General features: G+C 50.1%; 1 protein-coding gene across 3 annotated transcripts; it reads left to right on the forward strand.

Moving 5' to 3' along the window:
* Positions 1-2218: 2218 nt before the first annotated feature.
* Positions 2219-105374, forward strand: KAZN (kazrin, periplakin interacting protein). 3 transcript variants are annotated; one of them, XM_088529562.1, is made up of 10 exons: positions 2219-2339; positions 31187-31344; positions 79459-79630; positions 99348-99539; positions 101682-101818; positions 102492-102662; positions 102923-103112; positions 103376-103506; positions 104472-104522; positions 105198-105374. In XM_088529562.1, exons 1-10 carry the CDS (start codon positions 2219-2221, stop codon positions 105363-105365), a joined length of 1491 nt encoding a protein of 496 aa, XP_088385688.1. In that variant the 3' UTR covers positions 105366-105374. The 3 variants fall into 3 exon arrangements, with proteins under 3 accessions (XP_088385688.1, XP_088385690.1, XP_088385689.1); XM_088529564.1 differs by lacking the exons at positions 2219-2339; positions 79459-79630 and having other exon boundaries at positions 31229-31344; XM_088529563.1 differs by lacking the exons at positions 2219-2339; positions 31187-31344; positions 79459-79630 and adding an exon at positions 96384-96424.
* Positions 105375-112679: the final 7305 nt, after the last annotated feature.

A 112679-nucleotide genomic window follows, 5' to 3' on the forward strand; every position in this document is an offset into this window, starting at 1 on the left:
AGCTGAGTCAGGAAACATGTTAATTGCTCTCAGATGGAGCCATCCAGCGGTTCGCAGTAGCTTGCAGAGCACAGAGCAGTTTAGCCCCTGCTAAACGACTTAACCTGCCACGTTTTTGGGCCAGGCAGGGAGAAGGAGCAGGTGCAGTGCGGCAGGGATGTGCTGGCTGCAGGGATGTGCAGGCTGCAGGGATGTGCGGGATGCAGGGATGTGCTGGCTGCAGGGATGTGCAGGCTGCAGGGATGTGCTGGCTGCAGGGATGTGCAGGCTGCAGGGATGTGCGGGATGCAGGGATGTGCAGGCTGCAGGGATGTGCGGGCTGCAGGGATGTGCGGGCTGCAGGGATGTGCAGGCTGCAGGGATGTGCTGGCTGCAGGGATGTGCAGGCTGCAGGGATGTGCAGGCTGCAGGGATGTGCTGGCTGCAGGGATGTGCAGGCTGCAGGGATGTGCGGGATGCAGGGATGTGCTGGCTGCAGGGATGTGCAGGCTGCAGGGATGTGCGGGATGCAGGGATGTGCGGGATACAGGGATGTGCAGGCTGCAGGGATGTGCAGGCTGCAGGGATGTGCGGGATGCAGGGATGTGCAGGCTGCAGGGATGTGCAGGCTGCAGGGATGTGCGGGATGCAGGGATGTGCTGGCTGCAGGGATGTGCTGGCTGCAGGGATGTGCAGGCTGCAGGGATGTGCGGGATGCAGGGATGTGCAGGCTGCAGGGATGTGCTGGCTGCAGGGGTGTGCAGGCTGCAGGGATGTGCAGGTTGCGGGGATGTGCAGGCTGCAGGGATGTGCAGGCTGCAGGGATGTGCGGGATGCAGGGATGTGCTGGCTGCAGGGATGTGCAGGCTGCAGGGATGTGCGGGATGCAGGGATGTGCTGGCTGCAGGGATGTGCTGGCTGCAGGGATGTGCAGGCTGCAGGGATGTGCGGGATGCAGGGATGTGCAGGCTGTAGGGATGTGCAGGCTGCGGGGATGTGCGGGATGCAGGGATGTGCGGGATGCAGGGATGTGCAGGCTGTAGGGATGTGCAGGCTGCGGGGATGTGCGGGATGCAGGGATGTGCTGGCTGACACAGCAGTTCTCCGGAAGGAAGCTGTCCCACCGGCAGCATGGATTGGCAGACCTGCCTCCGGTCCCCCCTCCTGGAAAATGATGTCAGGGCAGATCCCTGAGCCTTCCCCTGCCTCCCCTCGGCAGCAAGGGGCTCTACCAGCCCCATCTGAGAGAGGTTTTGAGCAGCCGACTAGCTAACTTTCCCCTCGGGCTTTCTCTTGCTGTAATCCGGCTCCTAGGTTATGGTGCCTGTATTCGTGGTGCTGTGTTAATTCCCACAGAAAGCGCTGATGAGTCATTGGAGGATGAAATTATGAAGAATTCCCAGAGTATCCCTTGCATTGGCGGATGGAGTTTTTAAAATGAAGATGCTTCGGCTGTGCCAGGCTTTCCTGGGAGTTAACTCCTGCTCCATCCTGCACCAGAGCAAACCTGGCTGGTGTTCACACCAAAGGAGACGTGAGGGGCAGCCACTGCAGGGCTGCGCCAGGCAGAGCCATGGGAATAGCCATGTTCAGGTAGCAACCCCAAGCGTCTCCTCCTGAGCATCTAAAACTGCAGGCAGGAGAGGGTTAAAGCAAGCAGCTTTCTCCTGCCTGGCTGAGTTAGCACTTCCATGTGCTTCCAGAAGAGCTCCGAGTAATTGGGAGGGAGGCAGAGCCACTGCAGCAGGTCAGAGGAAATGTTATTTAACCGGCTCCAGTCCCCTCCCACTCCCTGGTTTTGCTGGAGGAGAAGGAGAGAGGATCGCAGGGAGGGGATAACTGGCCGGCTGAGCCAAGAGCCGGTCAGGTCCCTGCGGACAGAGGTGGCTGCCGCAGGCGGCTGCTTGGGCTCGGGAGGAGGGATTGAGGCGGGTGGCAAGTGGAGAGGGGACCGTCTTGGGGACACAGTGGCAGGTTCAGGGACTCAGCAGAGCCCCTCTGGTGTCCTCCTCGGCACCTGGAAGGGCCGCATCCCTCTGAGACCTCCTGATATGCAGCTTGGACTCAAAGCTGGGGAGGAGAACAGGCAGAGAGATGGCTGAAGCCGGGCAGGGGTAGCAGCAGGCCCCGGGGAGCAGAGCTCGCGCTGGAGCAGCGGGGGCCTTGCCAAGCCAGGTCCTTCTCGCCCTGCCCGCGCGAGGACAGCGCGGACGTCGCTGCAGGCGCGGGGCGCTGCCCCATGACAAACGCCAAGGACGCCAAGGGCACGATGGACCCCTTGCCGGCGACCCCCAGCGTGGCGGCCGGCCCCGTTACCTTCTCCCAGGTGTTCGGGCAGCAGTGCCAGCTCATGGAGGCAGGTAAGGGGTCGGGATGCGTGTGATACAGCCCAAGCTGTTTGTGCGTCGGCTCTTGTGAGCAGTGACCTGCTTCCCTTCCCTCCTCCCAACCCTGTTATGCTCTTCCCAAACCTGGTGTTTTCAAAAGCCAAAGTTTTAGTGATCCGCTCAGCTCCCAGGGTTTGCAAACCTGCCCCATCTTCTCCTAAGCCCAGTTAAACATCCACATCTGAGGTGAGATTTGGGATGGTTGTGCATTTTGGGTGAACATGGGTGGAATAAACTGCTGTTAGCTTAATGCCAGAGGTTAGTGCTATAGTTAGACCTGTACAGAAGACAGTAACTTCTCCAATGCTAATGTAGAAATGAATTCCTAATTATGAGATAATTGGAAGTTGATTTGCTGCCCTGGAGAGTGCCCTTCAGTACAGAGCATCACCAGATATGCGGATCTCTGCTTCGGTGTTCAGCTACGAGTCAGACCAAGTCGTTGGGTTTTTCTTCCCCTTTTCTTACTGTTTTTATTGCCATAGCACCTGGAAGTCCTGTTCCTTTAGCATGACAAATTCTACAAGCCTTGTTTTATTTATCATCCTTGCTTACAGGAATTTCCAAGAGTTTCCTCATAGCTCTTCTGGCTATGGAGAGAGTTGTTGTGTCTCTGTTTTGCTTTTTTGTTTTATTTTTGTACAGTGCTACCATAACACCTACCATGAATTTCTAGCACTCGTTTTATTCAGACTGACTGGCACTCTCTGCCTGGGATGGAGAACTTCTTTGCAAAGATATATGCACAGGAACGTTCCATCCCACCTTTTACTCTTCCCTTTTTAGCCGTTTCTGAAACTAATGATGTTTGGATTATTATAATTATTCAACGGATGTGGTGAGATCTAAAACACTGATCTGCTTTGCTGCAGATTGATGGGTGATTTCTGTTGTGACTCTCGTAGTATTTTCACAGACAAAGTTTGGAGGATGACTTGTTAGCTGACAACTAGTCCTGTTAATCAAGCCCGTGATCATACGGTTGCCTCCAAGGAAATGACATGAGGTTTTCCAAGCAGATTTGGCACTCGTCCTTGCGTGTTATAGGGTATGTGGTCAGTGCCAAGGCTGTGGTTCCACTGCACAAAGAAAAGGGGTGCAGGAGTCCCCGGTCCTGTGTGTGTGGTTCATAGACCCATGAGTGAGGTGAGGTAAAGCCCGTGGCAGTTGGGGCTTTACTTGCTTTTCCGGGGGGACAATGACACAGTGGGGCTCTGCAGCTCCAGGCTTTTGAACCTCACTTCAGTATCTTGACCCCAAGATTCCCTCTTTTCTCATGGATCACTTTGGTGACATTCGCTAGACATAGCTGAGGGTCAAACCTGCCTAAGATTCATGGAGGAATGAGTAGAGTGTATGTTCAGTGATGTGCTTGGTTACAACCACATGATTTATTGGTTGCCTTCGTAGGCCTACGTATAGTAGGTCTAGCTCTTATAACAAATAGGCCAACACTGTGTAGCCCTTTCTAATTATCACAGTTCCACACACCTGAGGTTCTCAGAGTTTTACTGGGAAGCTGGCAATTAAAACTGGTTTTCTTTTCCCACTATAAAAGCAATTCTGTATTGATTTATGTTTACGTGAACTTCCTTCTTTTAAGGCAATAGCAATACATACCTAGCATACCTCAGAGCAGGACTCCAAGAAATATATTTTTATGCATAAATGCAACAAAAAATCCCACTGTCATCTCACTAGGGAGACCCAACGGTCGCAGCACTGGGTGCTAACCCCTGGCCAGCTGATTTGCTCCTCATTAAGTTACAGGAAGAATTCCTCTCCATTCTTGATGGAAGGAATTGATTTTTGCCACTTAGCGTTCACCAACAGCAAAGTCAAAGGAAATAATAATCCCTTAAAATTGAAGGTAGACACCAGCTTTTTATGACACTTAGATAAGGAACTGAGAACATGTGTATGATGAGATTTGCAACAGCATATGAGAATTAGTCTTTCTTTTGTGGAATTTGGGGCAATTTTAATGGCCATACATACTAACAAAGGCAATGAAACAGAAGACTAACTTTTAAGCACCTTACAATGGCCTTTTCCTGTGGTTATTTTTGGTATAGCTAATTGGCAATTTTATATGTGGATATTGGATATTTCTCCATTTCCTAATTCTGATTTGGAGCAATCAAAGTATTTTACTGGAATAAATCCAGGCCATGAATGTTTTACTTGGGAAAATATGAACGTGTTTCAGTGTCATGGCAAGATACAAACCATAGGAGCCAGTTCCTGCACTCAGCTAAGCGTAGAGATTTTGAAAGATGCTGAAGTTTCATCCTTTCTGCAGCATCTTGCTGTGTGCCAGATGGAGAAAAATAGGTTGTCCCTCGTCTGAGCTGTTCAGATGATTTTACAGTTGTGCTGATTATTCGCTGCGTTTTGCAAATGCCCAAATGAAGGTGCAGAGTGTTTCGATGGCTCTGCAGAATTGGCCTTGATTTTGCCAAAAATAAACCCCGGTTTGGTGGCCAGTGCGGGGTGCCCTGGAAAGGAGCTGGGGGCAACGACTGTGAGTCCTGGGGCCGCCCCAGGGCTCTCCAGGTGGCATCTGCGGTGGCTTTTGCTGCTCCTTGGGGCAGAGGTCCCTCCTGCAGTTGTTTGAGGAGGTTTTTGGCTTTGCTGGGCACAGCTTTAGCACATCGCTATGAATTTCCTTACTGCATCTACACAGTGCTTTAAATGTACCCATTTTTTCCCAGGAACTTCTAGTTATATCTCAGACAGTAGGTTAAACCAATACATCGTTCTTGCATTGTAGCAGTACCCACCATTTAAATAATTCTGCTTTTTGGAAAAACGGGATTTTAAGAATCCCTGTCGTGCAGGTGCCGTAATCCCGCACGTGTTAGCAGGGCTGCTCGGCCCTGGGGCAGCTGCGCAGCAAAGGGAAACCCACCCCGAGCTCTCACCACGTATCTGCCCTCCAGGACGGGGCGTTTCAAGTAGAAACTCTGTTTCTTGCCTTATGCTCTGAGAAACAACACAGAAGTTCTCTGAACACAAACCTGGCTTTTTCTGCAGCTGATGATGGCTGTCGGCCACAGCGAGTCAGTGCAGGGAATAGGTTTCTAACAGGTTCTTGCAGAATTTGGGATAGATTAATTTTCTCATCAACTTGTTCAATTTTGTGTGCTGCTGATATGCCCATGTAGTAACTTGAAAGCAGATGAATGCTCATACCAAATTCCTGTGGTGATTAATGCTATTGGCAGCCCTAGCGTTCCAAAGAAAATCTGAAGCTGGTGTTTCCAATTTTCATGTGAACATATTGTTTCAAGAGTTGGGATTTGAGAAAACCAGAAAGCGCATCAACACTTATTAATGTCAGTGCCTAAACTGACAAGTTACTATTTGTTTTCTGTAAACAGCAAAATGCTGCTCCTGTGACAGGTGCAGAAAAGCTTTCATCTCCAAGGCAAGCTGCAAATGAACAAAACAAAAGTAATTTGACATTGACAATTGGTTAAATTGGATTTACTCCTGCAAAGATTAATACAAATGTAGCTACCCTAGGAAAGGCTTTGTAGTTGCAAGCGTTTTTTCCTAAGTGTCTGAATTCGGGCTGGAAATTGGCAGTCTGCAGTTGTGGGCCTGGCTGTGCTCTGAAGCAGAGCACTTGCAATCTTATGTCATAGGTAGCTGATGCTCCTGAGCCTGCCCTTCGAATGCAGCGAGCACCTTCATTTGGGGAAAAGGAACCAAGTAGCATGGGCTGCTGCTTTGCCTTGCAAGTAGAACATGTTTTTTTCAATGTTTTTCCCCCCTTATAGCTTGTGTAACACAGCTGACTATTCAGAGATTTTCTGCGGAAACTATTTGGTACCAGCTAGCATGGGGCTCAGCTGCTGTCAATAAGGTCTAATGCATAAATAGGTTCAAAAAAAGTGATTTAGCCTGAATGTTGCTTTTGCTTAACTGGGATTTGGTGTGCCAAGGTTTTGGATTTATGTGATGTCTGAGAATAGGCCAGGAGGTGGAGGCAGAGGACACCGTAAAGCAGAGCTCTCTGTGCGCGCTGCCCTTAGCAGGTTTGCAGTACAAACAGCCTGTCAGTCCTCATTTCCAAAATAAACTGATATTGCACTTAAGGAATTCATCAATTCTCCCTTCTGTGTGGTGTCTGACAAGGCTTTTCTTGTCGCTTTTTTTTTTGCCCACTTGCCTGTTGAAAAATTGGAGTGTGGGAATGTAGCATCCTGCACGTGCACAGCTTGCACACGTGCCCTGTGCAGAGTGTGGATACGTGTGTCCTGCCAGGCAGGGCTGGGTTGTGCAAGTCGGGTAGTGATCACAAGGGCAGTGAAGGGAGGGGAAAAATAGCAGTAAAATTAGAAAATCAGAACATTAATGTTTTATGATTGTGTTATGCTGGGACACATGATCAGGCCCCGTGCAGATGTTTGGCTGTAGTGACCGCTGCTTTTCACAAAGACCAAAGTTGCTGGTTTTTGTGGTTAAGCTTTTCATCCTTGTGTAAACTTCAGCCCAGCTGCTTTCATGTCTCACACAGGTACAAGACTTCTTTCAGTCCCATCTTCTCTGGAGACCAGTCCAAATCACGATGTTTTATAAGACTTAATGCTCTTGTTCCCTGCATAAAAGTTTACTTGAGGCCTCAGGCAATCTTGAAAACTCTTCTGGACTGCATCAGTTCTCTTTAATTTAGCTTCATGCTACAGCAGATGATCTTCAAGTGACCCAGTGTAAATGTCCTGTGCTAAAGACAGGAATCTCTGGCGTATGTTTTGGATTGACGCTGGGACAGATAGTGTGATGGAGCAAAGCACAAAGCCCCAATGTCCTGGGCAAGTGTTCGGCGTTCATAAAAATGTCATTAGTGTTTGGCTTTGCCTACAGTGTCCAGAGGAAGCCGGGGTTCACCCAGGACGGAAATAACTGACCCAAAAATAATTATGTAGCTGAGGCCTTGGCCAAACCGTATGCAGGATTTCTTGCCGGAGGACAAGTTTTATCTAAACAAAGTTATTGCAAACATCTACTCTCATAATTCAGTAGTAATCCTGATGGGGGTTTGCTCTCAGCAACTAGCTTATTATTAATTAGCTCAACTACCATGGGGAAGTAATAAATATTGCAGTACTTTTGGTGAAATGTTATTTATTATGCTAATATGCACACAGCAAACCTGAGGCTTTGAGGTCTGAGCAACGTGCAGAGATATTCAACCACCGAGCTGCTGGCACAGGAGGCCAGGAACCGAAATTCTGAGGGCAACCAGTGGCCTCATACCAATTCAGTGAGGTTTGTGGTGTGGCAAAGGGGTTGTTGAGCCTTGTTTTTTCTGTATAAATTAAACTGCTGTCCTGGGGTGGTGTGAAAATCTTGGTCAGCAGCACGAGAGCTCAGCAGGAGAACCAAGAGAGCCCTTTGGTGGCCGCTTCCTTGATGATCTTTTTTCCTTTCTCTGTCAGAAGATGCCCCTGAGCCAGCGTAACCTTCTCTCATGAGCAGGGGAATCATTTATGACACTTCTTGTTAGGCAATAAACTCCAGGTGCCATTTTCTGCTTATGCTGCCGCTTCTTTTCCCCACCTTCCGAAGCCTGAACCATTAGCACTTTAATGCATCCTTTAGATGAGGATTTTCTGTGTGGCTTGATGGTCTCTGTTGTGGCCACCGAGAACTGACTGTTTTTATGGCCCTTTTGCTGAGAAGGGCCCGCGGGCACCCGTGTGCCTGCACCAAGGCCAGGTGGGAAGACGGCACAAGAGGCACCTACCCTGGGGACAGAGTGCAGCAAAAATGAGGAATGGTGGAAATTTATTGGAAAACACTTTTGTTACAACCTTAGACCCGTAATCCCCTGGCCTTCCTTGGGTGCCAGAGGCGGCTGTCAGGCTGATGGATGGTTCCTTTCACTTGCTTTCCTACATGGGAGGATGCATGTCCACTGTAAGACACTTCCTTTAGGGTATATTTTTGCATATTTCATGAAATATTTTTTTCAAGTGTATTCTGTGGTGCCAAGTGTATTTATTTCCTTCAATAAACAGAAGCATAAAATGAGAAAGATCTTGCTGGGGTTGTTGCATTGTGATAGACAGCGATGTGTCTAAAGAGCACGCGCTGTATTTTTCTAAGGCTGATGTGGTTATTAAATGGATGAATAATTATGTAAAACTAAGCATTATTAGCTCTTCAGTTTGTTGACATAAGACAAAAATGGACAGACCAATTGTCAAGACCTTCATATTAGCCATTGGATGAAATTGCAAACCTTTAGGAAAGAGTAAAAACTAGGAGCCTCTAGGTCTTTTTTTTTTTTCCTAACTTTTTACCTATATTTTATGCTCATGTCTTTTGTAAGCTCATCTTTTCATCCATATGCAAATATCCCATTGAGCGGCAATGGGCTAAATGTAACGGCTGTGGCAATTTATCTCCTTGTGGTGAGACCACGTTGTTGGGGATGGGTCCCATCCTTGAAGATCCTGGAAGTACTTGAGCAGATCTGGATCCTCCCTGCTCTGTAGGTGTTAAATGAAGAACTACAGGGAAAGAGTGGCTATCACTGACGCCGTTTTCTGGGTCGTTGTGGGAACAGGCCCTTCGGGACATTGGGAAGGAGGCAGCGGAGACGGTGTTTGTGGAATGACATGGAAAACGGGCGCTCCACGCGCTCCCACAGCTCCCCTTGCACGTTCAACACGCGCTGCCCTCCCGAGTCGCGCGGCCTCCTTGGACCACGAGCGAAGGGAAGGAGCAGAGCGTGGAGGGATGCGTCTCCTTCCCACACTGGCCCAAGGCAGCTCCCGCCCTCTGGATCTGGTTGGTTTTGGCAGCTGTTTCGGGATTAATTTGTTTTAACCTGCGCATAGAGTAGCCTATGTGAGTTGGATTGTTCAAGAACATAAACTGCTTTTCCCCCCACTCATCGTAAGAAAAGGTGAAGCCTTCTGTGTTTTGGAAGCAGTTCAAGCAGCTCTGAGGCATCTAAGCTGCAGCACAGTATTTCATTTCATTACTCTTCCCTCTCTTTTGCTCCCCAGAATGTCTAAAACCTACATAATGTTGGAAATGCTTGAATGTGTAACCGTAAAACTGCAGAAATTTTGGCAGCATATCTGCTTGGAAATTCAAATCGGGTTTGGTAGCATGAATCTAAATCCATCTCTCCGCATTCTGCAGAGGCAAAAAGAGGAGGTAGAGATGCTGGTGTTGCTAGCACTCAGGTATATAGCAGAGGTTAATAGTACTTTGGAACATCCAGTTCCTGAGTTTTATTTGCAGCAGTTCTGCAGCTTCCAACCTATGTCCAGTGCTTTTAAAAATTCCTTGACGTTCCTGTACGTTCTCCCGTTGCGACATGAGGCTCTTGCTGGCTCACTAAGGACCATGGTGAGTAGCAGAGTTAAGGCAGCTGGTGAAAAATCCGTGTTTTTTGGGGGCCCTCGGAAGCGAATAAGTACCCTTTCCTGACCAGAGGTCAATGAAAGATAATGCTGAACACTAATTTTTATGATATTGTGTATGTTTTCCTCCCCCCTGCCAAATACACATATTTTGCCTTCCTTCCTTTTTTCATAATTCACCAGATCATTTCACGTAATAATGACTAGAGTAAATATCAGTAAGCTAAGTAGCCCTCCCGTTTTTACCTGAACAACATAAACTCTATCCAGCCAAACTCAAAATTGACTTTCATGGTTGTTACTGAAAAGTGAAAACTTTTTCATTCCTGTCGTTTTTTTTTTTTTTTTTTTTAACCTCTCCTGAATTTGAACTCTTAATTTGGCACTTTAAGGGGCTGATTAGTAATGCTGAATTGCACCTGGCAGAGCTAGAAGAAGGATGATTCATATCTGCATGACTACAAATTAAGCCCTTATGGCCATTATGGCATTATAGGCAATAAGGGGTATCTTTTGGGGGACGCACTAAAGCTGTCTGTGGAGATCTGTGTGCGTATCGGTGCGTATGCAGAGGAATGCCTTCCTCTTTTGCACATTTTTTCCAAATGACCTTCATAATTGTCGTCATAATTCTGCATGTAGCTCTGCTTCAAGGAGAAGTACTTGTATCTGTCATCAAATGCATGTGCGTCTAAGCAAATAGATTAGCTGCAAAAGAAAAATATTTTAGAAGAAGATAAAAGGAGTGCTATATATATATATATTTTTTATTATCAAGTCCTGAAAAATAACCAAACATACTTCTTTCTGTATTTACCAGGTAATGCTTTAGATCTGAGGCTTGTGTAGGAGGTATTTATGCCTTTTACATGACACGCTGAGATCAGGAGAAATGAAAAGCACTATAATTACCCTCTGGCCTTTTATCTTTCCTCAGTATCAATCTCCAGAGACTGTAGCAATGTGATAGAGAAGCATTTGCACAGCAGATAATCATAACCATTAAATAAAACAATACCAGCTTAGGAACAACTCAATATTTTCAGGAAAACCTTCGTGTCGAGGCTGTGTTAATCTCTTGCTGGAATCATGAAGCCTAAGAAACAGCTAAGAATGCGATGGTCAGGGAAGGGCCCAAATTAAAAACAATTCTTCAATGTGCTAGTGTATTTTTATAAAATACAAAGTGCACAATTTATAAAATGGGGGACGAGGGGGATGCAGAAGGAACAGGGATATCTGATTTAAGCGCAAAAGACAAATCAGCCTCAATTAGCAGGTTTCCCTGTTACAATCCATGGTGCCCTCTTTTGTGGGAGCTGGTGAACAGTTACGAAGCGAGTGCAGCACAAAAATGAAAATTTCCTTTTAAACTGTATTTTTAACAAACACAAGCGCTACTGCTTTAGTGCTTCTTAAAATAGGTGAGAGAAATGACAGGACTTGCAAGACAACTGGAATATAAGAAGTGATGTAATGCTGTTATTTGGCAATACCAGCAAAGTGGCTGTACATCCTCATTTGCTGTTATCCCGAATTCCCAGGGATTGCGTGAAAAGAGCTGATAATCACACAGGGAATATGCTCTTGTCTACATGATCTTGACTGAGTGTTACATCCCCTTAATGGTGTTTAAAGGGGAAAAGAAATCACTCATCCCCCGAAGAAAGGTCAGAATATCAGTTTATCTCTGCATGTCTGAATCTGACTGAAAGTACAATGCAAGTTTGCCATTTATGTATTTAATTACGAAAGCAGGTTTGTTAGGGGACAAAATGCCAGCAGCATTTTGTTATGTCACCTTATTTTCCAAAAGCCTGTAGGAAAAGACTTAAAAACCAGCCCGTGCCTGCAATGGGCTGGATGCGGGGGAGAGGCTCTTATATTAGGTTTTTCCACAACTTCCCAGGCCGTCTGCATGGGCCAAACGGTTTTGCTCAAAGTGCCCTTTATTTGCAGGTCTGCAAAAAAGCTGGTCTGGGCAGTCCCAGATACCTGGGGAAGATACTTTGTCAAAAAAAAAATACATTTATTGTCAGGTTAGAACACTTTACAAGTGGTAAAACGCTCCTTTGGTGATAGCAATGCTGTTACATCAACACCAATCCTGTAGCAATTTACCAAATGATAAAATGAAAGTAATATATTACAATTTTACAGTTTTTTTCATATGAAATGAAAGCTTTGATTGCCTCGAGTATAGTCCATTTTGCTCTTAATAATATTGATTTTGCTGCATATTTTTAACATTTTCAGAGCTGTTTTCTGAACTTGGCACAAGATTTAAATTTTAATGCAATTGACAACATAAAAGCCAAGTTTTAAGAAATCTTATTATGGTAATTACATTTCCCTGCTGGAAGCTAATGGCTAATGTGTATATTACATGTGGAAAAAAAAATTCTTTCTGTAGCTGGGGAGTCAGTGTAAAGGGACAATCACTTAAAAACCAAAATTGTTACACGCACATTTCAAGTCTTGGGTATAAAATAATTTCAATGTATTTGAAGAGTTTGAGAATTTTATATGCCTTCCAGTATTTTTTGTATTCCCCCTCTTCTAGTGATTAGAATTTTCTGCTACAAATGCTTAATACCAGCCTAGCTTTTCTCAGAAAAGAGTCCAGGTATTGTAATTCCCAGTCCTGGTGGGCTGGAGATATAATGTAAAAACCAGGTTGTGCAGATGAAGTGTTTGAATATCTCTGTGGGCTTTGAAATTTGAACATGATTAGCAAGAATCTTCCAAATTGGTATTTTTAGAAACTGTTTCCTAAACATCTTTGTAGGGGCAGCAGAGTGGTGGGGAAATAAGCTGATGAAACAACTTCCAGTGCTTCATCTGCACAAAACCTTATGAAGAGAATGACCCAGTAGAAGTCATGAAGTCAGAGTCATATCTGCTCTACCCAGAGTAGATTCAGCCACATATTGTGAGTGAAAGATGGATTTGGGTTATTTTTCTAGAATGGATGAAAATAGGTTCGGAAAAGGCAGAGAGTGAGGGAAAAGGGTCTTGTTGGATAATCCTGGGGAGGAAATTCTGCATTTGTGCTTCATAATGATAGAAACAGCCCTGCAGCCTTGACTGCACTGAGGGAAACAGCCCCGCTTAGGACAGGGGCTCTTCTGCATCCTGCATAAAAAGCAGGGGCAGGATGAGATGTTAATGGTGGATGAGTAACTGTAACCCTATTTGATGCTAGTGGTGTTGTGCAAAGATGAGAATTTAAGGCTGTTTGTTAACAGTTGCAGGAGGGGGCTTGGGAGCTTTGCACCTTTTAACGATATACTGCTTACTGAAAACCATCCTTTTAAACCAGCATCTTTAAATTTTATCTGGCCAAAAGAAAGCAAAACATATGTATGTATTTTATATTTATATTTTTGCAATCGAGAGGGATGGGAGCTTGTGTGTGTACTTCTGTGTCTGGCTGGATGCCTGCACATCCGCAGAGCATCAAAGCGATTTTTAACTCTTCTAGTCAATCTTGTGCGTCACTGGACAGCCATACACAGGAGGGGTGAGGGTCAAAGTATGTTACGAAGTTCTGGGGGGCTGTTGTTTCTCAAAAGCCATTATTTTCACCCCAGCACATCCCTTAATCCCTGCATAATAATTATTTATTATCAAATTGCAAAACGGTGTGGTTAAACCCAGTCTTATCTGCTGTAACATGCCCGCTCCTCAGCAGAGGGAGAGCAGAAGTCTTCCTAGTGCTTCCTAATCTCTTCGCTTTTTCTTTTCTATTTTGCCTCCTGTTGGTGCAGTCGTCATTGCTCGGGTGCCTTCAAAACAAAAACGTGTCATCCTAAACCTGTTTGCCTTGTTTCTAACAAATACGTTGCCATGGAAACTTGATGTTCCAGCAGATGCAGCAGCTAGCTGTCCCTCGCCCAATTTGTTTTTTCTAATAAATTAATCACATTCAAATTAAACACATGAAGTTATTTCATGTCAATTAGTCGGCATGTTAAGCTGGGTGTTTGCTGAGTTGCTCTCGTCCTGTCGCCCCACAGCATTAATGAACTCCTGCAGATCCGCAGTCCGTCACGCAGAGCTCGGTCCTCCTCGGTGCTCGGATGCGCAGGCAGCCATCAGGGGCCAAACTCGGGACTTTCCTGGTCAGGTATTTTAGCAGTAATGAAATGGGTTCGGTTTCCAGCAGAAGTGTTCAGTGGAAGCGTGTTGCAAACCCTGGGAGAGCGGAGCTGCGGCTGGGCCTGGTTTGGTCTCCTTTGCTCACCCACCTTGGGCAACGCGGCGCTTTCCTCTCTGCTTTCCTTCTGCAGGAGGAGGAGGTTTGGGTTCCTTCCAGTATTGCTCTGTTGTGTTAAAGTAATAAAAGGGAGAGATGAATTTGCGGGTAGTATGGAGCGAATGGAGAGTGTCCTTTGGCACAGAGGTGGGCAAAGGGTATGTGACCACTTTGTGCCCATCATCTCAGCTTTGGTCAGGAACATTCAGCCAGCAGGGAAGACTTAAGGAAATACTCATACTTCCTAGTGAAGAGTCATTTCTAAATTCAAGCTTTTTGAGAGCTCAGCAGCAGATGAGCCCATCCGTTGGGCCTACAACCAGTTGTCCTATGGTGCTCAACTTCTCCTAAAATCCAGGATTCCTGAATCAGAATAGCTGCAGTGGGATGCATGTGCCCAGCTTAAGCCCAAGGAAAGAGGAGACAATGCACAGATGCCGCTGGCCTAAACATTTTACACCCAGTTTTCTGATATGTGGCTGTAAACAATAGGAAAACTGATTGATAAACTCATACTCCACAGGGAAACTTTATTTACAAGGGAGAGAACAGAGACATTAATGTATTTTTATTAGCCTTGTTTAGACCATATGCTTTCTCCGCGGTGGGAAACGGCCTAGTCCCTGCAGTCAAACAGCAGTAGGCACAAGCTGACATGCAACCTCTTCCAAGATGCTTCCTTTTTTTTCTCTTCAGCTCCAGTGTGTCCAGCTTTAAAAGCTGCTTGGCTTTGTCCAGACCAGTGCAGTCTGTGGTGATTTTTGCCTAAATTCAGTGAATCTAAGGTGACCTGTTGCACTTAGATTGGTCAAAGTCGTGCTTTCCTGTTGAGTCTGAATTTTTAATCAAAGTGTAAGCCTCGCAAGTCTTTTAATTCCTAGCTCGCTACGTAGCTGGGGAATGCAAACATTTCCATTTGGTTCCTCTTCACCTGTGAAAGAAAGAGAGGGAGAAGCCGGGAGGCACCATAACCCTAGGGCCAGAGATGCTCCTGCTTAGGTTGTACTTCTTTGATTACTGAACTGAGTTATTAAATACATGAAGAACACCATTTAAATGTAAATCCATTCTCCTTCTGTGTAATAGATAAATGTGCTTTGCCTTGAATCGGTAAGCAGAATTCATCACTTCGATGGACTAACGAGGACTGAATAAAGCCAGTCCGGAGACCAGGGGAAGGACGTGTGTAGTTCTAATGCAAATGGGACACTAGAGCCCATCAGGTAGTTAATTAGCAGTTTCTGTTTTAATGGACTTTCTCTGGCACTTGCTTAAGTGCCAAAGCACATTCCGATGCTTTCTTTTGCTGGGTAATAAATAATGAACAAGGGTTCCTATGCTATATATCCCAGCAACACTTTTTTCCCACTTGCTGCGCTGTGCCAGGCGCAGTGCCAGCGTGTTGTCCTCCTGGGGCCAGCCAAAAAGAGATGGATGGAGCAAATTTAGTCCTCCTAGACTAGATTCTTCCAAAGAGTATGCAGGTAATCACCCCCCTCGGAAATTATCATTCCCAGCTCCTGTCAAATTTCCTTCAGGAACTGACTGTATTTACTAACCCCCTGGAAATTGCCTTGGCTGTTGCACCAGGGTGCACAGCAAGAAGCTTACTTTCAAAACGATAATGCAGCAATTTTTCAAATTGAACTTTGTTTCCTTAAGGAAGGCTGGGGCGGGGGGAAAAATCCATGTAACGGCAGTGCCTGGTGGTTGCTGTCATTGCAGTGTAACAAATGACAGCCTGAGCGTCAGATCCGTTTGCCTAAGGCAGTATTTCGGGAGTGCTCCAGGCTGGCTTATCTCTGCAGCAGGAACAGAGCTAAGCAGATTCGCTGTGCCTTGGAAAATCCCCCCCAACAGCAGATTTGCAATAAGCGTATATGAAGTCAAATAAATGGTGTAGCCGGGTTGCTGTTTGAGCTCAGCAAAAGTGACTGCAGTTTTTTTCTCTTCCTCCCAAAGCAGAATTGAAGGCAGATGTTTCCCACTTGCTGCCTTTCCATAACTCGTTATGCCAAAGGCTTCCTGTGTGCCACAAACAGATTGCCTTTTCCCTCTGCGATTCAAATTCCTTTTTGTAATTCATCTCTGGCACCGTTGACTTTATTTCCTTGCAATATAAGCACTGCAGAAGACAAACTTTCTTTCATGCAGTAGCTGGTGCAGCAGGGCCATGTTGTTGGGAAGAACTGCACAAATTGGTTACAATCCATAACCAGAGGCAAATGCCTGAGTTTCATGGTGGTAATATATAGGAAATTTTCTTCCTTTTCTTCTTTTCTATGCCTTTCATTTTAATCCTGGACCAGTTGTGTTGTAATTGTAGAAGAAACTGCCTTTGTTTAAAGGATGGATCTCAGTATTTTTCTTATTAATTGAATGTTAATTCTTTTAAACGTTGCAATAATCTGAGGAATGAAACAGATTTAAAAACTAATAGTAATAGCTGAATAAATGCACCTGCCAAGCCTGGAGCTTCTCAGCTATTGCTCATTGTAGCTGTAATTAGCTAGTTAAAGCCATCAAGTGTCTGTGTGTTAAGAGATTAGGTCCGTCTTGCTGCTTTCATCACTTCTAGGAGAGGCAGGAGGGCTGATGAGACGGGGCTCGTCGGGGAGCCGCGCGGCGCCGCGTGCAGGGGGTCCCCAGGGAGGAGCCACAGCGAAAAACGCTGCAGGAACCGGGGCGAGATGCGGAACAACTTCAGAACTGCTGCAGTTCTGGTTCGTCTGGCTTCGAACAAAGAGGTGTCCAAATACGTAGTACCTGCTCTATAGTGACTTCATGCAATAAAACTCACCTTCCCCTGGGATCTGCTTGCAGAACTGCTTCCCCATTGTTATAAAAAATACTGCTGTGTTTTTTTTTTTTTTTAATCTATTTCCTTCTCCTTTCTGTTTTTGAGTTGTCTGTTTTTGAACCTTTCCTGTGCCTGGACTAACCGTAAAAAATGTTCATTTGAACATTTCATTAATGGGGTTTTGCCTGGGAGCAGTCAACACGGGCATGATTGCAAATTAATCTTTCCAAATCATGACTGGTTTAACTCCGTGTTTCATTAGAGAGCCCTTGGGGTGAGACGCTAACATCTTTAGTGAAGCCAAAACTGGTCTTGGTTTTTTGTTTATTTGTTTGATTGTTTTTCTTGTGGGATAAAAAGCGTCATTTGAGTTATCATCTGGGCAGGCTCCTGAGCCCCATCGCTTGGTAGAGCTGGTTTCTAGCTGCAACCCCCTCATGCTGGTTCAGGCTTTGATGTGGCTCCTTCAGGACAAAAAGGGCTCAAAAGGCTCAAAAAGGGCATTAAAGCCCTGGGCCAAGCCCAGCTCGTGGCCAGGTAGCCTTCAAGATGAGACTGAAGATCCCATCTCCAGCCTCACCTAAAGGTTAAGTCTCTTGCAGGATCCAATGATTGGTTTGGGGAGCTGCCCAGGGCTGTTTTCATCAGTTATAAATGCCAAGGAAGAAATTAAATTACTTTTCTTACTGTATCTCTCCAACCTGCGAGAGTTCCTGCCAGCTTCCCCAGAGGAGAGAGCTTTACTTAATCCTCCTAAAATTGGTACTGGGGCTCCGGGTCGCTCGCTCGTTAGATCCCTGCTCGTCTTCGTTCCCCTTGTGCAAGGGGGCAGACGGAGGGGTCTGGGTTCCCTCCTTGCCTCTGGCGAGGAGGTGGAAACCTGCTGCCCTTTGCAGCTTGCTTGGGAGGACGACCGTGCTCTAATGTTAGTTATAAACCAGCCCCGAGGTAGAGCGGGGACACACGGAGAGAGGATTTGCCCAAGGGTTTGGGTTTGAGGTTTGAAAGACCTAAGAGCAAACAGACCTTCTCCTTCCCTCCATCCTAGTCTTCCAACGGATAAAACCCCCACAGAGTTGCGACAGTGATGCCCTGTGTACTGAGTCTGCAGTATTTTTGGTCTCAAAAGCCATTTTTTCCTATTTCTTACAGCACTGATTCCTCCTTGCTATTTCAGGGACACAACCCTAGATCTTTTGCACGCACTTTTGAACCAACAGCATCCAAATGGGGTCAAAATGTGGAAGAAGGGAGTTAATTTTCCCCTTGTTCCCAGTGAGGTTGGTTTACGCAGCAGCGTGTGCAGCTCCATGCTCAGAGCCCTGCCGGGTCAGTAATTTGCCCCAAGCACCCCCAAGATACCCTCAAAGTCCATAACGGCCTCTTAAGTAATAGAGCAGAGCAGCCTGCCGGATCACAAGCTATTTATTGTGGGAAATTGCTGCATCACAGCAGGCTTTCAAATGCCATTCCTCCCTTCTGCTATCCTACAGATGCAGAGAAGGGTGAACATACTCAAACACATCTTAATATCTATGTTTTAATGGGCTAATTAAACAGATCAGCACCAAAACAGAGATCAACTGTGTGGCAGATGATTTTTTCCAGGACTCTGGTGAAATGTGGAGCTGTGACGGGTGCTGGCTCCTGCCGTTCCCCATCGCGTCCGCTCGCGTGGTAAAGCTGCTCAGTACAAATGGAGCTCTAGGATAACAAATACTGTGTTTTCCAAAACTTCCTGAGGGATGGCATGCTCATTTAGGTTGTTAAACAGATATACCAATATGCAATCATATAATTAAGATCCTAATCAAATGCATACAATTACTTTCTTGTGCAAACTTGGAGTTTTAATAGAATTAAAATTACAAATCCAGGGTAATGTAATCCCCCTTTGTAGTTATGCTGCTCAGAATTTTAAATATCCCCCAAGAAAATAGGAGGAAGATAGAGTTTCTTTTGCAAAACACTGTGATGCCAAAATGTGCTATCTGGAACGAGCTGCCGGTCAGATTTGGACAAGTAATTCATGCCCTTAATTTATTGGACAGGCAGATTTTCTTGCTATATCCATCATAAGTTTCCAAAGGATTTACTTGACTGCCAGCCTTAAAATTCCATTATTGCAAGGATTAAACAAACAAAAAAGTCAAGTAATCTATCAGTGAGACTAAATCAATACATAAGAAATGGTAAATTAATGATGTATGGGTGTAATTATGTGAGTGTCGAAAAATGTGAAGACAATAAAATGTCTGGAGAAGGCGAGGGGCTGAACAGTGCTGAAAGCAGAGCCTATATGATTTATAATGGACTTTCACAAGACGAGACAGAAATGTTTTTTGGGTGCAAATCTGTAAATAACAGCCCTATAATTGACTAACAGAACCATCATCTGTGCAATTAATTACTTTCTGCTCACGCCGGATATGTGTTTATTTGATCTGCAGGCTGTTTGCTATGTTGTATCTGTAGTTTTTAACTGCAAATCCATATGGCTGAGGAAGATTCAGGTTCCCAGTAGCACCCTATGAGTGCACAGTGATTCTCTGTGATTTCCAAGCTGCAGAGTGCGATGTCCCACCATAGCCCAGGAGTGAAGTCACCCCAAAGGGAAGAAAAGGACGTTACGAGGAGGCTGTAAAAAGGTGCAAGGCCCTTGGTTTGTTGTTTGCAAAATAAAAGAAACAGGAGCCTGGACGTCTGCTCGCTCTCGCTTACGGAGAGGCGCTCGGGGGTTTCAAGTGGGTTTCTTTCTTGCTCTTCTCTAACGAATGTGATTAATGGCAGGAGGCTGCCAAATTGCAGCACGCAGAAACGCTTGTGCGAGAGATGAGCAGAGCGTGACTGGAGGCAAAGCTCAAAGCAATAGGAAGGACTTGCCAGCTTCTGCAAGGAAAATACCAGCTAAACACCGTGACTGGGCATTAAAAAATCCCGATAGACAAGCAACGAGGCCAAGGAAAACACCCTTCTGGAAAAAGATCTGATTTTCTCTAATTTTTGTCTGGGGGACTGTTGAGAATTTGATGGTTTGGTGGTAGTTACAGTGCATACAGGGGCAAAATTCCTGGTGGGGAATCAAACTACAGCAGGGCAGAGAGGGGGGATCGGCGCTGCCCGCGGGGCTGCATCTCGCCTGCCAGCAAACGGGAGTATGGGGGAGCCCATTCCCGACAGTGCAAAGGCCGGATCGGCTTTACGGAAAGGGAATCCAAGCTCCAGCCTTGGGAGCAGCTTCAGTCACCGGTAGATTATACCTCCAATACCAATAATTTCACAGCACAGGGCGCTCACACAGGTGGTTTGATGGAGAAATAGCAACTTCTGACTTGCTTCTACTTCCTGCTGATGCCAGAGCGATGTTGAAAAGCAGTGAGCTAAAACCCAGAGCACATGGAAGGGTTCCCAGTCTGCAGCCTAAACGTTTGCTCCCCTCCTTCTTTTATTTTTATTTCTTTCTGAAACCTAATGATCAAAGCGAAAGCAGTGAAGGCGACCTACAGCATGAAAGATACTTGTATGAATAATTCACTGGTCCATGCATGCGTATGCATCACTCACTGTCACATGCAGCAGTGTTTGGGACTTAACAGATGAAGAGGTCATCTCTTGGCCTATGCAAATGGTAATGTAGAGCTGAATTGCTTTTTTTTTTTTTCAGGTTGGCAGGTCCTTCAAAAAAAAAATCCCTAATTCTCTTTAGGTTGTGAGGTATAAAAATGCATTGGCGATAAAGCAATTGTATGTTCATCAGTTATCTGAGCTGCTGGAAGCAAATGTTTGACCTTGAAAGAGGTGGGAATTCGATTTTTATTTGCCTGAAATTATAATTCAGTGTTCCTCACCTTGCAGCCCTGCTGGGCATCCGAGAAAACCACAACCCTCCAACTGAAAACCCCCAACTGCTGTAGAAAGGGGCATTAATTGGGGCACTTGCTGCAAGGGACCACCTAACAGAATGCCTGCAAAACTGCGTGCATGCTTCCAATGCTGTAACCAAAAAAATAAAATAAAATAAAATAAAATAAAATAAAATAAAATAAAATAAAATAAAATGAAGGTTAAGGAGAGGTGGCTTTGGGGGAGGTTTGGAAGCATTATTGGACAAGAGGCTTGGGAACTCGGCAAAGCAGGAACGCCAGCGGAGCAAAGGCTGGCCACGTTTCGCTGTCAGCCTCGCAGGGTCACGGTGCCGTCACGCTGCATTCGCCAGTGTGTGTATGTTGCTAATGCAGTGACAATCTCTAGGATGCAGTTCCTGTAAGGAATACTGGAAAGCTCAGGAGCTTGTCTTTTACAGCTGCATGCAAGCAAAGACTCCTTGACTTGTATGCAGTTACTCTGGACTTTCCCTACTCTAACCAAGGGGAAAATTTGGCCTTTTGTGTTTTATTTCTTATCCCCAAACTGCTTGGCGGCGGTAGTATTAATTAAGGCAGACAAGAATTGACGTATCTGCTATGAAATCAATTTCCTGGAAATACCAGAAATCATTCAGCCCGTGCTCAAAAGCAATTGCGATCTGGTTTTGGCCAAGGCCACTGAAGTGTATTCTAGGACTTCATGGTTCCTTCTTCTTCATTTCTCCTCATTTGAGGCAACTGGAGAAGGTGTGATTGGAAGTCACAGATCTCAGGTCTCAGATTCCCAGCCAGAATCACAGTCTCAGATTCCCAGCCAGAAGGGTGCCTCTCTCCCTTCATCCCGTGTTTATTATTTTACCCCGTCAAAGGGAAGAAATGTCAGATCCTTGTGTTACAGGAAAAGCAAAGTGTAGGAGTAACCGAAGGAAAACAGGCTGGAGGCTTTCTCGAGAACGGAGAAATCTCCTTGCGAGCCCCTTATCGTCGGAAAGCAACAGCCATGTTCACCAAAGCCGAGTTAAGCGGATAATTAATCCATCCCTCTGAAGCTCCGTGTCGTCCGCACGTGTGACGAGGGGAGGGCAGGGATGACAGAGCTGCTCTCTGCTCTTACTTCTCTTCTATTGCCCAGGGTTTGGTGACAGCTTCCTCCTCCCACAGGCAGCCGGGGCTCTTGTGAAGCTCCTCCAAACGTTGCTTTCCAGAGGCAGATGCAGGACTTGTGCACATCTCTGCTTCATGCTAAGCCAAAAACGACCCTTGCCCACCAGGCAGCGTCAAAGCCACCAGTTTTGAAGTTTGTTGGTCCTGATGATGCTTTTCCCCTCTCTCTCCCTTGACCTGGACGAGGGGCTGAGCAGGGAGGAGAAGATGCTCGTGCTGCTAAAGCTCCTGCTTTTCTGGTCCTCCTCCAAGCAGCTGCCGAAGGTGGCCAAGAGGCATGGAGTCCATCCTGGTGTAATTTACACCATGCAAAGAAGTGGCCTAAGGAGCATCCACATGTGGTTGGTTCTGGTACTTTTTTTTCCCTGCGTTATGCTTAAAAACCTACAGGGCAGGATGTGCCCCAGGAGCTACATGCTTGTTTTTATTAGAATCGACATCATTTCTACAAATGCCTGTGCTCCAGCTCCCGAGTAAGCACCGTGTTTCATGACACATCCCTGGTTAAAGTGCTGCGCTCCGGTGTCACTGCCTGTTGTAGGCTCCTGTGTGTGCTATAAGCACATGCAAATAGAGATCGCTGATCTTTGCTTTTACTAGTTTCCTTCAAATCATTTTAAGACCTCGTGCAAGGTCAGCAAGAGCTGCCAACTCTTCAAATTCCATTCAGAATAACTTCACATTTGCCCTTTGGATTCATTTGCGCTCATCAGTCTCTTCCCTGTTATCGCTGGATGAGTCACAGGCTGCTTCCCCACTTCCCGGCTCGCGTTTGCGCGCGGTCGATGATGACCCAGTTTGGATAATTGTCCTGGTAATGATTCATTTATCGCTATCCAGAACCACTTCAACACAACACTTTAAATGTGCTTCTAAGTGCTGTACTTCTGAGGAATTAAAATAAGCAAGTGCTTAGGTTGTCTGGAGGAGGGGAAAGCTGTGTGCTTTTCCTTCAGCAATATTACTGGAAAATGTTCCCATCTTGCAGCATTTTGCAAAAAATACCAATGTGAGGTGAATACATTTGGTAAGCAGATTCAAGTAACAGCAGTGTGTCATTCCCAATTAAAATTGACACTGTGCTCACATCCATCGTCCGCGGACTGTGTCGCAGTGACGTGAGTCTGCCTCCGAATTGCAAAACCCGTCTAACCCATCTAAAAAGATTTATTTCCATTCAGAGAGGCATTGATTTGTCAGAACAACAGAGCAAATCAGGGTATCGGCGAATACCTTCCAAGCCTATTCTGTCTTTTTTGTCTTCTGTCTTTTGCAAGCAAGCGCAGAAGAGAATGAATTAAGTAGAAAAACATTCCCTGAAAAAAATCTTGCAATTCGGTAGCCTGTAGATGTCTGTGTGCCATAATCTTAGCCTATTTTGATCACATCTGCCTCGGTTTGGATGCAACCTGGAGCACCAGGATCAGGTCGGGCGGGTTGCCCAGATCCTAGAGCTTTCGCTAGCCGAGTTGGGATGGTGCAAAATTCCACCCGTGGCCAAGCAGCATTCCTGGGTTATTCCTAACCAGCTCCCATACGCTCTGCTGTATACCATGGGAGCACGGAATCACTGCTAAATAGATAGTGGAAATTTTTAGTGAGTTAATGAGTCTGTTCTGAGAGCCAGTAAATAATTTGTTTAATTTGCTGTTGCAGCTGCAAGGAAATATTCCCATTAAATCTGCATTGGAGTGTGAGCCGCAGTGTGGTGTGTGCTTTCAGAACGAGACTTTTACACCTTATTAGCACAGCGGTAAGAGCAAAGTACTTTAAACAGCACTTAACGGGGAGGGGGGAAACAAAAAAAAAGGCATTAAAACCATATTTGTGAGCTTTCAGCGAAGCTAATGACCAGGCACAGAGCGGCGTATTAGCTGCTTAAGACCCTTTGCTTTGCCATGGGAAGATGGGAAGGGCTATTTTTGAGTGCCAGGGGCTGCTCCATGCCACATCCTGCTGGGAGCAATGACTGGGAGAAGGAGCCTAGTGCCCTTCTTGCTGCCGCCATTCCATGGGAGCGACGGATTTTGAGGGACGGGAGGTGTTTTTTGCTTTTCAGAGCCTAATCTTGTCTGAGCTCGATAAAGCTCTCTGCTATGTAAAATATGCCCAAACCAGAGTGGGTTTCAGCGTAAGCTGGTGATGTTGGTCGCAGTACCGTTGGGCTCAGTGCACCGATGCGGTGCTTCTCCTGCCTTTTTTCCCAGCTAACTTCCTAACCCCTGTGACAACTTAATGATCATCACTAAAAGGGTTGTTTTAACGAGAAGCATAAGGAGGATGTGGGGTCTTGAATCAGCCATTAAAACCTAGCGCTGTGGAGCACACGGTGTTCTGCGAGGCTTCAGATAGGTGTAAAAGCAGCTCCAGGCCTTCAAGTGTTGTGACAGCTCAAAATCCATCTCCCACCTCTCTGAGCACGTCTGGAAACCCTCCTGGAGATGGGATTAAAATGCAGGCTTTAATTTCTCTTTGCTGCCGTGTTTGCGGGCTGTGCTCAGCCGTGCTCACGGCGCAGCTTCGCTCTGCGGCGTTTACGGTCCCGCAGCCGCTCTGCAAAGCCGGCTCTTCCCTCGCGCTGCCGGTCCCTTGTGCCTCGGGAATGTCCTAATCCGGCTGGAGGCAGGAGGGAGGTTTGGAAGCACAACCCGTCATTCGGCACAGGCCGTGGAGTGTTCTGGTTGCCATGGCAAACCTGGAGGAAGAGCACGGAGGCAGCCGTTCAGGTGAGGGAGCGCTGCCTCTGCAGGGAGACATCAAATATGTGTATTTTTATAAATATATATATACGTTGCCGCGTTTTTTTTTTAATGCGCTGCTGAGATCCAGGTGAATGAGAGCAGGGTCTCCTCGAGCAGCCAGTGGGTTGGGGCGGCAGGGACAAGCACGAGCCCCGCCAAGCACCGCGGCACCGCTCCGTCCTCCAAAGCAAGGTGGACACCAAATGTCGAGGAGAGTCGAAGGCTCCGGAGCCCGAGTGCCTCAGGCACATTTGAACCCAAGGGTTTGTGAATGTTTTCACCAAAACCTTTTCTATTTACCTGATATGCTCCGTTGCATTTTTTATTTCTCTCCTGCTCTGGTTTTACCTGCTTTGGCCACCACTTGGGTATTGCAGTGATCTCATCTCTCCCGGTGCCTGGCCGGGATCCCAGACTTTTACTGGGACTTGGCATAGTAACACGTTTGAGAGAAATCTCAGTTCTTTTCTCACAAAATGCAGATTCTCCAGGTGCCAGTTCTCCAAATCCAGCTTCATCCCAATCATAGTTGTTCCTCTCACTCTTTATGTAAGTTTTCTTTCATTTCCTTGCCAAACAGTCTTACTGCAAAGGCTACAAATGAGAATGAGGAAGGGAGATTAATGCAGAATATGCTACCCCTGTGTACAGGCTTGAAGGGGATATTTGGTTTTCTCCTGCTCTCTGCTTGCTGAAATAAATGTCACCAGCAAATGTGTACAAATGCAGTGTGCATGATCTAGAAGTAAAATGCGAAGTGGGATGTGATGTCGAGGCTTAAAGATAAATCACAAAACCGAGCAAAGTCGACACATAGGAGGCAATATCTTCTGTAGCGAGGGAAATTAAGTAATAAATGATTTTCCCAGGAAAATACCTAGCTCGCTTAACCAAGATCTTCCGTGGAGCTTTACCAAATGAAAAAATACTGAGACATTTCCTCCCTAGTGAAGAATCCCATTGATTTCAATACAGATGAAAGCAAGTAATCTAGGAAGCCTAATGCATTAAAAGCAATAGAGAAACTATTTGAAAGTAGGCAAATGATGCAACTATTTTAGTGCTTGGTACTTGTGTTTGAGCGCTCTGTGGGCTCCCGTGCTTGTGTTTGCAGATTGGAGCTGAAGGATATTTTCCCCTTTACAGGAAAATGGGGCAAGTTGGGAGAAACTGGGAAGCAGAGTTTGGGATGTCCCATCGAAGCCTGGTACTACCTACCATGGGCACCTGTCCCCTGAAGTCACCTCCTAACAGCTGGGTGTTCACAGCTGGGTATCTGGCCTGTGCTCTCTTTGCATGGGCACACATAATTTTGTTGCTCACTTCCTTTTTGTCCAAATAAAATAGCTATTGTTCATTAAATATATTTGCCTAATTAGTGAAAAAAGACAAATAAACAGTTAGTTACCTAAGAGAAACAAGAAAGCAGCAGCTGTAAAGCTAGGTGCCACCACATCTGGTTCCTCTTCAGAAAGGGTTTTTCAGTTCCTGCAAATTTAAAATGAGTTTCTCTTCCAGAAGTTAGATTCACCAGCTTGGCTGTCTTCAGTGTTTCCCTAAATATGCCATCCTTCCTGGCCTGGCAGTGGGCAGTCCTCTGGGGAATAAAGAGTAATTAAGCATCTAAAATATTTCTGTAAACAGCTATATTCAGAACATCCAAGCCTGCTGGAATGCAGTGCACATCTGGCCTTCTTTCCCCAAGGAAGATATGGACATCTGGCCTCGTGCCTGGCTTCTGAAAGCCCCAACCTTTTTTGGCTTTCCACTCAGATGGAGGGTTTTTGATGGAGAGGAAACATCATAAAACTTGTTTCCAGGTTGCTGGAATACTAAATGTTTCCATGTTTTATGAACAGGCTCTAATCGACATTCTAATGGAAATAGTTAAAAAATCCCACTTTGACAGGAGCTGCCTCAGCATCTAAGAGAAAAAAAAGCATCAGTGAAAAACTTTGATTATTAAAGAGCTGTCACAGTTGCACAAAGCGCCACTTCTTAACGTCATTTCTCATTTTCTGAAAGGCCAGGTGGAAGCAAAGGCTGCCTCTGTTTCTGAGCAGGTTTTTCCCAGGAGCTCCACTGCTGTTGGTTGGTCCAGGGGGTTTCTTTGGCATTTGGGAATGCTGCTTTGCCCGTTAACGTGCAAAATGTTTGCAGCCCAGAGAGGCCAGCTCGTTAGTAATTGCTGTAATGAGTTCTTCACAGCGCTTTGCTGAAAGGTGGTTGAGCCCCTAATGCATATAGCAGAGTATTTTATTCCTCATTTAATGATGTGGCAAATTATTCCAGTGAGGGGACTCATTGAACGTCTCCGTTGGAACCAGTCGGAGTCTGCAAAGGAGAGGAGAAGCTGCAGAGGCTCTTCAGCCAGGGAAGAAAACCCTTGGTTTTCCAATGGCAAAAACGGGGGAAAGCTCCTCCGGAGGAGCAAATCCCCAGTCCCGGGGCCTGTGCTGGCTGCTTTCAGGAAGGTCTTCAGCGTCTCCTGTAGCAGCAGAATCCAGCAGTGAACCCAAGGATCCCAGTCCCGCATCCCTTGCTGAATTCTTATACCCTAGGACCTCTTTCAGTTAGTCAGCCCCGCTGGCTAAAATTAATTTTAGACGCGACTGGCTTTTGTCGGCAGATCCCAGGGTATATTATCTAATAAAATAAAGCAGTTTGCTTTACTTTGTCCTCATCTGGGCAGTGGCTGAGGATGGTGCAGGAGGTCTCCCAGACCAAGCTGGTTGCTCAGGCCTCTCCACTGCAGTCGGCCCTGGCACAATCATGTTTTTCTTTTCCTCTCCAACCAAAAGCAATTTCCATCTTTCCTTTCTCCTGGGAATTCACACAGTCAGCACCCTGCGGAAAAGGACAACTCCGTTGGCCTCTTCCCACTTTGGTGGTGGCCAAATGCCACATTTGCTTAGGAATAGGAGCACAAAGGAAAAAATTGTCCTTATTTTTTTTTTTAACTTTAGGGATCAAAAAGCATCCCTCAGGCTGAGCTGAATGTGTTTATATCTGAGTTGTGCTTTGCAAAGCCAAGCTCCAGCACGATGCCCAGTCAGCTTCGTACCCATCGGCATGAGTTTGGTCTGGGCTGCAGAACATGGTCTTACGGGGACAAGCCAACATTGTGGAGCACAAACAGCTTCCAAATTATCCATCCTCTGTTCTTCACAGGTCGGAAGGTCTGGGATGGAGCACTGAGGTGCACTAGTGCTGGGAAGACGGCTCTGAGGCTGACATATCCGATAGGAAAGAAATCTGGTTTGCGTGTGAGCGGAGGGAGGCTGTGCCCTGGTTTGCTTTAAGAAGTGAGTTAACTTCTTGAGGACTGCAAAAGCTCTGGGCGATTTTATCTTCTCATTTCCAGTTTCATCAAAAAAAAAATCACTTCAGCACCGTGGTCTGTGCTGCAATCAGTCCTTCTGCCTGCCTTGTGGAGATTTATAACAGAAAGGCTGACGGAGCCTAATTTATAGCAGTGCGAACAAAGCTGTGGTAATGGGCCTTGGAAGAAGGAAAATGCTTAAAGTCTGGGGAGGGTGAGCATGGAAAGGCAACGAGAGCGGCTCCAGGACACCGTGGGAAGGAAACTGCGGATGTGGGAACCAGTTTGGTGCAAAACACGTGTGTTGTGTGAACAAGACACCTTGGGGAGGCAGGAGCCCAGCCCTGATGGGCAAATTGTGGGTGCTTGTACACACAGCGGACCAGAAATCCAGCAATGACAGCCCTAAATGCATAAAACTCACTTGAAAAAACTGCAAAACACTACTGCGTTTTTATGCGTTTGTTAAAGATGTAAGACCACAGTCCCAAATCCCCTTCTTTTGATGTCTGCTCCTGTCGTCGGGCTTTAGTCTTTGGGTAGAAATGCATATGTGCCTGTAAGTGCATATAAGTGCTAAGCATCACCCTTAAGTCTTGCTCTGGAGAGAAGCTCCGAAATGTTTTGGCTCAGGGCAGCGTTTCTTGAGGGCTCTTCATCTTCTCCTGGAGCTCAGACTGAGATATTGACATAATGAATAAAACAAAAACATCCCCATGTAGCAGCAGATCTTACAGAACTGCCCACAACCCCTCTGCATACCTCTTTTTCTAGCCAGGTCTCACCTAGTTTAGCAAAGCAGAAAGAAATATATTTATACATTGGGTGGGAAAGGGAGAGTTTGGGATAACAGGAAGAAAAACACAACACTTAGGCACTGGGTCAGTCATTTCTCCATGGCATTGAGAAGGCCACTGGATGCGTACTTAAGTAAGTACTTAAATACTTAAAATGCCTAAAAGAAGTATGTCAATATAAATGCTTTTCACTTTGTTTTGCTTCTTATCATAGTTCAGTTCCTCAACCTGATACCTAACAAGCAAATTTCCATGTGTTTTTGTACGATATAAACTCTTTTTTTGGGGGGGAGGGGTTAACCTCAGCCATGAGAAATGAGGCTTCTGCTAAATCCGTTTTAAGCCAATTTTGAGAAGGGCTTTTCATCCACTCTATGTTTTTATGCTCTTTCTTGCTGAGCAGCAAGGACCATCAGCATCTTGTTTATGGCATCAGATGCATCAAAGCCGTCATTCCAGCGGCTGCCGTCGCCAGAACTTCCCATCACACCCAACAAACTGTGCTGGAAAACTGCAATGCTGGAAAAGCTCCCCTGTGCGTTAACAGGCCAGTATTATCTAAAACTGCATCGCAAGAGTAGCTGCTTACCCAGTGCAGGACCAGCTTAATATTTCCTCTGCCTCAACGAACAACTGCAGCAAAAATATTTGTCTCTGTGCTGCTTTGCTTGGCCTTGGAAGTGCCAAGGGTACCGGGCTCGCGTGCTTTAGCGTGGAGCAAGGGAGTCTGTAGAAAAGCAGTCTCCAAAACTGCAGCTTTGAGCAGGTTTGAGCAACCTTTGGCTTCAGACTAGCCCACTCCCCTACATTCCCCATAGGCTCCATCACTTTTATACGGCCTGGCAGCTATAGCTTGCGGTGCAAACGCGATGACTTCCCTAGGCTGCTGAGAACCCCCTGGCCCGCGATATTACACACTTGTGAAAAATGGGATTGATTCAATTAGTTATTCCAAAGTCCTCAGCTTGCGTACGATTTATATTACAGATTCAAATGGGCCCATCCATCACAGTGAACCTCAAATACTTTTTCCATGAGCAGTTATGTACGTGAATACCCCCCAAACCATATAATTCTCCTAATCCCCTTGGACTGACTCCATTCAAGGTTTTCTAAGGCACAGAGTTTTTATACAAAATAAGTGCTGTTGGAAAGGAAGATTCCCTTCCTTCACTCTTGCATTTTGGAAAAATCCCTGTTGCTTGTTATGATTCTTTATAGAGCTGGCGAAAATTTGCTCCTTAATGAGTCCAGTTTTGGGCTAATCTTTGCTACTTTGAATCTTGTGGTAAGAGCTTACCTGGACAGAAGCAGGTCGAGTGTATTTCGAGTGCGTGGTGCTCTTGAGATCTGTTTGTCAGCGACTCCTCCATAACACATTGCCTTAATCATAAACAACCTAAGCAGAGCAGGGTTTGCCATATGTACCGGCAAAGGGTGGTGTGGAGTGTGACAGCGATGTGTTACTACGAGCCGGGAGCTTATCAAAGGCTTTTACTGCAGAAGCAGCAATGGAAAATAACACTGCAGCTTTCCTGGAGCCTCATTTTTTCAATGAGCCTACAGTAAAAACGAGAGCACAAAGCTTAAAGGACAGCTGCAGCGTGGATTTTTCAAGTCCACGGGAACACAAAGGTCTTTATTGTGTAGGAATAAATTTGATCATTAGCTCGTGTCGTTGCGGTCCATATAAATGGCAGCAGCATGAAGTGCATAAAGATGCACCTCCGTGGGCCACAACTGTGGTAGTTTCAGCTGTTGTGTTCATGAGAGGGAGCAGAAATCCTCGTTTAACTCTCCCTCCCAAAGAGGGAGAATATAAAAGACTATGTGCGTTTCCAGCACCGACGTTGTGAAGAAGGAAAACGAGCACAGTTTCAGCTGCTGGTCTTGCTTCTTCTGTCCTAGTGCGCCTCATAAAAAGGCAATTTCTCCTCTTTGTGCCTTCCTGTCTGCCCGAGGCCTGGGGTCCTGGCTCATTGCGAGGGCCAGGCCCTGCACAGGGTGGCAGGGCAGCGCGTTGCAAGTTTTATTCCAGCAATGACCTGTTATTTGACCTGGGCGATTGGCTTTCCTCGTGGCTACGCAGAGCTGCTGGTCAGATTTGTCAGCTCCTGGGCAATAAGCCATGCAGCCTCCCTTCTGACCAGGAAGGATCCTCCATTGCAGCTGCATTTCATAAGCGCTGATACCAGAAAAATATTTTAAAAACAGTATTATTAACTCTTCTGTGTCAAATGGCATAAGTAGATCTTATTATAGTCCATATATTACTGTAGCTGTTGCGATATAACCTTAAAGCTAACCTTAGATGAGTCACCTTCTACTTCTCTCTCTATACACATATATACACACCTATACATATAAATATATAAATATAAATCCCGAAGCCCAGTCCCAGGGCAGCACAGGATGACAATGCCAGCAGCTCTTCCTCCAGCAGGGTTTCATTTCTGTTTTTGTCTCCCTTCTTTGTATCTGCAGCTGTAGAGTCGTTGCACTCCCTAAACGACCAGATCGCTCATTTTATCGTGAACAAGTCCAAAACGTTGGATGAAGATGAAGAGGCGTTTTTGCCCAGTGAGAAGGAATCTCTGAGAAGCAACATGATGCTGATGAGGCACCTGCTACGGGACGCACAGGTACGAAATCCCCAATCCCATCTCCATTGGGATGGGTTGAGTCCCCCTTGATCCGGAGGCAGCGCTTCATTTTTACCATTGGTTTTAGCCACAAAAAAGCTTTAGGCGCCGGCACTTGTTTAAAACTGACTTTGGCTTCTGAAATTCACGGCTGCGGAAGGCACATGCTGGCACACGGAATTTTGATAGACCTCTATGTTAGATTTAGAGTTGAAAATGCTTTGAAGCTGCAGAAGAAAAAGGAATTGATGGGAATGTAGCATCAGTTCTAGAAAAAAAAAAACCCTCTTGCCACTAAGCATCTGTGCTGAGCGGCAGTTTTAAGAGTGCCAGACACATCACAGGATTGTTTGGTTTAACCATGCTCCAAAATGTCAGTTAAAAGTCATGAATTCATGTGCAGATGTTTCTTTGTGCCTTGGCTGCTTTTACATAAAATCTCTCTGTAGGTTTACTGTGCAATTTCTTGTAAAAAAACAAACAAAAAAAACCCCACAACTTTGAAACATTCAGTATATTTATCTTTTCTATATTCCTTTTTAGTCTTTATTTGTAAAGCTTAGATGCAAAACAGCATGTTGCATTGGAGGCTTGTTTGGAAAGCACACATTTTCATGTTTTATTCCTACATACTTTCATGTGGGGCCTGGTGGTTCTCTGAGCAAGCTTGCTTCTACGTCTCAGTTTCAAAGCCCTTTGGTCCTAATTAGGTTGGCTAATAGAGCTTTTGTCACATGCAAGGAGTGAGCTGGGGATGGCTGGTGTTAGTGACAGCTGTATTTTAATGACAGGTATGTCGAGCAAGGTAACTGTATTTAGTCATGTGCAAAGTTTTTGGATGTTCGGTGCTTGAGTCCAGGCTGGAGGACCGAATCCAACAGAAGTCTTCACCCAGTTGCTAAAACTTGTGCCCAGCCTTTGAATGAGCCTTGTCCCTCTGCCAGTCCTTGCGGACATGCGGATTAGCAATCATCAGCCTGAAACTTTGGACCAAAATCGTGCATGGTGCAGCCATGGCTGCTCATGGCAGGGTTGCAAAACTGGGGAGGATTTATCAGAGAAGAATTTAGCTTCAGGAGGAAGCAAAATCTTCGCAGTAGGAGATGTCCCTGCAGGGAAGGCACAGAGGACCAACGTGACCCTCCACGCAGGATTCTGTCTCTATGAGTGCAGTGTTCAGGTTGCCCTCATACGTTTTCAGCCAAATCACTTCGATCTGAAGCTTGAGGAAGAAATGGACAACACGAAGGGTTAAATTGTGCTTTTGGATTTGCATATAGAGCTTGTGCTGCAGGTGGAAATACCGCCAGGCATGGAGGGCTGGGAATAGGCAGATGCTCCAGAGGCAGCTGCGCATTGCAGATAAAATAAACACGGGGGCAGAAAGTACCCATTGATAATCCACTTACGCAGGAAGTCTTTTTTTAGCACCTGAGAATTGCTTTACTCCTTATCAGCCGTCCTGAATACATATTAAGTGCTGCCAGTGATAGTGTGAGTGATTATGGGGATGCCGATGACAATGGGGAAATGTCAAGTGCCTCCGCGTCCTCCTGCTCCCGCTGGAGCTCTGCCCAGGCAGCGCAGGCACCTCTTGATGGGGTTTATTTGAGCTGGAAGGATGACAAAGTGGGAACTGGTAGTGATGAGTAAAAGGCTGGAGCTGAGCAGGTGACAACATCTAGTACAAAAAAAAAAATCAAATAAATCCTCCGAGGAATGAAAGAAACATGAGGTAGGTGGCAAGCTACCTAAACAGGAATGTTGCCGCTGATATGTGCATGCAAAGTACGTACTCGCTGCGGTTTCAGAGTGCCCTGTGGCTCTAATTACACAGGAGGGGAAAATATCACTAATGTAATAATTTCCTTTTCTTTCATCTGATCTTATTCTTTTCCAGTGAGTGTTTTTTTTATGGGACGATGGAGCCCTGCAGTCTAAGCAAAAGCGATTGTGCTAGGCTCTGTGCAAAGATAAACCAAAATCTTGTGTCTGGTCCTTTCTCCCTCTGTTCTTCCTCAGCCACGGGCCCGATTTGGGATGGCAGGAACTTGAAGAGAGACTATTTAGCCTGTATTTTTGGGGAGTAATTAGTGAGACTGCTCACCTGCCGGAATGACTGAGTTTTTTAATTCCATGGGGATGGACATCCGGCATTTCCCACTTCCCTGATGCTATTACCTGCTTTTAAAGCTGGTTTATAAAGACAGTCTGTTGCAGAGACCATCTAAAGGCTGCTGAGTTTCTGGTATGGAGAGAATTTTTACAAATTTTAGTAACTGTGCCTGGGATACCAGCAGGCTGGAGACACAGCTGAAGTGAAGGGTTGAGCTCCTCCAGTTCTAACCTTGATCTCGAGCGGCTTTTTTTGGCTTTAGATGAATCATGAAAAGCCATCAATGATTGGAAGACAGTGATTTAGGGAAAGTCTTTCCAGTCTCTTGGTCTCGGCTCTCCTGACCCTGGTGCTATCCAGCCATGAGAAAATTTAAATAGTGTTATATGAACCTAAAAACTGTTAGATAAAACCATGAAAGCAGCTCAAGAGCAAAGGTGCAATGGTTTTTCTGTGTGACACGTTCCATCCTCCAGATAATACGAGAATGAATAAACAATTTCATATCTGCTAGACAGCCCTATGCAAGACGCTGTCACGTGGCTATGGCACTGTGTGATAGATGGTCCTTGTTGTCAATCATTTCTGACAGTCCTATTATGCTTGGAAGGGGTGTTTGCTCTGTGCATATTGTGAGTTTTATAGCCTAGCACTGTTTTTTCTTTTTTTTTTGGGCTCTGACATTTCCCTAAGCAGGATTTATTGCTTCTGAGACACACGTGACCTGAATCCGTTATACTTTCAAACTTTCAATCTCCTTCCAGCTTTGCCTAAACTACATTTATTTATTTTGTATTTTAGCTAACTTCGCTCAGTTTCTGAGTGCTACTGTGAGAGGCTGGCATGGGACAGAAGGCTCCAGACATCTAAAGGCTCAGTCGTAGGCAGCAGATCTAATCCAGCGTTTTGCCAAAGCAGCTTGTCTAGTGATTTGCAAAGGTGCATCAGGGCTCGCAGCATCAGCCTCGAAGTAGGTTAATATTCTCTCCTTTATGAAAGAAAAGAAAGTTTGAAAGTTATGAAAGATTACGTAAAATAAAAGGCTTCTTTCCCTCGCAGGTAGCTGCAGAACTAGCAGCAGAGTAGTGCTATTTCATCAACTGACCTTTAAAAATAATTCTTATTTTCTGGAGAAGTCTGTTGTTTAAAACCGTCCATGTTGTTGCAATATTCTGCTCGTGAGTTTAATGCCTACCACCACCTGCTCCTCAGGCTTGGAGCAGGCAGAGCTTTGGGAACAAAACACCATGACCTTCATTTCCCTGGGAGCAGGTTGTCCTGGTATCAACAGGAGGCAAAGCAAGGGGAACATTTGCTCTCTGTTTCAATAAGTGGCTGTTGTTTGAGCTCTGGAAGCTTCCTGGCCTCTCTAATGTGTTTCAAAGGACACAGGAGCAGATCAGCATCAATTCTTGGTTATGAAATATTACCAAAATACCAAACCAAAACCTCACATTTTGGAGGTTTGTTCATCTTGAAAAATGATACCAGATATACTCAGAAGATGGTTAGTGCAAACAAACTCTCTGCTCCATACACACTGCATATTTTACATTAATCGTGTCATCCCATTTCCATATGAAGAAATACTCCTAGGTGCTTTCAAGCCGGCAGTTCATATTCTAATGATCCCTGCTAGGTCTGGTGGGGAAGGGAGCACAAAAGCCACTTGTTCCTGTTGAAGAGGCCGATGAAACCCAGCACCCAGCACGTTTCCTTGAGGGCCGCGCGGTGCCTAACGACCTCATTAGCAGGGCTCGCACGAGGCTGCTTCATAGAGCCGTTCCCTGCGAGCATCCTGACCGCTTCCCATGGAAAAGAGGGAAAATTGATCCGCGGTCTGCCTCTATTAGTGCAATTTATTTGGAGACTGGCGTGTGCGGTAATGAACAGGGATCAAAGCCGCCCCGAAAGGAGACGGCTGGGCTGCAGCGCGGATGCGCCCGCTCCCCTGCGCACCGTCGATCCCTTTGAACTCTGCACGTGGGTTCACTTGTTATTCACCACCTGCTTTTAGCTACCCGTAACGTATTGATTCATTTGGGGTATTTTTGCAGCTGATACTCTCTGCCCTTCGTTTTTAGCATAAGGTAGAGGATTCGAAAGATGTGTGTCGCCATTTAGTGTGGAGTTAAATGAGAGAGACTCCTTTGCCATGTCCGAATGGAGGGAAACCAGGGTTTGCACAACCCTTTGCACATGATGAGGGGCCCTGCGCAGCTCAGGCCTGTCTATCTCTGTTGCCATTTGTGAAGGAAAAGGGAATCATGCTGTGCTGTTGCACCAGCATCTCCGTCCATCCGCTTGTCCTGCCAGTTCCTGTGCTTGGTCCCCATCCGCGCCGGATGGGCCCCGTCACCCCAGAGCAGCTTCTGTCACTCACCTAGTGCGGACAGCAAGTTCCCCCCGTGTTTTCTTCCTCCTGACACCATCCGTCTGATCAGCCCCGTGCGGCGCTGCCGAGTACGAGCAGTTGTTGTGCTGCGTGTTCCACTGTCCCTGCTCGGCAGGGTTGTCACTGGGGTGGCCGCGGTGTCAGCGAGCTGCCGCTGCCCCACATACAGCTCGTGGGCAGGTCTCCGTGCTGCTCCTCCCCGGGGGCAGGTGAGAAAAAGACATTCTGAGTTTGTGAAATCCTCATCCACCCAGGGCATGACTGTCGGCATCTCACAGGGAATCTCAATGCAGCTGGCTGATGATCCGGGGACGCTTGTTGTTACCAAGGCTCCTGCCGTCCCGTTGTCACCGCGCGGCGTCTCAATTTGTCTCTTGCCTGGGTGATACGGTACGTGCTGCAGCTTCCAATGCGGCTTCTTGCCCTGGGAGCAGCGAGAAGCAGCGATTTCCCAGGCCGGGAGGAGACCCGTCCTTCGGCATCCAGGGCCGAGCGCCCAGGGTGCCGTGGATGGAGCGGAAGGAGCTGGGATGGGGCCAGGGAGGAGAGCAGGGAATCTGTGCCAGGAACTGAGCGTTCAGGAGCAGGGAGAAAACACTGCCAGTGAAAAATAGGAGTGAAAATCCTGCGAAGGAGACAAGCAGCAAAGGGCAGTCAGGGGCAATCTGGTCCCACTTCTCTGTTTTTCTTGCATTGATTTTCTTGCCCCTATGAAACAGGCTCAATTTTTTTCTTTCCTTTTGAGTTTGGATAAGTTTTCACCGAGGATCCTACTTGGGACCATAAGGAATAGGAACTTGACTCTCATTTCCTTCTTACCTGCTGAGTGCTATTGCCCTGAAAAGGATGGTTTCTCTTGCCTTCCATCACTGTGACAAAATATTTGTATCACTAGGTAACCACAGCAAGCAAGGACCTTATATCTGCCATCACCTTCCCAGAGACATCGGGTTGGTTTGGATTTCAGTCTCTTTATCTCATCTGCTCTTCTTCTGCATTCAACCCTGCAATAGCAGAAGTCTCAAAAAAACCTTTCTCTTGTTCATTTAATTGCTAATAAATTAATCTGGATATTTAATATTTTCATTACTGGACTTTGCATCCCAGTCCAGGACTGTGACTCAAGGGGAGAGAGGAGAAGGAAGGTGTATGATTATATATAAAGGAGTTTAGCAGTTGAGCAAACAAGATAGGCATTTTTCTTTAAGGCAGAGGGGAGTCAAGACTGATTAAAAGAGAAAATTCCTGAAGAAGTCAAAAATCTCTTCAGATAGCAGATGTGGCAAGTCAAGCTTGTACCCACATAAATTCCGAACTCCAGTTTTCTCCTGCCCACTTGCTCACACAAAGCTTTCCTCCTTCTGAGCGTGTGCTCCAAGGCTTTGCAAACATGGAGTCCTGGTAAATACAGGAGAAAAGAAGATGACAATTTTCTGTCATTTCTTCAGCAACTTAAAAAATGATGTTTATTCATGAGTGATGGGCTGTGTGTGTGTGTAAAACCTCCGCAAGCTTTAATTAGAGTTCGCAAGAGATAAATGCGAAGTATCCTCATAAATGTGCAAGGAGTAATTAGGGGCGACCAGAGTGTATCTGCTGCCACAGCAGTTTACCAGCAAGCAAATTTTCTGCTAATAAGGAGGGAAAACAGCAATTGTGCAGCAAGTCATAGGTAGAAAATTCCGCTTAGGATCCTGCCTGCCACTCTGTATTCGGGAAGCATTTTCTGCAATGAAAATGAAACCTCAGGAAAGCATGTTTTATTCTTTGCTATGAAGTCTCAAACGTGAAGATAAGAACGCCGCGGCTGGCGGCGATAAGACGTTGTCACACTTGTCTTTCCCGAGGTGCTCGTGGTCCCACATCTGATACAGAAGTGGCAGAACCTGGGGCTGAGACTCAGAGCAGCAAACCTGCCCTGCACCCCCAGGCTCTGGAGCCTTTCCCCTATCACGGTTGCTTTCACAGTTCCTTAGGAAAAGGGAGATATTTTGCAGAATTTATGTTTCAGACACTGGGCAGGGAGCTAATTTTGCAAGTGAGGACTCTTTCAGGCTGCTTTTTCAAAGAAAACTCTGGTCTGCAATTGATACTGAAAAAAAGGATAGCCTAAAGAGGCATGCAAGGAAACCCAAGCAGCAGAGCCCATCCAGATGTTGAGTTGGGTAAATTTGGAGAAGTCATTTAATTCCTGTCTTCCTCTACTTATTTATCCATGAGTTGGGAATCATTGCTTTCTTCACAGGGATCACGTGAGACCTCTCCATTAATTAATATTTGTTAAACGCTTGGAGATCCTCAGCATGAAAAGTACTTTAGAAGATGCTGTTAATAAACACTGAGCAACGCACCTTGGTGCTCCTTGGCGATAATTAGCGCTTCTGTCCAACTCTTCTACAAATTAAAAGGCCTTGAGTGGGACTGGAACACAAATGGGATTGGGAGCAATTAAGATGTAATGAAGTGTCAGTTTTTATAGCCTTGATCTGCCTGTTGTGGGAGTCTCAGGCAAGACCTCCATGGATTTTCCTGGTGCAGCGTTGGAGCGACGCTCCGGATGTGTGTGTCGGATCACTGCTGAGCAGCCCCAAATACGTTTCTGGATATGTTTCCCACAAAAGTAAGGAACTTATGGAAACTACCTGCTCTTTCCAAGCTTTTGGTAGCCCTTTGCTGGAACAGCCAAGGCTAAAGTGCTGAACCCATGAACACGGCGGAGGGTGGAGAGAAGGGGAAAGACCATGCGGATTGGGACACTGGGAATTAACACTTAGGGAAGCTGATGCCCAGCAAGGTGTGAGCTTTCCCTCTTTGTGGGTGCTCTGGGAATCCTCTTCCCCTTTGCCGGGGCTGCTGGCGGAGCGCTGTGAACCTTGACGGTGCCACACGGGGGAGATGTTGAAGAAGAGCTGGATCGCTCCGATCTTGCAGACCTTGGAGCCCAATTCCTTTCAGTTCTCCCCCAAAAAAGTAGTTCTCTAGTTCACTTTCCAAGGAGGGTCTTGCAAGCACCTGCCAAGTCCTCCTGGTCTGCAGAAGTCCCTTGCAAGCGCCTTGGAGCTGTCCCAGGAGAAACCATCGAGCACCATGAAATACTGTGTCGAGGGGCTGTGACTGTCACTTAGTACTTGCTGCTTCTCTCTGCATGGGAGATCTCCAAAGGACCCACCTAGACATGGCCTTAAGGGAAGAGAACACCTGTGCAATGCAAAGGCCAGGAAAAAAGATTTTCTTTTCAAAATACCTTTCCAAACTCTGTTCTTTCCTGCAGCGGCTTAAAAAAGGTGTTTGCTCTAGGACAGGAGTATGTTTTAAAAACGCTGGCAACTGGGTTGCAGGTAGAAGCACCAGGAGTTGTAAAAGGGACAAGCTGAGAACGTCGGCAGTGTGGGGCAAAGTGGAAACACTGAATTTCCCACGTAAAGAAAAGGTAAAAATAGCCCCCAAAAGCTGCTGCACTGGGACATACCTATATTATTCCTCCTAAAGAAGGTATATATTTATAAAATAAGATTATTCTAATACGCTGTACAATGAAAAGCTGTGCAGAACAGCCAGCTCCCCACTCATCCTGTTAACGTAACCCTCCCTGGCACATCCCAAATTACTGACTAACCTGATTCTCAGCACTGCCCTTGCATTACTCATATGATCAGCGATGATGCTGCACAAACACGGATACAAACCAGTCCAACAGCTATATTAATGTATCTGCTCCACTGGCCACACTGCAGGAAAATGCAGTGTTTGCAAAAGGGGGAAGGGGAATTGATAGCGCAAAGAATTTTATTGTGGCACATTTGAGAGCCGAGCACACAATGGAGAGGGAATAAAGACCATATAAAAGTAGCTGGCAGCAACTCCTGCAAATCTTTCAAGGTATGAGGTTCTTATTTTAGTTGATTTACTGGTCTGACAAGGAAGCAATCATCGTTAATCAAAATAACTCGTTCCCACTCAGTGTATGAAAGCCGAAGTTAGATGAAGGTCATGGAAAAGGAATGATAAACAGCTCAGGGTGTTTAATGGCTTGGCTTTAACGGGAAGCTCATTTTTGGTGTGTAAATAGGTTTTGTAAAATGCTGATTATTTTCAGAAATGTATTTTTTCAAAAGTAGGGCTCACGGCTGCAGCAGATTCGCAGATTCTGGTGCTCCTATGTGTGCTTGGAGGGCTTGTTTCCTGGCTGCTGCTAGCAGCAAGCACTACTGTACTGAAAAAAAACATCGTATTCTGCTGGTGACAGAGCAAAAGTAAGATCTGGATAAGATATTCAAAAACTGAAAACCGATATGGGTCGGGAAGTGCCAAACCACATTTTCTGAATAACTTTGAGAAGCTAAGTCGCGGAAACTTTGGAGAATTTTATCTCTTGTGCATAATTGAGATTTCTATCTTGCACATAATGTCGTTTCTGCTTCAGCAAGTGTCTTTCCTTGTCCTTTGTGCTGTAATGTTTAATTTCCGATGTGCCGCACATTCTCTTCCATGCAGCATCCCGACAAGGAGGACTTCATTTAACACCAAACATTTGGAGATCAAGGAGGTTTATTTTCTCTTCTGTTTTATTCCTGTCTCATGGACACATGTTCTAAGTCCACACTTTTTTGCCTGGAACCCTCGGTGAAGCGTTTGACCCTTCAGCAGAACCCAGGTATATATTTTTTGCTTTGCTGTGGATATTTTTTCCAGTAACACAAGTGCTCCCAAGGAATGCAAACACACATGGAAAGCAAAACCAAAGCTCCCAAATGCTGGAGACTAATCCAATTTTACGAAAGCTGTGAGTTATAATATGAATAGCGTACACCTCTGTCAGCTCATGAATTAGAGTATTTTTCCAAGCGATCTCTTGTGGCGGCCTAGTAAGATAATGTATTACCTGCTCGGAGGCAGCGCCGCGCTGGGACGGGCGGCGCAGGATAATTAATGGCTCTCGATCTGCGGCGACGCTGGCGGTGGCAGAGAACAGCCCTCCAGGACCCTGCGCAGCCCGTCGTCGAGACGGAGCCCAGAGCGCGGCAGGGATGAAGCCGGAGGAGGAGCAGATTCACTGTCAGGATGGATGCAGGGAAGCAGCCCGCGGGGAAAAATGCAGAGTAGTGGTAGCTCCTCTCCCTTCTCCTTCCTTTCCCTTCCCCTTCCTTTCCTTTTTCCCTTCCCTTCCCCTTCCTTTTCCTTCCCTTCCCTTCCCTTCTCCTTCCCTTTCCCCTTCCCCTTCCCTTTCCCCTTCCCCTTCCCCTTTCTTTCCCTTTCTTTTCCCTTCCCTTCCCTTCCCTTTCCTTCCCTTCCCTTCCCTTCCCTTCCCTTCCTTTCCCTTCCCCTTCCCTTCCCTTCCCCTTTCCTCCACTTCCCTTCCTCTTTCCTTCCCTTCCCCTTCCCTTCCCCTTTCCTCCACTTCCCTTCCTCTTTCCTTCCCTTTCCCTTTCCCTTCCCCTTCTCTTCCCTTCCCTTCCCTTCCCTTCCCCTTTCCTCCACTTCCCTTCCTCTTTCCTTCCCTTTCCCTTTCCCTTCCCCTTCCCTTCCCCTTTCCTCCACTTCCCTTCCTCTTTCCTTCCCTTCCCCTTCCCTTCCCTTCCCTTCCCTTCCCTTCCCTTCCTCTTTCATAGAATCATAGAATCATAGAATGCTTAGGGTTGGAAGGGACCTCTAGAGATCATCTAGTCCAACCCCCCTGCACATGCAGGGACACCTAGAGCACGTGGCACAGGACTGCATCCAAGCGGGTTTTGAAGATCTCCAGAGAAGGAGACTCTACAACCTCTCTGGGCAGCCTGTTCCAGTGCTCTGGCACCCTCACTGTTAAGAAATTTTTCCTTAAGTTCCTATGGAATTTTTGATGTTTCAGTTTCCGGCCATTTCCTCTAGTCCTATCAGTGGCCACCACTGAAAAGAGACCATGACCGTCCTCTGCACTCCCTCCCTTGAGGTATTTATATACACTGATTAGATCCCCTCTCAGCCTTCTCTTCTCCAGGCTGAACAGGCCCAGCTCCCTCAGCCTCTCCTCATAGGGCAGATGTTCCAGGCCCCTGATCATCCTTGTGGCCCTGCGCTGGACTCTCTCCAGCAGCTCCACATCCCTTCCCTTTCCTCCACTTCCCTTCCTCTTTCCTTCCCTTTCCCTTTCCCTTTCCCTTCCCCTTCCCATTTCCTTCCCTTCCCTTCACACAAGGAGCCACGTTTGCCTTGGCCACAAAGCTTGGACCCTTACAGAAGCACAGGGTGATACGCAAGGTAGCCGTAGCTTGGATGTTCACAGAATGCAGATGATATGTTTAAAGAAACATATTTTTTTTGCCATAGCATTTACACATCAATATAGCAGTGTTAAAGACCCGAGTCCCTCGTGCATTTGCAGACATTGAAGGTTGACACAAGCAATTAATGAGCTTGGGTTTTGTTGCAAGCACAAGCGTGTAGTGAAAGCAGGGAAGTGAGCAGAGCTCCTGAGCGCATGGACAGACCTCTCCAGCTTTGGACAATTCCCTGCAGTGGCTGGAGGAGGCAGTGGGGTATTCGGGACCCTCGGCACGCTGGCTCTCGCTAGCACATGAGACGCTCCGTACGGCTGGACCTTTGGCTAAGTCAGCTGAAAACTGATTATTTCACAAGATGGCTCAACTTACACATAGTGAGGGACTCAAAACCCTGTCCTTCCGTGACTCTCTGCACTTGCTGAACGCCATCACTAACCGCAGTAAATAACAGAAGTCCCTGAGCAGAAGAAAGGACGAGTAAAAAGGTGCATTAGAAGGAAACCTCATGATATATCCAGGGCAGCTCATAATCAGGACATATTCAGCTCCGTGGAGAGGGATTTGGGAGTCCAGGTTGACAACAGGTTATCCACGAGGCAGCAGGGTGCCCTCGTGGCCAAGGAGGCCAATGGGATCCTGGCTGCAGCAGGAGGAGCGTTAGCAGCAGGGCCAGGGAGGGATCCTGTCCCTCTGCTCAGCCCTGGGGAGGCACCTGGAGCATTGGGGCAGTTCTGGGTTCCCCAGGACAAGAGGGACGTGGAGCTGCTAGAAAGTGTCCAGCAGAGAGCCACAAAGATGATTAAGGGACTGGAGCATTTGTCATATGAGGAAGGACTAGGCGAGCTGGGCCTGTTCAGCCTGGAGAAAAGGAGGCTGAGATGAGATTTGATCCACATGTTCAAGTACCTGAGGGGTGATTGTAGGGAGGATGGGGCCAGGCTCTTCTCCGTGGTGGCCGGTGATAGGACGAGGGGTTAATGGGTGTAAGTTGAAACACAGGAAGTTCCACCTCCATGTGAGGAAGAACTTATTTAGTGTGAGGGTTACAGAGCCCTGGCACAGGCTGCCCAGAGAGGCTGTGGAGGCTCCTTCTCTGGAGAGCTTCAAAACCCACCTGGATGCCACCCTGTGCTCCCTGTTCTGGGTGTCCCTGCTGGAGCAGGGGGGTTGGACTGGATGATCTCTAGAGGTCACTTCCAACCCTAATCATTCGGTGATTCTGTGACAAGAGCGAAGGCTTTACGCCTGTTCAATTTATTCATCAATGACCTGGATGAAGGCACGGAGTGCTCCCTCAGCAAGTTTGCTGATGACACGAAACTGGGAGGAGTAGCCGATACCCCAGAGGGCTGCGCTGCCATCCAGAGGGACCTGGACAGACTGGACAACTGGGCGGTGAAAAACCTCATGCAATTCAACAAGGCCAAGTGCAAGGTCCTGCACCTGGGGAGGAGTAACCCCAGACACCAGTACAGGCTGGGAACTGACCTTCTGGAGAGCAGCTCTGCAGAGAAAGACCTGGGTGTCATGGTGGATGATAAGTTGACCATGAGGCAGCAGTGTGCTCTCGTGGCCAAGAAGGCCAATGGGGTCCTGGGGTGCATTAAGAAGAACATCTCTAGCAGGTCAAGGGAGGTGATCCTGCCCCTCTACTCAGCCCTAGTGAGGCTGCATCTGGAGTATTGTGTCCAGTTCTGGGCTCCACAGGACAAGAGGGATGTGGAGCTGCTGGAGAGAGTCCAGCGCAGGGCCACAAGGATGATCAGGGGCCTGGAACATCTGCCCTATGAGGAGAGGCTGAGGGACCTGGGCCTGTTCAGCCTGGAGAAGAGAAGGCTGAGAGGGGATCTAATCAGTGTCTAGAAGGACCTCAAGGGAGGGAGTGCAGAGGATGGTGCTGGCCTCTTTTCAGTGGTAGCCACTGATAGGACTAGAGGAAATGGCCGGAAACTGAAGCACCAAAAGTTCCACATGAACTTAAGGAAAAATTTCTTAACAGTGAGGGTGCCAGAGCACTGGAACAGGCTGCCCAGAGAGGTTGTGGAGTCTCCTTCTCTTGAGATCTTCAACCCGCTTGGACGCAGTCCTGTGCCACGTGCTCTAGGTGACCCTGCGTGTGCAGGGGGTTGGACTAGATGATCTCTAGAGGTCCCTTCCAACCCTAAGCATTCTATGATTCTATGATTCAATGCTTTGCTCTGTAGGTGTCAAGGAAAGAGGGCAGCCAGAAGGCAGCCTGTTTTCTGGCACGAGGGTTGTGAAACTCTTGGTGCTCTAATAGCTTCCCATTGCCTCGGGCGAAGGAGGGTATCTGCGAATCCTGGGATAGAACTGCGAGTGTTGCATTCCTTGCAAAAATGAGGGAACCAAGTCATGTGTTTTTAAACAAAACCCCCAACAAGGAAACAGCTGGAGGTATTTGTGAGTGATCCCAGGCTGAGGAGCGAGCTGGAAATTTTGTGTTTCTGAGTCCTTGGTAAGAAACTGAATGCAGAAATGGAGCAGCCGGGGCTGTGAGAGAGCCTTAATTACCTTCTGACAAAACAATTATAATTTGACAAGCAAAGGAACTGTCAGCACCGGAATGAAATTCGTGGAAATAGTCAGAGCTCCAAAAGTGAGTTTTACAGAGAATCCAAAATACTGTTTAAAAAAATGGACCGAGGCAGAAACGGGGGTGATATTGGGTGAGAGTTTCCCTAAAATAACAGGGGGAGCAGTTCATGCAGGGCAGAGAGCAGGGGTCTGTCTGAAGTGGCGTGGTGTGGGAGTTTTATATTTCCTCATATGTGATAAAACTCAAAATAATAATTCCCTAATTCAAGTGAAACATCCCGGCGGGCTGACAGCGCTTGCACCAACGCCCCGTGGTGTCCTCACAGTGTAACGACTCTGAGCTGGTTGTTAGTTCTCTTTGCTCTAAGTAACAAAATATGTCTCACCATGTTTTGAATAAGTAATGCTACAGACTTCAGCTGATCCAGCGATATGCCAGAAAACGTGCCATCCCACCCACTACAAAACAGTATTTGCTAGGGCATTATATTTATTCTAATGCTCAAATAGAGACATCCCTGCAGTGCACTGGCTAATGTGACTTCTGCTGTCTCTTCATCACAGCAATTACCTCTTTCCTGACCTGGGAGAGCTACAAATCCTATTAGTTTAAAAGCAGCATCAGCCCAAACAGCTTACTGTTTGCAAACTCCAAACCATATTTGCCTAATAGAGACATGTCTGTGTATATGTGTCTGTATATATATATATATTATATATATATATATATATATATATTTGCTGTTGCTGTAATCAAGGTGTTTTAAGACTTGTGCAGTGGGTTTTGCAGTCCAAGCTCCCACTGAGGCTGAGGCTGCCTGGACCTCAGCAGGAAAGCTCATTGCTGGCGATGTGCTGCTCTAATCTATCTTTAATTACTTTAAAATAATGCAGCAGAAAGTAATGACTTAAATAGCTCTAGAGCTCTGGCTAAATCTCACTGAGCAACTGGTTGTGCCTTGAAAGTCCTGACTGAAATGAATGAAGGAATGATGACATTTCCATCACGGCTAAAAATCGACTTTGTTTTTCAGTGCCAAAATTTGCTTACAGAAGAGGGTGGAGGGCGGGTGAAGTGGTACATAATCTTACACAATTCTTAGCGCGCCTGGGAAGTTTGCTCTTCATCTCACAGGTATATTGCTCTGCCTGATAAGCACTGTAGATGGCCTGATTTGACAGGATAAAATGTAGCAAGTGGCAACATTAATCTTCTTTAGCCAAATGAAAGTGACTTCTTCCCTGCAGAGCGCTCTGTCTTCACCCATCTGTGAAGCCACTGCCAATATTTCCAGGAGCAGAGATGTTTGCTTATATGGGCTGCCCCAAAGCTTCAGTCTGGAGAGAGGGAATAACTGCTGGAGGATGCCATGGTGTCCCCCGCGCCCTCGCTTGAGTGAGATGGTCACTGCCTCCTTCCAGGAGGGACTTGACGATGGAGAAATAACTTGAGCTGGATGGGCCTGGTCTCCTTTCCCTGCTACACGGAGGTCACTGCCCGACAGCAGCACGAGAAGGGATGTGAGTGAGGGAAGGGTGAGGACCTCTGCAAGGCCGAGCGCGGGGCGACTGCCCGGGCACCTCCCACGTGAGCTCCCAGCAGAATCGACTACAGTTTCTGCTCTGCAGCTCCTATTGATTTCAGGCTTTGTAGCCCTTTTCCTTCTCTTGCATCGTTTTATTGCTCAAGGAGCTGTTATCTTATCTCGCTCTGTCACCTTCCGAGCATCTGGGTAGTGACCTTTTCTATCTCTTTCCCTGTTGGCATAAAGGAAATGAATTGGGTTTAGCACATTAACAGTTAATTTTAAAAGAAGTCATTCACTGGAGAAACTCAGAGAAAACCCAAATCAAATGAACTAAATAAGAATGGGGGCTCTCTTGCAGATTTATAGATGGCAAACTGAAATGTCAGGGGGTCGTGTATTCATCTGCCAATGCATAATGCAATTAGACAAGATAATTGGGCAAACTAAGCTTTTAATGGGGGCTGGAAAATGTATTAGCTTAACTTCATTTGCTCTGATTTGATAGCAGTACATTGTCACTGGCGATGAGCCTAAGCTGCAAAACTGAATCTGGATTTAGAAACGAAGCAAGAAATTTTCCAAAGGGAACACAAATCCAGGCAGCTTTCTGCATGTCCGAGGCTCAGCTCACGGTAGAGACAGTTTCACAACTGTGCTTTGCTTTACACTTTGCTAATAGCTGCCATACCCCAGGTGTTGAATAAGAAGCGTTGTACATGGGGAAAAAGCAAGGGTGAAATCTGCAGCAGGTAGGTTTGGAGTGACCACCAAATCAATAAGATGTTTCAATACGCAACGATGAATTATTAAATGATGTACTTACTTCAGCTGAACACAATTATGTTTAACTAATGTAAGCCAACGTATTTGATTTCCACTGCCCAGGCTTTCAATTCACCACGAGGCTGAAGTCTTGCGGTAGTCATCAGCCGGCTGCATTCGGAGGAAATTGTTTCTTTATGGTTTAAAGCGGAAACGCTCTTCCAGATAACCACATATTGCATCCAGTAGGGCTCTTCATCCTTTTTTAGCACACTCAGCGCCCGGAGAAGGGAGCAAATAACAAAAAAAAAAAGGGAGAAATTGAAGTGCAATGGCCTTGAACTGATGCAGGGCCCTAATTCAGACAGTTTCTCAAGCGTGGGTTTAACTTCTCATCTCCATCGGCTTTGTTGAAGGGACTGTGGATGCAGAAGCTTTTTCTCTTTTTTTTCCGTATCCGTGGGGTGATGCCTCTTGCAGGGTTCTTCTCACCCCGGCGCAGAATTGCAAACGCACCGGGGGTTGTCTCTGCTACCTGGGCAGCAAGAGCCACCGCTCTTTCTGAATAGAGCAAGAGCGACCCAGGAGCTGGAATTCCCTCCAGTTTTAGCATTTAATGCAGTTACTGCACTTTTCATTCAGGTTTTGTGTACAGGAAGCTCTTTGATAATTGAAAGGAGAAGCAGCAAGGGCTAAAAACGAAGGAATGACCATCGCCAGCTGCCTTTTTTTGGGAATCTGGAGCAAGGCTGCTTTCTGCTTGCCCACCAGCCTTCCCCTCCTCTGCTGCTTAGCTGATGTCAGGTTATTACAGGCAGCCCCAGGGCTTATAGTACAAAATACAAATCCAAATAAAGGCCGTGGGGCTCTGTAAGTGGTGCGGTAGCGCAGGCGCAGAGGGGAGGTGTGCGCTGCAGTGCACGTACCAGGACCCCCATCGCCACTGATTATATGTCAGATGCTCCCGAGACCCCCTGACAACGTGTATTTCCAGCGGACAGGTATCATTAGCTGTTTCCGATCTCTCTCGGAGAGGCAGGAATTCACGGAAACCGCAGCTGCTGCAAAGCTCTGCAGTAGGCATCCGGGTGATGATATACAGCACCACGAAACCTAGGATTTGAATGCACTGGGTTAATAAACACTAGCAAGCCCCCACAAGTCCCAAATTAAAGGCCCCAATTTTCACAGCCAGGCTGCAGGATCTAATTAAGGCTGGTGCTGCAATTCCTGGCGTTCGGAGCGTAGCTGCCTTGTTGCCTTCATCAGTGGATTTTGCCATCTCCGTTTTTGCAGAGCGCCGCCCGGATCTTTTCCAAAGGACCTCAAAGGCAGGAGGAAGTTTCCTCCTGCCGCTGGGCGTGTTCCGTGTGATGAGCCCGCACAGACCTCTGCGGAGCATTAGCCTTCCCACCCAGGCAAGGGAAACGTGGAAATTCATGAGAAGACTGTTCCATCCAGAAAACCTAAAGAAAAGGGGACTGGGAATCTGGCCAGGGAAGCTGGTAACTTGGTGAGAATGGGGCTTCCTGGGTCCCAGCTATGGCTGTAGAGCACTGGGACAATTTTCTGGTGACAAAACATGGGGATGGGAGAATGTCACCGCATGGGAAAATGCCAGGGGGTTGATTTATCCAGCGGCACGGGTAGGGCTGTGTGCTGGCTTGCAGCACACTTTACTGCACCGAGGGCATGGAGATAGGGCAAAGGAGGCCAAATCAAACAGATTTGGGCAAAGTGGTTTTGGGGGCGTTTGTGCAGGGCCCCTGCTCCCTGGTTGGGAGCGTCGTCTCGGTGGGCAGCAGTGGCGTTTGCAGGTGGTGACGGGAAGCGCCGAGCAGCTCCGAGCAGCGTTGGGGGCTCCCAAGAAAAACACAAGGAAAAGCTCCGGCTTCTCTGTACTTTGCATTTCATTATCAGCTCTTGCTGGTTATTTTCTAAGTAATGGAGATGCTGCTGGGTGCATTTTGTATTATTCATTTCCTTAAATTAGGCCAAAGACGGCAAATGGCCACAATAGAAAGTTTGCTTTTATAAATATGAATGCCATTAAGTATAATTGGGATGTGGCCGTTATCCTAACGGAGCGTGCCCGGGGGCAGGAGCCTCTGTTGTATCCGCAGGCCTTTGTGCTCAGCCCACCACAATCCCTCCTGTTTCCTGGGAAATGAGTGGCTAATTGCAGAGCCCACCCCACACCAGGCCCTCAGATGTTCCCACTCGACCGGATTGTTGGAATATTCCTGTAACACCACAGGTTCCTCACGGCGACGGAAAAAAATAGAAGCAAAGAGGATTCTTTATGAAAATTTGGATGTTTGGAGCACTTTCTGCCCTAGGAAAGGGAGTCTTTGTCTCTGGGTACCGCTGGGTAGTGGAGCTCATGATATTGGAGCATCCTGAGAAGCTGTTCTTCCCACTCCTTAAATAACCCAGCTCCCTGCCTGGAAACCTGCCGTGCCGGCACGCGTTCCCATCCCTGCTTCCCGCTGCGCCGGCGGAGCAGCCGTTCAGGGGCTACCACTGTTCTCCCTAACATCCAAAAATGGGCTTGGGCACTCCTGCTTAGCACTCATGAGCTGTAAAAACATCCAGATCAACTTTTATCTTGCATTAGCAGCCCTTCTAATTGGCTTTCCCACTAGAAAATCAATGTGCCCAGTGGGACGATGCTGTCTGTGTGGGTCGCTCAGGGTGCTGCTCCGCTTAGGCGCCGCTTGGCCAGTTTTGCTCATAGATTTGATTTCAGGTGATCTCCTGATTTGATTCCTTGCTCCCCTTTGGCCGTGCAGATGCTTTCAGAGCTTGGGGATTCATTTTACCAGACTTCTCCTTGATAGGGGACCCTTGGGTGTTCCTTTTGACGGAAGAAGCTAAATATCTTGCATGAGATTTTTGAGCACCCACCACTCCAGATAAAATCAGTGGGGAACTGTGTGTGCTTCAAATTTCAGAGCCCATTTGACTTTGATTTGCATCTGGTATCTAGGGCAAACTCAAAGAAGTGTCAGATTTCATCCATTCCTATTTAAAGTCTTGCTGACTTTTGTGAATATATCCAACTCTCTTGGTATTTAGTGTTTTTTTTCATAGCACTGCAGCTTTGACTGTCAATTGATCACATTAGAATTGAATTACTCGGTTAAAAATAAAAACTTATGTCCTTTGAGGTTCTGAAAAACACTTGGAAAAAGACAGAACCTTAAAGAAAAAGTAAGACAAAGAGTAAGGCTGCAAAGTTTCCTAATGTGAACACCTGTAAAGTTTTACACTAGTGAAAAAGTGGAGCGTTTGCGAGTTGGAAATACTGTAGGAGAACAGCCAACGCAGAAGGAAAACTCTGCAGGGAAGTCAGGGAGCAAATGGGATTCTTGATTTTTTCCATGTATTTGTGAAGACCCACTGCTTCACCCACAGGTCTGCAATGATTTTGTAGAAGCAATTGGCATTTGAACAAGAGAGGGCAAAAGCAAAGGAGTGAGCGACGTCCCCAGCAAATCCAGCAGCCTCCTGGTCCAGCTTTGCCCGGAGGAGCATCCTTGATGCTGCGTTTGGGAATTTCCTCCCATGGCAGATCCTACAGCAAAGACCCTCCAAGGAGGAGATGCAAAACGATTGAGCACTCTTAAGCATTTCCCATTTAAAGCCCTAAGTTGCAATGCAGGGATGGGACTCCAGGAATGGGACTGGGAATCAAAGTGGAGGTGAGCAAGACAGTTAGATGTGAGGGAGGAAGATCCTCTTGGTGAGCAGGGTGTTCTGTGCCATTTGCCAGGATCCTGGGGCCGGGAGCTCCATGCAGTTTGCCAGGAGTTTGTGGCTGCAGAAGCTGCAGCTTCTCAATCCCGTGGCCCAACAAGAAAATTCCTTGGAGATGCAGGGAGGTTCCTGCATGGCCAGCTGCCCTTTTGTCCTGCCTAATGACTGCTTCCTCAGTCATCTGGTTCTAATTACAGACTAATTGCAATGCTACCCTCAGCAATTACAAGGAGGGGGCGCAGCGGGTGCTGCCCAAACGCCGGCTCTGCAGCTGCCAGCGCAAGGGCGAGTGGTGGCAGTGGCTCTTCTTGCTCTGCTGGCCCCAGTATTCCTCCTGCTCCGTGAAAACCAGCTTGGATGCTCTGTGCGTAGCAGCAGTTGTTATCTCAGGCTCATAAACCCAGGAAAGGAATATGAGGGCAAAAAAAAAAAAAAAGCATTTATTTATTTATTTATTTATTTATTTATTTATTTATTTATTTATTTATTTTTAACAACCACAACTTCCCAAGTCTCGTGTTTCTAACTCGTTCTTTAATTCCAGCCTGATTGAGGATGGCATTTGCCAGCTGCAGAAGGTTCAGTGGAGTCGCCCTTCCTACCCCATCGCGTCCATCCTTTGGCCTTTGGAGAATCACATGCACACACGTTTTGCATCATGACTCTCCTTTCCCTGGAAAAAACCCTGTAGGTCGTAGCGGTGCCGTTCCCCAAGGTTGGCCAGGGAAGGGCATTTGGCTGCAGCGGGTGAAATTGCCCCTCCAGCTCCTCCTAAACCGGGAGCGCTGGAGGACGTGGAGGCAACATGAGCCCAGTGAGAGTTATCCCTGTCCCCCGTGTCATTTTGAACTTCCCAACCTCAATATTCTTGCATGGAGCTTTCCACGCGGGCTGGGTTTCACTGCCTCTTATTTAATTACTGTGTGGATTATGTTTAATTTACAAACAAGAATTTAGTGAGGGAATACGATACCACAGGTGGGCATGTGCTTGGAAAGATTCCGAAGGGTTTGGGGGGCAAAGGAGGCTTTTCTGGCAGAGCTACAATGAGCAGTGTGTGTTCAGGGACCCCAACTGATGCAAGTCACGTAGTTTTTATTCTCCTCCGGACTCTATTCTTCTAGGAGCTTGCATATACATATAGATATAGGCATATAAGTATACATATATTTGGGTGTGTAGCGCTTTGAGAATATAGTTGCATCGCCACAGCCTGAATTGCAGTTTGCCGTATTTTGTTCCTTTATTTCTAGTTATATCCCCATTCTCCAACAAGCAGTTCCTCTGCATACTGGATATAGCACGTTTTCCATACATCTGGCCTTGCACCCCTATGTGTGTGTCAGTACTCCGTGTGTTGTACCTACTTTTTTAGTTTTCTTGGCATTCAGTGTTCACTACCAGGACGTTTTGGGCCTCTCTTCTTTGCCATGAGGTGAAGGTGAGCTTATTCTAGGGTCACTTAAGAAGAAGATGACGTCCTCCACGATTTGCAGTGGGAACCTCTTATTATGCAACTTGAAAACCCACCGGCAGTTTGTGCACATACCTCATGCTGCAAACTCATATCTTATTTATTGTCCACCATTTAAATTAAGTCACTTTTACTGTGGCTTCAAGGCATCTTTTCCCCCTTGAATCTCTGTTTCCAATTAATTTCCCCCAGATGCCATTAGCTCATATTTTCCAGGTTGCATCTCATTTTGTTTTCTGTCTTTTTGGTTAATAACAAAAACATAAAGGGTCACTTTGAGTCAGAGGAACTAATGGGTAATCATGAATATTAGGGAAGCTTGAAAAATTATTAAGGTGATGAAATCTTTCTCATGCTACATGCTAATGAAAACTCAGCATGTGGCTGTTTCTGATATAATCCCTTTCTTAGACTGATTGAAATATCATTGTGAATGCTTTCTTCTAAAAATGTGCGTTCTAAATGCATATACATTTAGCTTGCTGTGAAATTGGAATGCCTTTTCCTTCTTTTGATGAACTCTCATATAAATTGCGCTTGGCTAATATTTGTAAAATCTTATAAAGCTGCTTTTGCTTGACATTTTCTGTATCTTACAGCAGGAGAATTTGAGCACCCAGCTGAGTGTGCAGATACTCTCCCTGTGATCCCTCCTGCTTGTGGGCACTTAAATCCAGCACCAGCCTCCCTCGTGGGTCAGTGGCTGCAGAGGGAGATTGGGATTAGGAGTCAGCTGCTTTGGAAAAAACAAAGTATAAAGGAAATACGGCAATGAAAAATGGCTTTTCTCGCCTAATTAAGAAGTTACACTGCTTCAGGGGAACTAATGTGGGTGTTACACTGAGATCTTACACCAAGATGTGACACTAAGATGGGTTCTTCACGTGCAGCAGAGCTGCGGTGGTGGCACTGCCAAACGGGCATCGTGGCAGGGGTGGGGTATAAGGGAACAGAAAATAGTGAAAAATACTTCCCCGAAGCGTGAGTGGCAGTTATTCATTTCCATGCAAGAGAGAAGGAATCAGGATTTTCCTAACCTTTAATAAGGCTCTCAATCTATTTATAAACTGCCATCAATGTGTGGCTACATATTCAGCAAGTCGGCAAAATAAAGACAGATGGCAATAGTCTAATTCAATAGTGTTGTTTTAATGCAGTAAGAGCGTTACAGGTCTCTTTGCAGTTCTTGGCGCATTGGGTGGCAGCGCGGCCACCGCAGGGACAGGGACAGGGACAGGGACAGGGACAGGGACAGCTCCTCTTCAGGGACCTTCCTCGCCACCCAGCCCTGCACATCGTCCTCCTTCACTCCTCGCCGGTGCCGCCCGCTGCTGCGCGGAGGGAAAATCCAGCAATTCTGAACGGAGAGTTCGCAGAACAAGTGAATGCCTCTTTGGGGAATGCATATGTAGTAATCGAGGTGAAATGGTTTGTTATTAAGAGGTAAGGAAAAATGCCTTGGACAGTAATTTCCCATGGTACTGGAAGGGCTGCCCCTGCGGCCCCTCTATGCATCTGTATTTGAGGTGTATCTGCTTTCACTGCTGTGAGCGGTTTTAGTTAATTATTAATTGCAGTATGGATTACTTCTCCATTTCAATGTTGTTCGAGGTGCCTTAACATAAAATTGGTGGTGTAGGACATCAGCACAGCTTGCTTGGGACGCTGTCCTGAGCATGATAATTGTCAACAAACCAATATTTGGGGAGAGCAAGTGTCTCCCTCGTGTCATCTTTCCCCAGGTGACACGAGCTACCTCCTCACATGCTTGCCCATCCCTAGCCTTGCAGTGTGGGTGCAGGCTTATATTTAAGTGAAGCTTATATTTAAGTAAAATTGTTGTGTGTAGGTTTCTGCCATCTCAGCTCAGAGTTAGCGTAAGGTTAAGATAGAATTGCATGTAGTAAGTGGAGTGATTATTGTGCTTTTAAGCAATAGTGACCATCACTTGGATGGGTGTATTTTCGGGTGGTTTTCCAGCAGCGCTGTTGCAATGCCCGCAGTGCACGGCTGGGGACCAGGCTGAATACAGTCTTCTCATTGCCTCGAAGATTGAAGTTTGCGTGATTAACAAGGGTAAATTGGATTTCTAAACCTCCTAAGTTTAATATTTTAAAATAATCCATAACAGAATTAATAGCATGTGCCTAAAAGTGTCTGCATGAAATAGGTCTTTAGCCAAGTAATGTCTCTACTTTGTCCATATGAGACTGTTTGATAGAGTCAGTGTGGCAGTGCAGGACAGCGAGGGTCGTCACAGCAGCGGGGCAATGACGATGTAGATCCACATCCTTCATGGCTTGTTCTGAATAATCCCACGTGCCACAAACCCCTGTGGTGGAAGGAAAGGCCGCCGCTGTGACAAACCTGCCCCAAAGCTTTTACTCTTGGTGGGAACTATGGTGGTAGTTGAGAAGTCTCCAAGAAGGAAAAGTTGCTGCTGAGCCTGCCGCGATCATTTTCCCTGGGGTTCTCCTGATGATTCCCATCACCCTAAGGCCACTCTCGGGGCTTTGTGGTCTGCGTGTCCTGCAAATACTGTCCGCAAAATGTCCCAATTGCTCTGGAGCCCGAGTCTGCGAGAGCTGCAGAAGGCCCCGGCTCGGCCATGTTGTCATAACGACAAACACGGATTTGAAATGCAGATTTTTTTTTTCATCTTTACTCTTTACTTGTGATTGAAAGCTAGGCAAAATGGGGGATTTGCTGTACGGAGATTGCACCTATTAGAATAAGAATCTGATAATAGAAGTTGGTAGGATGCCCAAGAGATAAAGAGTATGATTTACAAAGCATTTAAACCAGGAATTATACACGTTTATAGGAATGTCTGTCTATCTATTGCTATTTCGCTTGTGCAAATGGCATCACTGCAGTGGAAACTCTTGGATGTCTAGACCAAATGAACTACATATTTCTTTTATGGCAGTTGGAGCACGAACTTTTGGGCATGCTGCTAAAATCAGTGGAAGTTACAGCATTTGGGGTGTTCTTTTCAAAGCAGGTGTTTCATCCCTTTGTGTAGCTTAGCTAAGTTTGCTGTGTAAGTTTTAAATAGCCTCTACTGATTAAAAAATGGTGTTTAAATTGGCTAAGCCAGAAGTCATGTTTTCCCTCCCATCTGTCACTCCGTTAGTGACGGTGCCAACAGCATGGGAATTGATCTGGCTTTCACACCCAGTTTAAGGTAAATCACACGAATTGTATCCAAATGGGTGCAAAGGTCCCAGCTGGGTGTTCCCCACTGGTTTAATCTGCTCTGCATGTGAAATTGCACCTCTCCTGTAACACCACTGCAAGCCCATCACAGTGCCGGCTACAACGAGAGTTCAGGAGAACGGAGCAGCAGTATTTCAGGGACCATTTCTGCAATTCTGGTGCACAGGTTTTGAAAATGATGCTAAAGGCAGAAAACCTGCATTGCAGGATAGCAGAGTTTTGCACAAATGTGCCCCAAATTACATCTCTGCTTGCTCAACTGGCTCTTTTAACAAAATCATGACTGCTGAACACGGCCTTTTGGAGGGCTCCTCTGACAACGTGGAAAACAGTCATTGCTGTCACCCTCAGCCTGGGGGAAGAGCAGAGGATCTAAAGCTGGGGTCTCCCGAAAGCCTTTGTGGGTTCCTCTGGTCAAAGTTATAGCGTCGCAGTTGCCCTTTGCTCATGATTTGTCCTTCCTGGCATCCCAGTGAAATTTATTTGCATTTACATGCTCAGCACACTCGCCAGGCTGCTTGGGCCGTGATGGATTCTGCTTTGATATCGGGCCTGTCACTGGAGAGCTCCTTCTTGATACAGCATCCAATAAAAGTTCCATCTCCCCAAAGACGGATTTAACAGGGCATTTGAAAATGTCCACAGTTCAGCCCGCATGTTAAAGGATTCTATATCTTATCTGTCCCTTTCCGCGGAAGGGCAGGGAGAGGGCGCCGGGGGTTGCCGAGCGCTGCTCCCTGCCGCCCTTCAGCTGGGGCCTGCGCCGCCATGAGGCGCCTGCGCCGCCATGAGGCGCTCGGGGGGCTGCAGCCCGCGGCCCCGGCGCTCCCTGCTCACCCGGGAAGAGCAGGGCGCTTCATACGGACTGTCCCACCGCAGGGTCCCTGGAATGCCACCTGCCGAGGGTGAGGATGCTCCCATGAGCTGCTGGAGGCTGGTGAGTGGCAGATGTGCCCACAGCCACCAACTCTGCATGAGAAAAAAAAGGTGGAAAAGTGTGATTTTGTTCTGTTTTGCAAATAATGCCTTCAGCAGCGTACACCTGGGAGAGCCGGGTGCCCTCAGGGCATCTGGTCCTCAGGGCCTCCAAATGTTGGGGTGTGGGAAGAGCGGGAAGTGTGGAGCCACTGGCAGCAGAAAGGGAAAACCCAGGTCTAATCCTATGCCCTGTCTGCGGCACCATCGGGAGTGAAACTCCGTGGACTCAAGTGCCTGGCCACAGACTCTGTTCCAGGGTTTTGCATCCATAAACCAGAAAATCGCGCTCTCCGCGTGAGGGCCGACCTGCTTTCTCTACCCTTTTGGGTGCAATTCACGTCTCAGGTTGCCTCAAATGTCAGAAACCTTCTTACTTGCACTGATGGGCTTGGAGATTTCCTTAGTCATCCGTATCTGTCTCAGCTCTTGTATTGATATCGCTGAGGCCAACTCATTTCCTGAGCTTTAGAGAGGCCTTTTTTTTCCTTTTTCTTTCTGATCTTTTTCAGAAGATTTCCTTTTCTTTTTTTTTTTTTGTCTCTCTCCATCCTCTTTCCATTCCCTCATTCAGGCTCTTCCCATCATACCTGCACTCTGCTTAACTTGCCAGGGTGAAACTTAGGAGCTCTTTAGAAAAGGGTGATAATAAATAAAGTGGTTGTGTTCTGCATCAGCCCAGACAGGATTTGTGCTGAGGAACGTAAATATTCTGTGACCTGAGAGCCCTGGAGACGAAGCTCGCCCCGTTTGGAGAGCGGAGGTGGATACACGGAGCAACGGGCAGGCAGGAAGGGCACAGCGACAGCCCCCAGCTGGTATTGGACATGTGCTGCTGGCATCCTCTGCAGAAACAGCTGTTGGACAGAAAAGAAAAGGAAATAATAATAATAATAATAAAGGGGAAAGTGAAAAAAGGTAATATCCAGTAATACTAATATGCAGTAATAGCAGGGGGAGGTGTGTTCTCGTACGGATGCACAAAAATGGCTATGGATGAGTGCGTTGGATCGTCTGCAGATAAAGGAACACTTGGCAAGTTGAAGGTCGTGAGATACCCCAGTGCCCTTACTCAGCGGGCTGTGGCTGCAGACAGGCTGCCACCCAGCCCTAAATTCATCCTCAGAAAGTAAAATGTGTTTTCCCACCATCACAGGAATTGCTGCAGGCCTCCTTCGAAGGGAAGAGGACACCTGGAAAAGTAACCGGAGTGCTGGTACCCATGGAGGTTCCTTCCAGCCCTGCAAAACGGCTGTGGCACCAGGATGAGACATTTCGTGTTCCCAGCAAACCTGCCGCTCTTTTCAGCTGCCATGTTCCCAAGTTAACCTATTTTCTAAGGCAATTTCAGTGGTTTTTCTTTTTAAATCATTTTGGTCTTCAGTTTTCATGCCTTGCTATGTGGATAACAGCAATAATTAGGCCACTTTTAAGACTTCTGCAGGTAGCTAATCAGGAGAACGGAGTTATTTTCCTTTCCACTATATAGAAAATGAGGAGTGGCTTGGCCAACTCGGGTCAAGTCATGGCTTGGGGGGAGTCAGGAGATAAAACCAGGCTGGATAAGGTCTACCCTCGCAACTGCAGAGCATCCTCCATGGTTCTTAGCCCCTTGCTGTATGTTGTATGTGATATACTTCGAAAAAATCAAAAAAGCGTACAAACTGTTTCCTAATCCATTTTCAGTAGCATCAGAAATTGCTGAGAGACACTTCACAGGAGTTGTGAGGAGAATTTTTAATATTGCCTTTTTGCAGAGTAAGATATTTCTGGCCTGCATGACTCTATTATGATGCTAAGTAATCTATTTTTACTCCTGCTTTTGTCATTATAGATCAAGCCCAGACAATCTTCCCTTTGCTCACAGACCCTGAGTGGGGTATGAACGTACCGATGTCACATGCAAGAGCAGCTCGGCATCCACCACCCTGTTATCTGGGCTTCTGCAAGGATTTCTGGCAGTGTTGATAGGTCTTTGGTTTATGACAATTCAACTACTTCGTTCATCTTCTTATTCTCCCGTGAATGTTTTCATCCAACTCAGAATAAAATCCTATTTTTAGGCTCTGTCACAGGTGTTGCTGAGCTGCTAATAGAGAACTCTTGACAATTCTTCGCCGGCATGAAGCTTGCTGGGTTGCAGACAGCAAGGAGGTGGGAGGCGCTTCCAGACCTCATCGTGCCGCCAGGAGACGGGCTTTGGAAGAGACAGGAGCCAATTTGCCTGCTAGTAATCTTGATATCATTGCAGGTATTTTTAATAGACTATTTAAAGACTTCATTGAGTCCCAAAGCTCCACTGCGGTTTCAGTGAAGCGTTTCGCTCTAGTGCTTGTCATCTGCCTCCCTCTGCCGCATGGCAGCCCGATGTCACCTGTGTTGTGAGGTTGTCACCTGTGAAGATGCAGTGTCCTTTGGAGGTGAGATTCTCTCTGTGTAGGCAATAGGAGGACAGGGGACAGGGCACTTTTTCTCCTTTGATTTCAACACCCTCCAGATTCGTCATGAAGTTGGTCACCTTGCTACAGGGACCAGAGGTGAGAGCCAGAAACAAGACTGTTTTCACCCTCCCTATCGCAAACATGCTCATAGCAAGGAGGTGTTTGGGATTAGATTGTTTCCCATCTCCTGCTACACATATATTTCAACAGCAAAGAGTCAATGTGTCCTTGTGAGATCACACGTTCATAGCGCTCAGCGCATTGAAAAGTGCAATCAGCTGGTGTCACCCAAAGGCTTTTCCTGGGATCTGTCGTCCTTCCTTCTCCCTGCAGCTCCTCTGAGACCCACTCTCCTTTCATGTGTTGCAAAAGGAAGGGTGACTGCTGGCTTCTACCTGGAGAATCCCTCAAATGAGCAACGTGGCAAGCAGAAGGATGCGCTGCAGACCCGGGACCGCACCTGGAGCCGTGGTGGTTGGTGGTGTGTCCCACCTGGGCGCTTGGAGCCCCTGCTCTTTCCTTGTGCAGAGTCACACTTTCTGTTTTGATCTGAATTTCAGATGAGCTCTCTGGCCTTGGCATTGAAAGTCAGTTTTCCCTCAAGTTAAAACCCTGCATTCTGAATATTCATTGCCATCTTACAGAGGCTTTGCTGATCTCACCAGCCTTGTACAACAAGGGATTTTCACGTGAGGAGGTGGCAAGGGGGAAGGAGAAGAGTTTATTCATTTTGAAGGTGTTCTGGAGTCCCTTTTCCCAGCCCACAAGCACAGAGGGTAGGAAAATGTGTCGCAAATGTCATGTCAGTCCCTTTTGTATTGTCCCCCCTTCATTTTTAGGGGCCTCTTCTGCTCCCATTGTGGAAAACACCAGTGTCACCGACTTTGCTGATGTTACAGCTGATAACGCAGCATCTCTCGCAGGTCAAGGTCAGGCTACTGAGTGATTTCAATGAAGCTTCATGGGATTGTCCTGATGGATGGGGCAGCCCTTCCATCTTCCGCTGGGACTGCAACTGCTCCCAGGAAAGCTTTTCAGTGTAGATTTTAAATGAGTTTCTCCAGGTTTCTTTTTCTCTTCCTTGTTTACTTTCCTTAGTGGCTTGGATGGTGTAAGTGACATGGTTATGGTGCTTGTGAATGATTGGCAATGGCAGAGGTGGGAAGCGCCCTGGCATGGAGGGCTGCAGCTTGGGTTGAGCTTGGCTCATCGTCCTGCTGGTCTGTACGAGGTGAAAGGCCAGTAAAGCCTTTCTCTTAGGAATAAAAATATTAAATCTACAGAAAGGGGATTAGTTAGCTTGGCAGAAGCGCGTAATAAAAATAGTTGTGGTTTGTCCTGGATCGCAGTAACAATGCGGCTCAGCAATGCAATGTGGTTGCTAGCAGAAAAAACAAATGACTCTTTCTGGGAGAGCAAAGGGATTGTTGTATGGAAAGTAGCTACTTGGTGTTCTTTGTCCAAAGATGCATCTTGGTGACTTTTTAGGGGAAAATGAGATGACTGTGGGGCACAAGTGTCTGCTATGTACAGAGGCATCTCTTGCTGGTCCTTGAGAGGAGAGATTCAGTGAGTGTTGGTCCGGGCTAATATCTCTGCATCAAAATCTGAATCATCTTCTTTATTAGCAGTAATGCCAAACCAAAACTTTCTCTGGAGTCCTGCCTTAGTCCTGTCACTTTTGCTTTTATTCAGCTTAAGCTCAAGTAATCCAGGCTTTTAAAAACCAACTTCTCTTAGACCTTTTCTTAATGCATGCCCTTGTCCTGGGCATCCTGCCTGTTTCACTCCATTACCAGGTAGGAACCATAGTGTAAGAGCAATTAAAGGTTGGAGTTTCATGATCTCAGTGGAGACCAGCACTGTCAAAAAAAAAAAAAAAAAAAGGCAATTAGGCAATTACAGAGGCAAAAGGTTGATGCAAGCCTCCTGGAGCATCCCGTTGACAAATTTCTGCAGTTGTCTGTAAGTTATTTATGAAACATTTTATATTCTGTCAGATACCATCATTTCTCCTTATTGTTTCTTAGCTTTCTGCAACGAAACATGTTCAAAGGGCAAGTTGAAGGATCTGGTCTCATCTGAAAGCCAAGAGTGGTGACAGGTAAGGCTGCTCTTGGTGACTATAGCAGTTGGGACTGAGGATTAGCACCACTGAACGCTCATAGTTACTCATAGGGAGCACTGCATGGACAGACGCTGGTGGAAAATTGTGGAGGTCTGTAAATCAAGAAAGGCTTGCAAGCCTCTGCTTTAGGCTCTCATAGGTATTTAGAATTTATTTTGAGTTATTTAACTGCCTTACAAGTCTATGCAAATGCTAATTGCATGAGGTAAGTGTGGACTAGGACCTAAATCAGACAGCTTTTAAAGCCTTTCTTAGCTTATGCTGGTGTAGTGCTCTGATTTCCTCAAGACAGCAATGACCAGGGGACGTTTTCCTCTATTACTGGCAAATATCATCTTTGCTAGATTTCCACTGGGATTAAATATTAACTGAACCCGTAGCGGATTCCCTTTCAGTACACGACTGGCAAGGATCCTTGTGAGGGCTTTCTTCTGAATAAATTCTTGGCAGAGCTCCTCATAATGAGATTTCCATTGAATAAACTGTTAGCAGAGCACCTTTTGAGTCAATTCAGGTAGTTAGAGGCAAACCCTGAAAATCAGGAGCCTTGAATTTGGCCTCTCACTGTGTCATTAGGCAGCAGTGTAACATCTCCTCTCCGCATCTGCAAAATCGGGGCATCAGCACCTGCACATCTGGGCTCTGTTCTGGTGCTCAGGTGACACTCAGAAAATATCCTGAGATCATCAGAGTGAAATATCAAGAATATGGAGAATAAATGTGTCTGTGTGTGTATAAAGATGGTATAATTGAGCCTGTAATATAGTGCATGAAGCTGTATTCCAGCCAGTACATTGCATGCAATATGTAAGCAAAGCCTTTCCGGGTGGGTTTCCTGGGTGATACCTCTTGCTCTGGTTGTGCTAGCAACAAATGAGTGCCCATGACTGGAGATAACTCAGTTATGTTCCCTCATCTGTGTCATTTCTGGAAAGGCGCAGCAGGAGTCTGGGCACTGTAAACAAAATGCCCCCCTTTCTTCCTCCCAGATGTCCATTGCCTGTTATTCCAGCTTTCCACTGAATTTTGGAGTTATGGACAGTTGGCTTTCATGCTGCTAATCTTCATAATGGGATTAAGCAGATAAGGGCATGTAGAAAATGATTAGTGCTCTCCTGGGAGTCATTAATGATTGTCAGAGGTGCTCACTGTAGGAAAAGTAACATCTACTGAGTTATGATGCTCAGAAAGAAACTTCCACTATTTACTGTAAATTTAGAGAGACCTCTGCTCTTTGGGTAACAAATATTGATTCTTCAGAGATCTGAGAATTGTAGGGATATGGAATTAATCGGAACTGGGGTTCTGGCTGTAGTGCAGGCATTGCATGGCAAGCTGCACATTTAATTAACTTGCTTTTGATGAAGATGGGCATGCAAGATGGAAAGTGTCTGCTTTCCTTCTGATCATATGCGGACGGGCAGCTCTGCAGAAAGGCCAAAAGCCTGGTTTTTGGTGCAACCAAAACAGCTTGTGCAGAAAATGCTCTCGAGTTCCCTTGCTTGAACTGGGGGAGCTGAGCTCCCGAGGATGAGCTGGTGCACAAGGAGCAGTGGGTTCTGCTGGAACCCGCACAGAGCAGCCCTGACTCTGCCATCCTCAGGATTCCCTCCTATGCTGCTGCACCAAGGAGGAAAAAGTGTTTTAGGAGACTCTTGCTGAAATGCAGTTTTCTCTAAACACCTGATTTTCTGCCAGGCCAATTACATCTATTTTCTAATACGTGGCCGTGACGCTACAGGGATTTGCCAAGCGCCGTCCTGGGTGCCCTGGTTGACGTGAGTGTGCAAGTGCTCAGCACTGCTTCGCTCTTCTCTAACCCATGCTGCCTGCAACATCGTGCTCTTATCAGGCCATGTGGCAACTTAATGCTGCAGATGGGCCACTGCAGTCCACGAGCACTTCTCCAAAAGCTGAGCTCTGCCTTTTGCAGCAGTTGATCCCTCTGATCAGTCGTTTTCATTAATTTGATACTTGACTTAGGAGACTGGTAAGCATGAAGATGGCCTCTTTCCTCTGGCTGGAAGCGTATGCAGAATTTAAAGAGGCTGAGGAAGGAGGCCGTAAAAGATCTTGCTGTTATTCACCTTCACTGGGCAACGTGCGTGATGCAAAACGGAGTGGAGAGAAATTCATCACTGATAATTGAGACAAGCTGCATGGAAAAAGAAACCCGCAGGGGCCAATATGGATTCACATGCTCATCTGGATTCAAAATGCAGGAAGCACATAAAAAGCAATGCATAGGAACAAAATGAAGAAGTAAAGTGGGGCAGAGGAATTCATACATCTCTGCTTAGCATTAAAATAAGATATTCTGGACAAGCAAGCACAACATCTGGTACATTTAATGGTAGCTTCCTGATGTAGCTCGTATATCTCATAGACATGCTACAGAAGACTGTAGATTGACCAAGCAGAGTTTACTGGGAAAGTTGCCACAATTCATAGCAGGAAAGCTGGCCTGGATGTCCTCATTAGAATGTGAGACTCGGCAGAAGAGCCAACCTGCTGGTGCTGAGATTGGCTCGTGCTGGGCCAAGCTCTCCTCTCTGGCCTTGGGTCTGCACTAGCAGAGCTCCCATTGCTTTTTTTTCCATGGATATGAATGAGCACAGCTGGCTTAAGCCCAAAGTTGGAGGTTTTTGTGCAGGAGCTGTGAGCAAAATGCACAAAATGGACATGCAGCTTGGGTGGAAAGTGGTTTGGAGTCCTCAATCCCCAGCTCCTTTTAAACTCCCATTCACTGTCTAATTGAAATGTCCTGATGAAGAAGATGGGGAAGACACTTGGGAGACGTGGGCATAGAGAACCTATCCAAATAGGTTTTAATCATATGCTTATTGAGGACATTGTGTGTTCTCGCTAATTCTTTGCTTGCCCTTGCTCTGTATCAACCCCTCAGGGGACGCAGAGCAATAATCAGCTTAATTAATGTGAAGAGGTAGCAGGAGCAAGGTGAAGCGATGCAGGCGGCTGACGGGGCCTCCTCTCGAGTGCTGCTTGCACAGCTCCTGTTTGCTGCTTGACGTGGGCTTTGGAGAGCAACATCTTGGGGCAAAGCAAGATGCCCTGCAGTTCCCAACTTCTTTTTAGGACCTCCTAAACTGGGGTTGCAGCAGAGAGCAGGAGAAGGGGAGCAGCAAGTATTGTGCTATGTGCTTTTAGGTTATGCATTTCTTTGATATTTTCTCATCAGAAAATGATCTCAGTTTGCCATTCTCACTGGGAATCCCTGTGCCCCTGGGATATCTCCTGGGCATTGGCCCCCAGCCACCTGCAGCCTTGTTTTATTATAACCCTGGGCATGGTGACAGCTATTGATCGGCCATCCCTTGCCCTCCTGTGAACTTGCAATTTCTTCTCACTTTAGAGTCTAACTTTCATCTTTTAGTGCCGCACTGCTTCCTTCCCTGTGTTAATAAGAGGTGATTTATAAATTTTGTATCTAAGCATTGGTGAAATCTAAGGTGAACCTTGATTCAATTCAATAGGCTCCGGGAGCGCAGCACTCGCCCGGATTGCTGGCTGGCTGGCTGCGTGCAAAACCAATTAATGGCCAAAATAACCAGCCTGGTTTTGCTGACTTCAAGCTGCCAGCTCTCAGGATGTAAAACCCTTAACAAAGTTATCTCTGCTCTTCAGGAATGAGGCAGTTTGCTGCTGGGATGGTTGTGAACGTGAATAAACAATATTGAAGATGACCCCTGTGAACGTGAATAAACAATATTGAAGATGACCCATCTGGGGGAAGAATGGGACTTGCGCCGTGGTCTCCTCAGTCCTGCCCTGGGAGGAAGCTCTGCCGTGGTCAGAGCTGTCTGTGTGCATGGAATGAAGCCCTCATGGGCTCTTTCACATTTACTTGTATTGCACATGTGCTTGGAGATACCCAGGAGTGAGTCTGCGCCTTGGAGATGGATGGGTTTGGCATCCAGCCGCTGGTTTAGGATGTGCCTTTTTTTGCTAATCAAAAAGCCCTTTGGTGCTCCAAGCTTATCCCATGTGAAAGCCCTTATAAATGGTATTCCCATTCTCGTCGGCTTTCCTGGGATCAAACTGGCTGGATGACACTCGGGTAATATTGGCAGGGTCAGGCCTCGATCTTCTTTGATTCTTGCTGGCAGAACCGTGTCAGGGCCAAATGTGTGTGTTGGTGATCTGGGTGGGTTAACACATGGCAAATTAAAGGAATCGATGTACTGGATAAATACCGGCCGCTCGACCTTTTCCACTGCGTGCATGGGCATACAGATGAGGTGTGTGGCAATAAACCCAAGTACACAATTCCTATAGTGATGTTAAAGGTATTGCCAGGCTGCAGGGATAAATCAAAGGTTTTATCATTCCTTCATCAGTAAACACTGCAAACTATTGATTAGGCACTGAAATGCCCAGGACTGCTTTCAATTAGCAGGTCTTTAGCAGCTTCAAGTATTTCACCCTATAAAATGCCTTGGCCCTTCTACTCCTGCTCAGCCCTGGGTGTCTCCACCTGCAGACACCACAGATGAGGATGGGTAGCACAGAAATACAGTGTTTCTTTCCATCACAATTCATGCTGTCGTTTATTAAAATTAACAATTTGGGTGGGATACTTTAAAAAATACCTTAGCAAACAGTGCTAACTTGGAAATCACAATTCTAATTTGACAGAAAATGATTATGCTTCCATAGCTAGGGCTCTTTTTCCTCTCTCCCTACCCACGCACATGCAGTCTGCTGCAGGGTATCTGAAGGAAATGAGATGTACAGTCTGAGTTGCCTGCTAAAAGTCTATTTAAGTGATCAGCCATAGACTTGGTGGGAATATTAGGCAGTAAAACAGGTTTTCTAGAAAATGAGATTGCCCCTGGCACCAGTAAATCCATTCAAAGACTTGAGAAAGTCAGGGGAATGTGGTGACATTTGGGAAGCAAGAGGTATTTTTCTTTCTTAATATTCCACCTGCTGAGAGCCTGTAAATTAAATGCCATTTTGAAACACGGGGCCCAATGCTGCTCTTGCTCGTGTTTTATGCATGTTCTGAGCTTCCTTATTTCACTGGCGTTTAATCCCAAGAGTACCTAAGAGTTGTAGGGACTCGAAGGCACCTGCATGCCATGTCCCATGGCCTTACATGGTTCTGTGGATCCCATAGGCATGTGCAAAGCTCCCTGCTTGTGCGGAATGGGTGTGAAAAGGAGCAAGAAACTGATGTTTTCATTGCATCTTGGTCCTGCCCAGCATCCCTGGAGCGCAGAAGGTGAGTTGAGGCTCTTCGGAAGGATCTCCCATCCCGGTGGCTTGTCCTGAGCATCCGGGGTGGCCTGCTGTGCTCCGGCAGGTCCGAGGAAACGCTGCTTTCTCTGAGTGAAGACAAACTCAGCTGGGAGATCTGTTGCCACGTGCATTTCTAGTAAATTAAGCATTGCGAGCACTGTGTCTGCCCTCCCCCTCCTTGCATATGTTCCTATATTTGCCAATATGAGGGGGAAAAACAAATAGTCTTGCTGCAAATGAGAAGGAAAATCGTTGTGATTCTCACTGCCTTGTCTCCAGCCTTGCCAGTGAGCAGAAACCGTGTGGTTTGTCCCAGCCCTGGCTGCAGGGGACAGGCCCCTGGTAGGGGACATTGTGCCTGCCTAGCCTGCCAGCTCTGTTTTCCAAGAGGAAAAGCAAATGGAGCGAGTGTCCTGACAAAGAGCCATCCTGTAGCCCTCGGATTTCCCCTGGCCAGGCTGGAGATGGGAGAGAAGGCTCGGGAAGCGCTTTGCACCGGGAATAACGGTGGACTTGAATGGTGCTCCGGGACCGATCGGCACCGAGGTGGCAGGAGCGAAGCTGGAGAGGAGGAAACAAGAAGGGCCAAATGTGAACCTGGTGCAGCAAAAAAGAGCTAAGGCCCAACCTGGGAAATGAAGATGCTTAACCAAACTGCCAGGTGCCTAATCAAAACGCTTGCAGGGCCTGATGGCAGGATGATTTTGTGTATCTTACTTTGTTTTTAGGCTGTGTTTGGTATTCATAAAGGGAGAAGAGGAAGTTTGAGTCGCTGTTCTCAAAGGCCGGGTTTCTTATCGTCCCGCTGTGCAGTTGCTCTCGACGTCGTTCTTTCTGATTCAGATAATTCAGCGCGTTCCTGCAGGCAGGAGACAATGCAAAAATGTAATGAATGTTTCTAAAAGCAAGGAAAAATGTTTAGCAAATCTAAACTAGAGTCAAGTCTGGTCTCTCTTAATTCGACTAACCAAAGCAGTAGATAAGGCTCTTGCTTTTGTGGAGCAGGAATTTGAATTACTCGCAAGAAGCTTTCAAACTGAGGAGGAGGTGCCAACGACTGAAATGGGCTTTAGGTTTCCATTTTTGCGATATCTGAGATGGGATTTAGCGATTAAAACAGTAAGCAGCTCCCTACCTTTTGCTACTCCCCATGCACTTTGGCTGTTACAGATGCTGCTGGGTTAGGTTGCTGTGGGCGGAGGAGCTCTGGTTTCTGTTACAGTGGTGGGTTTTGGTCTCCCAGAACTTGGAGAAACCTCTTGCAGGGCCTGGGGAAGGAGGTCCAAGCTCTGCCCCATGGGAGTCCTGTCCGGCCGGCACAACCAGCACCCATTTCCCGAGGAGCAGCAGCACTGCGGGGTCCCAGGATATCGGTGCCGGGTGCGGTGGCTCCCAAGTGCTCCCTTCACCCGCTCAACCCCAGACCCGCTGCAGCCTGTGGCCGAGGCAGCCACAGGAGGGAGACAGGCACCCACGGGACACCCTGAGCACCCACCACCGCTCCGGGGTGTCCCCTGGGGTGGCCCCTTCGCGCACGGCCCTGCGAGTCCAAGGGGGAAGGACCCGGATCCTTTCCAGATTTGGGTTTGATTAAATAAATGTGCATTTGTCTCGAATGGAGACTTTGTTCCTTATCGGGATCATCCGTCTTGGTGAAGTGACTCGCAACAGCTGTTCCACAAAGTAAAATCTGATAGAAACACTCTGACTAGATATAAACATAAACATTAGTCACCATGGGAACCCAAGTTGCTGTGAGATGCCTTCAAAGCTGTGTTTCTATATGTTTTTTTTACCCTAACCAAATATTGGCCTGGGATTTTGCCAGCCACTTCATTTGAATCCTTCTGTAAACTGCTCGGATAGCATCGCATGTAGAGCATCACCAAGGGGCACCTACGGGGTCTGGGGCAGCACAAACCCCTCCTTAAAATCATAGGGGCTGCTGCAGACTTGGGAGGGACAAATTACCACTGAAATATGTGAGGCTGTGGTTGAGTTTGCGTGCTCCAAGGGGAGGTGGTGCTTCCTTGGGCTGCTGTTTTGCTGGGGCCGTGCTGCAGGCCTTGAGCAATTGGTGGCTTTTCTTGGCCTTGGTGGCAAGGACCTGCTGAGAAGCCCTTGCATCCAGCCTGACCCGGTGCGCCATAGTCCTATTCCATGAGGAAGAGCGGCGTGAAGGAGGAAGGCACCTCCGTGGCTCACACGCTGGGCCAGGGTCTGAGCGGAGGGAGGACTTTGCCTCGCGAGCTGCTCGTGCAGAGGATGTGTCCGCAGGGGAGGAAGGCTCCTCGCGGGCCGGTGTGCGGCCCCATTCCTGCCCAAGGAGGAGCTTCAGCACTGAGCAGTGAGTGGAACTGCTGGACTAAGCCTGGCGTCCTGCAGGCCCCAAGCCGGCGGAGTCACCGTGAGCGACCCCGGCCAGGGTGCAGGAACAGGCAGCAAGGCCAAGGCGTGAGTTTATCCCAGCGGAACAGCCTGCTGGGCAGCTCGGTGCCCTGGGTGCCACCCAGCACCTGTACGTGACCCTGCAGCCTCCCCGCACAGGAGCGGTTGCTCCTTTGGCTTCCGGGACCTGCTGTGTCGTTTTTTTCAGGAGTTTAAGGAAATCTCCCCTGCGAGTTGCCATAGCGACCACAACCCGGGTGCTGCCGAGGCTTCCTAAGGCACCTGCGGGAACGGAGCACCTGAGGGAGCCGCGTCCCCATCCCCCGGGGAGGAGAGCAGCTCCTCGAGAGCCGCAGCGCCAGCGCGGGCCCTGCTCCCTTTGCAGCATGGCTGAGTTAGTCCCATCCCATCGGTTTGCAGCGGTTTGGCAACGAGCTCTTCGAGCAGCAGAGGTTTTGGGGTGGGAAGGAGGTGCTGAGCTCCTTCACCAGGGGGTGCAGGGGGAGATGCTGGCCCAGGGGACATAGCAGTGGCCAAAGAGGCATCAGCAGGGATGCCTCCAGTGATAAATAAATCATTGCTGGGCTTTATTAAACTAGGTGCTCCAGGGAGTTACCACTAATAATGTGCTTTATGCATCCCCATCCTCTCCGGGACGTCTCTGCCTTCCAGAGCCTTGTCCGCATCGCACGCGTCGCTCTCCAGGAGTGACCGAGAGCTTCTGGCAAAATCCATGTGATTAAGGGCTTTGGCGTTAAAAAAAAAAAAAAAAAAAAAGTGCCCACTTTCTGCATCAGAAAGTAGTGTTGTGTGAGTGACCAAGCCAGCCTGCGCACCTGGAACAAACAGCGACCATCACTCCTGGTGCCACATCACTGCCCTGAGCAGGAGACTAAAGCACCTCCAGGAGAGCAAGTTCCTCCTGCAGCTGCTGGGATTTGGGACCTTGTATCTTGTTTATTTACCATGTGCACCTCCTGCTCTCTGCAGACACCGGGTGGCTTTCTCGCAGTGCATCTCCCTTGGTGAACATAGCAAAACTCACCCTGCTTGTTGTTTCATTTCCCTCTGCCTCTTTGCAGAGATTTTATTCATTTATTTTGGCGAGGAAGGCAGAATTCGGTGCTTCTGCCTGAGTTTTGGCCCGTGCAGTCCTGTCGGGGTCCCCGCAGCCAGGCTGGAGAATAAATATTAATGAGCGCGGCAGAGCCGGGGCCGCCGCGGAGAGGGGGAGGCCCTGAGAGCCGCGATTCATCGCGGAGGGCGATGCCTCCTGCATAACTAACCGGCCGCGGGGCCATTAGGATGCAGGGGGTGCCAGGAGCTGCCCGAGGCTGGAGCCGGGTGCCAGCGTCTGCCGGCGGTGCCGCTCCTGGGGACTGTCCAAAGCGGGGCCTTCCTCCTGAAAAAAACAGGAGAAAGAGGGTGGGAGGAGGGGGAGAAGAGCTTAATAATGAGAATATCTGTTTGCATCCTCATTTACAGCCTTCGCTTTGGCAGTGCCCTGGGCCCCGTAGGGGCTGGTCCTGCAGTGCTCGTTTAAGTGCACCCCCAAAGATCACAAGCCTTCGGGATGCTGCTAGGTGCAGTCAAAGGTAACGCGGGATGCGGAAAACTCTGGAAAATAGTGCAGTCTCTCCCAAAAGCTGGCTCATGTGCTTGTGACGTGGCCACGCAGGTGCTCGTGGCTCATGTGCTGCTTCAGTCTCATAGCAAGTGTCTAATCTGCTTTTGGAAAGCGTGAAGGGTCGGGGCTGGACAGGGGCAGCTTCTCCAAATCCAGCATAATTGGCTCTTTAATCTGCTCCAGAGACTCCAAAGGCTTCAGCTCGTGCTGGGGACTGACGGTGTCTTGCTCCTTTTGATGAGCGTGGCACCAAAAAAAGGGCGCATGATGTGAATTTATTTGCATCCCCTAACAATAATCCAGTCATTCTGCCCAGGAAATGTGTGTCCTGCTTAATGCTCTTTTCTTTGGAGTTTCTGTGCTAAGCCCAAGTATTTATTTTGCTGACATATTTATTTTGCAGCATTTAAGAAAGAGAGGCAGAAAATGCTGTTCTCTCTTCAGCGCTGGCGTGGGCCAGGGCTAAATGTGCCATTTTTGTGGGAGGATCCACGAGCCTGTAGCCTGACCTGCAGAGGTGTCTGCTCTGGCCATGGATCAAGGTTACAGACAATTAAGTAAATAATTTAGTCTTTCTCCAATGGAACATAAATACATGACTTCTATGATTAGCACTTGCATGAAGTAACAACCCAAACTCCAGAATCCATGCTTAAATATCAGGAGTCCCGGGAAGAAAGCTGCACCGTGATGGGTTTTCCCCTTCTATATAAATCGCATCTGGAAAATAATGTGGATTTGTTGGGATTGTGAAACAGGTGCCTTATTTCAACTTTACTTCCCAAAAACGATGCTGTTAGGCGGAGTAATTACATAATAAATTTGTTAGAGGAATATAAAGCCATAAAGGCAGCGGTAATGGTTTGCAATTTAATAGCTGAATTGTAAATGAATTTTCCTATTGTGGCTTTAATGTAGCAGGTTGCTACAATTAAGAGGACATTCTTTGGGTGCCCTCAGTTTTTTTCGATGCTGTTGCGAAGTTCAGTGTCGTTAATTTGCTCACTTAAAGATGCTGTATAGATAACTGCTTCGGACCATAAAAGTTGACTTTGGCTTTCTCTGGACCCAGCTGTCTCTGGAGGAACAGGGCTCTGTGGCCCTTGGTCTATGGAAATACCAGGAAATACCATGTTGTTTGGAAGCATCTTTGGGTTAGAGTATTGATAATTATTCATAGTGTGCAGTTCTATTGCCAATAAAATGTACTTTTAGGGAAGAGCCCTATCAGGGCTGTGAATTCCCGGCTGTTTTTCCCTGATCATAAGGATGGGGTGACGAGGACGGGTCTAAAACCTGCTCTCGGCCATCCAGGCCTTTCCCCAGCGGAGCCGCCCACGCGCTCCGTGCCGGCGCTCCCGGCTCCCGCGTGCCGGCCATGGCAGTTGTCAGGGCAACGGCGTTTCAGGAACGCCGGCGTGAGCGGGCAGCTGCTTTCCGAGCGGCCGATCCCGCTGGGAAAGGGGGATCGCAGCCGGGAGAGGGCCCCGGCGCCTGCGTGCGCATGGAGAGGTCTGAGGTGAACAGGCTGGAATGCATCTTCCTAGCGGGAAGTTAATAGCGATACTGAATACAAAATATATTCTGCAAAAACATTATATGTGTCGTAGCTCTTCCAGTTCTAGTGTGCAGCTAGTGCTTTAACCCACGGCAGCCCGTGCTGTGAGATGAAGTCTCTGGGATGGAGATGAAGCAACGGGATAGAGCGGAAAAATAGGGCCCGTACTGCAGAAAGCACTGCCTGTCCTTGCCCAAAAGAGCAAAAAAGAGCCCAAAATCTCTCCTGCACGCACAACTTGCTCAACCAAGTGCCTGGAGGCCTCTGCTTTCCCAAAAGGACACTCAGCTGATGTGACCCCAGTTCAGGTAGCTTCGGCGAGCCTGGAACGGTGTGTGCACAACACCCAGTACCAAAGCATCCCAGCCTCTTTGTCTAACAAGTGCCCCACAATATAAATATTTTAGTGTAATAAACAATTATGATAAAGTTTCTTGGGTGACTGCACATCACAAGTGAAATTAAAATTCATGTCCCGTGGGTATTGGAGCTTCAAATCCCCTTTCTGTGCATGTTCATGCTAATAACTCCATTGCGCAGAGAGGGAACACAAGAGAGATGCAAATACGACAAGGGCAAATTTGCTTAAGAGTTCAAATGAATATTCTGGGTTTTTATTATTTTTAAGTGTTCACCCATATTTGCTATAAAAAGATTATTTTAGCTTCACTCGGTGAGCTCAGCCAAGCGTGCATTTCAGAGGTATAAAAAATATTTCCATGGACTAAGGGGAAGTTTTGTTACTAGGGAGTTAGGACATGCATTTAAAACACATACTTTCTCTTCAGAAGGAGTCTCCACTGGACCAGAACAAGTCATCTTCCTGATGAACACTGGTATTTCAATATATCTTGCAGTTTAAGGATGGGATCTTTCAGACTAAGCTGAAAGGACTTAAAAGCTCATCTCCCACCTGGATTTGGGGAGTGGGGTCAGAAGCACTTTTCCTTCAGCTCCTTTAAAAACCCCCATTTCCATGCAGAAGTTGAACTCCTGCCCCACCTCAAATCGGCAACAAAATCCCATTTGATTTTGCTCACACCAGCGTGCCACCTCCGACTCCCTGCTAATCTTGGAGTACAGCACATGTTACTTATTCCTGCTCCAAGTCCAGCTTTCACATCCCTCCGTTCATCTTGACGCTTCTCCCAGCGTGTTTTCTGGAGCAGAAGGTCCATCTCGCCAACCTGCTGCCCATGGAAAGCTCCAACCTGCTCCGCTTCGGCGTTGTCCCCAGCCCGGATCCGGCTGAGGTGGGTTTCGGGTTAGCTGTGCTCTTTGCACAGCTAAAGCCAGGGATTTGGGATTCAGATTTGAACAGTCTGTGACTTTAATTTTCCATGCTCATCTCTCATCCAATGTTGCCCTTAATTATGAGAACAACAGAGAGCTCAGGTGCTTTTTCTTTACACGTATCAAGGCTGATCTTTGGGAGGATTTGGGGGTCACCGTTTTCCCTTTTTCCTTTCTGACAGAGGTAGCACTGTTTTGACATCTTCATTTGCTTTCTATTCTAGAATTAAAAGAGATTCAAATCAGCAATAATACATATTTTCATTAAAATTATCTAGACATTATGTGTAAGAATAAGATAGTGCTGCTGCAGCTCTCTATAAAATAGGCTGAACTAGACTCATGCTCCTTTTTTTTTCCCTTTGGAAGAAGTAATGTTTATTTTAAAAAAAGTGTAATTTAATATAAGTGAAATTAGGGTAATTGCTAATTATGTAACTGCAAATGAGGCAGATCTTAATCTTGAGGCAAGTTGGACTGTTGCAGGCTATTAACCATTAGTCTTAATGGAGTGTCATCACAAAGCAAGAAAATTATCCAAATGGCCCCACATCATGTATCATTTCTAGTGCTTTTCCTGACCTTTTGGGTAGTATCAGTGAAAGGAGCAGAACACCCTGTTATGCTGCAGGCTGGTCTAGGCCTAAATCTGGCTTAAAATTTAGTCAGGGAACGTAAAGACGTTATCATTTAAAACTTCTTTTAATTATCCCATCCTCAGTGAGAGTGAAAACTGTTTCTTAATTGTGAACATCTCAACTTTTGAGGTTTTTTTATTGCCGTGTGCACTGGAAGAACCCTAAAACTAGCAGAACTACCCTGAAGCTCAGAGCACCATGTCACCAAGTCACTAACTTCGCCCAACAAACACAGTGGCCTTGCACAAGCCACAGGACTGCTGGGAATATTCAACACCCTTGGACAGCTTTGCTAGGTATATAGCTATAATTTTGTTAGGGATGTATCTATAAAACCTACTGAGAGTAAGCAAATGTGAGACCATGGCGGTTGTCCTGCCATACGTCATTGACCCTGAGGGATTTTATGTGTCCTCTTAAAGCCCCTCTGGCTGCTCCTTGCAGCTCAGCCACGTGGGCCTTGGCTGGAGGATCTTTGGAGTGATGAACACGTTGGTATCCAGGACCTCTGGTACGTGCTGGAGCTTGGTGGCCACCTAGGAGAGCCCTGGTAGCATTCCCTCTCCACCAGATATCCATGTGGCTGCAATATCCGCTTTCCGTCGGCCCCCACTTGTTTCATGAAGGCTTCATTTGAAGGTATTTGTCCTTGGCTACAACGTGCTGGGTGTGCAGAAGAGCTCCCGGGTTTTGTGCAAAGCCTTTAACAACATCCCTGCTTGCATGGTCTGCCCTTCGGCACAACCACCCCGACTTCCTTGCTCCACTCCGACTTCCTTGCTCTTCTTGGTGTTTTCTAGCTAGCTTGGAAATACCTTTCACCCAAGGTGGCTGAAGGGCTAAATAAAAGCTCCGTCTTTCTTCTTTTTTAATAGAGGATTGAGCCTTTCTTGATGTCCCAGCTGATGACCAAGACTGTTGATTTAGGCCAGCAGATTATTCGATTTAGGAAATCAGGCTGAGGCATCTTGCAGCTGGGCCGACTTATCTTGAGTTTTTCTCAACATTGGAGGAACTGATAAGAAAGTCTTGACAGCTCTGGAGGTTTGGCAGAATAAGGGGCTTCCTTGAGCCCTGCAAGAGCCAGCAGATGGGGAAGGGAAGAAAGGAGAGAAATAGTGAAGGATCGAGTCTCATCATCTTGTATTTCAGGATATGCTCAATGCAGATCTTGCACTGGCACCATGTGCAGGGAAGTGAATTCACTTTCCCTGGCCTAAACTAGTGCCCTAAGTGAGGAAAAAGGGAAAAATAATCCCTGGAAGTGAGCCGTTCTGTGGATGGGTATTGCTCCTAAGGCAGCTGCCTTTGGGGACTGCAAAGCACAGGGCAGAAGGTGACCCAGGAGCCTGCAGAGTCCTGAAACATGGGCTGGGATCCCATGGGAAAAGGGAGAGGGAAGGCAGAAATGGGAACAACTTCAGATGGGTTTAACTGTAGGTCAGAAGGGAAATGCCCAGGTGGGTTGGTAGCCCCTGCTTTGATCCCTGCCATAAACTGACTTGGAGGAGAAACACAGTTCTTCTGAGGCTGCTAATTGGCTCCCTATTGATTTTATATTAAGATACTTTAGCACCTTTGTTTTCTGTTATTATCTTTAAGAAATATATCCCATGTCAAAGGCCAAAATGGCTTTTCTAGAAGAAGCACACTCGCTTTCCTTCCACAGCTGCCTGTTGTGTTTGGGCAAATCCATTTCCAGCAGATCTCGTTATAAACTCCTGTTTAGCTGGGGAAAACCCAAACAAAAGTGCAATGCCCAAAGTATTTTCTTTTCTGAGCACTGCAATAAAGTAGAGAATAATGCTGAGCAAGTGGGTCTGAGCCAGGCTGGAAGCAGCAGCCATGCCCATGCCGTTAAAACTTCACATTCCCTGGATTTCAGCTCCAGACGCTGGACCTCAGCCACGTAGTTTTGTTGCTGTCGGTGCTGCTCAAAATCCCCCAGGCAAAAGGCATTAGGCATTTTAGAGGGTCACAAAGGTGCCTCAGTTTCCCTGGGCCTCTCTCTGATGTCGGATCACGGTCGGATTTGGCTGCGCAGGGCAAGGGAGCTGCCTGCAAATGCTGATGTGGAGCTAATGACAGGGGCTGCCGTCCTGCCCCGCGGGCTGTCACCTTCTCCAAAGGGAACAGGGGCCACCCGTAACCACCTCTTCTTGCATCTGTCGCACTGACGCCTCATTTAAGTATATATTTGCCTGCTGATGGATTGCAGGATTTTTATAGCATCCATTATCCAGCTATCTGAGTGTTTCATAGTCTCTCTATTCACCCAAGTTTCTACATGATCCTTACAACACTGCCTGAACAACTGGCTTTTGCCCTGTTTGATACTCTCCAAAATCAGGTTTTGTAACTGAACAACGAACCCGGCACCGTGCGGTACAGCAGGACCACGGCAGCTCCACGGCTGCGCACCCGCCCCCGGAGGAGAGAGTCCTTCAATGCAGCAATTGTAAGAAAAGGGGGGTCAAATGCAGTCATAAAAACCAAAATGTGTAAAAAAATATTCCGTAGGTATTCGCTGTGGTAACATGGCAGTTGCTCAGTGGGGACGTGCTGCGGGACAGCGGTTTCGCTCCAGGCCTGCTGTGCTTTCGCTGGCCATCACTGTCAAGTGTTGCTCATCTTGGGGCTCATTTCTCTCTTTTTGGGGCGCTTCCCGTGCTGTTTGGAGCAGGCCGAGGTGTTGCAGTTTGCCGGGCAGCAGAACCCGACCGAGGCCGCGGAGAGCCCGGCTGCCGCACGTTCCTCCATCGCCAAAGGTCCATCCCCGCGGAGAGCGGGAGAGGAGCTCGTGCCACCTGCAGCCCTCTGAGCCACCAGGGATGGCTGGAAACAGATACATTGAGTGGATGAGAAAATTATGTAAATACCGCAACAGACAGCGATCTTTTTTTTTTCCCTTGTGGAAGTGCCAGAGGAGCAGATAAAAAGCCATGAGCAGCGTTTCCATAAGCCTTCCCTGCCTCGGAGGTCACCGTGCTGCAAGGCGACACACGGAAATTCATTTTTATTCAACTCTGGCAGCTTATTTAACTAGAGAAAAAGAAAGGATTTAATTGAATCGAGCCAAAGGGCGGTATTAGCTGATGGTCATTCCTGCCACACAGGCGTTTCCTATTCAGCCCAACGGGTTCCTCCGTGTGCAAAGCAGGAGCGAGCAGGATGCCTGGTATTCCAGGTCCCCACGCTGATGCCACCTTCCCTTCCTCCTCGGTGGGATCCCATTCCTTAGGGATGTGCAGTTGCTGCACAGCTGTCAAGCTCTGGGTGAAAGCTGGAATCAAAAAGCAAAGCAGTTTGGGGAAATAGCCCGTTTCCAATTTGAACTAGTTAATTAGTTTTTAATTGATTTTTGTTGTTGTTAATTCGAAGCTGGCACAACAAAGGGAGGGAGCCCCGTTCATTTCCCTGATTCATCCCTGTTTTGAGGACTTGGCCTTCAGAGCAGGAGCTCAGATGACCCCAAATAATGTTCAGGGGGTGCCCTGTGAGCAACCACAGTCATATCTCAGTGCCTCACATTGAACTACTGCGTTTCCAATATAGCACCCACTCCTTGGGTGTCAAACCCTACCCGGAGACATCAAAAACTCTTTTAAATGGACCCAGCTATTCCCAGTAGGGAGAAGGGCAGAAAAGAAATCTTTCAAGATATTTGCTGGGGAATCTTGAACGGATTTAAGGTAATAAGGGAGATTTTTAAAGCCAGGCTATTAATTTATGGATGAGGCTGCAGCCAAGTTTAAGAAACATATTTTTAAATAGCATGCACTAAAGTATAAATTCTCTTACATTTCTAATCTAAGATTGCAGTGCTATAGAAGTCAACCAGCCTGTTATTAAGGTTAGGTTGAGTAAGAAGCATAATTTGGATGTTGCTTCAATAGCCGAGCATGTTCTCGGAAGGCTCAAATCAGTTTTAACCTGATTCTTATGATAAAAACAATGTGCCTGCACCGTAAAGCTGGATTTCTTTCCGATGAAGCCTACATTTTATTCAGGTGCAATGACAGAGATCTCGCCTGCCTTGCTGCTGCGCTTGCACATTCACGTTGTCTAGCTGCCTACATAATTCTCTCCTTTGGAAGCACAGTTTGCAGCAAATACTCATGCAAATTAGGCATGAAACCGGGCATTTATCTTGATTACAATTCGGCTTCTACACGCACTTAAATAACTTCACCTCCTTCACGGGGAGCTGCAGAGACGCCGGTGGGAGCGTTTCAATCCTCGCATCCCTCCGCAGACAGGTTGTTCCTGGCCACCCTTGGGGATTCGTCCGGGAACGCAGCCGGCTGCGTCTCCTGCCTCCCAGGTGCCCTGGCTGCAAAAGCTCTGGAGCAAAAGGAACTTTTCCTTGCAAAGGCCCCCTTGCAAAATGGAATTTGCTGCAGTCGGGGAGTTCCCGGTGGTTTGTGCCTCGGACTGGGGGTTGCTGGTGCTTTGTGCTTAGCTCGCTCCCAGTCCCCTCATCCCAAGGGGCTCCAAACTTCCATCTCCCCTAAAGCGCTGCCATAGGATGCGACGCTCTTGGCGCCTTTGTGGCTTCTTTGGGGATGCAGCTGGACTTGTCCCCGCGCTCCCCAAGGCCCCGACGCCCACGCTCGTGGGTGTCCCCCGCGACTCGCAGCCTCTCGGGCTGCGGGAGCCCCTTCCCGCGAGGTCTTTCCCGCGCAGGGGGGTGTCCGGGGGGGCGGCGGGGCCGGGGCTCCCTCTAGCCGCGCGCGCGGGGACGTCACGCGGCTCGGCCCGGCTGCGGCGCCCGCGGCCCTCGGCGGGGCCTCGGGGCGGCCCTCGCGGAGAGGAGCGGGGGAAGCGACCCCCGAATTCGGCAGCCGCGGGAGGGCTGGGGGCGGCTCTGCGGCCCGGCAGCAGGTAGGGGCGAATCGCTGCGTCCCCCGCCCCTCGCTGTGCGCGATCCCCCCGGCACCCGCTGTGCACGGCCACCTCGTCCTCGTGTCCCCCCCTGCACCCTGCTTTGCACGGCCACCTCCTCCTCGTCCCCCTGCACCCCCTTTGCACGGCCACCTCCTCGTGTCCCCCGTCACCCCCTTTGCACGGCCACCTCCTCGTGTCCCCCCCTGCACCCCCTTTGCACGGCCACCTCCTCCTCGTGTCCCCCGGCACCCCCTTTGCACGGCCACCTCCTCGTGTCCCCCGGCACCCCCTGTGCACGGCCACCTCCTCGTGTCCCCCCCTGCACCCCGCTGTGCACGGCCACCTCCTCCTCGTGTCCCCCCCGGCACCCCCTTTGCACGGCCACCTCCTCGTGTCCCTCCCTGCACCCCGCTGTGCACGGCCACCTCCTCCTCGTGTCCCCCCCGGCACCCCCTTTGCACGGCCACCTCCTCCTCGTGTCCCCCCCTGCACCCCCTGTGCACGGCCACCTCCTCCTCGTGTCCCCCCCCCGTCACCCCCTGTGCACGGTCACCTCCTCGTGTCCCCCCCTGCACCCCCTGTGCACGGCCACCTCCTCGTGTCCCCCCCTGCACCCCCTGTGCACGGCCACCTCCTCCTCGTGTCCCCCCGGGACCCCCTCGCCCCCCCGGTGCAGCCGCCATGCAGGGTCCCCCCCCGCGCCCCCTCCCCCGCCCCGCGCCCCCTCCCCCCTCCGCACGCCCCTCGCCGAGGCCACCCCCCCGCTCCCCCCCCCGCCTCATTTCGCAGCCGCCGGCGGCTCCCGCCGCTCTCACCGCTCTCTCCGTGTCTGTTCCCCCCTCCCCAGGCCAAAATCCTGCACATGATGGACGAGAACCAGCAGCTGGCGCTGCGCATGGACGGGGCGCTGCAGGCGGCCGGCCAGGAGGTGACCGCGCTGCGCGCGGAGCTGGCGGCCACCGCCCGCCGCCTGGCCGAGCTGGGCGGCCCCGGCGGCGCCATGGAGCCCGGCCCGCAAGGTGCGTCCGCGCCGGGGGGGGTCGGTTCGGTTCGGGCCGGCCCCGTGCGCGGTTCGGTTCGGTTCGGGCCGGCCCCGTGCGCGGTTCGGTTCGGTTCGGGGCGGGTTGCAGCGGCGCTCGCTGCTCTGCGCGGATTTGTGTTCGGTCGCTTTGGTGGTCGCGGAATGCGGGGGGATGGCGACCCGCGCGTGTCACCCCCGCGCCCAGGTGCGTCTCGCCCTCCTCTTCCTCTTCCTCCCTATCCCGTGTCCCTGCTCACCTGAAATCCCCGCAGCCCAAGGGCTGCGCTGCTCCTCTGCCCCCCCGCCCCCTTTTTCATTTCTTCCTCCCCTAACAAATCTGCCCGTTTTCCAGCCAAATTCCATCCCGCGTTCACGCCCGGAACAAATAACATGGAGCAGCCATGTTCTAACGGGGACGGCCGCGCCGGTGGTGTGCGCTGGGCGGGCTGGGGTCCGGCGGGATGGAGCATCCCGGAGTTGGGCTCGGCTGGTCGCTCCGACGCGCCGCCGCATTCCCGCCCGGCTGCAGCGCGTCGCTGCCAAGCAAGCAGCAATTCCGTCGCTGCTAGTCGAGCGCTGTTTAAATAAGGATATATATATTTAACAGATAATTACAGGCTTGTCAGGGAATTCGCCTTGGAACAGTGTTTGTGTCAAATGGAGCCCCGCGGAAGCCTCCCCCTTCCTGGGAGAGCTGTAACTGAGCAGCATTTGCACCTCCGTGAGGCAGAACGCCAAGAGACCCGATTCCCTTCGTCCATCTCTCTTTCCGTGACGGTTTCTCGCTCCGTTTCCCTCTCGGCACCCGCGGCCCCTTGCACGGCATCGCTGTTTTCCACCGTTTCAGGCGCAGGCGACGCGGGCCACGGTGCTGGGGAGCAAAGTCACATGCAGGGGTGCTCCGAGCCCATATGTATCCACCTCTAATTGAACGTGATTGCAGCTGGAAGGTGTTTCCTCTCCCTGCTGGTGCTCGGTTTGGACTGCGGGTCCTGCTGGATCGATCGCTGCCGGCTCCGGCTCTTAGCGCAGCAATTAGCAGCAGTCCTCGGTGGTGGCCGGCAGGCTGCGGGCAGCCGGGTGTCAGCGCCGTGGTCAGATTTATGAGAGTTGCATTGATCCCCTGCACAAAACGGGGACAACAGCCGCGCAGACCACGGCACCTGCTTGGCAGAAAGGCAAAATCCCTGGGAAATGCAAGCACGGGGCCCTGGGGCTGGCCGCACACAGCGGGGCCACGTGGGCTTTTCCTCCAGCCCGGTCCTAGGGCGAAATGGGAACCCTCTTAATTCATTAACGTTTGCGGAGTGCTGGAAGATGCAAAGCGCTGCCGATACCTGGGGGTTATCAACACAGCCTGTGGCTCGCGCGATCGCATCGTCCCTGCGGCGCAGCGGCTGCACGGGGCCAGCGGGACCTTTCTGCTGGTGACGGACAAAAAGAGAGATTTCCCTCGCAGATCTCCGTGCACTCGCATCATTGCAAGGTGAGAGGTTGACACCCACCCCGGAGGCCGCTGGGGACCTCCACACCGCTGCTGTTCTGCAGGGAATCACCTCAGGCTGTTGGAAACGCACCTGTAACGTCTGTAATATGTTCAGATGATCCTTCCTTTAACGCCTGACCCAGCTGCATTGCCCAGCGGGGCGGGTAGGTGGAGTCATGGCTAAATACATAGTGATGTTGCTAGGTCTGCTTTGGAAGTTTGGGTATTTTCTTTTTTCAGCCCCCTCCAACGTGTTTCCCAGGTGCCGGTAACTTGCTGGTGATTCTCTGTTTTGCTAGGAGGGTCCCCAGCGCTTGGGCTCTGGCTGTGCTGGGTCCCCTGCTTTGCTGTGTGTCGCAGGGTTGCGTCACGGTAATTCCTGCTCCGATGGGATGCACGGAGGCCCTTCGGCTCCTTGCAATGCAGAGCTCCCCATCTCTGGCCGATGGCACTGGCGGATGAGGGAGCCCGAGCGTGGCACGGTGCCTTGCTCAGGTTGTCAGCACCGGCGGCGCGGCCCCATGGAGCCTGGGCGTGTAAACCCGGCTGCGCTGCCCGTCTCCACTGGGAAATGTCCGTCCTTGCCGGAGATCCTCTCCGGGAGCAGAGCTTTGAGGGGCTGCAGCCTCAGAGGTGCAACTCTGGCCAAAGCTGGAGGGGCTTTGGGTAGCTCTTCCATAACATCCACTGTGGGAAAGCAGTGCTGGACCCCCCCCACTCCAGATGTTTTCTATGGACCCCCCCAGATGTTTCCCAGGAGATCGATGTCTTCCCTCCAGCATCCTCCTGCTTGGAAGCAGCTGCACTTTCAGCCTCTTTCGGAGAAGGAAAACCATCCCAGAGCCTTGAGGATTTACTGTGATTCCTGCAGCTTCTTCCAACTTGCGACCATCCATAAAACTCCAAATGGGGGATGTTTTCTTAGCCACACTTTTGTGTGGTTCCTCCGCTAATTTGCTTCTCGTTACTAGAGGTGCTGGGAAACACTCGTCCTGCAGGAACGTGACGCTGCGTTTCTCCTGGCCTTGGACCGGCCAACGAGCTTCGACAGCCTTGGGCCAATCCAGTGAGGAGCACGAATGGAAAATTGGGAACATCGCACTCAATTTTGTTCCTTTTTCTTCTTAATGTCAGTTTGTCAGAGTAGCTGGATGAAGAAGGCTTCGATGTAGCTGGATGCAAATGGCTGGCATGAATTGGAGGTGGTGCCTGAGATAACGGGTAGGAAATTATTAAACCTTCTCTGGTTCCCTTGGGGCATGTTTTCTGCATATCTTGAATTTCTTTAGGTATGTGTACATAGTTCAGAGGGTAATACCATTAATTAGAACAACAAGAAAGACTAATAAAAACTATAACCCTCAATAGACGCTGGGTTTATCCCTGATTAACCGAGCGGCTCTGATCTCGTCGTAAATCAGTGCGTGGCATTAGGAGAGTGGCATTAAGATGGTGAATAACGTTGCCAAAAAGTTTCCAGCGTTGGTTGCTTTAAAAAGGCATAAAATGAGAAGGAAAATAAAACATCGCAAAGAGAACTTTACATAAAATATGCAAAGGGAGGATAAAACCACAGAAACGTGTGGGTTGTGTTTGGGTTTCTAACCAGAAATAGGGGAGTTACAACACTGCGAATTTTTCCAGGCATCCAGCGCTCCCGCGTTTCAGGCACGCCGGGAAGGCGAGGGGAAGCGCAGCCCGCCGGGCTCGTCCCCGGGCGCTGGGGCAGCTCCTCGCTCCGCTTCATCGCGTTGCTCCGACGTGTCGGAATCTGCTTATGGCAGATGATTTCCTTCCTGCCCGATCGTCCAGGCAAGCACAAACTTGCTCTGTGAGTCATTTCACCTCTTATAAATGATGGAGAACAGGGAAGGGGAGCTACTTTTGATAAACTAATGAAAAAAAAATGTAGTTTTATTTTTATGATCCAAAAAGGCGGCACAGATACAGCAAAAAATCCTCTCTCTCCTGGATTTTAAGCCGACCTTTGGCATTTCCTCACGGACCGTTTGCCCCCATTGCGAACTTGGAGGTCACAGACCCCATTGCAACTTGTCGCGCAGCGACCCGGCCCATTCCCACATGGAAACGGCGCCGGCCCCACGGAGCTGCCGCTGCGGGGATGCTCCCGCCGGCCGATAAAAGGCAGCAAGAGCCTTATCAGTGCTGGGCTGCTGATAAACCCCGATGTCTCTGAGGTGAAACCAGCTCCGTGGGCGGCTGCGGGAGGCGGCTGCGAAGCGCTCGAGCCCTGGCGAGCTTCCCGTGCGGCTGCGTCACGGCCCGGCCCGGCTCGGCCCTGCGGCGGCTCCCGCTCGTGTCCGGACCGGTTGCGCGGGGAGGGAGAGGCCCCTCCGGAGGGCAGGTTGTGCAGGAGCTGCCACCCGGCCGCGCGCGGGGACTGCTCCTCCAGGTCCGTCCTGCGAGGCCGGTGGCAGCTCCGTAACCGCCCCGAGCAGCGCGGCGGCCACCGGCACCTGCTGCGGAGTCACCGCGTGGTCAGTAAGGAAACCAAAGCGCCTTGTTTAATAAACACCCCCTGTGCCTTGTCCCTCTGGAGGGAAATGCAGCAGAACCAGCTGTGGATGATGCCCAGCGCGGTGCTGCTTTTACTATTGTATCCTTGTTCCCGGTGGGGTTTAGCCCCGCGCCGGTGTCCAGGGACAGCGTGAACGCGGGTGGATCGCACGGCCCTGTCGGCCCCGCTCCGGGGGAGCCGCGTGCGCCCTGTTAAAAGGTCCTTGTGCAGTGACGGATTCCTGCGCTAGCTCCTGGTGGCTCCTCGGAGTTGGGAGGATGTTATCCCAAAGATCAGTGGCTGCCACTCGGTTCCTATTAGGCCACCTCCACGGCACAAGGTGCTTGACATTTATTTATGTCTACAGAATTTTGCCGTCGGTTCTTGGGGCTCTTTCTTTCTTTTCTTGCTGCGTGGACCCAGCATCGCCTGCATCAGCATCCAAGACCTGGCAAGCTCAGAGCCCCCCTGAGACAGCGGGAAGCTGGGCACTTGGAGGGACTCAAATCCTAAGCAGAAAAGTAGGAAGGGAAGATGGAGCTGCTTGGGTTCTCCCCGCTTTGTGGAGAAGCTCTGCGGTTTTTATTTTATTCCTGGAGTGGTGGTGTCCTGGTAATTCACTGAATTATTTTGCCAACTCTGGGGAGTACATATTAATTACGCTACCCAATGTCAGCAAACTACCAGCAAATACAAGTTGTGTCCAGGATATTTAACTTGGCTCCCAGACGTTGTATCTTGGGCATGCTTCTTCCACAGGAGAAAAAGTTCCGAATTCCTGGGGAACGCCTCTTCTTTTCGTTTTTAATTCATGTTTATATCAATCAGATAATACTGTTTTAAACTAAATGTCTAAGCTGTGATATCGAAGCTACTTGAAGATTCACTCCTGCAACTTAATTAAGGCCGCGTGTTTGGAGCCGCAGTCTCCCGCCTTCGCTGAGGTGCTGCTAGAAGAGATTATTGACTTGGAGCGGAGCCATCGCATTATCCAGGACCAAATCTCTGGAAAGAGGAAGGAAAACGAATTTTTCTGTCACTTGGCCATTCCTAGCAGACCCGCCGCAGTCCCCGTCGGTGGCTCTGTTCTGTTTTCCCCTCCCTGGCTTAGCAGATGGCCCCAGGGATGAGCGAGTCCGAGATCCATGTGGCCTTGGCGAGGGTTGGGAATGGCACCGGGAGGGAGGCGAGGGGCAGTGCCAGCACGCAGGGACATGGGTGGTTTTCCCAAGCAAACCCACGTGGCGTGGAAGGAGCTATGGGTAAGTTATGGGTCGTGTCAGGACAGCGATGGTGGAGGTCCAGTCCATCCAGTGCACAGGCTGGGAGGGCCCTGCCTGTGATTTGGAGCCGTCTGTCCCCCGGGACCGCCGCGTTCCTTGAAATCGGGATGTTTTACGAGAAATAGCTGGGGCTTTATGGCTGCTCTCGCCACCGCTGAAGAGGGGTCAGAGTGTAAGCCAGTTAAATGCCTGGATTGCCCTGGTGTCTTTGCCACCGGATAATGGAAAATTCCTGCGAGGAGCCTGCTTGATCGCGGGCCAAAGGAAACAGGATGAAGCCTATTCCACCAGCGACAGGAGAGAGGAGCACGCGGAGCGTCTTCCGGCGCCTGCTGCCAGTGCTTGGAGAGACTTCGGCGTGTTTTGCAGGAGAGAAGAAATGCCAGCGAGAGCCTTTCCATGACTGCGACTCCCCTTCCCAGCATGGGCCTGGGTCCACCCTGCTGCATGGAAACGTGAAACTTCCAGGCAGGGAGTTAAAGGGAATCTTAAACATTAGTATCTAGCAGAGGCTGTTGAAAGAATGTTTTCAGACCCCTTAGGAATATGCTGGTGTCTTTGTGTTACAAACCGATTTGTGCCATAAGGCTTGAGGCCGAAGGATTCAACTTGCACTTTTTGCATGGTTATCGTTAATAAAACGCCTTTGCTCTTTGATGGCCACTTTCATTCAAGGATCTAAAAGAACTTCAGTAGTGCTAATGAATTAACCTCCTTGATCGCTCTTGAGCATGGCTCTTTGTGCAGGAATTTGGTACAAAGCCTCGTGAAGCCGGTGGAAGGATATCTGTGTCCTTAGCTCAGGCAAATCCCTTAATCCTTCTGTGGCTCCGCTTGTCCAGTCTGCATCCAACACTGAAGCCAAGGAATGTGGTGGGGTAGCACCGAGGAGGTGGCTATGGAGGGCACAGAAGGACCACCAGGATGGGCAGCAGTGGGAAAAGTGTTCCTGGATCTCCAGCTTCCCAAGCCTAGCGCTTCCTTCCCAGCTTTATTCCTGCAGCTGGTAGGAAATTGGAGGTTTGCCACTGAAGACGATGCTCCTTCTTCTCTCGGACACAGCCACGGATATGGGTAGCAGCAGCAGAGCTGTGCTGCAAGGACAAGGCCATAGGTGCTGTCCAAAGCTCCCTTTCAGTCCTGTTCATTTAAAATTTAAACCTAACAGCTATCAGCCAAACCACCATGGGAATTCTTCTTCTAATATTAAAAAAGAAAGGCTAAAAGCAGTTAGGAGCAGGTGCTGTGAGCAGCTTTGCATCCTTCTCCAGCAACGTGATGGGTCGTGTCATGTCCCTATGTCTGATCAGCTGTGACAATCTATATTTTATGGATTCTCACTCTATTAGTTCTCTGTTACAACTTCCCCTCTCCCCTACTATTCATTAATTGTCTTTCAAAACTCTCTCTTCGTTGCTCTGATGGTTTTTTTCCAGTGGATAAGCCTGTTACAGATAATCTGGTTTGCTGAATTTCCTTGCTGATGGGCAATCTTCTTAACAGCCTCCTTGGAGGATTTCATCATGTTTGGTAACAGGACACAGCTCCGTATAAATATTCTGTTTCTTCATGGTCTTTCTGCTGATTAAGGTCTGTTTTCTCTCCTAAATAAATAGTCTCATAAAATACTTGGGCAAGGGGAGAGCTCCGCGGCGCCCTGGCACGCGCTCAGGACTTCTGAGCAAATTGCACCGGCCAGAATGTTTGAAATTCTCTGTTGGTTTTGGGCACTTCAGTTTCCATAGATCGGGAACCAAAAAAGCAAAGATAAAAGAGGAAAGGGGTATAAACCTAAAGGGTGATGCCCTGCACGGCCCAGAGTAGGGAAGGCCGCATGGTTTTGGGGGGGATGTGCCTGCTTTGCTGAATGGAAATAGAGGCCAAAAGCTGCTTTCGCACTTGTTATAGCCAGTTCAGTTATAGCAATGAAAAAAATAGCTCATTTTTCAGCACCGTTAAAAATAAGCCCGTTCCTTTTCGCGTGTGCTTCAAGGATCTTATTTCTCTGTCCAAGGAAGCACCGGATGAAGGGTCAAGGAGATGACGGTTCCGTTCCCGACTGTGCCGGCGCGTTGCTGCACGATCTGCAGTGATTCATTTGATCTTTCTGGGCCTCGTTCTTGCAAATAAGGATGCTGGCAATAATGTACTTTTGTTAAAGCTCGGGTAATGACTTCCCATTGTCCCAGCTCTTAAAGCTCTTGTACAGAAAATGCTATAGAAAATGCTATATGGGAGTTAGAATCATTACTGCAATTGCTTGGAGAAAAGGCAGGGGAAATAAAAAAAAAAAATCCTGCACTGCAGGACCGTGGTTTTTGTTGGAGGGCCCTGGCTCCATGGGGAGCAATAATTTCGCCTGGACTGAAATAGGAATAAGGCAACCACTGTCCTTCCCATTTGGTGTTTTATGGTGACTGTAACCATGCATGCGGTACCTAGGTACCCAATCTGAGATGTATTAGGAAAACAGGGGAATAGATAAGATTGCTCTATAAACTTCTTAAATCCTGGCTCCCACCCTGTTCCTTATTGCTGCTAATTTACAGCTTGCTAAAAATAGGTGGCGTAGAAAACTTGGAGCTGCAGAGACGGGGACCAAGCACGACTGTAAATCACTTGACAGCTCATTTCCTCATAGCAAATATCTTGCTCTTATGACTATATGTTTAGATTAAGGAAGGAATAAGAGGAATAAAATGTAGCAAGAACGTTGTTTGGTTACTGCAGGTCTCAGTAGGTAGTTGTTGTTTTTTGCTTTTATGAAAAATAGCAGAGGTGCACAGCAACACCATCGTAATGACCAGAATTGGCTGTTGGTTTCTGTAATTTAGACATATCTCATGTTTGGAGGTTTGGGCTGTTAGTTGTTAGTTTGGCAATGAGAATTGTTGTGAGTGCAGGGGCTGGGCTCAAAAGGGCAGGATCATGCCCAAAACAGGTGCACGAACAGGGATGACGACACTGGCATGAGGGACGATGGCATCGGCGTGGCCGGGTTGGGTGACGTCACCTGGCTGTGCATGCGGCACTGGAAAGTAACTCCTGTAATTATAGAATCACAGAATGCCCAAGGTTGGAAGGGACCTCTAGAGATCATCTAGTCCAACCCCTGCACACGCAGGGTCACCTAGAGCACGTGGCACAGGACTGCGTCCAACGGGTTTGAAGATCTCCAGAGAAGGAGACTCCACAACCTCTCTGGGCAGCCTGTTCCAGGGCTCTGGCACCCTCACTGGGAAGGAATTTTTCCTTAAGTTCCTGTGGAACTTTTGGTGTTTCAGTTTGTGGCCGTTTCCTCTAGTTCTGTCAGTGGCCACCACTGAAAAGAGGCCGCCCCATCCTCCTCACGGCCTCCCTTGAGGTACTTCTAGACACTGCTCAGGTCCCCTCTCAGCCTTCTCTTCTCCAGCTGAACAGGCCCAGCTCCCTCAGCCTCTCCTCATAGGGCAGATGTTCCAGACCCCTGATCATCCTCGTGGCCCTGCCTAATTCTCCTGCCCGCTAGGCCCTTGTAGCCTGAGTTTTCGGTTTTCACAGCTGCCTCAAAAGCAAACACACGTTCCCAAACCCCTGTCCTCGCCACAGTTCCATCCCTGCCCTTGGCAAGGGCCCGTTTTCCCGGAGCAGGTGCTGCTGGATGAAGATCCATGGTGCCTTTGAGCCGGGAGCCTGCGATAAGGTCCCCCGCTGCTTGCACAGGTTGGGGTAAGGGGGGCTCTTCTCCCATACCCCATGTGCAAGGGACACATCCCCGATTTGGTGGCTTTGCAGATGGGCCGTGTCCGTGTCGTGGGACACTTTATTTTACACACAAGCATGTGATGAATAAAGCAGTTTTACCTTCCCCATAAATGCAGCATATTTAAGTTTGCATTGTCCGTCCAATGCCAAACCTGAAATCCTCCTGACTTCTTCCCTTAGCTAATAATCCATCACGGGTGTTTTTCTCCTACAAGTGACATTTGCACTGACCTGAATGAGGTTTATACCTCTTTTTTTTTTTTTTTAAATTCTTTTCTAATAGTTTTGCCCACCCACATTTCGGGAGCACGAACTGATTTATGAAGGTGTTTTGATCCCAGTTTATTAATTCCTAATCCTGATTTATTATTACTCCTTTCAGGTTGGCACAGTCATTTGGCAAATAGGGTGGTTTGGGAGCAGGAGCAGAGCCTGGGAGCTCCTGCTGATCCGCGTTTACAACACTGGGGACTCGGAAAGAAGAGCTAAAGAGGGGAGAGCGGCCCGGGCGTCTGCAGGGTCTGGGCTTTGCCCGTTTCCCGGCTGGCGCTTGGCGCTGGATCCAAATCCCGTCGTTTTACGAGCGCGAAGGGGCACAAAGTCCGAGCTGACCGTTTCTGCAGGGCAAACAGAGGAGCCGAACGAGGCTCTGTGGTTGTTTGCTCTCCTCGTGTCCCTCTGTTGTTGCTCCGAGCTGGTGTTCCCGGAGCCGCCTGCACCCGGGCCGCGGCTCTGGGCAGTGTTGCCAGGCTCCGAGCCGGGATGTGGAGAAGGAGCCGCCCGCGGGCTCGGAGTCCTCCCTGGTCACCCTTGCTCGCCGCGGTGCAGCCCAGCCGAGCGCTGCGCCGGCCTCGCGTGAATCCCTTTCTTCCCGTTACGTTTCTCCTTGGCACCGGGCTCCCCGCTGGCGCTATCCCCACGAAATGAATAATTCAGGGTGCCGGGAGCGGAGCCGCGGGGCACGGCGCCTTCCGCGGCTCCGCGAGGGACCCGCGGAGCAGCTGGCCACCGGCGCGGGAGCAGCTGGGCCGGCGAGGCCGAGATGGAGCCGCCCGGAATATTTAAAGACTGTTGAGGAGCGAGCGGGGCCGGGGCACGGAGAACGCCCCCGGCGCTGTCGCTAGCGATTAGCTGCACAGCCAGGGCTTGCGGAACAACAGAGTGTCCGTGGGGAAGGAGAACCCTTAGTGTGGAATTAAAATAAATGGCTTTTCCTAGAAATCTGCATTTCAGGTGCAAAAGCAGGCTCAGGTGCTCTGGCAGGGCCTGGTTGGCTCTCAGCCGAATTCCAAGTATTTCCCCCATCCTAGTGATGGGTTTGCTGGTCTAGCGGAGCCCCAGCGAACACCAGGACCCTCCAAGGGATGGACGGAAGGGGCAGGAGCTTGGTTGCTTGCCGAAGAGCGTTGCGTCCACGGTAGGGTCCACTTCCTTCCGATGCATCCGGTGAATGTCTCTGTAGGTCCCGCGCCGTCACCTGAGCGTGACGTGGGACAGCCAGCGCTTTACTGCGCAGCGGAGCCGGCGGCAGGCGCGGACACCCCGCCGTCGCGCCGCACCGCTTGTGTTGATTGCAACACGGCAATTAAGAGGCTCCCGCTGCTTTCCTGCGCTGCCGAAGGAGGCTCGGAGCAGAGGGGAAGCCCATCGTGGATGTAAACAAGGCGCGGGCACGCCGGGGCACCCGCAGCCTCGTTGGAGCCTGAAATATTGCTTGGCAATGAGAGCAGAAGAGGCCAAGAAGGTCTCGGGAGCGCGGTGTCCACCACATGGATGGGCTTCTCCCCATCCTTTGGGATCCCGTCTTGGGATGCTGTCGTTTTGGGATCCTTTGGGATCCCATCTTGGGGTTTTGTTGCTGTCAGATTTCTCCAGGTCCCTCTCCCAGGTGTTATTCTCATGCCGTCGTGATGTTGCGAGGTGACACCGGAGGCCATCACTAGCTCCTGGTCCCACAGTTTATTTCCAGCTAGGACGGAGCTTCACAGGTTTCCTGGCATTGGTTCCCGAGTGTGAAATGCAGGGAATGGGGGTGGGTTGTGTGAAGAATCCCGGGCACCCTCAGCACTGCTCCTGGCGTCTTCCTTAGCATCCCCCGTTAACCGGGATGTTCCGCAGCCGCCCAAACCCCGTTTAGCCAAAGCAAGGCCCCGTGAAGCTGTGTATTTCTGACTGAGGGAAGGTTAGTAGGAAAATGCTGGAAGAAAAGCATAAAATGCAGCTTTTGTCTGTTGTGCATTTCTTTAAAAAACACTGCATTTTACAAGGACGCTTCTACTCTCTTTCTTTTTAACTCCGTTAGCATGAAACCTCTGTGCTGGCTGTAATTGAGAAGAGGCAGAGGAAAAAATACATTCTTCATTTTGTGCTTTTTGTGCATTCACCAGCGTTGGGGCTGGAGCCAGTGGTTCATTTTTTCCACCCAGTGTTCAGTTTTCCCCTTAGCAGGGGGTTTCGGAGGACGGCACCACATCTGGGGCCACTTAGAGCCCGTCCTGAAAGCCGAGGGCGTCTCAGTGGGACCGGAGCGATCCAAGGAGCATCCCGGGCCTGGCGCGGATCCGGGCGCTGCCCGGCCGGAGCCGCAGCCCCGCAGGGTGAGTGCGGCCGCGCTCAGCCCGTTGTTTGCTCTAAGCTGTTTATTTTGCTGCTGCAGGATTTTATAATCCGCTTGGCTGAGTGAAAGCAGCTAGCGACTCCCATGGCCTCAAATTCCCAGTTTTTGGTGTTTTATCTATATATATATGTATGTGTTTACTGAACATAATATCAGTAATATTTACTGAACGCACACACACATATATATACGTTGCTGATGCAGCTGGGTCTGGAGGCCCCTGTGCCAGGTGGAAGCACGAGGCTCTCCGGGCGGCCGGCTCAAATCCGCTCTAATATCGCTAAACACTCTAATCCGGCGCGCTCGCGCTCCCTAATGCCGTAATGAGTCGTTAAAGACCGTGGCCGGGGCTTTGGGGAGGCCGAGGCTGCAGGCCGGGGCTTTTCCACGTGCCCTGAGAAACGTTTGTGCAGATTTTGCATTTATTGCCCATTTATTGCCCTTTGCTTTGCGGGAGGCCTGTGCCGGGCGCCGCATGGGTGCCGGTGAGGAGGAGGAGGCGAGGAAGGCCCCGGGGTGTCTGGGATGGTCCGACGGGAAGGGTCTGGATGCTCTTCCCGTGGTCCTGCTTTTCTTTCCCTAAGTGCAAAGGAAGGGAGGAAAATCAATTCCTATCAGCAAAACGGAGCCCTTTGATTTATTCCTGCCTGAGGAAGAAATCCTTTATCTCCTCCTCGTCCCCCTGGAAGCAACTGCTCTGCGGGTTGTTATTAGGGAAAAGGTGCCCTAACAGCCCCGCTCGTCCCAGCCCTCATATCCCGATAACCTTTCCCTTTTGGAGGATGCTCACGCTCCTGCTCTCAATGCGAGCGCTCTCTTTTGTGTAAGTAACCCAAGTTTTTTTTTCATTTATTTATTTTTTGGAGCTGCAGGACGCTATAGTTGGTGTCCCTGGTGGATGTGTTCACAGGGGCTTGATCTTGGTTTCCGACGTGAAGGCGGTTTTGCAGTTTGCTCTTTGCATGAGCAATTTCAGCAGCGGCCGAGCAATCGAGTCAGGGCACGGAAGAGGCTTTCACCAGCCCAGGGATTCGCCATGGCTTCTTTTCCGATGCGATATCCCAGATATCCTGTTAAGTTCTGGGCAGCTTGTCATCGGTGACCACGGCTGCCTCCGGAAGCTGGGCTGAAAACACCGCTCCGTCTATCTCCTATTGATTTTGCTAGTGGACCCTTCATTAAAGAAAACAGGAAGGTTGAAGATTTGTCCAACTGAATTATTAAAAACGTCCTCGGAGCGTTTACTTCGAAACCGAGTGGAAGCCTCAAAAGCTGGTGGCGACATTGACCGACCCGGGGGAGCAAAAGGGTGGGAAAGGCCCGGCACGACGCGCGGATGCGTGGGCTGCCGGCGCTGAAACCGGCATCGCTGGGGATCGGCAGCAAAATGAGTGCAAGGGGGCAGGTTGGACAGGGAGGAGGATTCGGTGCTTCCCTCTCCAGCACCCCGGCAGGCTCTGACAGGGTGAGGTGCTTCAGTTTCGGTGTCATTGCCGACAGGTTTGGGGTTGGATCCGAAGGGGAGGAAGGAGAAATGACCAAATACATTCACTTTTCGTAATCTCTTGCAGGTACTTTATTCTCTGCCCCCCGTCCTTGTTTTTTAAAACGCGGTTTGGGTTTCAAATCGAGCCATGCAAATTAAAGAGACCTACGTGCATCCGAGCTGCCATTAGGCCAGAATAAATTATTCAGCCTCGGGAAGCTCTGGAGAAACCCGGGAGCCCCTTGAGCGCAGCCAGGGGAGGCTGCAGACCCCGCAGAAAGCGCTTGGGCCCTCCCCGCGTCTGCACAGAGCCCCACGCTCTGCTCAAGTAACCTCCTTTTCCCAATCCTTCGGGATAAGGCACGCGCCGGGTGCCGTCGCCGCTCGAATTTTTGCTTGCAAATATCTGTAGAGCGGCCGCTCCTCCGTTTGGGCTCAGATCCTCTTATTGGAGGGATTATAACTGCCTCGCTAAGCAATCTAATCCCCGCACAGCCCCGCGCGCTCTTTTGGAAGGATTTCCCAAGTGGCTGAAGAGCAGAGGAGGAAAATCTCTGGCTATCGGATTAATTGGTATAAAATCAATCTTACATTTGACCACAGGTGTTAAAAAAGCGCATGCTTAAGTAGTAGCGCGTTGTGTATGTTTGCAGAAGTGCCCGAGACCCTCGCTCGTCGCTGCTGCTTGGCGAGGCTGGTTATTTCCAAAATCCAGGCCCTTTTCCCAAAGTTACCAGAAACGGCAAGCGGAATTAAGTGACAGATTTTGAGGGCTGAGGTTCTCAGCGACAGCCCAGATTGTTTCCGTCACAGTTGTCACTGCGGGACGGTTTTGTTTGCTCTCAGATGGCATCAAATATTGGTGAGCCGGGAGAGGCGAGGGCGAATCGCGCCTCCGCGGGAAGGGGGTGTTTTATCGTATTGAGCCGTTCCCTATGGAATTAGGAAATACCGCTTGGACAGACAGTGGCATTTTTTGGTTAAGGCTTGCGTTTTCCTGGGGCATGGTCAAGATCTTGGGTGAAAGTGTCGGTGCTTGTGTGGACGTGCTTTGAGATGCACCCGGTTCTGCAGAAGCGTCCTGGAAACATCCGGAATGAGTCCGATGGGATTGTTTGGGAATGCGCTGGAGAGATGTTTGGATAGATGGGAAGAGTTGCCTGAATGTGCGTCCTGCCACGAGCTCAAGCCAGGGCTGCTGAAGCCCCGTGGGGCAGGGGGACCCATCCCAGCCTGTGTAAGACAGAGGCTGCGAATCCAAAGTCCTGAAAACCTACCTGTTTTTTATTTTCCTTTTCCTTTCTCCTCATGAAGCAGTGCCATAAATCAGCTGGAAGCCCCGACACGCCGAGCCAGGCTCCAATAGAGGCAGATTTAGTGTTACAATTACCAAGCGCCTTTTCCTCCCCTCTCCCACTCCATCCATCCAGGGGAAGACAAAACCACTTTACTAAACGTTAAAAAATACATCTTTCCTAAAGCAACCCGAACCCTGCCGTGTCACCGAGGCCATTCTGGGGCATATTTGGTTTCCCATGAGAATGTGGCAGTTTGTGGTGTATCCATTTAATATTTAGGTATCCTCTTGCTCCGTCACGCTGGGTGTGAGCTTAATTACATATTGCTCATTAGAATTTTCCAGCTCAGTGCAGTGAGTAGCCGCGGCTGCTGTGTTATCGTGCATTTGCAGCAGTGAGATTTCTTTGCCATCACATATGGTAGTATTATACACTGCAGCACAGCATAGGGTGAGGTTCAATGTATTATGTAAAACTCAGGATAATCCGAATCTCTCTCGGATGTACTCCTCTTGCAGTGGTTTTTAGGAGGAAAATAGCGATTTTTTCAGGTGAGCCCCAGGGCAATAGCAGATGTCACTGGTCTATGAAACAGGTAGGAGATAAAGGCTGGAACTGAGTGGATCTGGTCATCCCCTTCCCTCGCCTTCATTATTTGGGAGTCCCAGGGTAAATGTGGAGCCGGGTCTGTGCCCATCTTTGCCCCCTCGGAATTAAATCCCCGTGGAAGGCAGTGGGAAGAATTGCACGGAGAGCAGTATCAATATTCAGCAGAAATCAGCTGAAGCTCAAAACTGCTTGATGAAATTATTCCTTATGTTTTCAAGTATATCTGGGTCAGTTGATGCCCCATCACCTGGGACATCAGCTAGATAAGCTGTATAAAACACTGAAACTGGGGTTCTTCTGCAAGCCCGGAGCTTGGGCCGCGCTGCCCCGCTTTGCTCGCTTGCTTTTCACGAGGACAGATTCATTTAGCATGATTTGATTGCCAGTGCTCTCCAGTGCTTTATTTATTTAGATATTCCCTGGGGAACAAAAGAAATATGTAGCTAACACAAACACATATTTTGCTGGCACAAGTGGACTGAACTCCATTTAAAATATGTTTATTTTCCCCCCATCTTCTTGCAGCAGGTCTCTGGCCTGCGTAAACTGGGAGAGCTGCCCTTAAGGCAATAGAAGTGCACTGAAATAACACAAAACTAGTTGGGACCCTTCCTATTATTAATGTGAAACGTAAGATTTTCTGTGGACCAGAGCGCTGTCATGCACGCTCGGAGCCGAATCCGACTGCTTTTCCGACGGCTGCTTCCTCAAGCATCAGCAATTCCGCAGCTGAGCGCTTCTCTCTGCACGGGTGCCGATTTGTCAGAACTGAAGGGTTTGACAAAAATGTGTCAATTTGGCTCAAAGTTGGGTTTGAGCAAGACGCTGAGGGAAGGAGGCAGCTTTCCTTCCTGGCAGGGTAAAGCTGCAGCAGGATCCTGGGAAAAAGCGGTAAGAGAGGATGTGGGAAGGAGCGTTCATCCCGGCCGGCTTTTCTCCAAAGCAGCCCTCCTCGTCTTTTCTTCCCCTTGGAAATCCTGTATTCGTGGAACGTTGTTCCATCTCTCACCCTTGTCCTTGCCTCCCTGCAACAGTCGGGAAGGAATATCCCAGAGGGGCAGCACTGAAAATATAAGGACTTAAAAACACTATTGGTGTGTGGGAATGGCTGGTTTCGCAGCGCCAGCGCAGAGGGGCACTGCGAGGCGCGTGCGGCCCGGCCTGTTCCCCCATTGCATCGTGCGAGCAGAGGGGAAGGATTTAGCCCTTTTTGGCCCCGTTTTCCTGTTTAAAAGCACGGACTCGCAGCGGGCAGTGCGCTTGGGAGGTCACAGGGCTCTGTTCCCCCTGTTTCTCCGTATCCGCAGGGCGGCGGGTCGCCGCGGGACCCCGATCCCGCGGGATCGCGAGGCTCTGCAACGCGGCGTCGCTCCCGCCACGCGGTTCGGGAGCCCTTGGCACAACAGCAGTGGCTGCCGTGACTTTCCAAAGGCTCCGCGCCCGCCCGGAGCCCCCCGTGGCGCCCGGCTTCGGCGGAGCGAGGAAGAGGCCGGCAGCGAGGAAGGCCCTTTGGCGCCCGGTGGAGGCCGCAACCTGCGGAGGGGTCAAATTCCCGGCGCAGGTAGCGCCCGCCGCACTTCCTGCCGTGCCGGGGAGGAGTCTGGCGCAGGGAAGGGAGGAGGAGGCCGCCGGAGCGAGCCCGGGTGACGGAGCCGCCGCTCCGGCCGCCGCAGCGCCGCGCTCGGAGGCTGCCGCGGCCTGGGCCGCCGCCGGCCCCGCCATGAAGTCGGACCGCGAGGAGGGCAAGCCGGGTACGTGGGGCCGCGCGCGCCGGCCTCGCGCCAGGCCCGGCCTTTGTTCGGGGCTGCCGGCGGATGCTCCCGCGGCGACGCTCCGGCTCGGCCCCGGCGACGCTCCGGCTCGGCCCCGGCGACGCTCCGGCCTGGCCGCGGCGACGCTCCGGCTGCGCGACCCGCACGGCCGGAGCAGGAGCCGGGGGGCCGGTGGGACGATGCGCGCGGAGCAGTGCCGCGGGGGGGACACGGCCAGCCCGCGGGTGAGCGCAGTTTGGGGTGAATCCGTGGGCTTTTGGGCGCCGGGCCCGGGAGCGGCGTGTTGCGCCCGGTTCAGCTTTGTTTGCGTGCGTGTGAGGATGTTCCCTTCCTGCTTGTTCCTTCCCGCAAAGGAAGGCAGGCGGGAAGAGCCGCCGGGGCCAGAGCGGGAGGAGAGGGGGGACCAGAGCCGGAGCCGGCGCAGGGAGGAGGTCCCCGTTGGGGACACGGGGATCGGGCGCTCCACACGCTCCAAGGGAGCTCCGCGTCGGACCCGCTCCCGCCGCGGTGCCCGCGCGGGTCACGGCGCTGCCCCCCTGCGCTCTTGTCCCGGTGGCCGCGGTGATGCTGGACCTGCGGAAAACCAGGGGATTTCCCAGTGGGAAGAACCGCAGGAGACCCACGGGAGAAGAGGTGGACGGGCCACCAAAAGCGGGGCCAGAGCGTGGATCCCCCGGGACTGCTGCGCGTCCTGCTCCCGTCAGTGGGGGAGCCGGCAAAGGCTTCGCGGAGCGGGAATCGGAGACGGATTTACAGGATCCGCAGGGGAACCTTCAGCCCCAAAACGCTCGGCAGGGATGTTTATCATGGAGGCTTTAACTGCCAAAGGCAAAAAAAAAGGGACTCTCTATATTGCCCCTTAGCACCGCTCAGTGCTTGGAGTGGAAAGGATGCAGAATCCAGAAAGGATGCGGAATGTGACAGGGTCCTGGAAGTTTAGTGCCATCAACCGAAACGTAATTAGGGGCTAATTATTGTGGTGCAAATTGTCATTATTGTCAATTATTCTGGGAAATATTGGAAAGGCCTTAATTCCCCAGCTGCCGGCTCGCTGCGTTTTTGAAAGCTGCTGGATGGAGCGGTGCAGGAAAGGTGGGAATGCTGGTGCCGTGGCAATTCCATCAGAGAATTCGGGGTGTTTTCCATGAAAACTTGCGGGAACCTTGTGCTGCTGCTTTGGCAGGTGCCACAGGAGTGTGGAATAATCCCTAAAAACTTGGCCTAGTGGCATTTTTCCCTCCACTTTAAAATAAAGCCAAAATTCCCCTCCTGAGCCGGGCAATTCCTTGACAGCAGCGATCCATGCAAACCAAACGCTCCTGCTCTGTCCGATCCATCCGACAGCAGCGCAAATGCGGCTCAAAGCTGCCAGCGACCAGTCGTAACCGAGCGCTGGTGTCTGTGCCCTGAGTGTCCTACCGGGAATGCCAGCGTTTCCCAGCAAAGCCGCTGCAATCCTACACTTTGCAGCAATCCTTCTCTGCGGCCCTGGGGAAAATCCCACAGGCGCTTGGGGAGAAGTCGCTGCCGTCCCGGACCCCCGGCGGCTTCCGTCCCTTCTGCTCGAGGTTCTCAATTGCCAAGGAATCGCTTCCCGGCTCTCTCCCAAACAGAGACGCTCTTAATTACAGGTGAAAACAAATTATCTGAAGATTAATTAACGGCGGTGCTAAACGCGGCCTTGGTTTCACCCAGGACCATCTGGCTGGTGCTTTGCCATGCCCGGCACGCAGAGCCGCGAGCGTCCGACGCTGTCCCCAGTGCGCGGATCCCAGATTTATCCCTCCAGCCAGCGCAGCGTGGGAAAAGGCTCCACACGAGCTGCTCCCTGCAGCCTCCTGGCTCCTCGGGTTTCCCCCAAATTTCCCAAACGCCAGCGCCAGAAAGCCAAATTTCTCCATCCCCTTGAGAAATCGCAGTGTTGCTTTGGCCGGGGCCTGAGCAAGCCTTCGTGCTGGAAACATTTATTCCAGCTTTTTTTCTTTTCTTTTTTTTTTTTTTTTTTTTTTGTTTCTGGTATTTAATGAAATCCCCCCAGCCTGCTGCTCGAATGTTCCTAGTTAGTGACTTTACGGCTAAATAATTTACAGAGGAGGCCTTGCCAGTTTTCATAAGCGAAGCATCCCAAGTATGCGGAGCGGATTTTATGTCTTCCCGCCCCAGCTGCTCCGCCGTGCCCCGCTTGCTGCAAAAGCTGCTCCTGCCCTCGGTGCCCGGCGGCTTTTTGCTTATCGGGGAGGAAAAATAAAGTGGTTGCTACATTCTGTAGCTGTCTGTGGGCATGGGGCGAAGTCCGGAAAGCAGCAGGAATCCTTGGAGCAAGTGCAAGGGCTTGCAGTGACCCGGAGGGACAGCGGGTTAATGCAACAAGGAATCCTCAGAGGGGCTGGAGCTGATCCGAGTGCACGCAGGATGCAGCGGTTTTCCCGCTCGCCGAGCGCTTCGGGATGCGGCGACATTCCTGCGCCTGGAGCGCTGCAGCGCTTCGGGATGCGGCACCTTCCGATGCCTGAGCGTTGCAGCAATTTTATGGGTTTTTGGCTTTTTATGTGCTGACAGAAATGCCTTATCTGAGTGGAAATAAAGGTGAGCCATGTGGGAGATGTGGTGCAACAGGAGGGCACTGGGGGAATGTTGCAACGAGGGGGACCCGTGGGGCCACCTCTTGTCCTCCACGTCCCGTAAAAGCGGGCGGTTGTGCAACGGCATTGAGCGGGTTTGCGCCGAAACCCCCGAGACTTGTCCAAGTTTCAGTAGGACCTTTCCAGTTTCTCAGAGCGAGTGGTTTTGACGGGAATTGTTGTCCTTGGTGTTTGCGATTTTACGCTTTTTTCCCCTGGATTTTTGTTTTTTAAGCCCCCGGGGGGTGTCCTGGCGTCATGCTCTGTGTCTCTCCCTACAGGGCTGCTGCGAGAGGAGGTGGCCCAGCTGCAGGAGGAGGTTCACCTGCTCCGCCAAATGAAGGAGATGCTGGCAAAAGACCTGGAGGAGACGCCCGGCGGCAAGTCCAGCGAGGTCCTCTCGGCCACCGAGCTCAAGGTGCAGCTGGTGCAGAAGGAGCAGGAGCTGGCGCGAGCCAAGGAGGCCCTGCAGGGTAAGGACGGGCCCGCGGTGAGAGCTGTAGGTGATGCAAAGCTCTGTGCATCCCGTAATCATAGAATCACAGAATGCCCAAGGTTGGAAGGGGCCTCTAGGGATCATCCAGTCCAATCCCTGCACACACAGGGTCACCTAGAGCACGTGGCACAGGGCTGCGTCCAAGCGGGTTTGAAGATCTCCAGAGGAGACTCCACAACCTCTCTGGGCAGCCTGTTCCAGTGCTCTGGCACCCTCACTGTGAAGAAAATTTTCCTTAAGTTCCTGTGGAACTTTTGGTGCTTCAGTTTGGGGCCGTTTCCTCTAGTTCTGTCAGTGGCCACCGGTGAAAAGAGGCCGCCCCATCCTCCTCACTGCCTCCCTTGAGGTACTTCTAGACACTGCTCAGGTCCCCTCTCAGCCTTCCCTTCTCCAGCTGAACAGGCCCAGCTCCCTCAGCCTCTCCTCATAGGATCCGACCCTGGGATGTTTCTGCTGCCCCTCGCAAGCGGTTCCTCTGCGACCGGTGCAGCATAAGGCTGAGGGAGCTGCTGGCCATGGCCGAGGCCCCCCGGTTTGGGGCAATCCGGGCGGAATGACGGCGTTTCCATCCCTGCACGCGTAGGAGCAGCATCAGGCACAAGTAGGGAAGCAAAGCGGCTCGCCCCCTCGCTCCCTGCCGAGAGCTGGGAACGTGCCACGGCTTTTTACATCTGGAACATGCTAAATATGCAAGAGGAGAACTATTTTAAGAATGCTTGTATGAAAAAAAAGAAGAAAGAAAACTCTGTGGAACTTTTCGTCCCCTTTGCGCGACAGACAGGCTGCGTGCGGCGACGCTGCTGCACCCTTGGGTGCAAAGGATGTTTCGGCGCGAGGGCTGCAGCTTGAGAGGAGGGGCTGGACCTGCCACCATAGCGAATTTGGGCCTTTGAGAGCTGAATTGGAGGACTTAAGAAATGTTGCCTCGATGCTGAGGCCATCCAGGGTCTGGCTCCTTGGAGCAGGTCTCCCGCGATGGGATGCGATAACCGGGTGTTGAGTCCGAAACTTGGAGACGAGGCCTGTGTGTGTTTAATTGCAATGTAAAGAGCACCCGGGTAACTCCCGCCCAGGGCTGACCCATTTTATGGCTCAGTCATGGTGACAATGTTGGATTTCATGGCCGGGATACAGGAACAGCAGAAATGAAGCGGACGTTAATGTGACAAGGCGGTTTGCTCCGTGCGCGCTCCGGCCGGAGCGCCGTGCCGACGGCTTCACCGAGCCCGGCAGTATGGCACAGTATTGGGAAGCACGCTTGGTAAATGTTAAACCTTCCGAGACTTCGTGGACTCCTCTTCTAATAACACCTCGGAGCGTTTTCTTTGGCAAGCGATGAAGTATTTCCCGTGCATCTTGCAGGACCCTGAACGCCCCCGCTAATTAAAACAGGTTGTTGCTATGGAGTAACCAGCTATTTAATTAAATTCATTAGGAGTCTTTTGTCGCCTCCGGCTTTGGAGAGTTACAAATGCAACTCAAACTTGTACAGGAGCCTCTCATTATCCTTGGGAAAATGAAAAATGTATGTATATATTTGTCACGAGACGGTCACGAGCTCGGAAATTCCATGCTTTTGGCTGTTCCAGGGGCTTGGTGCTAAATTAAAGGATTTCCACGGGTACATTGGAGGCAAACACAACCTCAACTCAGGCTCGGGTTTGCCGCATGCCACAAGGATGCTCCCGCACTCCTCACTGGGGCCCTTATCCCAGCCACATCCCATCTGTCGGGATAAGCTCGGGATGTGCTGTTTAAGCTGCCCGATTAAGTGGCTCATTGCAGGAGCATTGAGGGAAGTGCAACGTGAGCTGAAAACGCTATTCACGCGTTGGGTTTTAATCCGACAAAACTAGGTAGGGCATTTACAAAGAAATCTTGTTGTGTTCCCAACATTTATTTGTGTAACAGCTTGCTTTCCTCCGGACCCTGCGACTAGAAGATGTCTTAGCAAGTTGGAGGGGGTCACGGCTGGTATTCCTAGGGCTTAATCCTCCCCAGGAGAGAGCAGAGTTGGCACAGGGCTGGTGGGAGAGCCCCGAATAATCCTGAAAAGCCATCGCCGGAGCCTCGGCTTTAAATTAAGAAATTAAATGGATTAAAAAGCTCTCTCCCGCAGCCATGAAGGCCGACCGCAAGCGCCTCAAGGCCGAGAAGACCGACCTGGTGAGCCAGATGCAGCAGCTCTACGCCACGCTGGAGAGCCGCGAGGAGCAGCTCCGTGACTTCATCCGCAACTACGAGCAGCACCGGAAAGTGAGTCCTCCTGGGGGAAAAAGCAAAAATCGGAGCTCCGTTTAGAGCAGAAAATGTCTCTGGTGGTTTTGAGGCCGGTTTTACTGTTTTTGTTGTGATTTGCCCGGGTGGAGGCATCCACCCGAGCGAGCGGCCGTGGGAACCAGCATCTGTGACGGTCGTGGGCTCTTTTCCGTGCCAGGGGAGAAAGTTGCTATTTTTAAAGCGTTCTGCCGAAGGAGCATCGCTCCCATGCAGCTCTGGGGTTATTTTAGGAACCGTGGCGCGTTTGAGGTTTTCTTTCCCTCCGGCCACCAGAAGTTTTTGTGCTTCGAAACGCCCCAGCAGTGAGATGCCGAGCGGAAAACGCCGCAGGAAAATAGCCGGCTTTTGCTGCGCTCGGCCACGGAGGGGTTTTGCAGGGAAGGAAAGGAGAGCCGAGCTCCACGCTGCGCTCCGACGGAGCGGGGCGGCAGGGGGGGACCCACTTGCCACGTGGGGACCATCAGGTGGGGGTCATAGAATCATAGAATGAATCATAGAATCATAGAACCATAGAATGGTTAAGGTTAGAAGGGACCTCTAGAGATCATCTAGTCCAACCCCCTGCACACACAGGGTCACCTAGAGCACGTGGCACAGGGCCGTGTCCAAGCGGGTTTTTTAGGGTCACTAACTGTGTGGGTCCCGGCAGGAGAGCGAGGACGCGGTGAAAGCCCTGGCCAAGGAGAAGGACCTGCTGGAGCGGGAGAAGTGGGAGCTGCGCCGGCAAGCCAAGGAGGCGACGGACCACGCCAGCGCCCTCCGCTCCCAGCTGGACCTCAAGGACAACCGCATGAAGGAGCTGGAGGCCGAGCTGGCCATGGTGAGCACCAACCCTCGGCCTTTGGGGCAGCTGGGGCCTTTTGATGTTGCAGTCGCTGTTTTACTTCTCTTCCCTGCCTGAGCAAGTGCTCAAAATCCCCCAGATTTTGCTGCACGGAGGGCTGCAAGGTGGCAGCAAGCAAGTTCGAGGGTTGGCCAGGAGTCGGGGTGCTGGTGGCCAAGGACCAGCACCGGGCCGGGCGCCCGGGCGCAGTTCAGCCACTTGAGACGCTGAGTTCCTCCCTCCTGTCTCTTCCACAGGCCAAGCAGTCGCTGGCCACGCTGACCAAGGACGTGCCCAAGCGGCACTCACTGGCCATGCCGGGCGAGACGGTGCTCAACGGCAACCAGGAGTGGGTGATGCAGGCCGACCTGCCGCTCACGGCCGCCATCCGGCAGAGCCAGCAGACCCTCTACCACTCGCACCCCCAGCACTCGGCGGACCGGCAAGGTGAGCCCCGCTCGAGCCCCTTCCCTTCTCTCCAAAACCGGCACCTCTGGAGATGAGGCGCGAGCCCAGATCCCGCGTTGCCTATGGCCCCAGTGGCAGGGCGACATCCCCCCTTCGTGCTTCCTTCTCCGCTCCCTGACCAGAGCGTAGCCACCGTTATCCATGAGCTCCCCTCTCCTCCCGCGGCTCCGCTTGGGAAGGGCGGCCGGGGCGGCGCGGTGTCCCCGGGCCCCGCTGACGCCGGTGCCTCCCTTGCGTTGCAGCCGTCAGAGTGAGTCCCTGCCACTCGCGGCAGCCCTCCATCATCTCCGACGCGTCCGCCGCCGAAGGCGACAGGTCGTCGACGCCGAGCGACATCAACTCACCCCGGCATCGGACGCACTCGCTCTGCAACGTAAGGCACCCGCTGAGCCCCCCAAAACGGCTCCCTCGGAGCCCAGCGGCCACCAGGTCTCCCTCTTCCCCTAGGGCTAGTCCCAGCCCAGCTGCTGGCAAAGGCTCTTGCTGGCGTCTGGGGTCCCTGGTGCAGATCCTAACACATGATCCAAGGTGCAGATCCTAACGCTGCTCCAAGGTGCAGATCCTAACGTGTGCTCCAAGGCGCAGATCCTAACACATGCTCCAAGGTGCAGACCCTACTGGGTGCTCCCAGGTGCAGACCCTAACGTGTCCTCCAAGGTGCAGATCCTAACACATGCTCCAAGGTGCAGACCCTAACACATGCTCCAAGGTGCAGATCCTAACACATGATCCAAGGTGCAGATCCTAACGCATGCTCCAAGGTGCAGACCCTAACGTGTCCTCCAAGGTGCAGATCATGACATGCACTCCAAGGTGCAGATCCTAACGTGTGCTCCAAGGGCAGCAGCACTCCCTGCCCGCTGTCCCTGTTGTGACACTGCCTTTCGGCCTGTCCCCACTGTGGCCTGGGCAGGAGCCTGGGGCTGCATGGGGCTAAAGGGAGGATCGGTTCATGGGAAGATCTGCTGGGGGGAAGGTAGCAAAGGTTCAACCTAGGATAAAAATCCAGATGATTTAATTGTTTTTATCTAAACTGAGTCACTCAGGGTAAAAAAAAAAAAAAAAAAAAAAAAAAAAACAGCATTTTTCCCCCATGTTTCTAGGGGTAAACAAAAACCCCCAGAAGGGGAGAGTTGCCCTCACTTGGTTGCCCCTGTCCCAAATCTTCCTCCCCAAAAGAACTGCCAACAACCCAGTAATGTCTCATGCTACTTTGCCCTAAAAACAGGGATTCTGTGCAAAATTGTCTTGACTCAAGGGCTGTTTTTGCTCCAGTGGTGTGGGATCCGGCGCTGTGCTTACGCTGTTTCAATTTGATCTGTCTCCTTCTGCTGGTAGGGGGATAGTCCTGGTCCGGTACAGAAAAACTTGCACAACCCAATTGTACAGGTAGGAAGCAGCTCCCCTTTCCAATCCCTCTGCTGTTACGTGACATTTTGCTCGTGACTGTCTTGCAAGGGCAGTCCGAGTTAGTCTGAATATATATCCCAGGGCCCCCTGTCCAAATCTGCTCCTACTGCCCAAGCTTGGCGTTTTACGGAATAACCGTGTTTTATCCCACTGCTTGTCATCCTGGGGGGTCACAGGAAAACTCAGCAGCAAAGTTCCCAGTGGTGTTTGGGTGGTTGATGCTTTTTGGAAAGGGTCTGGAGCATGGCAGTTCCTTCCCGTTTGCTGGAGACACTCAAATCTTTTTCCCTCATTCTTTTTCTCCTTCTTATCCTCCATCGTCTTCTCCGTCTTCGATCTCCATCTCCTTCCCTTCTCCTTCTCCATCTGTTTTGCCATTTCCATCTGTTTCTCCATCTGTTTCTCCATCTTTCTCCATCTCCTTCTCCTCTCTTCTCCTCCATCTTTCTCCATCTTTCTCCATCTCCTTCTCCATCTTTCTCCTCCTCCTCTTTCCCTTCTCCTTTTCCCTCATCTTTCTCCATCTCTTTCTCCATCTCCTTCTCCTTCTCCATCTCTTTCACCATCTCCTCCTTTTCCCTCTCCTCCATCCACCTCCTTATCCATTTCCTTCTCCTTCTCCATCCTCACTCTTTGTTGTCCCCCCTCCCGCAGTCTCTAGAGGACCTCGAAGACCAAAAACGAAAAAAGAAGAAAGAGAAGATGGGCTTTGGCTCCATCTCCAGGGTGTTCGCCCGCGGGAAGCAGCGCAAGTCGCTAGACCCCGGCCTGTTTGACGGGACGGCCCCCGACTACTACATAGAGGAGGACGCGGACTGGTGACCCCCTTCCCGGCCGGCAGCTCCCGGCGGCTGCCGGCGCCTGTGCCGAGTGTCCGCGCGCGGACGTATCCAGCCCGGAAAGCAACGGGAGCCTCCAGCCCGTGTACACCCTCCGCGTGAGCCCGCGTGGACATGGTCACTGTCGTCCTTGGAGCAATGCGGCTGTGTTGTAACTCGCTTCCGTAGGGATTTTGGGTTGTTTCCTTTTTTTTTTGTTGGTTTTGTTCCCGTAACTCTGCCCTCCGTCGTCGCTTCGATTTGTTTGTTTGGGCGCTCCGATTTTTTTGTCGTCGCTGTTGTTGTTCGTTTTCCTCCCCCTTTTGACAAAACTTGAAACTTGAAGGACTGCTGTGTACCTGTAAATAACAGAAATATCGTGCACTTTGTGCTTGTGACGTCTCTTGTCCCACACGCTCCTGAGCCCGCCGCGGCGGCGCATGGTCCGCGCGGCACGAGCCCGGCGCCGGCTCTCGGCGAGGACGGCGCATCTGGCTGCCCATGGGGATCACGAACAGCAGGCGCTGCCCGGATGGAGAGACCTGAACATGGAAAAAAAAGGAAAAAAAAAAGGAAAAAAAGGTCTCGTTCCATACGCTGTCTTCCTGGCCAAACCCCGAGGAGGCAACTGGGCTCTTTTTGCTGCCTGTCAGTCTGGAGGAATTGTTTTAACTTTCGTTTTGTTGTTTAATTTATTTGCACAGAATCCAGAGGAGCTATTCTAACTAAATTATTGCGCAAATTTTGGAATCTCTATTTTTCCACGTTGGTTGGGAGGGAGCGGGGGGGGCTCCGTACTGTAGCGTCGCGCCGGGCGGGAGCCGCCTGTCCCTGCGCACGGGAAAACGGGGGCGGAAGAAGCGGCGTGGGCAAAGCCGGAGCGGCGATTCCCGACGGATCCCACCCGCGGGGGCCCAGCACCAGCGGCCGCTTTTTTCCCTCCCCTCTCTATTTTTTGGGCATTTTCCCCCCCTCGCGCTGCTTGGCGATCCCTCCCCAAATCCGCAGGGGTATCCGAGCGGCTCCCGGAATATCAGCTCGCACCCGCCGCAGCCGCGGGGATTTCCTCGATTTCCCCCCCAGTTTAGGGGCCCCCCCAGCGTGGGGCTCGGGCCTCTCCGTCCCCCCGGCTCCATGAATCCCCCCGAGCTTCCCCCACTAACACGCGCCGCTCTCCGCTCACCACCAGATAAGTACCTTACGCTTTAATGCTTACAATATAATTTTAAGCTCTTAAAAAAAAGTATTAAGATTATTTAATAATGCTATAATAGTGTATTATTTTTTTCCCTAATTCTCCTAAGCGCACCCTGTTTGAAAGGGGCGTTTTTGTCTTAAATTACAAAACTAAAACCCGACACTGTCATGCTGTGTATCCTTGCTAACGCGATGATGCGGAGAAGCCACCGGGCGGCCGGGTCCCGGCGCCGCTTTCCAAAGCGGCTCCCAAATCCGAGCCGGGCGCCGGGGGGAGAGCGTCGCCCTGTGACATCTTTCTCCGCAGAGAAGCATTTTTATACATTCCTTTTATTTTTTTCCTCTCCTTGCGTTTTTATATTTTAAAATATCGTCTGAGCAGAACCAATGAGCAATCTCCTTGCTGTTAATTTCCTTTTCACTTCTGCTTTTTTTTTTGTAAATTAGGAAATAATTCTAAAAAAGAAAAAAAATACTAAGAGGATGATTTATTTAAAAAAGAGAACTTGGAAAAATAGCATATGGATTATGGATAACACTAGATTTAACTTTTTCCCCACGTGAGTTGGGGGGGAGATACCTTGAAGGCATGGATGCAAATATAAAAATTATAAAAAATCTAAATAAAGCTTATTTTAAAGTATGCCCGGATGCCATGTGCTTTAATCGCCGCGGTGGCAGGGGTGTTATGTGGAGCTGGACATGGAGGGATGCAGGGATGGAGCATCCCGTAAAAGCCGGCCGAGCGGGAAGGCAGCGGCTATCAAGCAGTGTTAGCCCAAGTTATACTCTGCAATTCCCGGGAATTAACTGTCGCATTAATTATAACTGTGGAGCGGGTGCAGATAAGCGCAGGGCACTGCAGCGCGCGCCGCTTGGAGCTGGTTTCGGCAAATATTTATTTATGGGCTGAACTACCAACACAGGCAGGGCCAGCGACGCATAAAGGTGTGTGCAAGCCTGTTGTAAAAGGGCGTGCAAGGCTGCTGCAAAGGTGTGTGCAAAATCATAAAGATGTGCAACCGCGTTGCAAAGGTGCATGCAAAACCATAAACACGTGCAAACTCGCTGCAAAGATGCATGCGAAATTATTAAGATGTGCAAACCCGCTGCAAAGATGCATGCAAAATTATAAAGATGTGTAAGCCCGCTGCAAAGATGCATGCAAACTCGCTGCAAAGGTGCATGCAAACGCGCGGCTGCCGTGGACAGGGCTGGCTGCACGTCCTGGGCACCCCAGAGCACCCACGGTTTGTCCCACAGCACCCGCCGGGCCCCACAGGACACCTCGCTGCACCCCATAGTGCCCAGTGCTCCCCGCAGTCTGCTCAGCAGCACCGGCCAGGGGCATCGCAGCCCCCTGCAGTCCCCAGCGCATGACCCGCTGCCCCCCACGACCTGCCCCATTGCACCCCACCACATACCCCTATTGCACCCCACGACCTGCCTCGCTGCACCCCACACCGGGCCCCGCCGCAGGCCCCGCCGCCCCCGTGTCCGGGGCCGCCGGTCGCGGCGCTGCTGCCCTCGTGCGAGCGCCCGGCGAGCGGCACCGCGGGGGCCGCCCCGCAGGCCCGGCCAGAGCGGGCCGGGCTGAGCCGGGTCGCGGCGGGAGCCGCTCCCGAACGGCCCCGGGCAGCGGCGACAGCGCCGGGAGCTGCCGCGGCGGGGACCGGGACGGGACCGGGACGGGGCGGGGCAGGAGCGGGGCGGGAGCGGGGCAGGGCGGGGCCGGCCCTGGAGCCGGTACCGGTACCGGGGCGGGCCGCGCAGGCCCCGCCCCGGGGAGGGGCTCCCGGGCCGCCGCGCCGGAGCCTTCGGAGCCGCCGCCGGAGGGAGGTGCGGGTTCGGTTAGGGACAGGAACTGGAACCGGGTCGGGCTCAGGGAAGGGACGGGGACCGGGACCGGGACCGGGGACAGCACCAACACCGGCTCAGGGAAGGGACTGGGACTGGGTCCGGGAGCGGGTCGGGCTCAGGGAAGGGAGCGGGACTGGGAGCGGGAGCGGGTCGGGCTCAGCGCAGCCGGGCCCTGCGGGAGCTCCGGGACGAGCGGGGGGTCCCCGGGGCGGCCGCAGGAGCCGGGCCCGGGCAGGGGTGTCCGGCGGGGCCGGGACCGGCCCCGGAACCCAGCGGAGGTTTCGTGCCCGCCGCCCCCCGGGCCAGGCGGCACCGGGGCCCCCCGCTCGGAACCGGCGCCCCGCGGAGCCCGTTTCAGATGCGAACGAAGACGCCGAAACCTCTGTGGGTCGCGCGGGAGGCGTGAACGGAACCGAGGTCGGCGCGTTTGCGGCTCTGCGCATCCCTTCCATCGCGATCCCGGGGATTTGTGGAAACTCTTTGCCCGCTGCGGTGGCAGCTGCTTGGAGGGGGAAAGGAAAAGCCCTGTCTGTTGGCTGGAAAGTGACGGGGCCGGAGCCGCGTCCTGCGCAGAGGGACGGAGGTGGCAACACCGCGTCCTGCGGGGGCAGGAGGAAACCTCCTGGCTCTCCTGGAGCTGGAAGCGGTTCATCTGCCCTGGATTTTCAGTATGAGCTTAATTACATGGGCGGAAAAGTTCTTGTGAGGGGAAGTGGCCGGGGAGGCAGGAATGTCGGAGCATCCTCGCCCTGCAGAGCAGGGATGCTCCGCGTGACAAACCCACTGATCAAAATCCCTGCTCGCAGGAGGGATTTATTTGTTTTCTCTCTCAAACGCTGCATGGGAGAGAGTTGGATAACTTTAAACCTTCCGTAAGTTTGGAAAGAAGCAATGGGGGAAGCTCAAGTCCTCTTTGCAACAGGTTTTGCCTTGAAGGCCCCTGGGGAGTGCACGGAGGCTCCTTCAGCCTGTTCCTGGGCTAAAGTTGTCCAGTAATCTTCCTTCTCTTTTTCCCTGCCATGTGCAAGACATGAGTTCCTGGAAGTCACAGGAGTGTCTCGTAGCACAGGGCAGGCTGGAAATTCGAGTCCCTTCTCTAGCTCAAACTTCCCACATCTCTGCTTTGCTTCCTCATCAGCGTGGTGCGTTTTGGCTGTGCACAAGGAGGGTCCTGGAAAGGTGACCAGACCCTCCCGCTCCAAGGAAAACTCCTCCTTATCCCTGCCTGACCGAGTGCGTGTTCCCCCCATGATTTATTAAAGCCCCGTTAAGTGCGTTACGAGCACAAGTAAATGGAAATGTCTCTATTCGCGAGGGCTCCTCGTCAGGGCCCATTATGGGCTCGCAGAAAGCTTGTCCTGATGGCTCTAATGAAATTATGAGGAGAGAGAGAGGCTGGAAAGTCGTTAACAGGAGAGTGGAGGCTAATGGGTGCCTGCCCCACATTCCCAATTAAGGCTCTGCAGATGTTGTCACTGTGGCCGGTACGATGGGTGACGACGCCGCAGGGGCTGTAACAGGCGCTGGCTGCTCGTGCCGTCTCTCGGGGCAGACTTTGTTTCTTTGCCGTTGTGCGAGGAGGCTCCTCGCGCCCCTTGGCGCTGCCTGAATCACCGGCCGGTTGCGGCAAGAGGAGCGCTCACCTTTAGCAATCGCTGTAGGTGGGCGCCAAAAAGGAAGGGTTACCGGGTGTTTCCAGCATGAAGCAACCCAGAGAGATGATTTATCTGCCGCGCGCGGCCCGGCGCGATGAGCCCGGCGGGGTGGATGAGCCCAGCGGGCCTGGCCCCGCGCGGATGCGCCTGGCGCAGCGAGGCCGGCCGAGGCGGTGGCCGTGGCGCTGCCTGAGGTAAATCATTGACAGCGCCGGCCCGGCATGCACGGCGACCGGAGCAAAGGTTTTTCCTGCGCCCGGGAAGGGCCGAGGGGCAGCGCGGGGGAGAGGAGCACCATGCGGGCTGCTCACGGTGAGTAAGCACCTCTGTACTCCTCTTTTTTTTTTTCTCTTTTGTACTCCTCGGGTATAAATATATGTAGTCCTGCGGGCACTATATGTGTCGCGTTCCTCATAGGCATTAGGTGCCACGGGGAGATGGCAGCGTTGGAGATGAGGCCTAGGGAGACAGTGGTGCCTCAGGTTGCCTTGGGGTTCCCTGGGGTTCCCCGTCAGGTGCTGGCTCCTTGCTCCTCACCGTCCTGTCTCCTTGGAATCACAGAAGGGTTGAGGTTGCAAGGGACCTCTGGAGATCATCTAATCCAACCCCCTGCTCAAGCAGGGACACACAGAGCTGTTTACATAAAATCTATCATGCAAGTTATACCATTAAACCTGACTCTAAAGACTGTTTGGAAGCTGCCTTGGCTTTTCCAGGCGGCACCAAGGGATGTCAGACCTACCTGTCTGATCCCAGGCTCACAGAGGGGAGCAGGTCCTGTCTTTCACAGTGGACATCGCGGTGCCATGGTTATTGCTAAGCCAAGTGCTCTCCTGGCAGCCAAAATAGGAGATAACTCACCCGAGAAGCACACTTGTAAGTCAGATTTCCCTGGTTGGAGAGGAATCTTCATGAAACTCATAAGCACAGGGGTGATTTAGGAGCTTAAATCCCATCACGGCAGGCTGGAGGTGCCAGCTGGATGTGCTGGGAGTCGTTGGGGAGGTCCAACAGGCCGAGCAAGCCGCTGCTTTTGGAAACTTCCCTTCAAAAAAGAGAAGTGCGACGCTCTCATGAAGTAAATGGCAGTGACCGTCTGCGGGGCTGGCTCCTGCTGCGCCCTTCCAGCGTGAGCACAGTGCTCGCTTGCTCGTCCTTGTCTTAGGAAAATGCTCCGTTCTTCTCAGTGTGTTTTGTGGGAGCGACTGATCCGTAACGTGCTCAGGCAGGAGAGGGAGGGCTGGCAGCGAGGCCAGTCCGGTCCTATCACCCCAATGATTTCACACCCGCCACCGGAGCGGGCGGCATGGGAGAAGGAGCCCTGGACAGGGAGGCTTGGGGGTTTCCCCAGGGAAGGGGACGCCGCTTGCGGTGCCGGCGAACCAGGAGGTTCGCTTGGGATTACGGTCTGCATCTGCGTGGCGCCGTGGGCCGGTGTCGTCAAAGGCTCTGCTGGGCAGGTGCCCAGCTTCCCATTTGGCCTGAAACGAGGGAGGGAGCTGAACGCGCGGGGCTGTAACGGGAGCTGCTGCTGGCAGGCGCCAGGGCCAGCTGGAGGAAGGAGCTCCGCGGCCGCCGGAGCGCCCAGGGTAGGAGCAGCCGGCGGAGCAGGGACGCGGCGGCAGCGCCCGGAGCGTCGGCAGCCTTTAGGAAAGGTTGGAGCCCGGCCGGGAACGCGCGCGGTGCCGCCAAGCGCTAAGGGAGGCGGAGGCGGCGTGTGGCAACGGCCTCGCTCGGTCTTACAGATGAGCCTGCGGGGACCGTGCACGGGAGCGGCGCTTCTCCGTGCGTAGGAAAACGCAGGGTCTGGCCTGAGCTCGGGCCATTTCTCAAGGCAGAGAGGAAGGAGGTGGATGCAGAGGCTGCCGGCAGGTTTCCCTGGGAAAAGGGCTCGGGGCTGCAGCGAGCGGAAGCCCTTCTGGCCCCTGCGTTTCCAGCTCCGGTTGTGGAGCTGCCCCTTTTCGGCACCGCTGCGGGGTCCTCTGCCCGCAGCAGCTGCACATAGAAGTTGTCCAGTGCCATTTCTGCTCCGCAGCCTGCTCTGCTCCTCTCCAGCCTGGTGCCTTTTCCGGCCTGTTTTCTGGGAATGCTGCTTTAGTTTGGCCCTTGACCCAGCGAACGAGGCTCTCTCTTGAGCTAAACAAGCAAACAGGCAGCTCTGCACCCCTGATTTGCACTGCGCCGATAAAGAGCAAGGGCGTGCATGGAAAAACGCACGCAGAGGTGTCATATCTAAGGGGCGACTTCTAACGCAAACAAGGATGGAGTAGCCAGGGCCGGGGAGGAAAGGAAAACACACCGGCGCGTTTGCGCAGCTGCAGGGTGGAAATCTGGGATCGCTGCCCTCGCAGACGCCGTCCTCGGAGGATAAGACCAAGGCTGCCAGAAGATGCGGGGCCTTGTGCTTATCTGGGGACACTGAGTGCTTGCAGTGAAGGAAACGCAGAAATGCAGCGCATAGGTGAAGGGTTTCTCTCGCTCGGAGCTCGGAGCGCTGCGGCGGGAGCGAGCGTGACGTGTTGACGGGATCGGGGGAAGGCGGGCGCGGGCCGCGCGCTCGGAGCGGCCTCGCCGCGGTTTTGCTTTCTCTTCTTTGTGCGGGGAGG

This window comes from Tinamus guttatus, unplaced genomic scaffold (assembly GCF_059628265.1).
Source record: "Tinamus guttatus ecotype Peru unplaced genomic scaffold, ASM5962826v1 Tinamus_guttatus_pri_ptg000332l, whole genome shotgun sequence".
Lineage (NCBI taxonomy): Eukaryota > Metazoa > Chordata > Aves > Tinamiformes > Tinamidae > Tinamus > Tinamus guttatus.

Excerpts from the sequence above, each read along its gene's own strand:
- KAZN (XM_088529562.1), top strand. The coding sequence starts at position 2,219 with ATGACAAACGCCAAGGACGCCAAGGGCACGATGGACCCCTTGCCGGCG. Across the intron at positions 2,340-31,186 it reads GTGCCAGCTCATGGAGGCAG|CTGTAGAGTCGTTGCACTCC; the intron begins GTAAGGGGTCGG and ends TTGTATCTGCAG. Across the intron at positions 103,113-103,375 it reads GCACTCGGCGGACCGGCAAG|CCGTCAGAGTGAGTCCCTGC; the intron begins GTGAGCCCCGCT and ends CTTGCGTTGCAG.